The sequence below is a fragment of the Neomonachus schauinslandi genome, chromosome 3 (assembly GCF_002201575.2).
Source record: "Neomonachus schauinslandi chromosome 3, ASM220157v2, whole genome shotgun sequence".
In the NCBI taxonomy this organism is placed as follows: domain Eukaryota; kingdom Metazoa; phylum Chordata; class Mammalia; order Carnivora; family Phocidae; genus Neomonachus; species Neomonachus schauinslandi.
In genome coordinates, this window is record NC_058405.1 from 190,179,619 (window position 1) to 190,297,879 (window position 118,261).

The 118,261-nt window shown below is 49.3% G+C and overlaps 2 protein-coding genes across 4 annotated transcripts; both read left to right on the top strand.

Moving 5' to 3' along the window:
* Positions 1 to 6,393: 6,393 nt before the first annotated feature.
* TRAF3IP1 (TRAF3 interacting protein 1) lies at positions 6,394 to 68,655 on the top strand. 2 transcript variants are annotated; one of them, XM_044913462.1, is made up of 17 exons: positions 6,394 to 6,570; positions 9,703 to 9,771; positions 10,168 to 10,329; positions 12,154 to 12,297; positions 12,400 to 12,822; positions 15,806 to 15,877; positions 16,825 to 16,900; positions 20,735 to 20,830; positions 25,593 to 25,694; positions 28,200 to 28,220; positions 29,184 to 29,268; positions 29,727 to 29,810; positions 32,402 to 32,525; positions 32,726 to 32,762; positions 35,421 to 35,497; positions 66,082 to 66,305; positions 68,149 to 68,655. In XM_044913462.1, exons 1-17 carry the CDS (start codon positions 6,448 to 6,450, stop codon positions 68,312 to 68,314), a joined length of 2,085 nt encoding a protein of 694 aa, XP_044769397.1. In that variant the 5' UTR covers positions 6,394 to 6,447; the 3' UTR covers positions 68,315 to 68,655. The 2 variants fall into 2 exon arrangements, with proteins under 2 accessions (XP_044769397.1, XP_021534653.1); XM_021678978.1 differs by lacking the exons at positions 20,735 to 20,830; positions 25,593 to 25,694.
* A 17,598-nt stretch (positions 68,656 to 86,253) lies between these two features.
* ASB1 (ankyrin repeat and SOCS box containing 1) lies at positions 86,254 to 102,458 on the top strand. 2 transcript variants are annotated; one of them, XM_021678979.1, is made up of 5 exons: positions 86,254 to 86,380; positions 89,765 to 89,906; positions 91,955 to 92,257; positions 100,241 to 100,626; positions 101,864 to 102,458. In XM_021678979.1, exons 1-5 carry the CDS (start codon positions 86,332 to 86,334, stop codon positions 101,989 to 101,991), a joined length of 1,008 nt encoding a protein of 335 aa, XP_021534654.1. In that variant the 5' UTR covers positions 86,254 to 86,331; the 3' UTR covers positions 101,992 to 102,458. The 2 variants fall into 2 exon arrangements, with proteins under 2 accessions (XP_021534654.1, XP_044769399.1); XM_044913464.1 differs by lacking the exon at positions 91,955 to 92,257 and having other exon boundaries at positions 101,864 to 102,441.
* Positions 102,459 to 118,261: the final 15,803 nt, after the last annotated feature.

Genomic DNA, 118,261 nt, shown 5'->3' on the forward strand with positions numbered 1-118,261 from the left:
GTGGCTTAGATGGTTAAGCATCTGCCTTCGGCTGAGGTCATGATCTCCAGGTCCTGGGATGGAGCCCCACGTCGGGCTCCCTGCTCAGTGGGGAGCCTGCTTCTCCCTCTCCCCCCACCCCCTACGCATGGTCTCTCTCTCTCAAATGAATAAATAAAATCCTTTAAAAAAATACATAAAAGTTCTTATTTATTGAGAAATAAATCTAAATTACAAGGAGGTATAAAGAAGCAGAAGAAATGTCCCATTATCCCAATTCCCTGATAGTCTCTGAAACCTTGAAATTGCTGGATATATTTACACACACACACACACACAGATTCACACTCACACACGTAGACATTTAACATTGCTGAGATCTCATTTTTTACATAACATTAGAGTTTGATTTTTTCATTTGAAATTATGGTATAAACAAACCATATTATTAAGAGCCCTTTGGAAAGAGCAGTTTTAGTAAGAGCATAGTCTGTTCAACATCCAGTAAATGGTTATTGAATGCCTGCATGTGTCTAACAATGTTGAAGGCATAAGGGACTCGTGGGTGAGCAAATCAACCAGGCCCCTCTACTCGTAGAACTCCCTTTCTGGGGGTAATCGGGGTGGGGAAAGAGAAAACAAAAGGGCAGATAGGAATAAAAAAATGACTTTCACAGAGTGGTAAGTACTTTAAAGGAAATAAGGTAAGATGACAGGCTGGGGAATTCAGATGTAGTCTATTTTTGATATTTCTGAGAGGTCACATGTGAGCTGAGACCCAAATAATAGCAAGTTTCCAGTCATATGAAGATCTGGGCGATAAGTGTTACTCTTATTCAGTTAAAGGGACCAGCAAGTGCAAAGGTCCTGAGGCAGAAATGATCTTAGCAAGCTTAGGAAGAAGGTTGTGTCTTCTTTTAGTCCAGGCTCAGTTAGAGAGGAGGGAACAAGGTCTTGCATGCCCGGCCCCTCAGGCTTCACACCATGGTGCCAGTCACCTTCCAGCTTAGCCAGGGCAGCACACAGCAAGGCACTTGACTGGCCCCCCAAACTGGTGCCTTCCTTTCTGAGCCTGTCAGGGAGTTCAGTCTTGGATCCAGGCCTGGTGAGGCTGTGTCCAGGCTCTGGGCCACTTCTCCTTTCGCCCATCCTTCCCACAGGCTGACCCACATCCTGGGCTCTTCCCCCCCACCCCCTCGCCCGGGGCCTTTGTCTCTGGGAATGTTTGCCTCTCAGGGGAGGAGAGGCAGGGTCTGGAAGCCCCTTGCTTTGTGGAGCTCTCTCTCATGGGGTGAGTCATGGCCTCTGTCATCTCCTTCATTCATGTGGAAATTGCTTATTTCAAGTGCATCTCCTGCCAGCTTTTTATGTCTCAAACGTTCTCTCTACTGTGATTTTCTATAGTTACGTAATCACTTGTCTGTTTTCACGAATGACTCTTTTTATGTTCTCTTTTCCTCTAATCCTTACATGACCCTGAGGTGCTCTGGGTAATTCAGCTACCCGCCCCCACACCGCCAGCCACCTGAACTGGAGACTCCCTACTGGCCTCTGGGCCCCTCCTGCTCCCCATTCTCCTGAGGTGGTTCCACGTCTCTTTCTTGGAGTCTGGAATCCTTAGCTGGGTCTTGTCCGCCCTGCTTCCCCAGGGCCTTGCACCTCTGCCCCAGTTGGTCTCTGTGTGGAGGGCGTGCCTAGGGGCAGTAGGAGGCCTCAGGAGGATGCACTATGTGATGGGGAGCATGTTCCTTTCCAGAGGCTGCCACACGCACTCCGTGGCCTGCTTCCCTCAGACAGGCCCTCAGTGGGGTCTGGTGACTCTGCTTCCTTGTCCCAGATCCTCTCAGAGACCCTCTCTCATGGCCCTTGGTCCCAAAGACAGGAGCAAGGCCTGTGCCTGCAGGCCTGCATAGGGCCTCCTTGGCCTACAGGGCTCCCCTACTTTCCACAAACTGTGGGAGAAACCAGAATCAGGCTTCCCCCTCGTGGGGCACTGGCTGGGATCCTCAGTGGACCTTCAGGGGCCAGAGAGCTCTCTGCGGCCACACCCCCTGTCCTCACTGCTCTGGGTGACTGACCAGTCATAGACAAGCAATACATTGCTGGTCACGGCTGTCCCATGGCCCCAGGCCCAGAGGAGGATTCTGTCTAGTGTGAACTTTGGAAGAACGGGGCTAGGTAGTGTCTGCTGGGAAGGCAGGGCACCTGAGGTCAGAGACCAGGATCAGTGACCTCCCTGAGTTCAACCCCCTCCACCCTTACTCAGGTCCACCCAGCCAGTGTTCAGAGTTCAGAGGTGGGTGCTCCTCATAGGGGCCTCTGGGCTCCCAGCTCAGCCATGGTGGGCAGATCAGGGAAGACGTCTGGGTCAGGACACTTTAGCTCTCAGACACCACAGCATCCTCTGTATGTGGCGCGGCCCCCGAAGGGCTCTACCTGCCCATCCTGTGAGAATGACATCCCACCCCCTCTCTCCCTAGCACCCAGAGGACAGCAAGCTGGTGCAGCTTTGCCTAAAGGCTTAGTCACTTTGGAGCTGTGGGCCAGCCTTCATGAACTAAGGGCCCAGCCCTGAAGAAGGACACAGTCTCACTATGGCCTACCCCCCTATTTAGAAGACTCCCAGGGAAGCCGGAGGGGGGCCAGGCAGTGGCAGGGAAGGGAGGCTACTATTGTTCTCCATGTGAATATGAAGTATTAGTTTCAGTGTGGACAAGCATGTTCAGAAATGACGGAACAGTTGGGAAACTATTTCATTCTTCTTCATGGAATTTGATGAACTGTTTGAAAACATTCGTTCTCGGGAAGCAGGACGTGTGTGTGTGTGTGATAAAGATAAATATGTGGACAATTAGGAGAACAATGGAGATCTGGGAGCCCCAGAAGGAGCCTGAGTCACAGTGTCCCCCATCACCCTGGACTGTTCCAAGGGATTGAACAGTCCTGCCCCTGCCTTGGGATGAGTCTGGAATGGAGCACCCAGTGCCGAAAGAGAGGGGGTAGTTGGGGAGATACATATGTAGGTGGTGGAGTTTCTAGAAAGTCAGGAAGATTTGACAAGCAGGGGTCAGAGGATGGAGGTGCTGTGGCCAAGGGGGTAGACCTGGAAGCTGGGGACTAGGGCTAGTACCTCAGGGCCACCCAGGAGGGAACACGTCTGAGGGTGAAATCTGCTGGGTGCTTTTTCCCCATGGACCACGGAATAGCTCTATCCAGTGAATGTTGCCAAATTCCTTCCCTTCTGGGTCATCATTCTCTTAGGTGGCTCCTAACTTCTCAGTAAAGTCTCGGACAGGCAGCCTGCTTGCGTGGTGAAGTGTGGGCAGAAGCCAGGTCGGCGCTGCTGGAGGGAGATGAGCTCTGGTGGCTCGCCTGGCCTCTGTCCGGGTGACCACAGCTCATGTGGTCCTGGATGCAGCTAGCTGCAGGGACAGTGATGTTCCCTGGAGCAGTGGACAGCAGAGGACAGTATGGATGGTGCTTACTAGAAGGTACATAGTTTTCCATGAAGTCCCCAGCACCTAGACAGTGCTGAGCACTGTTAACCTTAAAAATAAAACTGTCAGTTATTTTATCAGCAAAAATGGGTTTATTCTGGAATAGCAGAGAGTTCAGGGACAAGCACACTACAGCAAAACCATAGGCAAGTCCCCAGAACAAAGGAGAGAAATTCTCTTTTATAGAGGAAAGAGAGAGTTGGGAGGGCGGTTACAAACAAAAAGTCCATGGAAGGAAACTGGGAGCTGGAAGTGGCTTCTCATGGGCTGAGCTGTGACTGTCTCTCATTGGCTGGTCTGTTGCCAACTTTTCTTCCTGTGCCTGGATGGTAAGATAGTATCCATGTGCAAGGTCCTTCTGTTCCTGTTGGATCTGCAATTGATAACCCGTGCTGGGAATGAGAGCTCCTCCTGCTGGCCTCCTGATTCTATATGGTAAACCATGTTTCCTTTTATTAATTTTCACAGCACACAGCAGTGATTCATTGAACGTCCGGATACGTCTTTATGACTATCTTCACCGAATACATATGAATATCCAATGAGTACATGAAAAGAGTTCAAAATCACAAATCACTAGAGAAATGCAAATTAAAACCATAATAAGATATTATACCACGACTAGAATGACTGAAGTTAAAAAGACTGAAAAAAAAAAAAAAAAAAGACTGACCCATCACATCTTGGCAGGAATATGAAGCAACTAGAAATCACATACATTGCTGGTGGGAATGAAAGATGATGCCACCAGTTTGAAAACGTGGTAGCATCTTGTAAAGTTAAACATATTCTTAACATACAACCCAGAAAAACCACTCCTGGATATTTATCCAAGAGAAAGTGAGTAAGGGACAGGTGGGGCTAGGTAGGGAGAGATAGGGAGGGGGGTACAAGACCAGGCTCACAGAAATCCCAGATGTGGAAAAGTGCTGAGGCGTAAGAAACCAGAGATGAGAGAACATAACCAGACCACTTCCTTTGTCTCAAATGTCAGAGACGAGATATTGTTATGACAGTTACAGACTGACCATTAAAAGCTACGAAACTTCAAAGGAGAGGTAAACATGGTGCTATCAGTGGTAGAAACGTCAAGAAGATTTCAGTTCCCTGGTCAGTTTTCAATAAAAGACCAACCATAAAATCCCTCAGTGGCAACCCACTCGGGACCCCTCTCACTCTAGAGAGTTTTCTTTTCTGTTCTTACCTTCACTTAATAAGCTTTCACTTCACTTCACCTTTTTGTGTCCGAGAGATTAATTCTTCGGCTCTGTGAGACAAGAACCTTGCAACTGCAACAAAAGGAAAACTATGTTGGCATAGATCTGTATGTGAATGCTCTCAGCAGCATTATTCATAGGTAATCAAAACTCAAAAGAAATCCAAGTATCGATAAACTGGTGAATGGATAAACAAATTGTATTATGAAACACTACTCAGCTACAGAAAGGAATGACATATTAATGTATGTAGCACCATGGATGAATTTCAAAATCTTTATAAGAGAAAGAATTAAACACAAAAGACTATGTAGTGTATGATTCCATTTATATGAAACTCTGGAAAAGGTAAAATAATAATGACAGAAAGCGGATCAGTGGTTGCCTGGGGCTAGGGTGAAGGAGGAGATAGATTGCAAATGAGTAGGAGGAAATATTTTAGGGAGCATGAACTGCTCTATATCTTGGTTGTGGTGGCAGTAACATAAATGCATCAACCAGTATCCTTAAAATAGGTGAGGCTTATCGCATATAAATAATAATCAAATATAAATTTTAAGTTTAAAACCCCCCACAGCTAGATAGATACATCATGGGCAAATTTATAAAAACCAATGATAAGAAAATCTTGATACATACAGATACAGATACAACCAGATACATAGAACAAAGGACTAGAGCAGACTTCCCTTCGGAAACTATGTAATCCAGAAGCCGGTGGAGTAAAATCTGTAAAGTGCCCTAAGAACAAAAAAAGTTAACCCAGGCTTGCATACTCTGTGAAACAATCTTTCAAATGTGAAGTTGAAATAAACACTTTCAGACAAAGGAAAGGTGACAGCACTCATCACCAACTGACCTTTGCTAAAAGAAAGGAAGTTCTTCAGACAGAGGAACATGATGCCACATGGAAATTCGAGTCTATGCAAAGAATGAAGAGCACTGAAAAAGGTAAAAATAAATGTAAATAAAAGTTATAAAGATACAATTACCAGAGCGAAATGGATGAAGGGGGTCAAAAGGTGCAAATTTCCAGTTATCAAGTAAGTCATGGGGAGATGAGGGACAGCATGGTGACTATAGTTAACAATATTGTGTTACATATTTGAAAGTTGCTAAGAGTACACCTTGAAAGTTCTCATTACAATAAAAACTCCTTGTAACTATGGTGGTGGATGTTAACTAGACTTATTGTGGTCATCATTTTGCAATATATACAAATATCAAATAATTATGTCGTACACTTGAAGCTGATGTTCCATATATCAATTATTTGTCAATAAAAAAAGACTTAAAAATGCAGGGGCAATCAGCATCTTTTTATAAAAAAAGAACCCAAAACAGGTCACAGAGCTTCCAAATTGCTGGAAGGATTTCTGCAGTGAGCCGGCGCACGGTGGGTGGAAGACAGGTGGACGGAAGCACGGACACCTGGTAGAAGAATAAGGGCGTGGCTTGGTCCCGGTTGCCAGGCGCCGGCAGGACGTTTGGTCCTGACGTCTCGCAGCCAGCGCCGCGGGCAGGGGCGACGCCGGGCGCCGCGGCGCGTCCGTTGCTAAGGCCGCGCCGCCCTGGCGACGGGCGCCGGCCGCCCTGCGCACGCGCCGTGGCCGACTCCGGTGCACTGTGGGATGGGAGCCCGAGCGGCGCGTCGAGGCGGGAGCGGGCGGCGGCGGCGGCGGGGCCGGCGGCGGCCGGGGATCGCGGCTTAGGCTCTGCCGGCCGGCGGGGGCGCGGGCGCGGGCGGCGCCGCCATGAACGCCGCGGTGGTGAAGCGGACGCAGGAGGCCCTGGGGAAGGTGATCCGGAGGCCGCCGCTGACGGAGAAGCTGCTGAGCAAGCCCCCGTTCCGCTACCTGCACGACATCATCACGGAGGTGGGCGCCGGGCCCGAGGCCGGGTGCGGGCCGAGGGCAGCGACCCGGGTGGGGGTCGGGACCCAGGTGCGGGCCGGGGGCCGCGGTGCGGCCAAGGGTCGGGGCCCCGGGTGGGGGTCGGGGCCCTGGTGCGGGCCGGGAGTCAGGGCCCAGGTGGAGGTCAGGGCCCAGGTGCGGGGTGCAGGCCGGGCCGGGATCGGGGCTGGCGTTCGAACCGGACCTCGCATAGCCTAGCGCAGGCCCTGACAGAGGAGCGCCCACCGGGCCCAATTTCGCGGTGCCGCTGCGTGGAGTTCCTCGCCCTCAGCCCTGCTCTTTCCTTCTCACCCCTGCTCCTTCCTTCTCACCCCTCCTGCTGGGCCGCCTCTTCCGGCCCCTCAGGGAACATTCTTCTTTCCATACCGCTCTCGGATCTGTTAGCACACCTCTTCCACGCTGCCCGGCGGAGTCGTTTCTCTGAGTTTTTTCCCCCCCTTCAGTGCCTAGCTCGTGAAAGGTGATCAGAAATCGCTGGAGAATTACTGTGGTTTTTTGCGCCCCCCCCCCCCCCGCCCACTTTTTGTCCACACTACTCTGCATGGTGATCACGTTTGGGTGCTTAATAAACACCTGTGGATAAATTTATCGAAGGTGGTTGTGGTGGGACCCCCAGGGGAAAGCTATGAAAGAGCAGGTTGGTATTGGCTGATGAAGGGCACAACCTCACCTCCGTTGAGACTGGTTGTAACTTTTCCCCAGTGGGTGGTGAATTACCGAATGACGGAGGCAGTTACTTGTTTGTTGCCATATCCTGGGTGAGCTGAGCTGGGTAAGGTGCACAGAAGGTGCACAGCACACATTCATTGTTGAAGGAGGCTGTCTAGGCTCCTGGTAACTCATCTCCATGGTGCACCTAAGAAGGGTATTGAACTGAGGAACATGGGTGTGGTCTTTGGGACTTAGGAATCAGGTTGAACTTGCAGACTTCCCAGGGCTTTGCATGTCGGTCCTCAAACTTCATTTCTTAACTCTTTCCAACAGGTTGGGTGTATTATTCTCCACAAGCTTTGCTTTATCATTTGCTGTCTCAACTTAGTTTATAATGTGTGCCTCTGTGTTGAAAACCCTAACTGTGCTTAGAACTCTCTGGAATCCCACACACATCCCAGCGCTGTCTTGTCCAGCCTCCACCTCCTTCTGTAGCTGGGGCAACACTTCCACCTGTCTTGGACAGTGTTTGGGGAAGGGACACGGCTGTGAGGAGAGCCTGGTGGGAGCTGGGCTGTGCGCTGCCTTACCCATGAAGTAGGCAGGTAGCGCCCCCGAACCCAGAAGGGAAGAAGTGAGTTAGCCAGCAGGTGAGCCTGCCTGACTACAGCAGTTGTTACCATACCCTCACACTTGTATCTTCTGTGTTAGTCCTGTCTCCCCATTGAAATGGAGAGCCCGGGAGGAGGTAGCGGGGATAGGCCTCCTCCTTTGGGTCTTGGTGTGGCATTGGGCTCCTGGAAGGTCAGAGTGCCTCAGGATGGGGAAGGAGGAGGGACATTCAAGCAGGAATTGACTTGGTGGACCAGTAGCCAGGCTGTGTGGAAGCAGTTGCAGGTTCCCAATCAGGAACCAGTGTTTTCTTCCTAATCTAATTCTGAAATTAATTTTTCTGCCTGTGTAAAGGTAAATATATTAATTGTCACCTACTTGTTAGAATGATTGGCATATTGGAAAGCATTTTCAGGTAAGAGGTGAAGAGCCTCCTGAAAATTCTTAACTCTCTGAGTATTGTTTTCACAAGTCACCATATTAGTAATTTAGCTACAGCTAAACTAACTCTCTTTTTCATAAATCAAAGCATTGATCTTATAAGGTTAATGTTTCTTGTCCCTTAAAAGTATTGTTCACAATTTTAACTGCCAGCAAAGTAGGAAAACCCCAGAAGAGACAAAATGAAAAGGCTCTAGGAATATTCAGTGCGGGATACTCTTAATAGTCCATCTGTCTTCTCAGGAGAAATAATAGCACAACTCTTAGGTAGTTGATGAGGAATGAGAGCCAGTTTAATTAGTAGTGAGGTGTGCTTGGTCTCAGAGAAATAGCCTGATGTTAGCATGGGACTGTCTTTTTTCCAACAAACATGTCTTGCACCAGTACATATGCTTTATATCCATCCAGGACATACACGTGTAGGTGTATTCATGCTTCCTATATACAATGCAGCTGACATTTTCTTTTTTGAAAAAAAAAAAAAAAAAGCTTATTGCTACCCATTATGTTGATTTTACAGCAACTTCTTGCATTTTGAAAAACTCTGGTCTGAGAGAACGAGGAGCCTGGCTGTGTGTGGGTGCGGGGAGGAACAGGGAAAATCACCACCCCTAAAGCTGATTCAGGGTAATGGGGAGCTACAGGTTGACTGAGGGGAAGGACAGGCAGGGAGAGAACAAAATGACAGTTGCACAGAGCACCCCCCTGTTGTAGCAAGTGAGTGAGGAGAAAGACCTTTCCATCCAGGTTCAGAAACCCAGGCTGAGAAATTTCTGTTCTTTCCAGAATCCATTCTCTCCACTGGGCTTGAGTGACCCTTGTAAGATGCTGTCCCCCTGCCTCTGAACCTTTCAGGGCCTCCTCGTAGTCCTTAGGCCAAAGTCCGTATTCCTGAGCATCTTTGAAGGCCATCTGGGTCAGGCCCTGCCTGCTCTGGCCCCGCCGGACTCTGGCCTCAGGCTCCTCCTGCCCTGAACTTTTTTTGCTCCCTTGAATGGGACCCTCTGGGCCCAGGACCTTTTGCAGGGATGGTTTAGCCTGGGACATGGGTCCTAAACACCCCCGCCCCCCCACTCAGCCTGTGGTCTCGGTGTAGATACCATGTCTTCTGGGAAACTTCCTCTGACACCCTCGCCCCTCCTGTGTTTGGATTAGGGACTTAGCACCCCGCAAGTCTTTGAGATGTTTACCCGTCTGCACCTCCAGGCTGGCTTCTGCCTGGGAAAAGGCCTTCCCGTATAGTAGACACTCAGAAGCTTGTTGAGTAAGTGAAGGAATTAAATCCTGGGTATGGATGGACTCCGACAGCTCCTGACAGTGTGGGGTTCAGGGAGTGAGGGTGATGAAGAGGCTGCCCTGTGAGGTGCTGACCACGGCCTTGATCTTTTGAAGGTGATTAGGATGACCGGTTTCATGAAGGGTCTCTACACAGACGCCGAGCTGAAGTCCGATAACGTTAAGGTAGGCTCGGGGGTGGCTGCCCCTCACCCTAACAAGTGGGTTTTCTGTAAGCTGTGAACTGGATGTGTGTCATTTATATGCTGATGTGTGTTGAAATACAAGGTTGATTAATTTGTGAATTGTGGTATACCCTTTCTCATTTCATTTTCTTATTTTTGCCAACTGCATATCATGCTAATTTTATCCACTGAGAAATGGAACTAGTGTTTTAAAGGTTTCTGCTAGCCTACTACCAACTAAAATTAAAAGCCGTAATGTTTTTTTTTTGTTACAAAGAGTTAGTATTTCCAAATCTGACATGATATAAATAGTAACTGTGCCTGTTGAGCATACCGAAGATGGTGGAAACTTTTTTGGAAGTACTTTTTATTTGTATTTTAAATGGAAATCTTTCAGGATAAAGATGCAAAAATTAGCTTCCTTCAGAAGGCCATAGACGTGGTGGTGATGGTTTCAGGAGAGCCACTGTCCGCAAAACCAGCGCGGATTGTGGCCGGGCACGAGCCTGAAAGAACAAACGAGCTGCTCCAGAGAATTGGAAAATGCTGTCTCAGCAAGGTAATGCGGAGGTGCCAGAGTTTAGACCCAGCAGTCCTGAAAGACAAGACGGGATGGTAGGCGACCGCAGGGTAGTGGGCAGTGTCTCAGGAAGGAGTGTTTGGTGGTGTCTGCCAAGCGCTGTGCTTTGGAGCCTCAGAGTTCCAGAAGGGGTGATTAAAACTATACAGTAAAACAAAGGTACGCCAAGTATGAATGAGGGAACTTCACAGACACTGGCTCTTGGGGCAGGGGCAGGGGCAGGGGGCGGCATGCCCGGCAGCCAAGCCCTGCCTGCCTTCTCCTTGTGGGCCTCCTTCCAGGGTAGGGTCTGGGGGCTGGAGGACCTGCTGTGCTGCTTCTTTGGGGCTTATGGGACGCTCCTGTTCTCTGCCTGCCTTTCCAGCCTCCAGGGTCTGCTTCTCTCCTTCCATTCCTTCCTTCCACTCTCCTCCCTTCCCCTTGCACTCTGTTCTTCTGGTCCTCTTTCCCTCCTGGCTATTGACAGCAGAGCTGTGCCACCTTCAAAGTAATCCTGAGTCTCTTGTGTAGGGACTGATTCGCTACTTCCTGAGATCCTCACTGTGGGTTGGAAACTTGGCATCTCTGCTTAGATCCAGCCCAGGCTGTCCTCACTAGGGACTCCAGAGGGCATCTAGGTTTGGCGGTGCCGGCAGGGCGTCTCCAGGGCCTTTCTTCTTTGTGGGAGCCGCATCGCCCCCGAGGGCAGAGGGCATAGCTAATAGAGCCCTTCGTGTACCTGTTGGGTTGTGGGCTGGGGCTAACTTTCCATGTTACCAAAATGGGAAAGAGGGTGGGTTTCAGCTCACATGGCAGGGGTGGGGGTGGGAGGTGGTGGCTCCAAGGAGGCCTGGAGAGAGTCTTGCCCTGGTCTGCATCCAGATCTCAGGCTCGGAGGCACGCAGCTGATTTTGCCAGTGCCCTGGCTTCTGTACCCAGTGCCCACCCCTGCATCCTTTCTGTTACTTCTCTTTCAAAGCACATTTGACTCCTGTCTTCCCTGCTGAATCCTTTGCCAGCTTCCTGTTGCCTCTGGGCCCAGCCAGCTACGTGGCATGGCTCACAAGCGTCCTCAAGAGCTGTGGCTACGCCCTCCCCTCCAGTTCCTTCTCAGCTCCCGCACCCGTGCCTGCACCCTGAGGCCCCTTGCACTGGTCAGGACCCCTCATTTCTTCGTCTGGCAGCAGTGGGGGATCGGTTGCTGGTCTGGGAGCCCTGGCCTTTGCTCTCTCCCAGGCTGGCTTAGGCACACCCATGTTTAACTGCTGCATCTGGCCTCTCCCCCGATACACAGCGTGTCCTCAACCTGGCGTCTAGTGCCTGGCGAGTGATGGTCACTCAGTGCGTCCTTGTGGAATGAGTGTGTGAGCGAGTGGGATTCCTGCCTGGAGGTGTTCAAAGCTTCTGCGCAGAGTCAGAGATGCTGCAGAAGGGTTTTGGCGTGTGATGGAGCTTGAGTTAGATCATTCTGTGGGGCCCTGTCAGTGCCAGCCTCTGACCTTGTGAGAGGTGTAAGGCGTTTGTGGGGTCGCGCACAGCGCTAGGCTGTCCTTGAACGACACACACGTCCACACTCGACAGCTCAGGGGATTGAAGTGCGATTTGCTTAGCTAGGGTCTGCTCTGCTGTTCACGTGTAAAGTGTTGGAGGTGATGCTGTACTTGGTGATGGCAGCATTTCCTTCTAATATTTTATCCTTTGACTTTCATGTCCACGTGTTTAACGTGTTTAGTGAACCGTCTATGAATGCAGATGCTCGCATTTGTCACTTGTGTTGATCTCATTTTCACTGTGTGTTTAATTTCCTCCCACTTGGACTGCAAGCTCTCCAGCGACGAGGCGGTGAAGAGAGTGTTGGCTGGAGAGAAGGGGGACCTGAAGGGAAGGACCTCACTGACGTCAAAAGCTCAGGAATTGGACAATAAGAATGCACGAGAAGAAGAGCCCAGAGTTCATAAAGATAAAGAGGTGACTTGCAAATTGCACATATTCAAAAATGAAATAATGAGTCTTTTTATAGTTCAGGTGAAGACATTTGTAAGTGATATTGTTGTTTGACCTTCTTTCCAGGATAAAAGGAACTCTGAAATAAACGAGAGAAGTACAAGCAGAGATCAAAAACAGAAAGAAGAAGTGAGGGAAGAAAGCAAAGCAAGAGAGAAGGACAAGGAGAAGGAGAAGACGAAGGAGACCGACCGTGACAGACATAAAGATCCTGAGCGAGACAAGCACCGAGAGGGGGAGAGAGAACGAGTCAGAAACCGGGCCAAGCAGGACAGAGACCGAGGCAACAGGGACCGTGACAAAGACCTGGACCGCGCAAGAGAGAAAAGGAACGAGGGAGGAAAGGAGAAAGAGAGGTGGAAAGACCGGGAGAGGGAGCGCGAGCAGGACAAGGCCCGGGACAGGGACAGGCGGAGGGTGAAGGACGGGGAGCACTCCAGAGACCCCGACAGGGAGAAGACCAGAGAGCACGACAAACCTGACAAAAAGGTAAAGTCCTGCTTGAAAACCTCTGTCTTTAAGAAGAGTTTGTGGTGTTCTCGAACGTGTTTCCCGTCTTTGTCGCCGTGTGATTGGGACTCTGCTTCTCTCCAGCACTGCGGTAAAGTGAAGCCACTCGGGCATTCCCAGTAGAAACCCAAACCGACACCAGTTTTTGCTGGGGTTCCGAGGTGCACTGTTCTCGCCTCGGGCTGAGTGTGTGCATTTGGGTGTTTTTTGAAGACAGGGGGCCCACTCCGTAGCTGCGTGAGCGGTCCTTCCGAGCCGCCTCGGTCGTGTGCGTGCTCCTGGGCACGGCTGAATTTACCAAGGCTCAGGGCTCCTCTCTAAGTCTTGTGGGCGTTAGCAGATACGTACAAGGCCTCTGTTACTGTAATTTTTGTTTAATTAAATTTTCAGGTAAATTTATGATTGGCCGGAAAATTTGTTTGGTTTCAGTGTTTTCTAAATGTGCAAGTTACTTTTGGGGTCACTACAGCTAGTTCAGGTCCCCGTCAGGGCTGGCGCTGCTCATGCCTGTTCTCGTGGGGACAGCACATTAGGAAGTGTCTCCGGAAGGCTGTGGGAATCTCTTGGTCTCCAGCTGCTAGGAGGGAGGGAGCGGAGGTCTGGGGAGGTTCAAGATGTGCCCACGAGACGCAGCGGCGTGGGGAGGGGCGAGGCCTGCGCTGGCGCTCGTGGCTCGTGCACCTGGCTCTGTGGCATATTGTGTCTCAGGCTGTGGCAGTACCAGGGGTGAGGGGCCGCGGGACTGACCCTTAGAGAGCCTCGTGGTCTCCCATGAACGCCCTAGAGTAATGGGCCCCGTGAGACAGGTCACAAAAACCCGGCTTCCCTTAGGAGTTTTAGGAGTAACAAAGGCGTTCCCCATCTCTTGCCTCGTTGTAGAGGTCCGAGGAAAGGTGTTTCTCACCAGCCTGAATTCTCTGAGGCACTAGCGTGCTCCCGTGTGTTTTCCTGGCGTGAGGCAGCTGCCGAGGGGCATGGCCTCAGCCCTCCAGGTTTTCCGACGAAGTTTCCCATGCTTCACGTTCACGAAAATTGCTGGTGCCGTGAGGAGTGTTTTTAATAGAAAGCTAATTCCAAAGAGAAGTTTTTATGGGGGGTCTGTGGGATTCTGGAGCCCAGCGGCAGTGACGGCTTGGCTTCGAGCGTGTGGGGCCAGGGCGCAGGGTCCGGGCCTCTGCTCCGGGCTGGTCCGCGTCCCCCCGAAGTCGGCCTTGCGTAGAACTTCCGTGGTGGTTTTGCTGGGGCAGCATCTGGGGGGCAGCGCTTGCCCGTGGCAAGGACACCCCGTGTGGGCCACCTCCCAAGGAGGCTCTGGGGAGGCAGAGACACCCTTCTAACCCGCCTCTGCTGGTCTTCACCCTGCGTCAGATCCCTTGATTCTCCTCCATTCGATTCCCGTCTGGAAGAGACACTGCTGGGACCTTCTCAAGCCCCTCAGGCGGTGTATGAAGAGAAGGTGAAGTAGTAGGTGTGTGCAGAGTGTCAGGTGTGGCGGTAAAGGACCAGGTATCCAGGCGGTGTGCGCGGCGCCCCTCACCCTCAAGGGGACAGCCTGGTGCCTCCAGCAGGAAGTTAGGGAAACGCATCAGGGTTGAACTCGACAGTCATCCCTTGCTTTTCAGTCTTCATGGGGCACGGGGTCTGAGGTCTAGTCTCTTCTAGTCCTTACATTAGGACGTGTCGGTCAGAGACTTGACTGTAGCTATGAGCTGGGGTTCCCAGGTTCTTGTACTTCCTTTCGGGAGTATTTCCCTTTTTTTTTTTAACACCTCAAAATTTATTTATGTATTTTAATTTGTCTATTAATAAATAATGTATTATTTGTTTCAGGGGTACAGGTCTGTGATTCATCAGTCTTACACAATTCACAGCACTCACCATAGCGCATACCCTCCCCAGTGTCCATCACCCAGCCACCCCATCCCCCGACCCCCCTCCCCTCCAGCAACCCTCAGTTTGTTTCCTGAGATTAAGAGTCTCTTGTGGTTTGTCTCCCTCTCTGGTTTCGTCTTGTTTCATTTTTCCCTCCCTTCCCCTATGATCCTCTGTCTTGTTTCTCAAATTCCTCATATCAGTGAGGTCATATGATACATGTCTTTCTCTGTTTGACTTATTTCACTCAACATAATACCCTCCAGTTCCATCCACGTCGTTGCAAATGGCAAGATCTCATTCCTTTTGATGGCTGCATAATATTCCATTGTATATCTATACCACATCTTCTTTATCCATTCATCTGTCCATGGACATCTTGGCTCTTTCCACAGTTTGGCTATTGTGGACATTGCTGCTATAAACATCGGGGTGCACGTACCCCTTCGGATCCCTACTTTTGTATCTTTGGGGTAAATACCCAGTAGTGCAATTGCTGGATCATATGGTAGCTCTATATTCAACTTTTTGAGGAACCTCCATACAGTTTTCCAGAGTGGCTGCACCAGCTTGCATTCCCACCAACAGTGTAGGAGGGTTCCCCTTTCCTGCACCCTCGGGAGTATTTCCTGAGGGAGAGTCTGAAGCTTTTGCTTGACGAGAACCCTCCATTGGAAAGTGCCCCGCCCCCGCCGGCCCCAGAATGAGCAGGGGCCATGTTTCCATGGTGGCTGGTAGTTTCTCCTGTTCACTCCTTCCCACATTTCCAGATTCCCCATGTTTTCCTGGGCGTTTCCAAGAGGTTTGGCCTCGGGTGGGCATCCCACTGTCCCACTCTTCCATAGCTTCCTGGGAGGCACCGCCCCACCCCCCTGTGCCCCCGGTCTGCCCCACCCGGAATGATCCGGACGGCCCTTTGGGATGAGGGCTGCATGCCAGCCGCAGATACTCAGGCCTGGAGTGGGATGGATGCTCTTAAGGGAAGGGTGATCTTGCTGCTGCTCAGCTAGAAACATCTGGCACCTAGTTGTGTTTTTGGATGTAACAGATTTGAATAATTCTAGAATGTGACGATTTTTTTTCTTAACAGTCCTCAAGCTCAGGGGAGGTGTCTAAAAAGCTGCCAGATGGATCTTTGAAAGATTCCAAAGCTGAAACAGAGGTAAACTTTAAAAAATAATTTCAAGGGACATAAACCGTGGCTGTGTTGACGTGGCGACTGCCATGCTGTGGTCTCTTCTAGTCTGTGGAGACCGGGGGCTGGGGACGTGGCGCAGGCTCACGCGTGAGTCCCGGCTTCTGTGCTGGGCTCCTGGCTTTCCTCATACAGTTGTTTGACAGGTGTGACGTATGGGGTACAAAGGGATGGGGGAGTCATTTGGGAGAGGGTCTGGTGGAGCTTCAGGTGAGTCTGGGAGAGGATCCAGTCACCAGGCAGACTGGGACAGCTGAGGTGCTGGAGGGATCCCTCTGAGCTCTGCTTGGCCTGTGTGGGGCCCCGTGGTGCGTGTCCTGTGGCTGGGGCGCAGCCGAGGCTGGGCCACATCATCTCCTCGTCTCCAGGCCATGGAGGTTAGACTCAGCCCAACTTTCCTAAAGCACTTTGCATTTTAGAGAACGCGTCCAGGCAGCTGCAGGGAAGACGGACCAGGTGCGGTGTGGAGGCTGAGAGGCCAGCTAGGAGGGCATTATGGCAGGCTGAGCAAAACCTTCTGGCTGGTGTGTGCTCTGTTTAAACGTGTGTATGTTTGCACTCAGAATTGTCACAGATGCATGCGAGTAATTAGCATATAGCAAAGGAGATGGAGTTCTCATAAACACATCTGATAAGACGGTGCTTCTCAGTGTGGTTGGCGGATTGCTGGGCTTTGGAGAGCTTTGCAGAAAGATGGATTTCCAAATTTAGAGTGAAGGAGGTCTGAGTGTCCTCTGTTCACCCTCAGGTCTGGGGTGCTGAGCTGTGCTCAGCTGGTATCCATTCCTCTTTAGGGGATGGTGGTGTTCTGTTTCCTCTTTGTTCTTCCTTGAGCAGAGCTTGACTAGTAAATCTACTCAAGGCATTGCTGTGTCATGCACCAACTAATTCTTTTCCATTCTCTTTTCTTTAAGACTGAGATTTCCACTAGAGCATCCAGGTCGGTGACAACAAAAGCATCAAAACGGCGATCCGAAAATTCCATGGAAGGTACTGCAAATTTATCATACAAGGAGCTGAAAATATGGATATTAATCACAGTATCTGGTAGAAAAAACATCCTGTGGCTAGACGGCAGATCTGCCGTTGGGGGGGATAAACAAAGACTATGTGAAAAGGATGAAGATATGTCTCTCTCTCTCTCTCTCACACACGCACACGCACGCACACGCATGCACACTCACGCACACGTCTGCGCGTACATGTGTGAGCCCAAGACACCAGTGGCTGGTAGTAGCACCTCTTTGCTGGAGATCTGTTGCAATCTAAAAGATGCGATCGAATTTTAACTTTCCAGAAATGGTTATCAGTCACCCATGTTTCACTGACTCTTGTCATTTGAAGTGGTAGGCTTCAAAGTAATCCCGACTCGGTGGCCAGCAAGAGCATCCTGCTCGTGGGTGACGTTCATGCATTTAAAAAACAGCAGGACCGATCCCTGGGAGCCGTGCTACTGAGAGCTGAGGTTGAAGCGAACAGGCCTGGCCGGGGGTTTGCCCAAGGGTGGCACCGGTTGAGCCCGACCAACAAGCCGGATGGGGGGTCCGTCCAGGGCGGGCAGGTGCTGCTGGGGGCCGGTATTGTTGCAGGTTTTCAGGTGAAGTGTGAGGTTACTTTGAGTAGTGGTAGTGTCTGAAACATCGTCCTTTTCCTAAATGGTAAGAGTTAGAGCCGCACGGCAGGAGTGCCGCAGTTGGAGTTTCTCATGTGGACGTTACGCTGAGACAGAAAGCCCCACTTCAGAACAGTACGTGAGGCTTTCGTGAGCTTGCCCCTCTGCGGGCGTCTCTGCGGACAGGGATGTTGGCGGGGTCGGCTGCGGGGTGAGCCGACCGTGCCCCCAGCCCTACACCTTTTCCACGGTGTCCAAGGCTTGCTGCTGAGTCTGGGAGGGGAAAAACGAACAGTGCTGTCTCTTTTGAATTGCTAGTGCAATTGTGCATTTTTATGTGTGTGAGTAATTTGTATTGGCTCCTCGGGCTTGTCTGTTCTCTGTGGGATTCCTCACTGCTGTGATGGCTGTTTCAGTGTTGTTCTTAATTGGCACAAGCTCACTGTATGTTAAGGACATCCGCCAGTTTGTCTCCCCCCCCCCGCCCCCCCCCCCCCAGTTCATTTCTGTTCATTATGTTAGTTCCTGATTTGCCTGAGTGTTTAATTTTTATGCACTGGAAATGGCCAGTCTTTTTTTTTTTTTTTTGTAGTTTGTCCAGAGATTTGAGAGATGAAGATTTGTGTTTTGTCATGCGTTTTTATATTTAATCTTTTTAGTTATTTCTTATTTTAATTCATGGTGTAAGGTGATGCTCTCCATTTCAGAGTAACTCACGAGGTGTTCCAGAATCATTAATTTTAAGCCCTTTTATGTGCTTACTCTTCCAGATTATTTTAAAACCATTGAGTCAAAGAATCTCCCCATCCACAAACAGAACTAATAAATTTATCAGGATTGAGTTGGACTCTAAGTTAAACTTATGCTTTCATTATTTGGGGAAGGTTGGATACTTCTGATTCCAAGTTAGTATGGGAGTCTCCCTATGCATGTGCTGGGCTGTGTCTGTTAGTCACGGGTCACGACAGTTTGTTTTTAGTTTGTTTAGAGATGGCATCTTCTTAGTGATGCCAGTGATGATTGCTGGAGTGTAGAAGTGTCATGGACTGTGGTCACTGCACCGCAAACCTCACCTTGTGTTCAATCTTAGCCCGCAGTTCTTCTGTTGAATTGTGATTTTTTTGTAAGCTGACAGTTGTTACTGTCTTCTTTTCTAGTAACTTGGGGCGTGTGCATCTGAGTTTGCTGGCGATTGCGCCATAGGGCTCCTTTTCTGTGGCCTCTTAGAGAGAGAATTACAGAGGTTTGCCGGCTTTCTGAGACTAGCTTTCCCCAGCTGTCGATAAGCTCGTGGACTCTTTCCTTCCCTGCCGGTGAGCTGGGCGTGGACCTCACCGCACATCCTCCCCCAGCACGGCTGGTGCTCCACCCTGACCTTCTGCCTTACTTAAATGGGCCGCATGTGGGCGAACGTCCAGCATTCAGAAGGTGTAGGAGGCACAGGACCTCCATGTTCTGCCCGAGGGGAGAAGCCTTGCATTTACTAGAGTGTGGGGTATCATGTTTGTTAAACATATTTAGAATCTTAAAGCTATTGTAGAATCTCTATAGAATCCAAAAAAGTTTCTTCATAAGAATATGATACTTTTGGCTTATTATTAGGTAGCACATTATAGCAGAATAATGTACTATGAGTGGGTATACTATGCAGAATTACAAATTAAGCTTAATACAAACTTTAATTATGCAATTTCATATCAGGAAGAAGGGACTCTAGAACGAGTGAAAATAGTCTTTCCCCTGAAAAAGAACGTAACTCTTCCTACAGTAAAGCTAAGAAGGAGCATGCCGTGAAACAGCTCGGTAAGGCAACGCAAGTGGAGCCCCCAGTGGAGGCTGCGAATGTCGGGGAGTCGGAACCTTTGCTTCCCTTTGACCACCGAGCTGGTGGAGCCCTGTGGGTGGAGCCCTGCTGGACACGGGGCCTGGGCCCAGAGCGGAGCAGGGGCAGAAGGGCACGTAAGCCCTGCCCGCTGAGCTCTGGGGCCACCCCAGCCACCTGCCCATTTCCTCCAAGTCAGTCACGGGCTGGGATTGTCCCCTTGAGTCTTCCTTTATTTGTTCTGCAGATATTTATGGCGTACCCGCCCTTCTGGGGCACATAATGTGGAGGGACAAGTCAGATGATCAGGAGACCACAGGGTGTACACTTTCATGTTAGCGATGAGTCTTCTGATGGAAAACGTAGCCGAGAGGGGTGGGGATGTACGGGCGGGTGCACAGGCAGAGAGGCTCTGAGGAGGGGACGTCTGGACAGGGAGTTGACTCGGGTGAAGGAGGACATGCAGGTGTCCAGGAATGGGCAGAGGCCCTGAGCTGGGGACAGGCTTGCCTGTTTGAGTGGCAGGAGGCCCAGCAGTGAGGCTGGGCAGGGTGGGGGTGGGGGGACACGACACGAAGAGAGAGAAGAGGCTGCATGAATAGGCAGGCCCGAGGTGTTGGGCCACGGAGGCCGAGAGTTTTGTAGTGAGTGTGAGCAGAAGTCCTTGGAGGACAGTAAGCAGGACAGAGGCGTGATTTGACAGGTGTTAGAATCATCCCCTGTTCAGAGTGGAGAGAGGCAAGTACAGAGGCTGGACAGCAGTTCGTGTCCAGGTGAGACTGACGGCCAGGACCCGAGTGTCACTGGTTGAGGACGTGTTTGATGGAAGGGATGACAGAGTGGCTGGGTGACTGGGTGGTCCTTGTTAGGAGAGGGCACAGCGAAAAGATCCGTGGAAGGGTCTGGGCAGCCACGTGGTGCTGTTGCTGGAGTGCGAAGGCTTTGGGAAAAGCCAGTTGCTGGGATGGGGGACAACGCCACGCATTCTGTTTCCCACAGGTGGGATTTGAGGTGCCTGCAGTGCAGCCTAGTAGTGTGTCAGGACAAGAGCGGAGCCATTTGGGGAGGGAGTTGGGGCGACTGAAGGTGAAATCAAAGAAGTTGGGGTTTTTTACATGGTGGTCTTTCCTGCCGTCACATGAAGATCCATGTGAAATTAGTGTAGGGGAGTGTGGAGATAAAGATGGTGAACCCCAGAGCCGGCCAGGACCCACGGGGTCCTGCTCGGAGAGCCCTGGGAGGGAGGAGTGGCGGTGGGGGGGGCCTCCTGTGACCCCGGAGGGGACGAGGTAGTGTGAGCCTGGTGTAAACCCCTGTTTGTCCCGACCAGAGCACCCGCATATAAAAACTTCTACAATGTTTTAATCTGTCGTTAACCATTTTACGTCAGGAAGAAAGGAAGATACTATTTCAGCTAAAATGTTAGATCCCCTAGTGTCTGGATTAAATCATGAAGCAGATCAGGAAACTGCCACTTCAGAAATCGGTAAGAAAAAGGTATTCTTTAGTTTACGTTCCTCACCACCTTGATATGAAATATTTACCCCTCAGCATAGTTACATATTTTATTCTTCTAACCAAGAGAAAGTGAAGATCAGAAATCACTTATATGCCACTTGCCTTAACTTCCTGAATTATATGATAAAGAATATTAACTCAGTTTTAGTTAACTTTTACATGCTTTTGTATATGTAACTTACTTTTGCATCTAGATCAAGATGCTTTCTTTATCTTGCTGTTGGAATTTTACAAAATGATGTGGGTGGTCAGAAATGGTCGTTCAGCTCTCCCATCCTGCTTTGCTGTGTTGTGTTGAGAAAATGCCCCATAATAAAGATTTTAAGGTGCTTGCCAGGGCGCGCTGGGGAGGTTGTTCCCCGGGGCTTTGCCCTCTTCTGTTGCAGTGTGCGCACGCATCCTCGCCTGCTGGGGTGGAGCAATGAGACCTGTGAATTGGGAATTTCAATGGGGTAATCCTGGGTGAAGATCAGTATTTGCTGTCTGTGATGTTAAACTAAATTCTTCAGAAATATTAAAAATCTTGAGTGACATTTAGGGGAAAATATAGTGTAAATCTTCGCTCCAGGAAAAGACAAAAATTTGTCTAGTCTGGCTGAACTTGTATCGCTTTGATTTTTGAAAATTCTGCGCCTGTAGCTAGAATAATGGTAAGTGCATCTTTGAATGCGAGTGAGCGCTTTCCCTTTAAGAAGTTGAGCTCGAGAGCAGGTGTGTTTGCAGGCAGCTGCTGCATCCTTGGCTCAGCAGGGGCGCAGCGTAAAAGGGGTCCTCTTCGAAGGCGGTCCTCTTAGAAGGCGGTCTTGACTGATCTTACTCCAAGCAGGTCAGCCTTCCGTGGTTTATCTAGTTCCTCAGCGGTGTGGGGTGACCGACTGGGAGGTGCTGAAGGGGAGCGGGATGGGTTCTCACTGAGGAACCCTCACCGCGGGCTCGCAGGGTGCGGTTCACCCGCATCCTGTGAGAGTGTACGTGTTCCCTCCCTGCAGGACCCTCTCCCGGCTGTGGGCCGGTCCAGCCTGGTCCGAGCAGGGAAGCACCGGGCAGTTCCTGTGCGGCAGGAGAGGGCCTGGGTGGTGCTGCCCCTGTGGGCAGATCTGCCCTATCCCAGACCAGCGGGAAGATCCGTTCCTCCCGTTGCCCGCCTCTTGGCCTTGAGCTAGCTTCATGGGTACGTTCTCTGAGCCACAGTGACCTCGTGGTAGGTGGGTCTAGAAACACCTGCCTTGAGACTCAGGGAGATGTCTCCATACAGTGGCTGGTGTGTCCCAGGTGTGCCTACGGATCTGCTTTGTAGATCCCACTTTAGTGACCGCGAGCCCTACGTCAGGTGAGGCGTGTCATGCTGAGATGGTATCATGGATTTAAAATAAAGTGCACTGGTTATTCAGACATGTATCCTCACTTTGTAGACACTAGGTACACCTCAGTGTCCAGGGAGCGGGAGCCCTGCAACACCCGTGGTTCTCAGTGGAGAGCTTGGCGGACATTCGAGCGGAGCCTGGCGCCACCTAGTGGCCAGAGGGGGGTCCTGCACCCCGGCCCCGGCTGGTCCTGGGACCCTGGCGCCTCCTCCCCTCCCCCGCCCCTGTCTTCCCTGTGCTGCCAGCCATTTGACTTCTGGGATTCAGGGTTTGTCAGCGGTTGTCACAGCTGCTGATTTTCTCGTCGAGTGTGATTTCCAGATGCAGGGCCTAGGTCGGTCAGGGAGCCTTTCCTCACGCATGCCCTTCACCTTGAGCTTGTAAGCCCCGCCCCCGCTGGGCCTGCAGGCCTGGGCCAGCCTGCGCCTGATGGCGGCTTTGTCTTTCAGGGATGCTGGAGAGCTCGACAAGGAAATTACCCACTGCTTTCTCAGACACGAACCATTTCTTCCCTGCCCCCTCGGAATGCCCGCTGTGTGATGAGCCTCGTTCTCTTCAGTCGTTTGATGGTCCGGGTTCTCCTGGAACCCTGTGCCTCCATGTGTCTTCACCTTGCTTGGGTCCCGTCACTCATGTCTGTTTTATCGTGTGAAGTTTTTTATTATGAAAAATGCAGAGAAGTAGGAAGAGTGATGAGCACCCTTCGACCTCTCACACAGATTCAGTGGTTCTAATGCCTCGTCATATGTGCTTCATCTAGAGCCATGTATTTTTATGAATGATTTCAAAGTGTATCAAAACACCCTAACACTTTAAATACTTCAGCCTACAGCTCAAAAAACAAAAAAGACCTGCTCAGACACAGCCACAACATTATTGTTGTCTCTAGCAGGGTGACGGTTCCCCAATAGTACTGAAATCTTAGTGACTCAAAAGTGTTATTTTTCAAAAAAAAACCAGGATTCCATTAAGATGAACACACTGTGTATTTTTTATTCTATTTGTCTTTTTAAATGACTCGAATCTCAACAGCCCCCCCACCCTCTGTGCGCCCCCACCTTGCCCTTTTAGTCTCGCACACTGGCTTTGGAAGAGATGAGGTTGCTTGTCTTGTAGAATGTTCCACCCTCTGGACACGTCCATTTCCTTGTGATGTCGCTTCATATGACATTGCTCTCCCCCCCCGCTTCTCCCCATGTTTCTGTTTGATCTAAAGGCCTCATTAGATTTGGGTTGGAACATCTGGCTTCGCTCTGACCCCTACATAGGCAACACTGTGCCTTTATCTTGTGTCCTATCTGGATACACTAGTGTTTTTGCGTCCCATAACAGGGTGCTGAGACTGATCGCTGGGCCAGGTGGAGCCCCTCACTTTAAGGCCTGGTTATTTGTTTGCATTTACACTTGGATGTAGTTAGCAGCTCTGTGCTGCTAAAATTTGCGCAGCTCATGGGCACAGTGGGAAGCTGCTTGGGGCTGTGTTGTGGGCTGTACCTGGTGAGTCTCAGGGATGGTAACTGACAGATGGGCGCTTGGCCAGGCACAGCGCTCCCTGCTTTATAAAGCATAGGATCTCTTTACGAGAGCACCGTAAGCTGGGGCAAACTGGCTCGGAAGAGGCGAGGAGCCTGCTCAAGGTGCAGCCTTGGGGCACTGGAACTTAGGAAATCAGGACGCCAAGGCCCACATCCTTACCTGCCAGGTTCATTCATTACTGATAATTCAGACAACAGATTTTTTTGCCAGTTCATAATAATTTTTATATTTTATGGGTGTATTATTTATTTTCTTTAAAGCTGCTATTTGGCAGACTGGTTAGTCTGTCCTCTATGATTAAGAATTGATTGTATATTATTAAAATTATTATTATAGTGTGTATTATTATTAGTATTATTGGTTGTAGCTTGTTTTTCTGTTGTGTTTGTGTATCAGAGTTTTAGTAAAGTTTAAAAATATTAGGAAAGATGTTAAAACAACCATCATAGGCCTCTCAAAAAAAAAAAAAAAGAATGTCACTAGACATTTGAAGAGAGGAAATGGGGCAGAGTGTCATCAGTCCCCTCCAGGTCTGTACAGAAGTTGTTGCATTTGGAAGTTACTTATTGCGCTGGTAGGTTTTGAACAGTGTAGGAAATTTTTGACATTTTCAAATAAAACGTAACAATCTGAAATTCTTGCATGTTTCTTTAAAAATAGATAATCTACAATTGCCAAGCTTATTTTATTTTTACATTTGTTTTAGTATTTCATATTGATTCTTTGGCTACCTTAGATATCATAAATAATTACTTGAATCGGGCTGTTTAAATTATCATTTTTATAGATTGAAAAAAATTTCCTGGGGCGCCTGGGTGGCTCAGTCGTTAGCGTCTGCCTTTGGCTCAGGTCATGATCCCAGGGTCCTGGGATCGAGCCCTGCATCAGGCTCCCTGCTCCGCGGGAGGCCTGCTTCTCCCTCTCCCTCTCCCCCTGCTTATGTTCCCTCTCTCGCTGTGTCTCTCTCTGTCAAATAAATAAATAAAATCTTAAAAAAAAAAAAAATTTCCTTAGAAAATTATGTCATCTACTGTATGAAGTTCTATTACATAAATTCAGTTCTTTGATGGCTAATGATAGGTTGATTCTGATATAAACTGTTTATTTGAATACTTTTAAGAAATTATAAGATTGTATTTCAGGAAAGGGAACATTTTTCTAACTTTATTTTTGTCTCCTGGTTTCATTTTAGAGTGGGGGTCCTTTAGTGATGGGTTAGTTTTCTACCCTGAGTCCTACCACATTAAAAATCTTTTCCTTCAGCACCTCCCTGCCCCCCCCTTTATTTTTAATATAAAACATGTTTTATTTCTTGGGTATTGGATATTTTTTCTATTTTTATAGGAATTGGCCCATTAGTCAGTAGTTTCATGAGGGTTCGGGAGCTTTCAATATGTCTAGGATTGTGGACTATGCCAGAGATAGTTTTTTTTCCTCTTGCTTTGCTGCAATTGTCACCTATCTGCAGCTTCTCAGCTGGGCCTGGCTGCAGTGGGGAGGTGGGTGGAGACAGGTAGTGTCAGGAAGGTTCTGGAAATGGGGGTGCAGGGACCAGTTTGCTTTGGCTGTGGGGACCCCATCCTCCTCCTGGGCTGAGTGAGCATGGGGCCTTCTCATATTCCGGGCACCCCTTCCCTCTCCTGATCCCACAGCCGCAGCTGGGAGGAACATTCTTGGTGTGAGTTCTCAAAAGCTGCCTTTGGCCAGTGTTCTGTAAGCTCGCAGTGTGGGAGAGCGTGGCTGAGTGTGTGTGCTCCCTGTTAATGAAGCCATAGAGGACCAGCCTGCCGTGCACATCGTAATGACTCATTTTAAACTGTTTTCTGTCAGGAACAAAAGAAGCTAATACTAACTCAGCTAGTGTTTCAGATGATAATTCAGCTAGTCTGTGGCGTGAGAACGTCGAGGCAGAACCAGCAGTGAAGCAGAAAGGTAAGAAGGACATCCTCTCTTCACTCCTTTCCTGGTGAGGGAGCCTGAGCCGCTCCACACAGACATGGGGGCACCTCTCTCCCCAGAGGGCGGCGGCCAGAGCTGCGGGGTCCCTTCGGCTCTCTGACGCACACGGGGTCCAGTCCCTGGTTCTTCACGCCAGCAGGACCGGATGTGGTGAAGGACCCCTTTTGCCCTTTTGCATCAGCTAGGGTAGGGCACGCCACACACTTGTGTGGCGGCACTGGCGTCTCCCGGGTCCCCAGCGCTCTTTCGGAGGTACCGTGCGGAGCCCAGGTGGCGTCGGAAGGCCCGGAAACCAGCTTCAGAGTCAGTGCTGGGGAGTCCCACGGGCCGAGCCGCACACCACTCAGACTTCACCCAGATGTTCAAAGAGGACTTTGAAGCAGCTTGAAACACCGTCCTGACCCGCTGTTTCTGTCTGTCATGTTTTCGGGGTGTCTGAAGTTGTGCGTCGGTGAGATTCTGCTTTTGGCCTAATATTCTCAGCACTTAGGCTGTGGTGAAGCAATCATTCGGCGTTTGTCGGGGCCTGGAGCTCCTCGCAGGCTTGGCGGGGCGCCGGCGCCCCAGAGCCCCGCTCGTGGGGAGGGCTGGTGCCTGTCAGTGTGCGTTCACCGAAATGCGTGCCGACGGCCTGCCGTGTGCAGTGGTGCCCCGCTGAGCAGAGCCAGCCTGGAGGACGCCCTGTGCCGCGGTCTGGGCCGCCAGGGACTCAGCCCCCGGGTGGGGTTGGACAGAGCCTTCGGGCGGGGGGCCGAGCAAGGGGGCCAGCCCCGCGGGAGGCCCATGCTGCTGTGGGCGTGAGCGGCTCAGTCACGTGTGGGTCACGTCAGTTTGGGAGGCTTAGTGAGCGGTCCAGGAGAGAGCGGCCTGGGCTGGAGTGGGCGGTCGGGGGACGGGCAGGTTCCAGGGTGCTTCAGGCAAGGTCTGCACCGGAGATGGCGTGTGAGTGGCCAGGGGTCTGGTCGCCAGGGCGAGGGAAAGAGGCTGAGCTGGTGACGGGTCCAGAGAAGACCTGAGTGTCTGTGAGGCAGGAGCCCCCGCCGAGGGGTGGGAGACGCCATCTGTGAAGGGGGGGCCTGCTGAGTGCACTGTCCATCTGGGTGTCGGCCTTGAGATCCAGCAGCTGCACATGAACCCGCAGTCTGTCCCCAACACTGATGCTGTGAGACTGGAGGAGAGCCCAGGGGTCTGGAATCCAGGGCCCCAGGCTGCACAGCGGCTGCCACACGCTGGGCTCTGCCAAGTGCACTCCAGGTGGCATGGCGTCAAGGAGAGGCTCTGCTGCCCAGGGTCGGGCCCAAGCCCCCACTGCTGTCACCCCATCCTTCTAGTGGCGCCGTCTGGAAACATCCTAACCCGCAGTTCGTCGGGCTCTGTGGGAGCGGGGCCTGTCCTCTGCTCTGTGCAGTGCGACCCGTGGGGGGTTCCTGTCTTCCGTACACATAGGTCCTGTAGGGCCCCCTGCTTCCCCTTGCCCAGAAGGGCCAGGGTTCTGAAGTCTGCCCCAGCAGACAGACTGAGGTGTCTGAGGAGCGCCGTGTGTCCTCAGGGTAACCCGGCCCAGTCCTCGTGCGTGTGAAGGGTCCCTGTGTGGAGGTGGGGCTGTGGTTTATGGGGGGCTGCACGGCAGCTCCCGGGGGTCCTTGGCTCCGACTTGGACCGTGCTGTTTTGTCACTTCTGCAGATGTGGTCCTGTGTCTCAGGTGTGTTGGGCAGAGAGTATCTTCTGTGACCTCGAGTCTCCCCTCCCTACGGTGCTCCCGCTCATTTCCTGGGGGCCAGATAGGTCCCATTTGTCCCTAAAACGCAGCACTGGAAGGAGGAGGTAGGCCCATGGGGAGCTGGAGAAATGTCCTCGTTCAGGAGCTGATGGAAGAGCCGTTGCTGACGAGCTAGGGAAGGAGGGCCCTGGTTGCTGTCACCCCGTCACGAGAAGGGCGTCACACCTTCTCGTCCCTCACGCTCCCTGGCTTATCCGCTGTTGCCTCATCTCGAATCTCTCTCATTTATGTCTGTGACCTGCTTTCTTCATACTCCTGTTGCCTCTTTTCATTAATAGCATTTTAGAATTCAAAGTGCGCTTTGTTCTTTGTCTTTCGATCTTTGAAAATAAAGTGATGGCAGTGGGACCCTAGGAAAGGCTCTGTGTTCCCTGACAGGTGTCCCGTTACTTAGTGTTTGTCCCTAGTCCTGCTACTTAATACACTGAGCTTTACCAACACAGGAGTCGGTCTTCCGATGTCCTTCTTTTTCTTTTTTTTTTTTTTTTAAAGATTTTATTTATTTGACAGAGAGAGAGAGATAGCGAGAGTAGGAACACAAGCAGGGGGAGTGGGAGAGGGAGAAGCAGGCTTCCCGCAGGAGCAGGGAGCCCGATGCGGGGCTTGATCCCAGGACCCTGGGATCATGACCTGAGCCGAAGGCAGACGCTTAACGACTGAGCCACCCAGGCACCCTTTTCTTTTCTTTTTTTTGCAGGCGGCTCCCCGAGTGATGCAGGTGAGGAACGGCCTGAACTGTGTGTATTTGGTATAAATTGTGTGCGTGTGCGTGTAGACACTAACATGTACTGTCAGATTTGTTTTACACTGTGAGTTAGTGAAGGTAATTGAAGGAAACGTAACTCTACCACTGTAAGATTTAATTTATATATCTTATGTTCCGGAAGAATGTATTACGGTTCTTTCCAGAATAAAAAGTATATTTCTAAATTCAAAGTCTGATTTTTCTAAATTACAAAGTCTGATTTCTAAAACACAAAGCCCTTTTACTTAAAATGCAGGAATAAATTTAATTGCCTTAATAGTTAGGGGTTGTTACTTACTGATTAAATCTTTTTATTAAAATGAAGAAAGCTTTATTCAGATTATAAAAACAATTGGATGTATACCCAAAGTAGAAAGTTTTTTAAATGCAGAAAAATATCAAGAAGGAAATGAAAAACACTGTTTCTAACCTAAATGAATGTCCTTCTAGAACGCCCATTGTGTGTGTGTGTATGTGTGTGTGTTATTAGATACGTTACTGTCCTCAGTTATGTGTTAGGACGGTGACACTGTTTTATGCAAAGGGTCTGGCGAGTGACTGCCATAGTCTGCTGGCGTGACCCCCCACCGTCACTAACACAAGTGGTGGTTGGTGAACATCTTGACACACAGGATCACACGCGTCCATCCCTCTCGGGTTGTATTTCCTTTATGTTAAATTGCTTGACTGGATCAGCCTACCTTTTGAATTCTATTTCTTAAGAAATTGAACCAGCTTGTATTTCCAGGGTTTGAGTGCACCCATCTCCCCAGATCTTACCGAATCTAGATAAGAAATGTGTTTTATCTTCATGAAAATGATAGATGAATAAAGCTCATTTATATTTGCGATTATTTAATTGCTGTCTTTTCAGATACTTATTACCTATTTGTGTTTCTTCCTTTGTGAATTGCTCACTGGATTGTCATGGTTCAGAAGGAGAAGTGGGACCTTCTGGCCCAGAGAAGCCCGAGGTGTCTGAGAGTTCTGAGCTGCCTAGTGAGCTCCCGGCCAACATCAGGTCCGTGGGCTCTTGTCCAATGCCCAGGCCGCTGCCTGCTTCTCTCTGCACCTTCTGCAGTTTGTTTAGTGCTTGAGCTCAATTATGAGGAAATACTTGTACAAAGAAAGCAGAAACCATTTATTTAATTTTCCTATACTGGGTATAAGTTACTACACGTAGGACATTTTAGAGGTTTAGGGAAATTCATAATTATGGTAAATTATGTTTTGATTACTGAGAGTTACATGATTCCTTTTTGAGCCTTAAAATTAATGAAAACATAAGATTAAGAGACGGATACTTTTAAACCTGTCAGATTAATGGAATGGTCTTAACATTCTGCAGACTGTGTCCCGACTAGCATGTTGATGGTGGGAAATTAGCAGTAACATTGACCTGGGTTTTCTGTTGTGCACTTTTAATAAATGTGCAAGTGTGTCATATTCCCTTTTTGGTTTTCCCATGTTTGGGTTTAGAAGAATACCTCGGCCTGGGAGTGCGAGACCAGCACCTCCCCGGGTGAAGCACCAAGACAGTGTGGAGGCACTGACGCCAGACAGGTGAGGCCTCCTTTGGGAGCTGTGCTGGGGGTGGGGGGCAGGGGCAGGGGCAGGGCCGCCGCCAGCTGAGAAGGAGAGGAAAGCCGGGTCAGGCCCTGACTTCAGGCCACACGCCGACCACACACTTCAGTTAGCTGAAGAGAAAACGTGCTTCACAGCACATGGGGAAATTATTCTTCGAGAGAAGGTGGGGGTGGATTTTCTGAGCATAAAAGCGATGAGGGAAAATTAGGAAAAAAAGATTTCAAGGTTTAATTGTACAAAAATGTAAAACAAAAGGTCAGAAAGTCCTAAACGATATAAAAGCACGCCACAGACAGGGTTCTCTAAGTGTTACAAATATCCCTGTGGATGTAGTGTGATCTTTAGAGGAAAATACAGATAATCAAAACCAAAAAATAGGAAAATAAAGCGGGCTGGACCAGAGTGGTTTGTGATAGAGCAGAGACAGGAATTGGAGACAGGTGTGGCCTTGTTGTCAGGGACGTGAAGGAAGGACACCGTAGGTGGCGGGAGGGATGGTGTCGGGAATGTGACTCGCTCCTGTTTTTGCGATGAGAAGGCTGGTGACGGGACCGATCCAGTGGAGACGGGGGATTGGTGCTGTAGGGGCCGCAGGGTGGGAGGGTTGTTGGAACAGTGTCCCCGAGTGGTGAGGGGACGCAGACGGACTGGCTTTGGAGAAGATGGTGGAGACTTGGCGTGTGGGTGAGTTCTGGAAGCTGAGTGCCCCCTGGAGCCCCACTTGTCTTGTGAGCCCAGAGCGAGTGTGGCCGGGGAGGCCTGGAGCTGCGCTCCCAGAGGGCGGGCATCTGCCTGGGCTGGAGCAGAGGGTCCTCATCTGGGGTCGTGTCCCCCCCGCCCCCAGCCTCCTGTGGGGCTGTGTCTGGAGACCCTGTGTAGCGTCAGGACCGGGAGGGTCTAGAGGGAAGGTTCTTGGCATCTAGCTAGGGAGTGGGGCAGGGATGCTGCCAGACATCCCCAGTGGACAGGCAGCCCCACCGAGAGGACCGTAGGCCCCGAGGTCTGTGGTGTGGCGTGCGGAAGCAGGATGCTGGGCCGCCTCCGGGTGCACGTGGGGTGAAGTGACGGGAGTCAGTGTTGCTGTGGACTTTGTTCTCCAGCTGTGGGCAGCTGCTGTGTGCAGACACTGGGCAGGCACAGAGATGGAAATGTGGGCGGTGGTGGTCCAAGAGTGGGGTGCTCGGATTTGAGATTGGGGCTTGCTGCTGGTGGCAGCACCCAAGGGTGACCCTGGGTGTGTGGCTGTGATGAAAGCAGGATGGTGGCAGGAAGGCTTGGGGATCCTAGAGCCAGGCTTTGGGAAGGACCACTTCTCAGATCAGGGACAGTGTTGTCAGCCGGGAGTGCAGGGGGATGCCTGGTGGCTGGCAGGGGGTGGCAGTAACAATGGGGTTGAGGGCCAGAGAGGCTGGTGGTATGGCTTCAGAGTTGGCAGACGTTAGAGGGAATAATCTGGAAGACACAGTAAGCACAAGGAGAACGCTGGCCCTCCCTCTGGGCCTGGCCACGGGAGGGTGCTGCTTGAGGCAGGGGAGAATGGAGAGGGCTTGCTGATGAGGGATGGTGGTGGGAGGGGCTCGAGGGGCGCAGGGCTTGGGAGAGGTACAGGGTGCGGTGAGGCTGGCCCTGGTGGAGGCAGGACGTTGCTCGTGAGGGTTGAAGGGCCCGGCAGAGGAGCTGAGGGTGTTTGGGACAAATGTGCACTGTTTTGAGAGCTCATACGCAAGTGCACAGTTTTCCTCCTGACCTTGTGTATTGTCCTGAAGCAAGGGAGAGGGTGTGCGTGTGTGTGTGTGCACGTGTGACCTGTGTGCTAGAGCGATCGTAGGGCAGGGGAGTTAAGGGCACTTGGTAAAGCGTGGTTATGCTAAGCTGGTAGGAAAGAAGTGAAGGCAGATGGGGCTGATGGGGAGCTGGTGGGTGTTTGGGTCTGGAGCCTTGTGACCCAGGCACAGTGTGGTGGGCATGAGGGCCTGATAAGCAGAGGGCAGCTGACAGTGGCCTGCAGTGGGGTGACAGTAGGTGGGGCAGTTCCAGCAGGTGGCCACAGGAGGTCCTCTTGGATGGAGGTAGTCACCTGGGAGGACAGGGCCAGGGCTGGTGGCCAGGCAGTTGGGTGTTGGACTGGCGCAGAGCGATGGTAGGACTTGGTGGAGAGGAGGTGCTGGGCAGGGATTGGCAGCCAGGAGGAGGCCGCTGTGTTGGAGCAGGGGTCTGGGGCCACATTGCCACCCCTGCCCTGATGTTAGCGATGTGGAAGAATAGGGCCCTCCAGGTGAGGGGCTGCAGGTGGAGGGCTGGTGTCCAGAGAGTGCAGCCAGGGGAGGAGTGAGGCTCCAAGGGCCCTTGTGAGGTCCGGGCGTGGGGTGGGGGCTGGGTGTGGTGGAGAGAGGCCACCGGGGGCAGGGGCCAGGCCTGGGTCTTCACTCAGCTTCCGCCTGTATTTTGTGACGTTCTAGAGGTAGGTGGTGGTTAAACTCCTCCCATGGAGCCTGGGATGCAGGGGATTGATGCAGACATGCGACCAGCAGCCCTTCTCTTGTAATCTAATTTCTTTTTCTTCTTAGGACAGGGAGTGGTAAACTCGTTGCCAGTGTGATTGTAGATGCGCAGAACTCTGACAATGAGGAAGACGGTCAGTTTGTGGTGGAGGCTGCCCCCCAGCTTCCTGAGATGTCAGAACTGGAAATGGTGAGCTAACAGGAGCTTCGGTTTCTGTCATTGTCCTTGGACGGCCCTGGAACTCCTACTCCAGCATTTAGGTGCACGTAGACAAAACGTCTGATTGTTCAGTCAGATTTCTGCCTTCTTTAATTTTGTCATTGCTTTGAGGAGATCCATGGAAGCAGCATATCGAGAGTCAGCTTTTTCCTCCTTGCTTTCCTGCCCAGGTCCCTGTAGTAGACGTGGAGGCCGAGGAGAAGCACGGTGAGTACTGGACGTGGCAGGCGCGACTGTGGGTGGGGCGCCCCGTGTTGCTCAGGGGTCTGATGAGCATCGGCAGGACACCGGGGCACGGATGGGCTCCTCCTCGCTTGGTGGGTTTAGTCTGGGAGACCATGGGCACTGGGCGCTGGGACCCTGGGGCTTGCTGTCAGCAGCTTCCGACGTGGTGTGCAGTTAGATTAGAGGTTTGACCTCTGGGGTCGTTCCCAAATCGACAACATTTGTAATAGTACTTGTCCTCTTCCCAAGTATCTTCTTTGATTTCAAACATCTCCAGAAGCAGAGAGAGTAGTCCAATGAACCCCTTCGTCACCCGGTGTCAATGGTGATTGGCTCACGTTTTCTCTAAGCCTCTGCCTGCCGCCGAGCCCTGTTCCCCTAGACTGTTCTCAAGTCCTAGAGAAGATCATTTCTTCGCTTAACGTGTCCGGTGTAGCTCTAGAAGATAAGGGCTCTCTTTCAAAAAAACATAACCATTATTCTGTTGTTGTATATTAAAAAACAAAACAAAAACAAAACAATTTCTTGATATCATCAGTTTTTCCAGTTACTTTGTATATTTTTTTCTAGTTTGATTCAGAATCCAAATAAGGTCCCTGCTTTGGAGTCAATTGATCTAACTCTTAGGTCTCTCTTAACCTGTACGGCCATCCCTCCCCTTTCCCTTGTAATGTATTTGCACAAGAAGCTGGTTGGTTGTCCTTTAGAGTTTCCCATAGTGGAGTGTTGCTCGTTACATGCGTGTGGTATGGTTTTTTGCATATTCTTCTATTCTTGTAACTTGGTTCCAGAGACTTGATCAGATGCAGATTTGGGGCAGGAATACTAGTAGGTGGTGTTGGTTATTCCTGACGTCTGCTTGTGACGTTAGCCTGGACCATTAAGGGTTGCAAGACGGCGACATTCTCATCCCGCCCTCCCTTCCTCGAGGTTTGGCTGGATGACACCGTGGTGCAGGGCTTCCCCCGCCCCCAGCCTCTGCCTGTGCCGTGGCGTAGCCCCTTGGAGGAGGGATTTCCTCAGAGTGAGTCTGTGTCCCGGTACCATCAACGCTGACTGAAGAGGGCGTGTGGGGTGGTGGTTGCCGGTATCTGTACGATATCCGTATGAGATCATGGGTTTTCCTCTAACGTGTTTGATGGGCCTCGTTTCACGCCACATCAGTTCTTGTCAGCGACGTTCAGATTGTCTAGTATGTAATCAGTGGGAGCCTGTTGGAGCAGTTCTCTGGGGCCTTTCAACACATCCTGGGAGACTTTGCAGCTTCCTTGTTTTCTGAGAGGACCAGATGTTTCAGGCTCATTTTGCGTATTTCCTGCTCCAAGGCTGGAACCCTCCATTTCTCCAAGGAGCCTGGCTGCATGTTGCTTCTGGGTTGGTCGTTGTTTCTAGGGGTTTTCTTACCTTTTTTTTTACATGAGAACACATATCCAAGCTCATACTGGTATTTCCAGTGCAGCTTTACTGTTCTAGAGTCTTTCCTAAATTTTTGAGTTTATACATGCATGTCTGTCTCATGCCAAAAGTCCTGGCTCCCAGTGTCAGCCGTCTGTTTGCTTCACCCTGTGGCTGGCATGCACGCACAGCACCTCTAGAACACCACCGGCTATTAGTGACAACAGATTACTGGGAACACTGTAGGGTTTTTCTCGGGGTCTCTCTGTTCTCAGGTATGTTCCCATCAGGGATGGACAACCAATTACTCTGTTGTAAAGTTACAGAACAATTTTTGTTAGGCTATGCTTGCCAGTTTGATGTTGTTAAGTTTATTAGTTTCATTTTGGTTTCAGTTTTTAGGCATTGAAAAATCTAATTTAATTTTGTTTTATTTATTTGACACATTTCTGAGGTCAAATGTACCAAACAAGATATATTCTGAGATTAGGGGCCTCCACCCTGTCCTCTCCCTCCCCCCCTCCCCCTGGAGGTAACAGTAAGAAATATGGCTTATACTTTGATTTAAAAACTTACAAGTTAATATGTGTGCGTGGTGTGCGTGGTGTGCGTGTGTGTGTGTGTGTGTGTGTTCTTACCAGTACCTCCGTGTCTCCCTCGTGCTTTTGCGACTTGGCAGCGTGTACTGACGCCCGTCCCTTAGCGGTGCGGACGAGTCTTCACTGCTGCTCACAGCGCGCCCTCCTCCGTCCAGGTGCTGCGAGGCTGTGCGCGGCCAGTTTCATGTGGATGCGCATTTGGATGAGACAGTAGTCTAAAGAAAATGTTTTGTGTGACATTTACCCCACAGGCAATTCTTTTTTTCTTTTTTTTTTTAAAGGAAGTTGAAGACTCTTACCCTAGTATAAAAGGAGTATTTGTGCTTAGAAACAGCTCAGAATTGTCACACCTGTTTGTGACGGATGCTTATCTTTTAGAATGTTAATCTACATTTCCTCATAATTGTTTTCTATTTCCAAAGTTTTTTTTTTTTTTTTTTACCTTTGAGGAGCTGATTTCTTTGAAACACTCTAAGATTTTATAGTTAATTTCCACCACCAGCTATATCAGTCTCTTGTAGACCCTTTTATCAAATAAAGATTGTTTAAAGCTGTGTTCAGTATAGAAAGAGGAAGAATACCCCTCTACCCATTTAGAATAGAATAGCTCCTTAGAGAATAACATAAAACCACTGATTCTCAACAGGAGGACTTGTGAAAAAAATTCTGGAGACCAAGAAAGATTATGAGAAGTTGCAGCGGGCGCCCAGATCTGGAGAGAAGGTAAGGAGTGATTTATGCACATGAGCTGATCAGCAGAGTCTGCTGACGCACTTCAAAGTTCCCTCCCACCTCCTCGTTTGGGAGGATAGAAAACTCGGGGCTCCTCCACTGTGTCCTGGGTGGGGGCTCAGGAATCAAGGCCAGAGGCCTGTTCTGCTCCGACCCCGTGGCTGTCGCCGTCCTGCCTTGTCCAGTCCCTTCCCCCTGCTTGCGGAGTTGGGAGGCTGGGCGCCTGGCCCTGGCTGATTGCAAAATTAGAGACTGGGGAGTTTTCAAGTCTGGCTTTTAGATCCGGGTGCTTTTGGAACCTGGCCTCCCAGCCGTCTTCCTTGCAGCTGTGTGATGTGGTTTTGTTGGGACGCACAGCTTCCTGCCAGCCACCGCCCCTGGGCATGTGACCCTGGGGTGAATACCTGCAGGCCATGTAGCATGCCTCAGATGTCATGGCTAGGTTTGCTATAGCCACTTCCAAAAATGAGAATATATCCTCACTTACTGATTTTGTAACAGAAGACATTTCTTGGATAGTTTTATCGGCAGCTGACAGACACATATACAGATAATTCTGCCTAAAATGTCCTAGTTTTTCATGAAGACGTGGCCTGAAACAGCCAGTGAGGGGACTGGACAGTTGCGAGCGACATCAGAGGGGCGCGGGAACAGTCCCAGGAGAAGAGTGCTGTGCAGGCCTTCGCCTGACGGCGCCCCCGCTGCCTCGTCCGGAAGGAGGACCGCCTTTATGCAGGCTGTTGTCTCGCTGTGGCATTTTAACCTAGTCCTTTTCGTAGGGTTGTCCTGTGTCCCTGATATTTTGGGACCCACTCGGAAACCTTGAGTGTATCCCTCCAGGCTGTTGATGTGGGCAACCTTCGAGGCTTCAGTTGGTGTAAATTTTATAGCCCTGCTTTCCATGCAGAGCACACGAGGGCTATGCTTCGGGCTGTGTACTGAAGAGTACATTTCAGAGTGGGTACTCTGACTTTAGAAGATAAAAGGAAACTGTCCTTGTTTGGTGAACGTGTGCTGCCTTAAAAAAGCACAGTGTTTCAGAGTTGGGGCGCTGTCTGTTACAGATGCTCAGGAACATCGGAGTTGAATTTCACTGACTGGTCTTCTAAAAACATCTTAGAGTTTTTAAAATAAAAGAAATGAAAATGTAAGGAAAAGGTGATGTCCTTTCTGCCTCGGCCCCAACCCCGCCGGCCCTCGGGCAGTCAGTCACCTGCTTTAAACGCAGCTGCCTCTGTTCTGCGGGTTTTCTTCTTGTCCTGTTGCGGATACGTTAGGCGAGGTGCTTTCTTCGGGCAGCATCCTGTTCTGAGACCCTCCCTGTGGGGAGACCTGGGCATCTGGGTCATTCATCTGAACTGATGACTGGTTTTCCAGTATCTGTTCATTAATTCCTGTGCTGGTGGGCATAGGTTCAGTGGCCTTCCCCTGTCACAAACTCTCACGGGCTCCTTCACGTGTCAGCCGGCGCATGGGGGCCAGACAGGACATATTTTAGGCTAAGGAGCCATACGATCTGTCGCAGCTTCTCAGCTCTGCTGATAGAACCTGAGAGCAGTCACAGCGTAGACAGCAGTAAACACCTGTGTGTGGCTCTGTTCCGATGAGGCTTGATTCACAGCAACAGGACCCAGCCTGGGGCTGGAGTTTTCGATCCTGCTTTAGAGTCCGCGCCCAGACTCAGAATTGTGCCAGAGCGTGCGTGGAGCTTCGATTTCACCAGCTACGGCCAAATTACTCCCCCAGTGGCTGGGCCGTGGAATGAGAGTCTGTTTCCACGTGTCTGGGCCATCCACGGTCAGCACGGTGGACGTGTGCATCGCCCCCCACAGTGGCCTGTGCCCTGTGGGACCCCTTCCGGCCACGGCTCCCCATGCCCCCCCTCCCGCCAGGGCCCAGCGGCTGCTGCTCTGCTTTTGGTCCCTCTGGTCTGTGTTTCCCAGGAATGTATGTGCTCCTGTTTGCTCAGGCTGCTCTCAGTCGTCATGATTATTTTGATGATATGTTATTTTTGTAACAGTATTCCTTTTTATTCCTGGGTCGTGCACTGTATGGATGTACCACAGGGTGTGTGTCCATTTGTCAGGTAAGGAGCGTTTGGGCTGTCTCTAGTTTGGGTCCTTTGCAAGTAAAGCTATGGAGAACATTCACGTGTGAGTCCTGTGCGGACAGAGATTTTCATTCCTTTGGGTCAATACCGAGGAGCGAGACTGCTGGCTCACACAGTCAGCGTATGTTGGTCTTTCTAAGAAACTGCCCAGTGTTTTCCAAAGTGGTTGCATCGTTTACATTCCCACCACAGCATCTGCGAGTCCCAGTTCCTCCACGTCCTCATCAACACTTGGAATGCTCAGTCTTTCTAATTTTGGTGTTTTAATTTGCATTTCCTTAATGGCTGATGATTATTCTGTCCTGACTGCTGGTTTCTCCTCTTGCTCTTTTCTTAGTGTTGACAACTTGCTATAGCTTTTCTGTTCCTTTGAACTAGTCATTTCTGTTTGTTTTACCAAGTCAATTTCTTGAGTGGGTATATTCCGTTTTTCTATTTCTTTTTGAGTTTCTTTTGGTAATCTCTAAGAATCAGTTAAGATTGGGTTGACCTGTGAGTGAAGGAGAGATCTAAGGCATTAGAGGCTTAACTGAGGTGGTAAGTGCTTTGGCTCCTGAGTCAGAGTCTGGAGGTGGCTGTGGCCCAGATGCCTTCTGCCTCGTCACCCCACAGCTGTGACCCTTGTGCCTCAGGGCCCCTCAGGGCACCTCATGGCCCAAGGAGGCTATCCAGGTGCAGCCAGCAGGAAGGGAGGGGAGGGGTAGAGAAGAGGAGGAGAGGAGCACACCCCTTTCCTTGGAGACGACTTCTTGGAAGTTGTGCATCCCACTGCCACTTCCGTGGTACTGGCCAGATCTTTGCCACGAAGGGACCATGAAGTGAAATAGTTACTCCAGGCCTCGGTTCGCTTAGCTAACGATCAGGGCTTCCACACAGACTAGAATTTGCCAAGTTTTCTCCCTGCCTGGCACGCTCCGAAAACGATAATATTTGCAAGGCACATGGGTGAGTGGAGGAGGCTGGCTGCCTGGCCGGGGGCCAAGGGTTTCTGGAAGTGGCACATCCCCCACGTGTGGGCTGCACACGGGGCAGGAAGCTTTGCTGTGGGAGGGAGAGCCTGGCCGAGCCCTCCCCAGCCTTTCTCCAGGGAACTGTGTCCTTCACATTTTACAAAGCCGTGGCATCAAGATGTTTCAGCGGTGCTTTTACGATTTAAAAAATATATCTATAGTTAACAGTTTCCCTTTTCTTCCAGAAATTTTGTCTTTTTTTTTTCCTTTGATGAGACTTTAAAGAAAGTACTGAAACAGGCATCATCTAGCAAAGACTCAACTCCTGGTTTTGTAGATACTCACTTTTGTTTTCATTTCATTGATTTCTTTATTTTTCTTTTAATTTCTTTGGTTATTTACGTTTTTATTCTCTTGTGTAAAATACTTAGCTCGTTCATTTTTAGTCTTTGTCATTTTAAACGAATATGTTTAAGGCTATACATTTTTTTTTAATTTTAAAATTTATTTTAGAGTGCACGCATGGGGTGCATGTGAGCGGGGAGATGGGCAGCGGGGAGAGAGAGAATCTCTAGCCGACTCTGTGTTGAGCACAGAGCCCGACATGGGCATAATCTCAGGACCCTGAGATCATGACCTGAGCTGAAATCAAGAGTTGGATGCTCAACCGACTGAGCCACCCTGGTGCCCCAAGGCTATACATTTCTCTTTAAGCGTGCTTTATTTAAATTTATTAAATACTAATATTAAAAGTTCCTTGAATTTTAATTTGAAATGCTTTATTTCTTTTTATCATGTGGGCTATTTAGGAGCCTGTTCTTTAGTTTTGAAACATAAGGGTTTTTAGAAAGTCTTTTTATGGACAATTTATAATGAAATTTCATGTTCAAGGAATATGGTCTGTATGGTATCGATTATTTGGAATTAAGCCTTTCTTTGTGGCCTAGTCTGAGGTCAGTTTTTACAGGTGTTTCAGAGTCCTTGCACAGTGTGTCTGCTCTCTGTGCTTTGGATCCAGACTTCAATGCCTCTGGTGGATTTTGCAAAGTGGTGGTGGTAAGACTATGTGCTCAAAATGCACAGGCCATGTCTGCCTGTTGTCATAATTGCTGTCTTCTCTCTGTCTCACTTAAAAATTCAGATGGTAGATGTTTTCTCTGCTTTTCATGTAAATTGTGTGCCTCCAGTCTCGGGCTTCCCCTTGTTTCGGGGGGAGCATTGCTTTTTCAGCGCTAAGGAGGTAGGAGCTTGCGGTTGAGCCGTCCCTCAGGCCAGCCTTTGGCCTTGCGTTGGGGGGAAAGCTATTTCTTACCGTACTGACGCACGTGAATAATACATTATAGAATAAATATGTGCCTCAGACTGAGCATTTTCTTCATTATCCTGGCCGACTTGCTGTCTTTTCAAGAGGAAATATGAACTTTGTTAGTAGTAAGATACTAGCTCATGCCAGCATTTTTTTCCTTCAGATTTATGAAGCAGGTTTTGAAAAACACCCAGAAAAGCAGTTTTATTAGTGCTCCTTCTGCCTTAAAAGCACTTGCTTTTTGAACTTTATAAACGAAGATGCTTTAGATGTTAGCCAGCCGTTTCAGAGATGGTGCCCTCACTTCTCATTCCTGATCTGCTGTCCCCGTTTGCATTCTCCTCTGTCAGGCTTCTCCATGTTGGGTCACTTCTAATCGAGTGTCAATTTTAGATGCTTTTTCTTTTCATTGAAATTCTTTATTTTGAAATAGAGTATTTCTCTTAGTGGGTTTCTTTTTTTAGTTTATTTTTAAAGTTTTTGTGATTTTACTCTCTCCCTTCTTGGTCACGTAAACCGCATCCTCTGGAGGTCGTACATCTCTTCAGGTGAGACCTTGGCGTGCGTTTACTTTGACGTGAATGTGTGTATTCTACTGCCCTTCTTAGTGAAGGCTGTAACCCGGGCCTAATGTAGCAGCCATGTGGCTGTAGAGATTAGGGACAGTCATCTGAAAGAATTAGGTATTTGGGAATGTGCGTCTTGAAAGGACTCTTGATGGATAAAATGACCTTATCCTGAACATGTTCGCTTTCAGTTACAGTAAGTCGTATGTAGTGAACAACTGTCAGCTCAATTCTTATGTGAAAGTCAGGGATTTCGATTTTATTCCCTTACTTTGGTGATCTGAATAGATCTTTAAGTTATTCCTTATTTTGGTCACTAGGTGGTGAAATTTCATCACAAATACCTGAACCCTGTTAGAAAAAGGCTCCTCAGAATCACTCTTTAACTGAAAGTCTGCACCTGATAAAAGTATTTTTAGTTTGGATGTTTGTGGTCCTAGTATTATTGGATGGATGTTCTTTTGCTAGAAGTACTGTTTCCATTTAAATTGCTGTGAAAGAAAGAAAAGGGACATATGCTACGACATTCTTCACTGGTGAGACTTCAGTAGCAAAACCAGGCTGCTGCTGACACTGACTTTACTCATAAAGAGTGAGTTAGTTATTTTAGGAAATAAGGTGATTCTTTTATTTTAAAGGAGACACAATTCCCAAGTAGTGCAAAGTCTTCCACTATGCTGGCGGAGGATTTTAGGTTTTGGATATAAAATTGTTGCCAGCATATAATCAACAATACCACTTAAGAATATGCACAGAAATCAGTTGCATTTCTATACACCAACAACAAGACAGAAGAAGGAGAAATTAAGGAGTCAATCCCATTTACAATTGCACCCCAAAGCCATAAGATACAAAGGAATAAATCTAACCAAAGAGGCAAAGGATCTGTACTCAGAAAACTATAAAATACTCATGAAAGAAATTGAGGAAGACAAAGAAATGGAAAAACGTTCCATGCTCATGGATTGGAAGAACAAATATTGTGAAGATGTCAATGCTACTTAGAGCAGTCTACACATTTAATGCAATCCCCATCAAAATACCATCCACTTTTTTCAAAGAAATGGAACAAATAATCCTAAAATTTGTATGGAACCAGAAAAGACCCCGCATAGCCAGAGGAATGTTGAAAAAGAAAACCAAACCTGGCGGCATCACAATTCCGGACTTCCAGCTCTATTACAAAGCTGTCATCATCAAGACAGTATGGTACTGGCACAAAAACAGACACATAGGTCAATGGAACAGAATAGAGAGCCCAGAAATGGACCCTCAACTCTATGGTCAACTCATCTTCGACAAAGCAGGAAAGGATGTCCAGTGGAAAAAAGTCTCTTCAACAAATGGTGTTGGGAAAATTGGACAGCCACATGCAGAAGAATGAAACTGGACCATTTCCTTACACCACACACAAAAATAGACTCCAAATGGTTGAAAGACCTCAATGTGAGACAGGAGTCCATCAAAATCCTAGAGGAGAACACAGGCAGCAACCTCTTAGACCTCAGCTGCAGCAACTTCTTCCTAGAAACATTGCCAAAGGCAAGGGAAGTAAGGGCAAAAATAAACTACTGGGACTTCATCAGGATAAAAAGCTTTTGCACAGCAAAGGAAACAGTCAACAAAACCAAAAGACAGAATGGGAGAAGATATTTGCAAATGACATATCAGATAAAGGGCTAGTATCCAAAATCTATAAAGAACTTAACCAAACTCAACACACAGAGAACAAAGAATCCAATCAAGAAATGGGCAGAAGACATGAACAGACATTTCTCCAAAGAAGACAAACAAATGGCCAACAGACACATGAAAAATACTCAACATCACTCGGCATCAGGGAAATCCAAATCAAAACCTCAATGAGATACCACCTCACACCAGTCAGAATAGCTAAAATTAACAAGTCAGGAAATGACAGATGTTGGCGGGGATGCGGAGAAAGGGGAACCCTCCTACACTGTTGGTGGGAATGCAAGCTGGTGCAGCCACTCTGGAAAACAGTATGGAGGTTCCTCAAAAAGTTGAAAATAGAGCTACCGTATGACCCAGCAATTGCACTACTGGGTATTTACCCCAAAGATACAAATGTAGGGATCCGAAGGGGCACCTGCTCCCCAATGTTTATAGCAGCAATGTCCACAAGAACCCAGATGTCCATCGACAGATGAATGGATAAAGAAGATGTGGTGTGTATGTATGTGTGTGTGTGTGTGTGTGTGTATGTGTATATATATGTATATGTATACACACAACAATGGAATATTATGCAGCCATCAGAAAATGAAATCTTGCCATTTGCAACGACGTGGATGGAAATAGAGGGTATTATGCTAAGCGAAAAAAGTCAAACAGAGAAAGACATGTATCATATGACCTCACTGATATGAGGAATTTGAGAAACAAGACAGAGGATCATAGGAGAAGGGCGGGAAAAATGAAACAAGACGAAACCAGAGAGGGAGACAAACCATAAGAGACTCTTAATCTCAGGAAGCAAACTGAGGGTTGCTGGAGGGGAGGGGGGCGGGAGGGATGGGGTGGCTGGGTGATGGACAATGGGGAGGGTATGTATTGTGGGAAGCGTTGTGTATTGTGTAAGACTGATGAATCACAGACCTGTACCCTGAAAAAATGCATATTAAAAAAAATTTTAAAAAGAATATTTACAGATATATGCCACAGATACAGACTGTGAAAATGGTTTGGAAACCATCAAAACATCACATGAATATGAACTTTGTGGAGATAATTATGAGTAAATAGGCCTTCTTTGTATATACGATGGTCATGATATGGATAAAATATCAGAATACTTTCTCTGAAGGAAAACATATACATGACTTAAGAAAATTGGATCACAAAAATGTGATTAGCTCTGGTCTGACAAACATTTCCAAACTGAATGGTCATCACCTTCTGGTTAATATGTTTACTCAGTGAGTGATAATATGATGAATAAAGATTTTATTTTTAGCATCGGGCTCCACACTGAGCGTGGAGCTGCTCTGAGCCTACCCCCCCTGCTTGTGCACGTTCTCTCTCAAAAAAAAAAAAGATTTTATTTTTACCCAAAATGTCAGCTTAACTTTCATATCATTTTATATTTATCACTTTTCTAGATTTAGTTGGTTTGGCCTGGCAATCATTTTGGCCTTCTTTCCATCAGTATCCTCTTTGCTTTGCACGGACACCAGCCTGGGTCCGTAGCTGTAAATGCAGGTTCAGCGGTGTGGGTGTGAGCACAGTCCGGGCGGCGCATTGATGAGGTAGGAGGGTCGATGCTCTGGTGGCCTCAGGATCAGCAGATAAGGATTAGAATTCAGATCCAAGTCAGTCGGGGCGGAAACAAACACAGGTTGTGCGGAGAGCAGTAAGGGAACAGAGGGGACTCTGCCAGGAGTTCTGGAAGCTACAGCTGCCCGGCGAGTGCGGTCCCCGCCCCCCGGCAGGGAAAGACTGAGGATGCCCCCGCCCTGCCGAACCTTTCTCACTGGTTTGTAGAAGCATGAAGACTTACGAAAGTAGCTGGTGAGACTTGAGGAGGGCATGTAAGGAAAAGCACCCTGGAAAGGAGAGGCGTCCCCGTGGTCTGGCTTCCTTCTCCGCTGGGAGTGGCGCCGCTGGGCTGGGCCTCCGGGGTCCCTGCTCGCCCAGGTGGTTCGCAGGTGGCGGCGGTGAGGGGAGCCACAGCGGCTTTCCTCTCTCGGCCACGTTCCTGCGCGTGACCTCGCGCTCCAGGCCTGCGTCCCACCGCTTCCCCGGCTTCCGGGCACCCAGGCTCCTTGAGGACGCATGTGCCTGTTGGCACACAGGCCCTGTCCCACGTGGAGCAGGCACACAGGGATTCTCTTGGCGTTAGGTGGAGCAGTTGCTTCCAGAATTATTTTAGTCCTGAAATTCCACGTTTCTTTGGCTTCTCTTGAAACTTTTTTTCTTATTTCTTAGTTATTTTTGTCCTTTCTAAAACATACGCGTTTGTGCTCATTGTTTGAAGTGAGAAATGCATTTTATTATTTTCCTAGTTCCTGTCTCTGTGTCGTTCCTGTCTGTTGACTTCTGACTTAAGAGCAGCACCAGTGAAGGGTGCTGCTGCTGAGTCAGGCTTCCTTGGCTGTAGTTGAACCTGGGGAAACAGGCTCAGAAGGGGCTGACGTGGGCAAACCAGGGACGCAGCTTTGTCCTTTTTCTCCAGGAGATGGGTTTCATGGGGCTTTTTACAGTAAAGAAAAACTGAAACACTTGAATTTAAAATATTTTGATTTCCTACTTGTAGCAGTGATGCATGTATGATTTTTCATATTGGTTTCCTGACGGAATTCTCCAAACCTTTCTTTCTGGCTGAAGACCCCTCCCCACCAGCTGGGACCCTTTTACTAATTAACAGAGCCCGAGGCCAGGACTGACAGCCACTTAGCGAGGAGCTTGCATTATGTCAGGGTTTTGCTAGAGGTAAGCTTTAAATTTCACAGAATATTCTTAAATCCCTTACAGGAAAAAAAAGACATTAAAATAAAATAGAAGTGTGCTTATTTTAGACATTACGTTATTTAGACATTGTAAATAAAACTGTGTGTGGACACGTGGTCTGAATTATGCCGTTACGTGTATACTCCATGTTACAAACACGATGCATTCTGAAAGTTTGGTTAGATTTTGAAACTCAGGAGTAATTTACAAATATTTGTATTTTTGGTACCGATTAAGTTTCCAGGTAGCTTATGAAAGCTTTGTTGTACTACAGAGAGTTCGTTTGCAGTGAAAAATGATAGAAAGTCATGCTGTAAAACTAACAGTAAAGTTTATAATTTTACACAACGTTAAAAGCAATTTTTGAAGACAAGCAGGTCAGACGTGTAATGTTGTGAAGGGCACTTTTGAGAACTCTCACATACTTCGGAGATGACTGATGACGACGTTCAAGGTGCAGAGGGAGCGCGTCCCGCCGGCCGCCTCGCGGGATCTGTGCTGCTGTGCCCCCGTGGGCCGCAGTGCGGTTCGGCCCGTCAGCCCCGTGGGCGGGGCGGCTCAGGCTCGGGGAAGGATGGCCTGTCACAGGGCGTGTGTTCCCACCTGTCCTGCGACTGGGGCTGCGTGCTCGGATCTCTCGAGGGAAGAGGATTTCTGCCAGGCTTCTCCAGTGTCTCGCGCCTCGTTTTCTCTTTGTAATTACTAGCATTTTCTGGGGAGGTACTGGGAAGTGGAAGTTTCCTGCTCTCCACTCGCTGTCCACTTCGTCACTTATTTCAGTCGTCCTGGGCTCAGTTTCCAGTTTTATTCAGGGGGTTACCCTCTCTGCCTGGTGCTCAGACTGCCCCATATTTGTTGGTGCTCAGACTGCGCCAGATTTGTCCGCTGGAGCTCCTTCAAATTGGCGTCTGTGTCCTTAGTTTGTTGTTCGAGTTCTTCCTTTCTTTCTGGCTCACCAAGATGTTCCAGGCTCATCTTGACTTTCCCCGTCCCAGCCCCGGAACCAGCCATTTCTCCTGGTTCCTTTTAGTGGAGAATGGTGTTTCGGAAGCAAGATCTGCTGCTGGGCGTGCTCAGTCGTCTGCAGTGGTCGGCTCTCAGGCGCTCTTGGTGGTCAGAGCTACAGGAAAATGTGCGTGCGTGTGTGTGTGTGTGTGTGCACGCACGTGTGTGTGTGCATGCTCGCACGCACCACAGGGATCATGCCAGTTTTCTCCCTTTCTGTATGTATAATTTCCTTCTCCAGTCATGAGGAGCAAGGCTGTCCTTGTCCTTGTACATTGACTTAGTGAACGAATCCCCTGTCGCTGCTGTTCCCCTGGCCCGTGTGCATGCCCTCTTCACCCACCTCAGGCTCTGACAACCCCCGCCCCGTGCGTGGACTCCCGATCCCTCCTGGGCTAGCCATTTCCCCGCATGGGACTCCTTCCGCCCTGTGAAGGCTGCTCCTCCCCTCCCCCACATGGATGTCCTCACTCTGGGCCCTGTGGCTCCCTGTCCCCACCCTGCTGCAGGTGCTTCCTTGCTTGGCCCACGTAAAGGCTTTAGGACTGAATGGTTCAGGAGGAAAAGACCAGCCACTGACTTTCCCCTGGAATGGAATCTTGTAAGGTGGAGACCCAGGTCTCCCGTGGCTAGCACGGCACTAGACATAAGTTATCTTCAGCGTGTTGACTAGATGAATTTCAGCTCATGGAACAGAAGTTAGAAGAGACAGAGGGAGATGGAAAGGAACAAATGATCAAATATGAGGCAGCACTTGGCAGAACGAAATAAACAGAACTGCAGTTGGAAGGTTAGTGGATGTTCTCACGATGCTTCTGGAGAAGAGGACGTGGGGGTCGCGGTGCCATAGCCTCAGTGAGCCCCTTGCTGACCAGCAGGTGCTGCTGGTAGCCCCTCACACTGTGACTCGTGACCGCAGACCGGGGAGCAGGCACAGCCCTCTGGCCGCGTGGCTTTCTGCCCCAATGTGGAGACTGTAGTTCGGACAGTAAGACAGATTTCAAAGTAAAGTGTGATAAGAATGATGAGCTTTCTGGGCGCATGGGTGGCTCATTTGGTTGGGCGACTGCCTTCGGCTCGGGTCATGATCCCGGAGTCCTGGGATCAAGTCCCACGTCGGGCTCCCGGCTCAGCGGAGAGCCTGCTTCTTCGAACTCTCCCCTCTCATGCTGTTTCTCTCTCTCTCAAATAAATAAATAAATAAAATCTTTTAAAAAAAAATGATAAGCTTTCTGACCTAGATTAATGGGATGTTAAGCAAAGTCTGTTTTTTTTAGAGGCACTTTGGTACTTTCACGGAGAGCAAGAGCTTAACCCGCTATGGGTCTGCGCTTAAAGTTAAGGGCTTCATGTTCCAGGAAAGAACATATTGTAAGAAACAGTGGGTTCTTTTCAAAAGAGCCAAAGTTGGATTTGCTTTTAGATTTGCTCTGCAGCCCTAAATGCCCGAAGAAGAGGGGACAGTAGCCACAGCCTTTGTGAGAAGCAGGTTGACTCAGGACTCCTGTTATTTAGTCAGGTTGGCATTACGTATGTAGAAATAAAGAAAGGTGTATCTGGGTGGTGCAAGGGCTCAAAAACATACTGCTCTTGGATTCTTAGGGGAAAAGATGGCCTACGACGTAGTCTACTTAGATAACTGGGAAAAGTAAGCTTGAAAAGAAGCCTCAGGCCCACAGCTCTGGAGATGAGTGCAGACACCGCTTGTCCCCTGGGCGTGTGAGCATGTGGAAAGCGGCCAGGCCGGACTGAACACAGGATGAGGATAAAATATGCAGCAGATTTGGAAGACTCAGAAAAACAAAACAAAACAACATATGAAGTGTCTCAGTAATTTTTATGTTGAGTGCATATTGAAACAGTATTTTAGATATATTGAGTTAGATCAAATGTATCGAAATTAATTTCACTTCTTAGTTTTTAACGAAGCTAGTAGAGACTATAGGAAATAAAACCAGTTAAGCAAATAGAATTGAGCATAACCATCACTATGGAACTGAGCGCAGAAGCCCTAAACCAGTTTCTGAAAAATCGGTTTTATGGAAAAAATAACACAATAAGGCTCGGTGGTGCGGCAGAGGGTCAAGGGAGGTAAAATCATGTTAAAATCATTGCCCAAAACTTTTCCCCTTCGCTTTCTTTAAAGTGTCTTTTGACGGCTGAGTTCTTAATTTTAATGTAACTAAAATTTCTCAGTCTTAACTCTTAAGATTAGTGTTTTTTTGTGTCTTAGTTAAGAAATCTGTCTTCTAAGGCCAGAAAGATATTTATTCTTTTTAAATGTTTGAAAATGTTTAAAGCTTTGTTTGGACATTTCTGTCCTTAATCCACCTGGAGTTGATTTTCCGCTGTCCTGTGAGATCGAGGTGCAGTTTTTCTCTGTTATGAATAACCAGTTTTTCCTCCTTTCCATGTTGCTCTGCTGTGTGTGAAAGTGACGTGTGCCCGCAGCGCTTTCTGGATTCTGTGTGCCAGAGGTTAGCAGACTTTTTTTTTTTTTTTTAAAGATTTTATTTATTTATTTGAGACAGAGAGAATGAGAGACAGAGAGCATGAGAGGGAGGAGGGTCAGAGGGAGAAGCAGACTCCCTGCCGAGCAGGGAGCCCAATGCGGGACTCGATCCCGGGACTCCAGGATCATGACCTGAGCCGAAGGCAGTCGCTTAACCAACTGAGCCACCCAGGCACCCTAGCAGACTTTTTCTAGAAAGGGTCAGAAAGACGTATTTTCAGCTGTGAGAGCCATGCATGCTCAGTCACCGGTATTCAGCTTCGAAGAAGCTAGACAACAACCAGATGAACGAGTGTGGCTGGACTCAAGTAAGTTTTTGGGTTTTTTTTTGTGGATACAAAAATGCAGATTTTATAGAACTTCCATGTATCATAAAATATTACCCTTTAAATATTGTTTTCAACTATTTATTTAGTAAAAGCCATTCTGAGCTCATGGGCTGTACAAACGCCTAGGTGGTGGGCCATTCTGTGGTCTGTGGTCTGTCTCACTGGCCCTGCCCGGTTCTGCACTGCTCTGATTAGCTTTATAAACAGGCCTCGTATCGGGTGATTGGGCTATTTTTGGTCCTTTCTGCTTCCGTAGAAATACCGTAGGCAGCTGACTGAGCACCATGGGAAGCCGTCTCGGGAACTAAGTAGGAGTGTTGATGAGCAGGGATCTCTCCATGTGTTCGGTCTTCAGTGCCTCTCAGGAAACGTTTGTGGTTTGTTTCTGTAGTGACTGCGCCCGTTGTTTGTTGGATTTGTGTGTGGGCACTCTAGAGGTTATTCTGGTATTGGAAGTCCCCTGTTTTAAATTTCTTTTCTAGTGGTTGGTGGGTAGGAATGCTGCGGACTTATAACCACTTCTTTGATAAACGGTTGTTTTAAAATATGTGTTGATTCTTCTGTGTTTTCTGTGCCATAGTAGCCTCTGGATACTAACACCCCAGAGAATATAGTGAGATAAAAGTACTGTTGTCACCCCTGTTTGGGGGATCAGGACGCGAAGGGACTCGTCTGGGGCCTCGGGACTGGTGAGCACCAGGGCTGGGATGTGAACGTAGGCGCCTGGCCGAGGCTGTGCTCTTCCCCCTGAGCTGCGTCCTCATTCCTGTTGCCCCAAGTCCCCATGGCCGTGTTCCTCCTGTCCAGGCCTTGTGCTTCCCGTGCTGTTGTCTAATCGCTCCCACGGGGCCTCCAGGATCCCTCTCCCAGAGGCGTAGTAACAGTGATAGTAGGCCACCTTCTTCCTTTCTGATTTTTAATGACAGTTCTTCTAGACTTTACCCTTTTTTTAAAAAAAATTTTATTTTTTGACAGAGAGACACAGCGAGAGAGGGAACACAAGCAGGGGGAGTGGGAGAGGGAGAAGCAGGCTTCCTGCCGAGCAGGGAGCCAGATGCGGGGCTCGATCCCAGGACCCCGGGACCATGACCTGAGCCAAAGGCAGACGCTTAACGACTGAGCCACCCAGGCGCCCCTAGACTTTACCCTTTTCTGATGATACTTATTGTAGCACTTAATAAACAGATTAAGAAAGTTTGATTTTTTTTTTCCCACTATGGGGCTTTATCATGAATGGGTGTTGAATTTTATGAAATGCTTTTTCTCCATTGGGATGATTCCATTATACTTCTTTAATTCACTAAATGACATTTGTAGCTTTTAAGTGGTCGTTTCTGAGATGAAACCAACATTGTTATACTATATTATCTTTTCCATCCACTAGTAGATTCTGTTTGCTAATTAGAATTTTTCCATTTATATTCATGGATGAAATGGACCCGTGATTTTCTTTTCCTCGTACGATCCTTGTCTTGTGTTAGTCCCAAGGTTAAGAGGGAGCTGGGGAGGGTTCTTTCTCTCTTTTCCAGAAGAGATGGTGGACGAGGGAATGGTATGTCTCTTGATAGTTTGTGGGGCTGAGCATGATGTTTCCTCAATGGAAAACCTTTAGGGCACTGCTGTTACTTTTATATTATGGGAGCATTCAGGCTTTCTCTTTCTTCTTGAGTCAGTTTTGGTGGTCAATATCTTTTAAATTTTCAAGTTTCCTGGCAAAAGTTCTTTTTTTTTTTTTTTTAAAGATTTTATTTATTTATTTGAGAGAGAGAGAATGAGAGAGAGCAAGCACATGAGAGGGGGGAGGGTCAGAGGGAGAAGCAGACTCCCTGCCGAGCAGGGAGCCCGATGCGGGACTCGATCCAGGGACTCCAGGATCATGACCTGAGCCGAAGGCAGTCGCTTAACCAACTGAGCCACCCAGGCGCCCCCTGGCAAAAGTTCTTGATAGAATTTTTTTTGTTGATAGAATTCTTTAAACGTGCTTTATTTGTAGTTTAGTTTTGTTCTGTTTTTATTAATAGTACTGCTAATTTGTCCTTTTTCTTCTTTTTTTGAAGCAGTGTTTTCAGAAGTTTGTTAGCCTTTTTAAACCATCAGCTTTTGGCTTCATTGGTCTTCTCTTTTGTATCTTTGTTCTTTTCACTGATTTCTCCTGTTTTCTTCATTTCCTTCCTCTACTCTTTTTGTGTTTATTGTTGTCCTTTTAATTTCTTAAGTTGGACCCTCACATTACTGGTGTTTATTTAGCATTTTTTTAACCTTAATATAAACTTGTTTTGTGATTATAAGTTACCGTGTTTTTTAAGTCAGGATTTATTCATCACCTGCCACACACTGGGCACTGTTCCAGGACTCTGATCAGAAATGGATGTGCAAAGTTATCAAACATTATCTTCTTGGCAGCTGTTGAGATTACTGTATATTAATAGAACTCCTAATGCTGAGCAATTCTTAACGTTCCTAAAGTAACCTTTGCTTGCTCATGGTCTATTATTTATCCAATGCAAAACCATATTCAATTTACTAATATTTTACTTATTTATTTATAAGATTTATTTATTTTTTAGCAATATATACACCCATTGTGGGGCTCGAACTTGCAACCCCGAGACCAAGAATTATATGCTCTTCTGACTGAGCCAGCCAGGCGCCCCAACTTACTAATCTTTGAAAATAGAAGTCCATAGTCATCTGATACTGTCCTGGAGTTTTCATGCACATCTGTGCTGTTGTTGTTAGGTGTTAGAATCAAGATTATGTTAGTTTTATATACTTAATTCTTATAAAAATACTTCCTGTGCCCTAGAACAGTTGAAGTTAGAGGAGTGATCTGGTTCATGGAAGTTGTGGAGCCTTGGGGCTGCATGCCCTTCCCTCCCTCTTGGAAGAAGTTGGTCCTCTCTGGGGGCTTGTCTTCCCAGGACTGCTGGTCAGAAGCAAGAGCTTACTTGCTATTCGATGGTGGCTTGAGATCCCGGTAGCTCGGAGCCCACATGGTTCCATGGTCAACTGTTGCTGATTCGTCCCAGGTTCCTTCCCTCTTGCCTGCAGGGCACATGGGTCTGAGGCCTGGAGCCCTGGGAGGGTCCTTCTCCAGCATGCTCTCCTGTGATTCCTTGTGCTGTCCCCATCCCATCCTCACCCCGGAAGTCCTGGGATGATTGAGTCCAGCTGCCCCATGGACATTGAGTCCAGCAGGATCCCAGACTCGTGCAGTTTGTTTCTTCCCCAATTACTCTTTGGTTGTCTGTGGGAAGTAGGGAGAGCAGGTGTTTGTACAGAATTATGGGCCTGTTTTCCTATAGGCCAGGTCTCTTCCTGCCCTTGTTTATGCTGATAGTCCAAAGTTATCTGGAGGCGGGCTGCCGGTCTCTTAGGCCTGGTGGACCGTAGTAGGACCCATCAGAGAAAACTCCCATTTTGCTTAGTCAGAGATTCTTCTGTCACCACAAGTCCCTGCTCACATACCACCTCTTCAGAGACCCCTCCCCACCTCCAGCCAGCTTCGTTAGTCCTCCACCCCATCGCCCACCAGGCTCCGACCCTACTTCATTTTCTTCCTGGCCTCAACCACTCACTGAAATTGTCTGTGTGTTTTTGGATTGACTTTTCGACAGCTGGAGGAGCAAGGCATGGTGAGCACAAGCTTAGCGAAAGCTCCTCCCCATATCTACATCAACAGGTCAGAGCACCGTCTGCAACATATCATTGCCATCTTGGCCTCACTACTTGCAAAGGGTATTTGGGATCTGACTGTCCTCATTTGAATTTTCCTCTGCTCTTCCAGTCTTTGGACTCACGCCTTCTATTCATCTTTAATTCTGTGGAATGTATTTTCTGTGGAAGACCTCTGATATCCTGACTTCTATTACAGGTTTGAGCATCTTTTCTTCAGTTCACATGCCAACCAGAAAGTGGGTTTCATGTTGCCCAGAAACTGCCTTGTAGGATTAATGGTAAATTTGGGTGTGATTATTTTGTCTGGTATTTTTATTTTATTTATTTATATATTTTTAAAGAATTTTAATTTATTTATTTGACAGCACAAGCAGGTGGAATAGCAGGCTCCCTGCTGAGCAAGAAGCCAGATGTGGGGGGGCGCCTGGGTGGCTCAGTCGGTTCAGCGACTGCCTTCGGCTCGGGTCATGATCCCAGGGTCCTGGGATTGAGCTCCACATCAGGCTCCCTGCTCTGCGGGAGGCCTGCTTCTCCCTCTCCCACTCCCCTGCTTGTGTTCCCTCTTTCGCTGTGTCTCTGTCAAATAAATAAATAAAATCTTTAAAAAAAAAATTAAGGGGCACCTGGGTGGCTCAGTCGTTAAGTGTCTGCCTTCTGCTCGGGTCATGGTCCCAGGGTCCTGGGATTGAGCCTCGCATCAGGTTCCCTGCTCAGTGGGAGGCCTGCTTCTCCCTCTCCCACTCCCCCTGCTTGTGTTCCCTCTCTTGCTGTGTTTGTCTCTGTCAAATAAATAAAATCTTTTAAAAAAAAAAAAAAGCCTGACATGGGGCTTGATCCCAGGACCCCGGAATCATGACCTGAGCCAAAGGCAGTCGCTTAACCAACTGAGCCGCCCAGGGGCCTTTAAAGTATATTTTAAAACTTAGATTCTTTTGTTGTCACTGCCTATAGCATGGAAAATGTTATAAAATGTAAAGCAGGTGAACTTTAGAATCTTACGTCCTTTGAAAGGTGCTTGAAGGTGCATCTGCTTAGAGCTGCTGGTGCGTTAGAACCATCCAGAGAGTTTTTATTAAATACTGGTGCCTGGCTCCTTCTCAGACCCAGTAGATCCATCTTTGGGCAGGGTCCTGGCCTTGGTAGCTTAAAAAGTTCCCTAGGTGATTCTGATGCACAGCCAGGAATCAGAAGTTGCCACAGAACTTCTGGTCTGGATGGTTGCTGACCCTGGAGGAGCAGGGTGGGGAGCTGCCTACCCTGTCCTTCGGTTTCTGTGCACAAGGGCTGGTCCTATTAACCCCTTGGAAGACCTGGAGTCTTAATGCATGGGGAGGAAAGAGCCTGTGCCCACCTCGGTCCCTGGGTGGTAGGAGCGTCCCCTTGGACCTGGCTCATTTGAGCTGGAAGCTGCAGAGTTGAGGCAGATCTTGAGGCGTCTTCCCGACCAGTAGGAAATGTGCACTGCTGCCTTGCCCAGTGGCCCGGATGTGGGCCAGTTACGCTTCTTCCTCTTGCTCCCAGGAATGGACAGGGGGCCTGGACAGATCCCTCGCTGACCCATCTGCCCCGGTTGCTGTGTCAGCAGCAGGGATGAGGCCAGTCGCTCCCTGAGCGCACCCCCTGACCTCATGGCGCTTCGCTCCCCAGGTAGCAGCACAGTGGGAGGGATGCCTGCAAGTGCCTGGTGATCTTTGAGCCCCTGAAACCTGCGTGACAAGTACACAGTTGTAAAGAGACCAGGGGAACGCCCGATGGGATGGAAGTGCAATAAAGGCGTCAGTGACTTGGGCTTGGGCTGCACATGGATGTGTGGTTGATGCTTCAGTGGGAATTGCTGCAGTGGGCCCGTGATTTCAACTCTGGCCCGTGCTTGATTCCGTTTTCCCAGTCTGTTGGTCTTCCGAGGGCACCCCGGAGTCAGCTGTCCTGTTCGCAAAATGCCACTGGTTTTCTTGCCACCACGTCAGCACTCAGGAGGGTGCGCGGTATCTCGGGGTTCTGTTTGCCTGGAGCTTCGAGGTCAGGACAGCGGGAGTCCAGACGCGCTCTTCCTCCCCCAGGCGGTATTTGCGTGATGTGTGCAGGTGCGCTGATGCTGGGCGCTGACCGTTTCCAGTGCTCATGTTCTCTTGACAAGTTGACCCTCATCAGCAAATAATGACAGGACCTTTCTTGTCTCTTATCACAGTTTTTGGCTAAAAGTCTATTTTGCCTGGTATAATGTGTGTAGCCACCGCTGCTCTCTTTTGGTTTCCGTGTGCATTGAATATCTTTTTCCATCCCTTTGAGCCAGTTTGTGTGTCTGTAAAGCGAAAATGAGTCTTGTCAGAAGCATACGACTGGGTCTCGCTTTTTTATCCTTTCAGCAGCTCTGCCTTTTGACTGGAGGTCCGAATCCACTTGTATTTAGAGTAATTACTGATAGGTAAGGACTTGCTCATTCTATCGTACTGTTTTCTCCTCTTGCCCTGCCCTTTGTGATAATGATTTTCCCCAGCCGTCTGCTCTGATTCCCTTCTCTCTGTCTTTTGGGAATCGACTGTGGGTTTTTGCTTTGTTGTTACCATGAGGCTCACATAAAACGTCTTATAGGTAAAGGTCTGGTTCACACTGGTAACAAGTTAACTTCAGAAGCTCTGCCCTTTTACTCCCTTAAATGTTTTTGATGTCAGAGTTTACCTCTTTATGTTGTGTGCATTAACAAACTATTGTGGCGGTTATCTTAAGTCCTCTGTCCTTTCACCTTTGTACAGAGTTGAGTGGCTTACGGCCCTCCCTCCTCCCGGGGGGTGGGGGGACGCCAACTCAGATGGTGCTCCCCTCTGCCACTGTGTTCCCTGACCGCACCTGCACCCCTGCCCCATCCGCGCCTTTCACTGCAGCATGCGGACTCCCCTCGGGGTTTTCTGGGAGGCAGGTCGCTGCTGGCCGACTCCTCCTCAGCGCCGTTCGCCCGGGAGCGGCTTTACCTCGCCTTCTTTCTGAAGGCCAGCTTTGCTGGGTCGTGTTCTCCTGGGCACTTGGTTTCCCTCAGCCTTCGAGTGCATCGTCCCGCCCCCTCCTGGCCAGAAATCCGCTGCGGTCTTACGGGGTTCCTTGGGACGTGCAAGCTCTTCTCCTGCTGCCTTGAAGATTCTCTCTTTGCCTGTGATTATCTTTTTTTTTTTTTAATATTTTATTTATTTACTTGAGAGAGAGCAAGTGTAAGAGAAAGAGAGAGAGGGATAGAAAGCACTGAGGGAGAGGGAGAAGCAGACTCCCCACTAAAGCAGGGAGCCCGATGCGGGGCTCGATCCCAGACCTCTGAGATCATGACCTGAGCTGAAGGCAGACGCTTAACCGCCTGAGCCACCCAGTCGTCCCTATTTGCCTGTGATTTTCCAGTTCTGTTCTAACGTGTCTGAACGGGGTCTCCCGAAGTTGAGTTTGTTTGGTGAACTTTGTGAACATCATGAACTTGGATACCCAGACTCTCCCCAGACTTGGGACGTGTTCAGCTGTTATTTCTTTAAATAAGCTTTCTGCCTCTTCTCCCCCTCTCCTCCGTCCAGCTCCAGTAAGTCACCGATTGCTTCATTTGATGGTATCCCTCAGATCACCTGGGTTTTCTTTACCCCCTTCACTCTTGTTTTTTTGTTTGGTTTTCCTTGGGCTGGATAACTTGGAGGTCTGTTCTGGAACTCACACATTCTTTCTTCCCGATCCATTGTGCTGTCGGTGCTCTCCGTTGTGTTGTTCATTTTGTTCATAGTATCTTCAGCTCCAGAATTTGTTTGGTTCTTCTTTATGATTTCTGTCTCTCTGTTAAACTACTTATTTTTTTTCATGTATGATTTCCCCAATTTATTGGGTTGTCTTTCTGTGTTTTCTTGTAGCTCATTGAGCTTCCTTAAAACACCTGTTCTGAGTTCCTCACCAGGTAAACGTGTAGATCTCCATGTTTGGGGGGTCAGTTACTGGAAGGTTACCGAGATATTTTGGTGGTGCCAATGTTTCCCTGATTGTCATGTTCCTTGGAGTCTTGCGTTGCTGTGTTCGCCTTGAAGTACCAGTGACCTCGTCCATCTTTACTCCCTGACTTCGGGAGACACGTAACCTTCTGTCAGCCCTGCTGGGATTCTGAAGCTTTTCAGACCTTCTGTGGACATACCTGCCCTGAGTTTCTTGCTCCCTCTTGGGGCAGAATGCTTAAGCTTGTGTGCCTTCTCTCAATCCTGCAGCACCCCAAGGTGGGTGCTGACAGCCCTCCTTTTGCTTTTCCAAGGGCTGAGCTGAAGCTCTTGTTTGTGGTCTCTCCCTGGCCTGCAGATTCAGGCTGGCTTTGTTCATGTGCTCACTGGCTAGCTGTCAAAGCTTGCTCTTGCCGCCATCACACAGGGAGCCAGCCCCAGGTGGGAGTGCGTGTGGGTGAGGCGTGCTGAGCGCTGGGGGTACTGTGGGCCGGCAGGGGTAGGGATCCATGGGCAAGATGTCCCTAGCAGCTGGTGGGTGGACTTCTTGATGGGGTCTTCAGTGCAGTAGGACCTGAGTCCCTTTGATGTCCTCCAAGAGTCCTGTCTGCCTCTCTCCCAGCTGCTCCCTGCCCCTGAGTCCTACGGCTCAAGACACCGTAGTCTGAAGAGGGCGGCGAGAAAGATGTAGGTCTCTTCGGCAGCATCCTGCACAGCTGGGGAGGCCAGGGGCTCCCCCACATGCTATCACTTAGCCCCGTAGGAGAAATCACGAGCTGAGGTCTCTCTTGGCCCTGCACTGTGCCCCCTTGGAGAGGTGATGGGGATACAGTCAGACTGTTCTCTTGCCCTCGTCAGTGCGTCCAAGCTCGTCGCTCCAGTGGTGTGCTGGAACTTCCCTGGACGCCTGGGCCTGTGAACAGGCTCTCTCAGCCGTGGTGGTTGTCTCAGACGGTTCTCCGGGACCTCCTGGAGTCTGGCCCGCCCTGTCTGCGGGTTCTAGCCTGCCAGCTGCCCCACGGAGGGACCTCCGCCTCCTCACGCTCTGAGCGGAGCCAGGAGGTTGTCCCCACACAGCGAGTGAGGGTTGGGGTGGGCTGGCCCCTGTCCTTCTCAGACCCTCAGATGCGGCCTGGAAATAGCAGCCCCCGATGGTTTGCTCTGTTTTGTGGTTGTTTCCTAGCTGGGTTCCTGTTTTCCTCTTCTGGCCGGAATCTACTTAGTATATTTTAAAAGAATTATAGAACTTTAAAAATCTGTAGCTAGAATGGGTTTTAGAGATTTAAAGAAAGAGAAGAACCCAAAGTTCATGGTTAGGAACTAAAGCACATATTTTATTATATAATTAATAGTAAACTGGAATATATCCTAGGAGCGAAGATCTACCTCTGTTAGATAAGTATGGTTCTGTTTCCGTGAATAGTCTCTGCTTCCTGCTCATCTTGCCGCCGCATCCAGGCAGGAGGCAGCCTTCTCAGCTAAAAACAAACCGAGCTCAGTGGTTGCGGCCCCCTCTAAACAGGGCTTACTTCTCTTCTCGTTAACCAAGAAACTGTTCTTGAACCAAATAAAGTCACTGGTAGGTGTGTTTTCTCTTAAGGATAAATGGCGAATGTAGAATTCAATTTCCCTTATGACTAGAAACGTGCAGTGACGAGGATGGGGGGAGCGCGTGTCTGCACGGGGCCGTCTACATCCTGGCAGCACGGGGGGCTGCGCAGGGGTGAGGCTGTCAAACAGTCCTGTCCGGGGTGGCAGGGGGCTGCAGCCAGCGCAGAGACAAGTGAGGTGCGAAGTTCTCCTCCTCCTGAGGAGGGGACAGGATCACCGTCATTCCAAGAGGACAGCAGTCCCCCAGGGGAACTGATCCCCAGAGGGCCAACTGTTCGAAACAAATGTGTGTGAAGCCCAGTGTCAACACAGATAGACAAAGTCAGTATTTTTCCTACGTGTCAGCAATAGCCCATTGAAAATAATGCGCATAACGTTCCCCTTCAGAACTGGAAACAAAAACATAACTTACAGAGCCATGCATTTAACAAGAAATTTATAGCAACTATTTTGAGAAGCCACAGAATTTTACCAAGAAATATAAAAGGCCTGGAAAAAGTCGAGAGAGTGTTTCTGGATGGGAAGCTCAATATGATAGAGATGTTATTTCCCTCAGCTTAGTTTATAAATTTAATGGAATTCCAGTAAATATTCAGTGGATGTTTTGGAGCTTGGCAAGGAATATTCTAAAGTTCCTCTGAGAGAATAAATATATGAGAATAGCCTCACATAAAAATGTTTGAAAGGACCGTTTTAGGCCAGTACAATCGTATTCCTGACTTACTTCCGTGACTTTAAGTCGAGGAAAGGTCGTTGTGGCTGGGAATTTGAGTTCTGCGTTTCCCTGTTGCCTGCCGGCTTTGTTAGTGTCCATCCGACTCACTCTCTGTGTGATCAAAGGTGGTCTTTAAACTATTTCCGATTCTCGGGGCAGTCCGAAAGGCCGATGTGAAGAGATGTCTTTTCTGCGCTGCACTGCCCTTTGGCTACCGCTTCAGTCACCTGCCGCCTCCCTCGAACTCCCAGCCCCCCGTCCGGAGACACTCCTGTCTGTGCAAGGAGCTAACATGCAGTGATCTTTCACCCTGTACCACGTGCTCGGAGGTGCCTGGCATGCGTTTTTCCTCCCGTGGAAGCCTGCCAGGCAGTTCTTAGCTGTGTGGACGGTCATCACAGCAGCTACGGCTTCTGCAGGACTCCTTATGACGAAGCAGTTGTAAACATCACCCTTCTGCACGGTAATTAATTAGATAAGTACCATCCCTGTGTCCTAGGTTCGGAAACGGAGGCACGGAGTTACTTTGTCTGATGTAGCCCGTCAGTGGCAGAGGTGGGACGTCTCCCCAGGTCCGGGTGTCTGGGTGGCCCTGCCCGGGCACATGGCCCTCGTACTGCGTCCCTTCGTAGACGTGCGCTCCAGCTGCATCCTGCTCGCACCTCCGCCCTGGTCTGTAGGCGCTGCAGGGAGCCCGTCTCTCACCGGGAAGGTTTCGTGTCACAGTTAACTACCTGCAGCTGTCAGATTGTGGCGATGCCGGAGGAGTGGTGTTCTTGTATTTTATGCATAGAAATAAAACATTGGTTCGTGAAAACTATTTGATGTCGCTTGGTACAACCATTTTGGAAAACCGTTTGACGCTGGGTCACAGAGTTGGAGACTTAGACAGCCTTTGGCCCACGGTGCCACTTCTCATTGCGTATCCCGGAGAATCCTGCGCCCGCGTGTACTGGGACAGAGAGGTTATTCACGGTTGTGCCGCCTGTTTCTAGCTATTGTTACCTACGACTTAGCTGTTCAGAGTACTCACGTTTCGTAAACAGTTGTTGTAATAGCCCCAGACCAAAAATAACCCGTACGTCCAGCAGTAGAGTGGGTAAATAACTCATGGTGTATTCCCGTAACGAAGTACCTCCCATTCAGCAGTGCAGATGAGTGGTGTACGTGCGCTTGAGCAGAAGGGGCAGACGCACATGGACGTGCGCCATGTGGTTCTGTCCATGCCGAACGAGTGGGTCAGGCACGCAGGCTCGGCACTTGCGCACACGGAGGGCAGCGTGGCGGTGGCCTTGGGCTTTCGGGACCCTGGCTGAGTTTGCTTTCTTGACCCAGGCGAAGGCTGCCTGAGTCACTTTATCATTTTGTTACACCACACATTTATGTTTTCTGTGCCTTTCTGTGTGTGCGCAAAAAGGTTAATGTACTTGATGACACACGGTTTTATTTTACTGTGCGTTTAAGGGATCTGGTTTGACCCACTTGAGAGATGCATGTTTGGTTTACAGAATTGGGTGATCGAATATTTCTGGATGAGCAAGACACTCAGAATAGTTACTCTGTCAGTCTCTGTGTTTCTCCTGTAACTTGGATGCTGGCATTCCTCGGTTTATGAAGAAAATGAACTTTTGGCAGGCTGTATGTAAATCAGTTCCTGAGGTCATGGGAGAGAATGTTATTTAAAGCAAATACTTTGATTTTGTATGCCCTCCCCCCACCCTGCATTAATCAGGCCTTTGTTTATTGGGTTTGCTCAATGTAGGGTAGAGTGCTGCTCAGCAGTGTTGGTGACCCCTCGGATCCAGCGACCGGGGGGAGGGCAGCATGCAGATGCCACGGCCCTCCGCTTGTATGCTGAAGTCTGCTTCGGAGGAACTTCCGGCGGGGACAGAGGGTCAGGCTTCTAAGGCATTATCTTAAAAATAGTACTTTCTTATGAAGCACTGCGATTGAACTTTAAGGAAACAAACTTTTTAGTTCAGAGTTTTTATTTAAATGACTTAGAATAAATCACTGTCAACTTAAAAATCACCATAAACACAAATGCTCACATTTCTGGGGACAAGTATGTGTGTGGTAAATGCAAATCATATTAAGTCCCAGAAGTAAGTAACTGTTGACCTGAAAAGTCTTGGAAAATCACTTTTTCTAAAGCACATGTGTGAAGCGGCCAGCCTAACGCTGGAACACTTTGTCGGAGGCCTTCTTGCAGAAAGCAGCTGAGTAAGTAGCCTGCAGCCTGCTCGAGACGCAAGGCCCCGCAGGTAGGAGGCAGGAGGCCCCGGGCCGGTGGCGGTGTGTCCCTGTGAGCCGCACTCTGCCGCCACCCCTGTGTGTCCCCCATGGGGAGGGGGGGCCGTGGCCAGGGCACCGCAGCTGGTTGTGCCCGGAGCCGAATCCCAGGTCTTCCAGGAAGGAGTTTTGAGATCGAATTTCACGGGAGTGGGTCATCTATGTTTATGAAGTGGAGATGGGGTTGAGGAAGGGGTGTTTTTGGTGGCAGAACCTTTCTGTCTGTCGGAAGCTGGACATAACAGCTTCTAGTTGGTGCTGACACTGCACAAAGGCATTTTTCGGAATGCACCGGAGTCGTCCGAACACGCCTGGCCTGGAGTGTCTTGTCGCGGACGAGTCCGCTGGTGGTAAAGGAGCGGTGTCGCCGCCCCGCAGGAGGAGCGCGCCTGCTCCCTCCTGCCCGGCCCGCGGTTTGGCTCTGCGTGTCCGAGAAATTTATGGTAATGGCTAACGTTTATTGAGGGTTTACTATGTGCGAGGCACCGAGCTGCTTATTTCATATTATCCCATTTAATCTCACCTGCAGGATAAATATTATGATTTCCATTTTATTGTGATGAAACCGAGGTACAGAGAGGTCAGGTCAGGCTCCCAGGGCCATAAAGTTAGGAGGTGGCGAAGCCGGATTGGCACCAGCTTCGCGCCTGCCGAGCACATGTTCCAGACCCCTCGCCCCGTTTCCCCAGTGTCCTCCTGCATTCTAGGTTGTTGTAGGTCCTACAGTTTCATTATTTTTTGCTCTTCTGTTTCCAGAAATTAAGCGTATTTCATATGACTCATTCCTGGGTGGTGAATATAGTAGTAGATTCTCATATTTTACTATACGTATTAGAAGTCTATAAAACAAGGGTTTGTAATGGTTATGTTTGCCTGAAAATTTGCTGATACAGCTCTGTGAGCCTATTGCCAGAGAGGTGTGCTTTTAAAGCAAACAATCACTGACTTAGCCACTCCACCCTGCCATGTTCATTTAAGTGAAAGGGTTTTTTTTGTTTGTTTTTGTTTTAAAACACCAGAATTTTCGTGCTTTGTGGCAGTGTGCTTTAAGCAGTAATGAAAGTCTCTCCTGACTGTCATAACCCCAGCCCAAATGCATTTTGCTTTGAATTCTTAATCCCTTAAAAATAAAGTTATAAATGTAAGGTTAGTGTTCCCGATTCTGCTTGGTGCTGTGATACAGAACGATGAGGGAGTTTGACAAGGTGACCTAGGATAGAAGGGAGCTGGGCCACATAGCTCCTCTGTGTCTTGGTCTACCTTGTAACTCACCAGTTCTCTTGGACTTTTGCATGTTTCTGCCTCCCATCCTAAGTTCCGGATCCTGAACAGTTCTGTATCAGACTCAACACAATGCCAAATGCATAGGAACTACTTAATAAACATTGTGAATGGGTTTTAGTAGAATTGCATTTATTTATTTTTTAAAGGTTTATTTATTAGAGAGCACAAGTGTGGGGGTGGGAGGGGCAGAGGGAGAGAGAGAACCTCAAGCAGACTCCCTCTGAGCACGGAGCCGGATGCAGGACTCGATCCCACAACTCCGAGATCATGACCCGAGCTGAAATCCACAGTCGGGTGCTCAATCGAATGAGCCAACCAGGTGGCCCCTGAATGGGTTTTAGAATTTTAAATTGTTCAGCTAAGTTAACAAGAGATTCACTGATCTGTGTAAAGACAACACTTTTTTTTCTTGAGAAGTAGTTTTTTATTGTCTGGAATTCATTTTAGTCATTTAGCATTTTATTTTAAAGGCATTTGTATGGCCACTAACTCTTCTTCAGCTAAACTTATTTTGAGATAACTTTAGATTCACATGTGGCTGCGAGAAATGATGGAGATTTCCCTTGTCCTCCATTTTCCCCACCGGTAACATCTCGTAAAAGCCCCAGTACAGCATCAGCCCAGAATACTGACCTTGATGCAGTCGAGAAACACAACAGTGCCGTCCCTACAAGGGTCCTTCTTCTTGCCCTTTACAGCTACGCCTCCTCCCTCCCTCCCACCTCACCCCTCCTTAACCCGTGGCAACCACTAACTGTTCTCTGTTTTTATAATATTGTCATTTCAAGAATGTTCTGCAAATGGCATCATAGAGCATGTCTTTAGAGATTGGCTGATTTCATTCAGCATAACTGTCTGGAGATGCATCCAGGTGGTCGCGTGACTCAGCACTTCATTCCTTTTTATTGCCGAGCAGCTTCCAGGGTGTAAGTGTAGCACACAGTTCATTTAACTATTTACCTGCTGAAGGGCATCTGGGTTGTTTCCAATTTGGGGCTGCTCTGAATACAGCTTCTGTAAACATCCATGCACAGACTCCGTGTGAATGTGCCTTTTCATTCCCCTGGGATAAGTGTCCAGGAGTAGAGTTGCTAGGTCAGATGCTAGTTGCATGTTAGTTTTTGAAGAAATTGCCAAACTATTTTCCACAGGCGCTGTACTGTCTTACACGCCTACGAGCCGTGTAAAAGTAATCAAGTTTCTCTGCATGCTCACCAGCATGTGGCGTTGGCACTATTTTTTTTTTTTTTTTAAGCCATCCTGGTAGTGATCTCATTGTGGCTTTAATTTGAATTGCCCTGATAAAATGATTTTGAACATCTTTTCATGTGTTCATTGGCCATTGTGTATCCTCTTTGATGGATTGTTTGTGTCTTTTGCTCATGTCTAATGGGAGTGTTTGCTTTTTGCTGTTGAGTTTTGAGAGTTTATATATTTTAGATACTAGTCCTTTGTCAGATACATGGTTTGAAAATATGTACTCTCACTCTCTAATTTATCTTTCAACCTCTCAACAGGGTCTTTTCCACAACAAAAGCTTTTAGTCGTGATAGAGTCTACTTTATAAGTTTTTTCTTTAACGAATCATGCTTTTTGGTAACAGTGTGAGAACTCTTTGCTTGGCCTTAAATTCCAAAGATTTTCTCCCAGGTTTTTTCCTAAAAGTTTTATAGTTTTACATTTTATATTTAGGTCAATGATCCATTTTGAATTAATTTTTGTGTAAGATAGGAGACTTAGGTCAAGATCCCTTTTTTCTCCTGTGGATATCCAATTGTTCCAGTGCCACACGTTGAAAGATTCTATTTCCTTCATTGAATTGTTTTTACACCTTTGGCAAAAATCAGTTGGGCAGGGGCACCTGGGTGGCTTAGTTGGTTAAGCAGCTGACTTCGGCTCAGGTCATGATCTTGGGGTCCTGAAATCGAGCCCCATGTCGGGCTCCCTACTCAGGGGGGGTTGTCTGATTGTCCCTCTCCTTCTCCCTCTGCCCCACACTCTGCTCATGCTGTCTCTCAAATAAATAAAAATCTTTTAAAAAAATCAGTTGGGTATATTTGTGAGGGTCTTTTTCTGGATTTTTCATTCTGTTCCATTGGTCTGTGTATGTCTGTCCTGCCACTACCACACAGTCTTGATTACTGTAACTATATAGTAAGTCCTGAAATTGGATAGACTGATTCCTCCCTCTTTATTCTTTTCTAAAAAAATGTTTTAGCTATTCTAGTTCCTTTGCCTTCCGTATAAATTTTAGGATAATCTTGTCTATATTTCCAAAAAATTTGGTTGGGATTTTGATAGGAATTTTGTTAAACTTGTACATCAATTTGGGAGAATTGGCATCTTTACAATATTTGAATCTTGCAGTTGGGGAACATGGTATGTCTCTCCATTTATTTAGGTCTACTTTGATTTCTTTCATCCACATTATGTAATTTTCAGTACACAAGTTCTATACGTATTTTGTTATATTTACACCTAGGTATTTCTCTCTTTTGTTTACATATACAATTGTAAATGACACTGTTTTTAATTTCAGTGTCCATGTGTTGACAGTATGTAGAAATATAATTGATTTTTATATGTTTATCTTGTATCCTGCAACCTTGATGAACTCTTATTAGTTTATGAATTTTACCTTTCATTTCTACTCCTGTTTATTTAACAGTTTCTGTATGCCAGGCATCACATTAAGGCTTTCCATATGCTTGCCAAAGCCCAGTAGCTAGTGGAGCTAGAATCTTGACAGGTAGATTATTTCCTCACTTCATTTGTTCGTTTGATAAATGTCTAAGGAGAACCTATGTGGGCCACGGTGGATCCAGACACAGGGTTCCTACCCTCCTGGAGCCTACAGTCTGAACCTGACGTTAGAAGTAACACAGATGGTTGTGAACTTAATAAAACAAGTTAATTATAATTTAATTAACAGCATTCGACTCATACTGTAAGTGGCTAAAGCAGTGACACCTTAACCAGCCTCATGGAGTGGGAGCCTCCAGGGAGGGCCTCCTAAACGATGTCCATTTACTAGGAAAGGTTTTCCAGGAAGCCAAACGACTCATTGCTTCTTATCAACTTACATCAATTTTTGAAATTCAGAGAGGTCTGTGATAAAAGCTCATGTGAAGAGAATTCCTGGCCAAAAGTGAATGAAGTTCTCAGTTGCCTCTTTCTCCTTATCGCACCCCTCCGGCCCCCTTGCCAGTGGTTCCCGCCGAGGGCACCAGGCCTCCTCGCCCTCCAGACCAGCCAGCTCCGTCCAGCTCTTCCTATTCAGCGGGCCCTCTGCCCGGCTTGGTGTTGTCCACCATGTCCTCCTTTGCGAACCTCCCGTCCCTTCACTCTCACATCACTCTGGAGGGTTTCTTTCCCCCTTTTGCAGGTGAGATGGGTTGCAGAGTCCTTTGAGATGGAAAGGAGGTCCATTCAAGGAGTGAGATGCAGGGTCAGGGCCCCTTTCAGCCAGTCTGTCTGGGAAAATCATCAGTGTCCCTCAGCTTTGGTAACAGTAACTACAATAAGTTTCTGGTCAGTTGGGAAATAGATCTTACTGTATAGAAATGTGCCTCTCCGACAGCCTTCCAGGTAAAGACCCCTCTACCTCTGAGAAGGGAAGGGATGGACCGTCACTGGGCACCGTGTACGTTCCCGCACAGTGCTTGGCACCTCGGGGCTGCTGCTGGCCCGAGCCAGTTCTGTCCCCACTCCCATGTCTTTACCCCCTCAGGAAGTCCCGGTCCTGCCTTAGGGCTGAGGATGCTTCCTTCTCTTCCCGTTTTCCCCACTGACTGTAGGAGAAATCGCTTGTCTTTGAGTCAGCGTGGAAGAAGGAGAAGGACATCGTTTCCAAGGAGATCGAGAAGTTACGTGTGTCCATCCAGACCCTGTGCAAGAGCGCGCTCCCCCTGGGGAAGATCATGGACTACATCCAGGAGGACGTGGACGCCATGCAGAACGAGCTGCAGCTGTGGCACAGCGAGAACAAGCAGCACAGGGAGGCCCTGCAGCAGGAGCAGAGGTGGGCGGGGCCGGGGCGGGGGCTCTGCAGAAGGAGCAGAGGGGCCGGGGCGGGGGCTCTGCAGCAGGAGCAGAGGTGGGCGGGGGCGGGGCGGGGGGGGGGGGGGGGGGGGGGTGGGGGGGCGGGGCCGGGGGGTGCTCTGCAGAAGGAGGAGAGGTGGGCGTGGGCGTGGACGGGGGCGCAGGGAGCCCAGCGGGGACACCTCCCCAAAGGAAATGTTTTCCTTCCTCAGTCGTCCGCACAGGGCACGTCTTTGCATCAGTTAGGAAAGATTTGGAGTTAATGTTCACGCAAGTAGATACAGGCAGTAAACAATACGGGGAACTTTGTTTTATGTGTCTTATCAAAATCCCCAAAGTTTGGTAACTGTACTTGAAAGTATTTTAATTTTTTACTCTGAAAAGAAATAAATGCTGATGAGCCCATTTTGAAATTGCTACTGTAAAGGAAATATAATAACCACTAAAAAGAGATTTACTTCAGGGAAATGATTGATGTTCTTTGTTTATAATCAGGGAATCTGGAATGCATGAAACTATCAGTTGTTAAGGGTTTGTCAGAAAACGACGTGAGCGGACAGGGTGCTCGGTCTGTAAGCCCAATGGGAAAACACTGTGTGATAATGAAGCTGCTATCTTATTAGCCTGCTTACTCCCAAAACGTCCCTTAAAAGTGTAAGTGTCCAGCAGAAGAGGAGTTAGGAAATCGCCATGAACTTTCTGGGGCCAAGCCCAGCACGGTGATTTGTTGGCACTTCCTACAGTTGATTTAAGGTACTGAAAAGTAGCACCCAGATGGTTCTTCCTTACAGAACCTGAGTTTGCTTTGTGGCAGGATGGTTGGAAACTGTCACTCTTCTTCGTTTTTTTTGTTTGTTTTGTTTTTTATATAGAGTCTTTTTAAAAATATTTATTAGAGCGCCCATGAGTAGGGGGAGCGGCAGGCAGAGGCAGAGGGAGAAGCAGGCTCCCCGCCGAGCAGGGAGCCCAATGTGGGGCTCGATCCCAGGACCCTGGGATCATGACCTGAGCCGAAGGCAGACGCTTAATGACTGAGCCACCCAGGCGCCCCATCACTCTTCTTTGTATTTATTTTGTATTTATATGCTTAAAAAAACTAAAGAAAAGGCCAGTTTGACCTCTGCTTTCCCAAATACGTTCTAGATTTTTCCTGGCAGGTAACCCAGCACTGAAAGGCCTCACACCTCGAACTCGTGAGTTGGAGGAGCCTGGGTGGAGCGCCCTGGCAGCTGGAGGAGCCTCCCTGAGGAAGGTGGGGGGCATGTCGGGCTGCTGGGCCCGTGGCCCTTGTTGGTGGCCACGCTGCTCGCCTCCCTGCCGTCCGAGGGCTCTGCGACATATGATGTGGGGCTTTAGGAATAGTGGGCTCCTTTGTGTGATTGCATGTTTGGCTTCACTTTTGGCTGTGGGGCGGTAAATAACGTTTTTCCCAGGTGTGAGGTCCTTGTCCCTTTATATCATTATCCGAGTATGTTTATATTTTTACCCTTTTTCTTTGGATGCTGTGAATAACTTGCTTTTGTCTTCTTTATTTGTTTCAATCAAGAAGCAAATCTAGGGGCGCCTGGGTGGCTCAGTCATTAAGCGTCTGCCTTCGGCTCAGGTCCTGATCCCAGGGTCCTGGGATCGAGCCCCGCATCGGGCTCCCTGCTCGGCGGGAAGCCTGCTTCTCCCTCTCCCGCTCCCTCTGCTTGTGTTCCCTCTCTCGCTGTCTCTCTCCGACTGTCAAATAAATAAATAAAATCTTTTTAAAAAAAAGCAGCAGCAGCAGCAAATGTAAGCTGAGGCTGGTGCTCACAAGGCCCCGTGTTGTGTCCCGCCAGCATCACGGATTGTGCGGTGGAGCCCTTGAAGGCCGAGCTGGCCGAGCTGGAGCAGCTGATCAAGGACCAGCAGGACAAGATCTGTGCTGTCAAGGCCAACATCCTGAAGAACGAAGAGAAGATTCAGAAAATGGTGTACAGTATCAACCTGAGTTCGAGAAGGTGAAAGCTCACACGTTTCCAAAGCTGGAAGTCCTCCTCAGTCTGAAAATAAAAAGGAAGATAGAACGTCACTATTCTCTAAGTTCAGTTTCCTAAGAAAATGAAGTTCTCCGTGTCCTCTGTCCGAAGTGCAGAGCTTTGAAAGTGCAGGCACGTCTGTGTGTAGAGGGGCCGGGTTCTCTCCCCTTCCTCCAGCGGGAGCATTGCCTGCCGTGCAGCGTGTTCTCTGCGTCTTGAGGCGGCCTGTCCTGCTCAGGTCTGTGCCAGAATTCGCTAGCAGGCACGTGCAGGTGGCACGCAAGGGATGCGACACCCTCGGTTTCAGGTTTTAGGTCTGGTGACGGGACCCTGAGGGGAGCAGAGTGAAGGATGGCTCCCTTCTGATGGGCACTTACAAACAGAATGGGGCCTGAATATGAGTCTGCTCTATTTTGAGTTCATTTCCCCTCCGAAAGGGTTCATTTCAGTCTGTATCTTGATAAGGTTCACCTGAGGTTTTTTTTTTTTAAAGCTCTTTGCAACTGTGTATATCTCTGTCATTTTCTCATTGGTCCCTACGGCCTCTTGCTTGTGTTTGCAGCCTTAAAGTTCATAAATTGAAGGAGATTTCAGTATGTCCTTCAGGGACATTCGGCCCCAGGGTTTTCCCCATGTGGGTAGCAGTGAGCTGCTCCAGGCCCGCGCTCGCCTTCCCCCAGTGGCCTGGGTGTCTTTCCTAATCCTTCCCATTAGATGTGCATTCCCGAGAGGCGGGCGGCTTGGGGCAAACAGCTGAAGGAAGACTTTGGGGGACGCACCAATTTGCAACATTTTTTTGATGTTACTGTTTTTTTGGAAATTGTTTTTTACAGCAAGGTTTTTTTTAGAACATGGTTTAAGTTTTTCACTCACATATGATACTGTAAATACTTAATGAAAGTCTTAAGTTTGTATATAAAGGAACCCAGTGTTTGGAGACATACAGATCATAAGGTCTGGGTCCTGATACTGTTATTTCTAGATATTTATGGTGTGAACCACGCCGTGCCATTTAAATGTTAGAATTGCCTGAGAAAGTTCTGCTTCTTTAAGGCTTAGCACAAATGTACAGGTTAGGTTTCCTTACTGTAATTTCCAAAAGAAATCCTTTTCTAAGGTGGTTATATGATTCTTCCAAGCTGAGTAAGTTCAGGATCAGATTATGAAGCTCTGCCATTTTGACACATTGGCCACTTTGTCATTTCTACCACTCAGCATAAAATTTTTGATAGATTGCACTAAACGCATTATTGGAGGTGGGAGGGGTGTCCATTAACTAGCCCTCCATGTACTCGTCTCTTTTCTTCTGAGTTAAATGACTTAGCCACAACCCAATGGACTGTTTTTGCTTCAAGATGTGTTTGCTTTTTATGAATTTGTACATACGAATAGGATTTTTGTGTTGCAAAAAAAAAAATTGCATACATTTTATGTGAGTAAAATTTTGTACGAAGTAGTTTATTAAATTGTATCATAAAATTTATTTTTATTTTATACATAAATCATTAAAAACAATCACATATTTTTTCTATAAGTGTATGGGTTGTGCGGTTCAGTTCACAGCTGGAGAAAACATAAGCATTTGGATTTTTGTATTTTCAAACGTGTATATTTTGTTTTCCTTGTGAAGAAAGTTCAGGGAAATTTATCTTTTCATTCATATCGTGACATTTATCCATCTTCTGTATAAAGTGAAGTTTTATAAGATAGATAAGCATTTGTCAGAAACTTCAAGATCATTCATGAAGTTTTAGGCAGTCTCTCTGATTATTATGGTATCTTTATCAGAGACACGATGAGTCCTGATGTTATGTATTACTTTGAGAAAATACACAAGGGGGTTATTAAACCTTTACCTCTACTTTGGCTTGGACATTTCCAGGAAGTACTGAAGTCTCCCTGCAGGAATTTTAATTTAAAAGTTGAGCTGACATTAATTTATATTCAAAGAAAATGTGTAAACCTTAGGGAAAAAAAAAATTCAGGACTAAAATGTGAGCTTTCTGCTTTGATATTCATGCTTATTTTTCTTTTCAGTAAGCAACTTAAACAATGTTCATGACCAATCTGTGATGAGAAATGATACCACTTTGTGACGCGGAGTGCGGTTAGGATGTTGGGTGGTCCAGAGTCCCATCCTGCGCCCCGACAGGCACCCCCGAAGCATGCTTGCGCTTCTTGGCTGAGCTGCACCGAGCTGACTGCATCTGTCTGCTGTTGGTGTGTGGGGTCAGGGCGCGTGACTGGGAGCAAGGGCAGCAGGGCCTGGACCAGCCTGTGAGCAAACACATGGATGTCCGTGGTCACAGGGATGACCGGTTGCTGGAGCTTCCACGAGAATCGGCTTCAAAGGAGGCCATGTACAACAAGACCATGCCCACTGCGAGGGAGGATATTCCACACAGACCCTGCGCCCAGCTCCAGAATCTTCCACACACACCCAGGATGCCTCCCGAGGAGCTAACCACAGCCTCGTGGGCAGGCTTCCGTGCGGTCCACCGTAGCAGAGGGTGGGAGTGAGATGGGCGGTTGTGTGAGCTGCTGAGGCGGGGCAGGGGGCAGCGCCCCTGTCAGGACCGGAGGGGAAATGCGTCCTGCCCTTGGGCTCTGAGTTGAACTGTCCCATGATGCACTTTATTAATAAACGTTTTCTATTTTCCCAAAAGGTGTTCTGATAGGTATAGTTTTACCAGCCTTGCAGTAGGGCAGAAGTGAGGCCCATACACGAGTCCCTGTTTTGCTTGTTTCGGGTGTTTTCATAAAGGAAGATTGGGAAGGACTTTTTTTTTTCCCCCGGCTAGTAAAAAGAAATTTAAATGGTTCTTAAACTGTAACTTTTTTAAGTCCATATTTAGAGCTGAGTTCCAGATTGATGATCGGCTTCTTAAACCAAGCAAGTGGGTCTTCCTGGTAAGAAAACGGGGTTCAAACAGTGAAGTCCATAAACCACAAGGAGGCCGTGCACCATTAGGCAGGGGGGTCGGGGCTTTGTAAGCGGCCATGGTCCCGACACCCGCTGCTCCTCCAGTGCCCGAGCCACCAGCGCCGCCCGCCAGCCCATCGGGAGGCCGCGGGACAGGAGGGACTGCCGCCGGACCTTCGCAGCGCTTGTGCTGGTCCCCGTGGTGGTCTCACGTCTCCTGTGCACGTCTCAGGACAAGCTTTGTGATGCTGCCGTCACCACGACCTCGCACTTAAATCCCAGAGCACTCAAGGTTCCCCATCAAAACCTGCGTGAAAGCCAGTATTTTACTGGACGACACCAGCTGGTGTGTGCGGGGCTTGCGTCCTGGTCGACGCTAGTGTGCACATGTGCGGTGCTTGCTGTCCCCGCCCAGGCTCCAGGGGCGCCGGCCCTCCACCAGAGGGTGGTCACCGTCCTGATCTGCTCAGACTTTCCTCGAGGTGAAATTTTAGCAGCATCCCTCTGCCACCCCCAGCCGTGTCCTGGTTTGGACAGCAGACGACGTGGCCCTCTTCCTGTCGGAAACCTGCCGTCGGGGTCAGCCAGGGCGCTCGGGTGTCCGGTGCCCACCAAGCGCCAGCGTGGGCAGCAGCTGGGCCCGCCGGTGACGTTAGTAAGCTGGGTCGGGGGATGTGCTGTCGAGACCGTGGACATCTGACGAGGCTTCTGCTTCCTTGGGGACAGACGTGGGGATACGTTTGCATTCAACACTGGTGGAAGGACCTTGGCGTAAAGGCCCCTGTCGCTGAACTGATGTTGCCCGAAGGGGGTTCCTGGCGGGCCTCTTCTCTCGGACGTCTTTACCGATGATTTGGAGGAAGCTGGGGGAAGTGGGTCTGTGTAATTCACAACTGCGTGAACGAGTGCGCAGGCCCCGGACACTGAAGAATCGACTCAGGACATGGGAACGTGAAACCGGGCCAGCCCTGACTGGGTGAAAGAACAGGAAGAACCGTGAGGGCAGTTCCAGGTGGGTGACCAGGCGGCGCCGCACTTGGGATGTCATGGGGGGGTGCGGAAACCCCCCGGGGTTCCCTGATGAAGCCAGCGCTTCGACCTTGGGAGGTCGCCTGCTGGTCCGGGTGCCCCCAGAGCCCAGCAGGACACCCTGGTGACAGTGTTGTATGTAAAAAATCTTTTTTTTTTTTTTTTTTTTTTAAAGAAACTTACCCTTTCTGGGGCGCCTGAGTGGCTCAGTCAATTAAGCGTCTGCCTTTAGCTCAGGTCATGATCTCTGGTTCATGGGGGGCTCCTTGCTCAGTGGGGAGTCTGCTTCTCCCACTCCCTCTGCTGCTTCCCCTGCTTGTGCTCACTCTCTCTGTCAAATAAATAAGTAAAATCTTTAAAAATATATATATAAATTAATGAAACAGCATTAACTTCTGACTAGATACGTAAATCTGGGAATTTAGTGTCTGATAAATATGGTATTTCAAAGCAGAAGCATTTCATATTGTTGTCCAAATAAATGGTATTGGAGCATATGGTCATCCACATGGCAAAAATAAAATATTCTTGCCTCATACCACATACAAAAATAAGTTTCCAAAACATTAAAGAACTTAAAATATATGAGAATACTAGAATGATCGAAGAACACTTTGTATTTATCATATTTGTAGATATATTTTTATTATTTATTGATATATTATCATACTAATACATTTATGTTATTTATTATAGTTTTATTTTGTGAGCGGTAACAATATATAGGAACAAAGCACCTAGGAGAGAGCATAGTAAGTGCTAAATATGTTTTGGGGTGAAGAAGAACTTCCCAAAAAAGACAATTTCCAGAAGCCATAGATGAAAAAAAAAAACCCTTGGCTCATAAAAATTAAACGTTTCTAGCCAAGCAAATGTAAAAAATACAGATGGCCCATTGGGAGAAATATTTGCAACATCTCTAGCAGAGGTAATATTCATAGTAGACAGAGACTTATAATAATAAGAAAAATACTTATGGCCCAGTTGGATGCTGGAAGAAAGATACAGTCAGTTCACAGAAGATGCCAGTGATCGAGAAGCGCATGAGACCCATGTTTAACCTTACGGGGGAGAAATAACGTGGCCCAGAGTCTGGAATCCAGATAGGAGAGAGTTACCTGGGTCGGAATCCCAGCAGGTCAGGCGCCCTGCCCTCCACCTGTCGAGGGCTCGTGTACTAGCTTGTGACTTTGGGCAAGTGGCCGAAACTTCTTGCCTCCCTTTCCCACATGGCACTTACTTTATGGTTTATCGTCAGAGGACAGATGCTTTACTGATTGTAAAGTACAAAGATCAGTAATCGGCACCCAGTACGCTCTACACGAATATTGGCTGTTACTCATGATCTATGTTAATACCACGCTGACACAATTTTCAACTGGCAAAAGTTAAAAAGATTATATTAATACATGGGGTGATGGAGGATGTGGTGGTATAAATTGTTCAGTACTTTTAAAGGGTGTCTTGAAATTACTTCTCAAAATTAAAGATGGGAATATTTTCCTGTCCCAGGAGAAAGCTGAAGCAGAGACATGACCGTTGTCTTCAACTAGAAGGGCTGGTGGGGAGAGGAGGAACCTGTGCTCTGGGGCTGTAGGACTGACCCATGGGTGAGATGTATGGAGTGGTAGACTTTGGGTCTGAATAAGGAAGGAGTCACCCCTCCTACAGAATGGTTCCAAGATGATGTGGATCGTCCAGGTAGAGAGTGAGCTCCCCATCACAGGAGGTGTGCAAGCAGAGCCAGTTGACCACTTCTTAGGGATGCTGTTGGGGATTCCACTGGGTGCCCCATGGCTACTGCCAGACCTCGCCTACCCCCAATAAGGGATAAACCAGCCTACCATCCCAGGTCTCCATCCCAGCCCCTTACTGCCCTAGCTGCTGCCCCAGCATGCTCACCCTCCCAGGTACGTGGGCTTGAGCTTCACGAACCCCCCGTAAGCCGAGCCCGGCTGTGGTCGGCGGTGGCCGCCGCCCCCCCCCCCCGCCCCGAGGCCCCTCTCACTTCTCACAATTTCCCTGGAGAGGCCTGTCTGGCCCCTGACGTGCCCCCCTCCAGCCAGGGAGCCTACTGTCCCCCTTCTCCCCTGAACAGACACTGCCTCTTGGGACCTTCGTCACAGCCCTGGGAAGCCGGGGGAACGTTGCAGGACCGGATGTACCTCTCCTGGAGCAGATCCCGATTGGGACAAGTTCATTCGCCAGTTTTCCTGCCTCACTCGCAAGCAGCCTGTTTGAGATCCTTCCGGGATTTTCCAAAATTGTCATTTAAACTCCGGGGCAACGCTGTCCTTTGCGATCGCGTGCCTGGCACTGCCTGGGGGCCTGTAGGTTTATAGCGCTTTGAACCTCAGGGCTAGAAATTCCCTGTCCCGGGTGCCTCTCTGCTGTTTTTTGGGGGCTGCAGGGGAAAAGAACCTTCCCGGTGGGAAACTGTTTACAAAGATCCTTCGCTCCCACTTTGTCCTGTGAGCCTCTCCAGGGCTGGGAGTCAGGCCTTCTACCCACTTCACGGTTGAGAAACCGAGGCTGTGGGAGCAAGTGAGCGGCCTCTGCCAGCTCCAAGTCCCAGGCACCTTTGAGGTAAATGGGCCGGCGCCGAGCCGCAGAGCGTGGGGCTGGCCTCGGGGCCCTGGGGAGCGGTCTGCAGGGGGCTGCTGGCTGTTGGCCTGGTTGGTTCTGTCGTCTGAGCGAGCACAGAGCTAAGAAAGGGCGAGGCAGTGACTTAAATCCCTGTTTGTTTGGTTTGATGCCACAGCAAGGGGCCCGCCAACCCGAGCTGGGCATCTCTGACAGGTGACAGCGGGCTGCGGGGCACCCCCACCCTGCTCCAAACCCCGCACCCGGGCTAGACCTTGGGACTCAGCACAGCCACCGAGGGCACAGCTGCCACATCTGGGCCAGTCCGTGGCGCCCCCAGTACTGTGGGGACCCATGAACGTGTTTTAACTTCTTTTATAGTCAGAAAAAACAATGAACTTTTAGGTCAGAGTAGATGTTTTAATAAATGCTATTAATATATTCATCTTTACGTAGACACGGTTGTATAATTTTTAATGATTTTTGTGCAGGAAGGGCCCACAAAGGCACAAGAGCGTGGGGCCGTAGTGTGGGCTCCCGTGTGGCTGGACCCACCTCACAGCTGCCCTCACTCTGCTCCCGGCCCAGGGACGCGTCCAGGGAGCCGAGAGAGCCGCCTTCTCGGGTGGGTTTCCCTATCCAGGGATTATGGCTCTGAAGGAAGGTGTCTCTGGGGCGGTTTCAATACAAACACTGGGATGTGTTTAAAAATAGAACGCTCAATGAAAATCTCCTAAGCCACGGATTTTAAGCGCGCTGCTCCTTCGGATAGTTGTGAAATCAGAGCCTTGGCCGTGGACTTGGCTGTGGCAGCCTGAGGCGCTGTGTGCGCCCCTCCCCGGTGCCCCCAGCTGCCGTGGCCCCTGTGGCCTCCGTGCCCCCCGGGGCTTGCGCACCAAGCCCGACTCCTCTCCTGCAAAACCATTTGTGTGTCCCCATCTTTACACCTGCCCGAACAACTGTGTGTGGCTAAAACTGGATCCCTCGGCAGTGGAATGAGGAAGGTCACAGCTTGTAAAGAGCACGGTGGTCTCTGGGGTGAGGTGGACCGTGTGTGTTGGGGTTCCCCTCACTAGCCCGTCAGCCGTGGGGCGCCTCCTGTGCTCGCCGGGCCGCCCCTCCGACGCCCAGACACCGACACCCCGAGGGCCTGAGCTCCGGTCACCCTGGTCGCCTGCGCAGGGCGGGCTGGAGCTGTTCTACCCGCGAGTGTTACCCTTCGGGAAGTTTGCGGGACCTTATAGTAAAAACAAGGGCAGTCAATCCTGGAAATTCATCACTTAACGACCTCTCACATTTTACGCTTTCGGCCCCAGCGGGAGTCTGGACACCGTGGAGACTGGCACACGGAACAGAGACACAGACGACGGTGCGCGTTGGCTTGGAATGCGCTCTGCAGCCATCGCAACGTGAACAGCACAAACCCAGGGAGGGGATTTTCAGGACTTCCAGGACTCAAGACTACCGTCCAGTCCAGCAAGGAGCTTGCTCATGTCGCGGCTGGGCAAGCGACGCGCGTCCGCAGGTCTTTCTGGCTTCGCTCTCATCTTGCTTATTAAATACCTGAAAATATCAGCCCACATTCACATCAGAACAACACTTGTGAATCGCAGCCAGAGGCTGGCTGTGGGTACAGGAGTTCAGCAAAAATCAGCAAGAGCCTTCTCTGAGGATGATTGTATGGGATTGATGGTAAAGAGTACTGTGTATGATTTCTGAGTTGTGTGCTGCACATCTTTATATCGATCATATTTTTAAAATACATAGGTATTACATCACTGTTAATCTTTATAATTCACCTCCCCTGGACCAGGAGAGGAGACGGTCTCCAGTTTTGGTCCTCTCCGTTCTGACGGGGATTTGGGGGGCAGGAGGGTCTCCTCCTCCCAGTTCTGGGCCCCTCCCACTTCAGGGCAGCCCCCGGAAATCTCCCCTTGTGAGTGGGGGTTTTCCTCCCTTCCCAGACCATCTCCTTCCATACTGGTTCTTCAAGTGGCATTTCCCCGGCAGCCCAGCAAAACCGCCTTTTGAGGTCACAGCTCCCTCAGGCCCTGTTTTCTGGAACAGGTGCATCCGGGGGCTTTGGATGTGGCCTCCTTCCCCTTGACTGAGCGGGCTCCAGGTCCAGACCTAGGGGTCTGGCGCATCGCATGGGGGCTCCAGAGTCGGAAGGAGCCGGAGGACTGCGGGACATGGGAGGAGGTGGGGGGGCATTGCGCACCGAGCAGAACGTGCTTCGTCAATCCAGGGAAGATCCAGGCTGCCCCCACCCAGGGTCCCGCCACCGATAACTTTGTTGACCCTGTGTGGCGGGCGTCGGGCCACCAGGAGCACTGAGCGGATCAAAAGGTGGATGGGTGGTGGTTTCCAGTCCTTCGCCCCACTCCCCACAGTGACTGCGGCTTCTGTCTCAAAGACCTTTGTGGTTCCAGCTTTCTGCTTTGCTTAATACTTGTTCGGTTAGAAAGCAGCACCCAGAAGGAAATAAACATGGCTCATCATCCCACCTCCCGAAGCTAACCACCACCCACGGGCCGCCAGCTGCTGTGTATCTGTCACCTCATCGTTAAAAAACGTGTTTTGCAATCTCATCTATTTTTTATGCGTATACAACACATCCACAAAAGCACACATTTACACTATTGGGATTATATAGTTTCTATTGCTATGTAACATTGTCGTCTTATTGTAAACAATGGTTGCATTGCTCCCTTGTTACCAAGTGTTCTCCTCGCCACAGTTTGAATGGCCGCATACTATTTCATTGAGTGGAGACTTTATCCTGGTTCCCTTGCAAATATTTTCTCAGCCCGTCGTGATTTATTCTTTGGCCCATTGACAAATACACCCCCGCCCCCCGCCCCCCTCCCAGTCACTCTGTTCTTGGCTTCTGCTTTGGCCGCATCGCGGTGAGGGGAGGAGTCCCACCTGCTCCCCACCCTCTGAGCCCTGTGCACACCGCTTTGATAGCTTCACACACAGTCCAGTTCATAAAAGCTCCAAATAGTTTTTTTCCCCGCAATTTTTCACTTTAAAGGGTTTAACAAACATTTGACATGTCATCGTCTTTTAGGTAAAATACACATAAAATGCACATTTTCATCATTTTTAAGTGTCTAGTGCAGTGGTATTAACCGCGCACGCTGTGCAACCATCACCACCGTCCGTCCCTAGAGCTTTCTCATGTCCCCATGAAACACGGACTCTCCCCAGCCCGCCCGCAGCCCCTGGCGCCCGCCCTTCTGCTCTCCGTCTCCAGGAATGTGGCTGCGCTAAGTCCCACGTGTAAGTGCAGACAGACAGTCCTCGTCCTTCTGTGGCTGGCTTGTTTCGGGGGGCAGGGCCTTCCAGCTTCATCCTTGTCGCCCCATGGGTCAGGATCTCACTTCTTTTCAAGGCTGACAAATATTTCTTTGTGCGGATGGACCACATTTTGTATCTGTCACCTCATCGTTTGGCCGCATACTATTTCATTGTATGACGACAATGTTATATGGCAATAGAAACTATATAATCCCAATAGTGTAAATGTGTGCACTAGACACTCTTCACACCTAGGCTGCTCTCGCCTTTCGGCTGTTGTAAATAATGCTGCTGTGAACATGGGTGTGCAAAGATCTGCTTGTGCCCTCGCCTTCCATTCTTCTGGAGACGCACGTGGCATTGGAGTTGCTGGATTGTACGGGGGACTCTCTGTTTCCCATAGCGGCTGCACCATCTTGTGGTCTCCCCAGCAGTGCACAGGGTCTCCCCACCTCCTCGGCCACACTGCTTAGTGCTGTGTTCTGCATGCCTCAGAAAGGAATCTTGGGCACAGTGTTGGATGTAATTTGCCCGTTCCGTCAAGCCTGTTGGTTGTCTTATGCAAAGTCATCCTCTTGTAGATGCTTTTCCTACTTGACTCTTCACTTCCTGAGAGGGGTATTTTAAAGTCTCCCACCCACTGTGATAATTAATTGATTTCTCCTTGATATGTGCTTTCATCCTTTGCCTTTAAATCTCTCTGAATTTTCATGTTTTAATTGTGTCTCTCGTAAACATTCCGTCGGGCAGTCTGTTTTCACCTGGAGAATTTATTCCATTTGGACATACTATACTATCTTATAATGTGGGCTCTATTTTTCCCACTTTTTGTATTTTCTCAGCTTCACTTTTTTTTTTTTGCCTTGTTTTGAAAAAAGGAAAGTTTTTATCCTGTTTTTCTTACCCCATTTTCCTAGATTTGTCTAGTTTGAAAGCATAACTTTCAAACTGTGGTTGTTATTATTATTATTTTTTAAAGTATTTTTTTTTAAGATTTTATTTTATTTATTTGACAGAGAGAGAGAGACAGCTAGAGAGGGAACACAAGCAGGGGGAGTGGGAGAGGGAGAGGGAGAAGCAGGCTCCTGGCCGAGCAGAGAGCCTGATGCGGGGCTCAATCCCAGGACCCCGGGACCTGAGCCGAAGGCAGACGCTTAACGACTGAGCCACCCAGGCGCCCCTGGTTGTTATTTTTTTTTAAGATTTTATTTATTTGAGAGAGAGAGAGAGAGAGAGCACAAGCTGGGGGAGGTGCAGAGGGAGAAGCAGGCTCCCCACTGAGCAGGGAGTCCAACGCGGGACTCGATCCCAGGACCCTGGGATCATGACTTCAGCTGAAGGCATATGCTTAACCAGTTGAGCCATCTAGGTGCCCAAACCATGGTTGTTATTTTAATGGTTACTTTAGCTACTTTGAACTCCTTACAGTTTACAAGGTCTATGATTAATCCGTGTCTTTAGCTTTCTTCCAACAATACTAGCACAACCCCAACTGATATGCTGTAGTGTCTGGTCTTTTAATTTTACCTTGTTTTTTTAGCTCACGATTTGTTTTATTGTTGCTTAGGCAGCCACGTTTTGTCCAAATTAATTCACATATTTACCAATATCTGCTCATCATTCTGTCATGCATTTCAGACCTTCCATCTGGGATCCGATTCCTTCCTTGTAAAATTGATCCCTTAGAATTGTTTCTAAGGAATGCATGAAGCAGCCGGCAGAGTGGGGTGAACATAAGCCTGCAAGCTCCCGAGGGTTGCTGGAGCCCGTGGAAGCCATCCTGCCCTCGGCCAGCGTGCCTACCTTCAGTGGCAGGGGTCGTGTGCCCAGCTCACCCTGGGGCCCCAGGCCATGACATTCCCATCCCCGGGGCTGTGGGCAGCCTTCACCATCCCCCTGCCTCTGTAAAACATCATGCTAAAGCTGACCTTAAACTCAACAGACTTCCTACAGGAAACACACACAGAAGATCACACGGCTGCTAAAGTTGCTTTTATGGACATTTCCCCGCGAACTAGTTCTCTCTGGAAAAATAAATTCACAGGATGTAATTAAAACCACTGTATGTGTATGTTGGCCTGGGCACTTCTTAAGTGCTTCACCAAATGGGCCACCAAATAAAGAAATGAAGGCCGGCTTTGTTCACGTCCAGGAACAATGATCTTTATTAATTGTAACCCAGGGCATTCTTCTGTTACTTTACAGATTCAGAAGCAGCCAGCATGCACCCTTGGTCATGACCCCAGTGTGGCCACTGCTGTGGAGAAATGTCCGGGGGTGGCACTGGGTCACCTGGATCAAGACAACTGAAGGTTGAGGGGCTTGTGTTTTCTGGCCGTGACCTTTGAGAAAATAAAATAAATTCATCTTGTCTTCAAGCGGCGGAAAAATTAATTTCTGAGAAAATTTACCAAAGCAACGTGCTTGTGAGCAACATGGCGGAGAGGAGCTATGTTGGCTTCTCTGGCCCTCTTCCTGTTCCCCCTTGTCCAGTTCTTTCGGGGGGAACTGGCAAGCTCTCGGGAGGCCCCTGTGGTGGGTACAGGGCCACAGCAGGTCACTCACAGCTCTCCCTGGCGTGGATATGGCGTGCGGGCCGAGAGGTGGTTTCTTCCGCAGCTGCTGAGCTGGGCCCTCGAAGGTCTGTGATGATGCCACACAGAGCAAAGTGTCCCAGTGGAGGCTGCATACGGAAGAAAGCAAGTCTAACAGTGGATGAGACCGAGGGCCAGACTTGGAATTCCGGGATCCAGCTGTGCCCGAACACCATCCCATCCTGGCCATCCCAGTTCTGTAGATGTCTTAGGGGGTGTGATGGTTCAGTTTTATGTCAGCCTGGCCAGGTCATGGTGCCCAGTTATTTGGTCAAACACCAGTCTAGATGTTGCAGGGAAGGTATTTCGCACATGAGATTAGCATCTACAATCAGTTGACTTTAAATTAAGATTACCCTTAATAATCTGGGTGGGCCTCATCTAATCAGTTGAAGGCCTCAACGGCAAAGAGAGGTTTCTCTGAGAAAAAGCCGTTCTGCCTCAAGACAGCAGCATACAAACTCGCCTGCCAGCCTGGAAAGAGATCAAGCAAGTGCTCCCAGGGGAGAGGAGAGGGCAGTGGCAGGGGACAGGGAAGGGTGGAGACTCGTGGAATGTGATTTCAGGCATCAGCAGGAACCAAACCATGGGGGGCCGTGAGTGTGAATCCTGCCTGAGGTGAGGGATGTAACTCCCAGGTACTTCTTTCTCTCTTGCCTCCTTGTGTAGTGGTTCTAGAGCTTGCGGGCACCAGCAGCGTCTGCTACCACAGGCTGATAGATGCTTTTTATCTCTACTGGTTTGAGACTCTGCTTAGCAATGGCGAGTCCTGACCAATCACCCACCTACTGGGTGAGTGACAGAAACCTCCTTCTCTGGACCATGGCAGAGGCTCTTAATTATCCAAGTGGCCAGTCTCTGCCGGTCGATACAGGCTTGGAGCAGGGGCCCCTGGGCCAGAGGAGCCTGACGCTGGCCGACTGGCTGGCCGGGGCTCTGTCTCCAGAGTGTAAACTGAGAGCCCCATGCTGGAGGTGGATGCCTGAGCTGATGATGGTCACGCGGGGTCAGGCTGGAGTTTCTGACTCCATGAGACCAATGGCCAGTCACAGAGGCGATGGCTGACGCTCAGAGAGGGCCAAGGAAGTCCATCTGCCAGATGAGGGAGACTGGTGAGCTGTGAGAGGGAGAGCAGGACGGACAGGGTGCCAAAGAGAGAGTGAGACATCGGGACAGAGCCAGACCAAGGTTCAGGGAAACAGAAGCAGAGATGGACGGACAGAGTGGCAGGGAGGGGTCAGCAGAAAGGCAGAGAGAGATTGAATTATCCAAAGCCACAGCAACGTATGTCCTTCGCCCACTGAGATCCTGGGAACGACATCGACGGTCCTGACGGACAGGTGGGCAAGCTACGTGTGCCCCTTGAGTCTGCAGAACTGGGTGAATTCTCTGACCACCAGAACGCAGTGGCTCCCACCTGGCTCTCTCCCTCTCTCGGACACTCCCCTGGGAAGCCGGCTGCCACGTTGTGAGGAACCCAAGCCCACAGCGAGGCCACGCATGGAGTCCTGACTGACAGCACTGACAGCCTGTGGGCCAGCCTTCGAACTCAGATGTCCTGAGGCACAGACAAGCCTTTCCTGCTGGGCCCCATCCTAATTCCCTGGGAGAGGACACGTGATCACTGTCCTTGGAAGCCACTAAGTTCTTGTTCACCTGGTAACTGATGAGGAGAAAGAGGGAGAGAGGGAGACACAAAGAGAAAGAGACTGTGCCTCAGAGGTAGGCAGAGGTAGAGACAGAGACATGCACATAGCTGAGCAGGGTCAAAGAGACACCGTGAGAGCCAGAGAAGCTTCTGGGTCCAGTGCAGCCTGTTTTTCTAGGCCACCTGCTGTCCCCGAACCAAACTGAAGACTACTTTTTTAAAAATCTTTAAAAAAAAATACTAATTTTTAAGAGAGAGCGAGCTCACGAGCAGGAGGGAGAGGGAGAAGCAGACGCCCCGCTGAGCAGGGAGCCTGATGCAGGACTCGATCCCAGGACCCTGGGATCATGACCTGAGCCGAAGGCAGACGCTTAACCGACCGAGCCACCCAGGCGCCCCTGAAGACTCCTTTTGACTGAGACCAGCTTCCGTGGGTCTGGCCCCCTCACAGGAACGAATACAACCTTCAAGTGCCCGACGCTGCTGGGAGGAGGGTGTTTCCTGTCCTCTGGGCCTCAGCTGGGCTGGTGGGGGTAGCAGGGGGGGGGTCACCCTGGGTCTCCTTGGAGTCCCGCATCTTTTTCCTCCTTCCTGCACACAGCAGACGGTGTGCCCCTTCCCCAACCTGATCCCATCAGTGCGCCCCGACGGCTTCCCCGTAACACGGGGACAGGCTCCGTGAGTAAGCAGGCCCACCGGGCCTCCCCTCCGTGGCCCGCAGAGAGGCCTTTGTCCAACCATCCAACTGTGTGTCCCCTGTGCCTCGATGCTTCCTGTCTCTTTGTGGTGAACTTCACACCCTTCTCTGACTCCGGCCGAAACCCCCCAGCCCCCAGCCCCGCTCTGTCCCTCACAGCCCTGGCTCAGCCGGTGGTCTGTGATTCTGGCTCCATGACCGGGTATATGCGTTTCCTGCGGCTGCCCCCATAAGTTACCATGCACTTGGTGGCTTAAACACGGAAATGTTTTCTCGCACGGTTTAGAGGGCAGAGGTCTAAAATCAATCAAGGTGTCTGCCCCACCGTGTTGCCCCTGGAGGTTGTAGGGGCACGTCCTTCCAGTCTCTTCCTGCTCCCGATGGCCCTTGACTTCCTTAGCTGGGGCCACATCCTCCAGTCTCTGCCTCCTTCTCACGTGGCTTCTCCCTGTGTGTCTCAGTCTCAAATCTTCCTCTGCCTTTCTCTTACCAACACACCTGTCATTGGATTTAGGGCCTCGCCTGAGTCCAGGGTGCCTGAGATCATTACGCTAATTACATCTGCAAACCCCCTTTTCCCAACAAGATCACACTCACAGGTTTCAGGGGTTAGGAGGTGGACTTATCCTCCTGGGGAGCCACCATGCACCTGGCTGCCTTGGACCATGGGTTCCGTGGACAGGGTCCAGGTTGGCTCACGCCTGCGCTCGGGACCAGGCACAGTGCCTGGACGAGGAACCTTGTCAGTTCTGGTTGATGAATGGCTTTATCCATTTGTTCAATAACAAGTCCTGTGAGAGAATAAAAATATCCATTGGACCAGAGGCAGCTTTTGAGGAACGCACGCATCTATCTGCAAGCAGAGAGAGCGCAGCTCCGCCCAGGGCTCTAAGTCCAGGTGGGAAGAGAGAAACGTGGCGGGTGTGTGCGCGGAGGCAGGCAGAGAGCGCAGGCGCCGAGCTGCTCCGGTGGGGGCGGGGATCTGGGGAGCCAAGGCACATGTCCCCCTGGGCGGCTGACGTGGGGATGGGAGGGCCTGACGTGTGCAGACACCCAGTTCTGGATGTGTCTTGGGAGTGCAGGAGGGAGGACGTTGGAGCGTGTGTAGGAAGGGCCCCACGTGTCCAGCTAAGGAACACGTGGGATTTCCGAGGATCGCTTAGGAATGGTCAGCCCGGGTGACAGAGGCTGAATTTCAGCGAGTGGCTCTGCGGGAAAAATTAACCTGGTGGGGAGGGAGGGAGGGGGCTCGTGGGAGGCAGGCTGGTGGGGAGCAACCTGAGGGCTGGGGTAGGGTCCCAACTCACTCTGGTTTTAAAACTGGGAGTCCTGTGTTAGGGAACCCGCTCGGTCTGGGGCAAAGCGGGAAGGCTGGTCTCCTAGGAGAGGGTGAGTCCTGAGGCCCAGGCCACGCCCCAGACCAACTGCATCAGGACCTCTGCGGTGGGGGTGGGGTGGGGCCAGGCTTCCTTTTTTTTTTTTTTTCTTTTCAATTGTGGTATGATATACATAATAAACTTTACTACTTTAACTTTATTATTATTTTTAATTTTAACCTTTTAAAAGTGTACAATTCAGTAGTGTTAAGTACATTCACACCATTGTACGTTGGTCAATCTCCAGAACTTTATCATCTTCCCAGACTGAAACTCTGTGTCCTTTAAACAAGTCCCCATTCTCCCCTTCCCCCAGCCTCGGGCACGCATGCTATTTTCTGTCTCTATGAATTTGACTCCTTCAGGTGCCTCATAAGTTGAATCATATAGTATTTGTCCTTTTGTGACTGGCTTATTTCACTTAGCATGATGTCCTCAAGGTTCATCCATGTTGTAGCAGGTGTCAGAATATCCTTCCTTTTTTTTTTTTTTTTTAAAGATTTTATTTATTTGAGAGAGAGCGAGAGCATGAGCGCACAAGCAGGCGGAGGGGCAGAGGGAGAGGGAAAAGCAGACTCCCCACTGAGCCGGGACCCCCCCATCTAGGGGCTCCATCCCAGGACCCTGAGATCACAACCCCAGTTGAAGTCAGACGCTTAAGGGACTGAGACACCCAGATGCCCCTTCCTTTTTAAGGCTGAGTATCATTCCCCTGGATGACCAGACCACACTCTGTTTATCTATTGCACCGCTGAGGGGCACTTCGGTTGTTTCCGTGCTTGGGTGTTTTGGAAGCTCCCAGGGGTTCCCCGCCTGAAGCTGTGATGGAGGACCTGCGAGCTGGGCACGCCCCTGGCTCCCTGCCCTGTGGCACCAAGGGCGTCACCCCCAAGCCTCTGCCAGGGGTGCTCTCTGCTGTTATCAAGTCCAAACAGCATTGCAGGAAGCCCTCTTCCCCCCACCAAACACCCTCGCAGGGCCGGCCAGGTCTGTAGCCAAGGGAATCCGAGCTCAAGAATGCAAACTCAATACACACAGTTTGGACATTTAAGAAGCCAGAGTGCAGGAAAATGTATGCCTTTGTTCCCTAATTTATTCAATAAATGCTTTGTGTGAGGCACTGGGCTATAATTTAATAGACGAGATCCCCGCCCTCATGGAAGGAATTCGGGGGCGCACTCATCTCTTAGCACGGAGATACATGCCCACGGGCAGCGGTGCCCAGCCCGCCGAAACTGCTGCGGGGCCAGGGCTGGACGTCCGGCACCTTCGCATCCACGCTCTCCCGGGGCTGCTCCAGGATGAGCGTGGGGACCACCAGAGCTGCCCACTGTGCCCGGCGCAGTCCCCCTTCACCCGGGACTCCCCGGACGCTCCGCCGGCCGGGCTAGAGTCGGGTTCCAATCGGCCTCCCGAGCCGCACGCGGCCCCGCCCACACCCGCAAGGCACAAGGCCACGCCTCCTTCGCGGGGGCGGGCGCGGGCCCGGCCAACCAGAGCTCCCGGCTAAGAGTTAGGCTCCGCCCCCCAGGTGAGCTTGTTTTCCCAGACTCCTCCACTCCCGTGGAGAAACCGTCGCACTGCCGGCGCGCGCCCCCGACACGGCGCGCCTCCGGACAGCTCGCGCCCGGCTCGTTGGGCCTCACGCCCGGACCGGAGGCCGGAGGTGGACGCGCTGGCACCACGCGCGGGGCCCCGTAAGCCCTTGAGGGAGCTGCGCGCCCGCCGGAAGTCGCGCCCCCGACGCGGCCCACCTGCCCGCGTGCCGGAAGTGGACGCTGCCGCCCTGCTTCCGGTCGGCGGGGCGCGCACGGGCCGGGGCTGCGGACCGGGGCAAGTCCGGGGCGCCCATGGCGGAGGGTGGCGGCCCCCACGGCCGGGCCGGGCCGGGGCCCGCAGGTAACGTGCGCGCAGCCGTCGGGCCGCGGGGCGGCAGGGCGGCGGGGCAGCGGAGGGCATGGTCCAGCGCCCTGGCCGAGGGACCCCGGCGGCTGCTCCCGGGCCGGGGCCGTGCTTCCTCGTCCCCGGCGGGCCAGGCCCATGGAGCCGCGCCCTGCCGCCAGGGTCGGGTCAGCGCGACGCGCCGTACGGGGCGGCCCCGGCTGCTGCGTGTGCCCGCTCCTCGGCCTCGCGTGGACATGGTCGCGCTGGCTTTCCTCTCCTGTGGAACTTGCTTTCTAACTGCCGGTCCATGAGCCGGTGGGGATTTGCTAGGGCCCTTACTGTGAGAACAGGACATGGGTCATCTTCCGGCTCTGAGCGCACGGGTCGGGAGAGCCCCCAGAGGCCAGTCCCTCGGGACGGCAGGTGTCTTTTCTCCGCCCTGCCACCTACGGCTTGCCTGGGGTGCTACCGCACATGCACGGGCAAGGGACAGCGATAACGGCATCCCCGGCGAGCTGTCCGTGACACAGCATGTCCGGGGGCCTGTGGCCCACCCGCAGAGGAGGCAGCTAGAAAGCCTCACGCTCACCACCCAAAATAGCCATCAGATGTAGGGTTTCCACCCTGAGACCTCCCTACTAAGCGGATGTGAAGTTGCAGGGCAAGTGAGTTGTTGGCTGTGTTCAGAAGAGGTTCCCTCTTACCCTGTGGTGGGATTTCCCGTGTTCGTTGCTGAATTTGCCCTGTGTACCTAATGTGGAGAAGCTGATCAGAGAAACGCAGACCTTAAGTTGTGTTTGCGTCTGAAGCTGGTTGTAGAGGAGGCTGCGTTGAGCTGGGCCAGGGAGTGGGTTGAAAAGAGGCCGGCAAAGGGAGGCCCAGAGAAGAACTTAGTAAAAATCTGTGGCTCCCACTTACCCGTCGGCCTTTGCTCTACACTTTCTGAATCTTACTGGCTCCTGCTTTGGGAGCTTTTTCACTCTGTGGGGTGAAACTGCAGGGTTACCGCTGTGGAGGAGGACAGCTGAAGGAAGATGGGGTGGCGGCCCTAAGGGTTCCTTGAGGCCTGCCTGTTGATCGGCTGCAGGTGTGGTTGTGGGATCAGCTTGAGTGACCCGTGTGTGTGTGTGAACGCGGGCTGCCCTGCCCACCTGCCAGTGAACTGCTGAGTCTTGAAGGGCAAGGAAGCTTACTCATCACCCCCCTTGTACGTTGGTCAAGTCTTGTCTGCAGTAGGTATTCAAGAGATTGGATTTGAATGTAAAAGCAACTTTATCATTGGAAAGCGTCCACCTGTGGAGGGATGTACTTTCCATCTGTGCCTGGTCCCATGCTGGGAGTCCGCATTCATGCTCGTTCCTTATGCCCCTGTCTGTAAGGATGTCTGCAGAACTCTTGATTATCTGGAGATTATTTCTGGGCTCCAGTGTGAGGGGAAAAACTCGATAATTTGCAAATAGGTATCAGATTTTACAAATGTGTTGACTACTTATTTTTCATAACTCTGAAGGCTGGGAAGTCCAAGACCAAGGCCCAGCACATTCTTTGTCTGACAGGGCCCTGCTTCTTGGTTCCCAGGTGGCAGTATTCTTGCTTTGTCCTCACATGTGGAGGGTGTGTGGGAGCTCTCTGGGGTCTCTTTCATAAGGACATAATCCCATTCGTGAAGGCTCTTCTCTCATGATCTGTGCAATCACCTACCAAAGTCACTACCTCTTAATACCATCACCTTGGAGGGTTAAGATTCCGACATATTTTGTGGGGGAGACACAAACATTCAGTCTGTAGCAACTACTCTTTCTATTCCTCACTGATTTTGATACCCATTTATACTAAGGTCTTTTCTGGGCAATTGATTGTTTGATTTATTTTTTTATTCTGATAAGAGATAATAAGTTCTGGGGCGCCTGGGTGGCTCAGTTGGTTAAGTGACTGCCTTTGGCTCAGGTCCTGATCCTGGGGTCCTGGGATCGAGCCCCACAGCTGGCTTCTTGCTCAGCGGGGAGCCTGCTTCTCCCTCTTCCTCTGCCTGCTATTCCACCTGCTTGTGCGCCCTCTCTCTGTCAAATAAATAAAATCTTAAAAAAAAAAAATCTGTTAACTGGTAAGGTCGTTTATTTCTCATACGTACTAAAAAACAGGTGATTTTTCTTTTTCTTTTTTTTTTTTAAGATTTTATTTATTTATTTGACAGAGAGAGACACAGCGGGAGAGGGAACGCAAGCAGGGGGAATGGGAGAGGGAGAAGCAGGCTTCCCGTGGAGCAGGGAGCCCGATGTGGGGCTCGATCCCACGATCCCGGGATCATGACCTGAGCCGAAGGCAGACGCTTAACGACTGAGCCACCCAGGCGTCCCAAAACAGGTGATTTTTCACTTATATTTCCAGATAAACTTTTTTTTAAGTAAGTTCCACGCCCAGCATGGAGCCCAGTGGGGTGCTTGAGTCAACAGGACTCAACTTAACTCAAGGTTAAGATAAGCTCAAGACCTGAGCTGAGAGATCAAGAGTCAGACGCTTAACTGAGCCACGCAGGTGCCCCTCCAGATAGACTTTTGTAATATTTTTGTCACATCTCATATAAAAACTCTGAAGAGATTTATTAAACCACTTAATTTGTTATCACTTAAAATCTTTTTAGCATTGACTCATCCTGTCCAAGCACATGGTACGGTTTACTCTAGTCATCTTTATTGTTTTCCAGTTTTATAGTCTTCATTATGTGAAGCTGGCTTTTCTATTTATATGCATATATTTTAATGTTTTCCTTCTTAACTGAGGTGTAACTTACATTCAGTAAAGTGCAGCCATCTTAGGTTGCCATCTTATGAGTTAAGCATGGAGACTCCTGTGAGGTCATGGCCCAGGTCGGCTTGCTACAGTCATCCCTGTTGCAAATATCAGCATTTGTTTGGCTGTTGAATTTTGCCAAATCCAGGTGCCTTTTTGTAATATAGGAGATGATTATATGGTTTTCCCCAATATTAAGACACTGCTACATTCTTGGGATAAATAGAGTAATATTATGGTGGATTTTTTTTTTTTTAATATTTTATGGTGGATTTTTGATACGTATTTTAAGTTGCACCTTGCTAATATTTTATTTAGGATCTTCCATATTCTTCAGTAGGGTTGACGCATTGCCTCCTGTCCCACCAATGTTTTAAAAATTATTACCCTTGTCAGATTTGGTGTCAGGATTGTGCTTGTTTCACTAAGGGAAACTTTTCTGTATTTTTTAAGCCCTGGGCGTTTCTGGAGCATGGGAATGATTTATTCTTGCGTGTTTGAGGTACCCAGGTAGACTGAAGACAAAGGGTTTGTTGCAGACGGCGCCCCCTATTGGTTGGTGTTGGCAAGGTTTCCCCTAGCTGACAGGAGCCCCTCTCTTCAGTGCAGGTCCTAATCTGAAGGAGTGGCTGAGGGAGCAGTTTTGTGACCATCCGCTGGAGCACTGTGAGGACACGAGGCTCCATGATGCAGCCTACGTGGGGGACCTCCAGACCCTCAGGAACCTGCTGCAAGAGGAGAGCTACCGGAGGTGAGCGTCACTGTCCTGGGGCTGGCCCAGTGCTGCCCGAAGCTGAGGTGCGTGATCCGTGAGGGCACTATGTCTCCCTGGTGAGCAGGTGAAGACCCTGAGGCTTTACAGTGTTAGAGGACAGGGGAGAAAAGGAGACCGAGGGAGCATGGCCAGCCTTGTAGGAGATAACCAGGTAGTGAGGGTAGGGGGACCTGAATTCAAGTCCAGATCGGTCATTGACCTTTATATTTTCTGGAAACTTCTGGCCCTCTCTGGTGTCAGCTTTCTTGATGTTAGTCCTGATGGCAGCACTGTTACTGTCTTCAGGAGTGGTCCTGCCCCCTTCCAAGTCTCTTGTGGCTCTTTACCCTAAGCTGTATATGTGAGTTCACCTAACTTTGTTATTTTCATGTGGTTACCCCCCTGTGGGTGCAGATTTCCTGATGTACCCTCCTCTGGCATCTCTGATCCCCAGCTGTCTGCCTCCCGGGCCTGGGGCTCAGCCTCAGACTGGCCGTCTCATCACCCGGGGATATGCTGTGTGTTCACCTTCTTATTCCCTTTGTCTGTAGTGCCCAGCCTGCTGCCCGCCAGATCCTGCCCATTCCTCCACACCGGCTCAGGCTCTTCCTTCGAAGCAGTGGGTGTTGATACTACTTTTTTCCCACCAGGAACCCCTGGGAGAGCACAGAGTCTTCCTTCCCTCTGGGTGTTCTCTGATTGCTTTGTGGGTCGAAGGTTGGAGTCCCAGCTAGATTAGCAACTGACCTGCAACCAGAAACTCCTTCCTGCTTTGTGTTTCTTTCCCCTTCAGGGTTAAGGTGGCAGTGAATTGATAGAAGAAATGTCTTCTGGTCAATATTGAAATGAATGCCGCTTTTTATGAATAGCTCCCAAGGGAAGGATTTCTAACAATTTAAGAATAGGGTTCTTTTTTTTTACTTCTGATGTCTTAGCATTATTTCATCAGAATAGATACCAGTATTTAAAAAAAAAAAAAAAAAAAGCTCTAAATACCCAGAAAGGATTGTCATAGAAAGATGGCAAATGGTTCTGCATGAATATTTAATGCAAATGACTCAGGCCCAAAGGAAACCTTAAATTTGCAGATGCCACAGTAGAATAAAAACAATATGCAACAGTAGAATAAAAACAATAGAATAAAGTAGAGTTCAACTAGGTATTTTCATATTGCTTTTCCAAGTACTTTTTTTTTCTTTCTTCTTCTATCTGGATTGAATAAATCTGTTTCTCAATGATCTGTTTCTGTTGCTCTGTACTTTGATCATGAGTCCTTGGAGTGTTCCTTGGTCTTCTTGGCTAGTGGGAGCCAGAGCTCAGCTGAAGGAGGAAGCCCTGGCCAACTGTGTATCTCTGTGTCACTCTTCAGTGGGCTGGATGGCCACGCTTTGTTCACAGCTGCACTGGGAGCCTGAAGTGAACTGTGTCTTGGTTGATGATGTGGTGGGTCAGTGGGCTGCATGGCCACGGCATTCCTTGACAGGGAGTCACAGTCTGATCGTCAGTTTCTGATGAGAGCTGAGCGTAGCCCGTTGCCCTCTGCTGCTGGCCGGGAGTGGAGCGCTGCGTGGCCTTGGCCACTTCTGCAGGCTGTCATTTGTGCCGTGTCACAGGGAGAAGGACCACAGGGGTCACCCGGTCCCAGTGGGGATGCCAAGGCCCAACCTCAGGCCTCCACAGCGAGTGGCTGGTGAGAAGGGGCCTCAGGACCCTGGCGGGCTGCCAGCACGTGCGCTGCTCTCCATCCTGCGCTGCCTCCCTGGGCACACCCTTCCACCCTTTGGGAGATCTGAGATCTTAGCTCTGCGCCTCAGTGTCCTCCGCTGTGGAATGGGCTCTCCAGATCTTCTCTGCCTCACGCCCAGACCCAGCATCTCATAGAACAGAGCACACGCGGAGGCATTCTTGAGGCCTGGGAGTCCCCGTTTGAAGAGGTTGCCCTCCCGTTCTCTGTTGCCAGCATGGACCAGTATGGGAGGAAGCAGGGCAGCTTGTGGGCTTCCCAGCTGCCCCCCACAGCCTGGCTCCCCTGTGTTCTCTCTTAGCCGCATCAACGAGAAGTCTGTCTGGTGCTGCGGCTGGCTCCCCTGCACACCGCTGAGAATCGCGGCCACCGCGGGCCACGGGAACTGTGTGGACTTCCTTATCCGGAAAGGGGCTGAGGTGGATCTCGTGGACGTAAAAGGACAGACCGCTCTGTACGTGGCTGTGGTGAACGGACACCTGGAGAGCGCCCAGATCCTGCTGGAAGCTGGCGCCGACCCCAACGGAAGCCGGCACCACCGCAGCACCCCCGTCTACCACGCGTCGCGTGTGGGCAGGGCCGACATTCTGAAGGCCCTCATCAGGTCAGTGCTGCCGAGGCCTGGCCGCCCTCGCCCCGTGGCCGCGGCTTCCTATGGCCACGTCCTCTTTCCCTGTTGTCTGTATTTACTCCTCTGTCTGTGAAGTTAGGTGTGTTGGAAGAATTGTCTGTTAGTCTTTTTTTTTTTTTTTTTTTTTAAAGATTTTATTTATTTATTCATGAGAGACAGAGAGAGAGAGAGGCAGAGGCAGAGGGAGAAGCAGGCTCCCCGCGAAGCAGGGAGCCCGATGCGGGACTCGATCCCGGGATGCGAGGATCATGACCTGAGCCGAAGGCAGTCGCTTAACCAACTGAGCCACCCAGGCGTCCCTGTTAGTCTTTTTGAAGAGCTGTTTCTTAGCTCTGCCAGTTCTCTTATTTTTCTGCTTACTAATTTTTCCCCCCCATTTTCCTTAATTTTTCTCTTTTTTCAGTTGAATGATTGATTATTCATTTTTGTTCTCAAAGTGTCAGCTTTCAAGGTTATTATTACCTTTGCCTTTAGCTTTGGTCTTATCTGCTAAGCTTTTACCCCGTATTTAAATTAAGTATTATTGAAGTTGATTTCCTCCTTGTTCTTATGGAGGAGAAAGGTTTAATATACATTTTTTATGAACTACTTTTATTGTATTGTGCTCAGGTAGTGTGGAGCGTATAATTTGCATTTTGGGGCTTCTTTTGAGTTTTTAATTTTTTTTTATGTCACACGATGTTGTTGTGGGTTATGCTCATTATTAAACCAGAGGGGCAATCTAGGCGCGCCTGGGTGGCTCAGTCAGTTAAGCATCTGCCTACGGCTCAGGTCATGATCCCAGGGTCCTGGGATCGAGCCCAGCATCCGGCTCCCAGCTCAGCAGGGAGTCTGCTTCTCCCTCCGCCCCTCACCCCGCTCGTGTTCTTTCTGTCTCTCTCAAATAAATAAATAAATAAATAAATCTTTAAAGGGCGCCTGGGTGGCTCAGTTGGTTAAGCGACTGCCTTCGGCTCAGGTCATGATCCTGGAGTCCCTGGATCGAGTCCCGCATCGGGCTCCCTGCTTGGCGGGGAGTCTGCTTCTCCCTCTGACCCTCCCCCCTCTCATGTGCTCTCTCTCATTCTCTCTCTCTCAAATAAATAAATAAATCTTTAAAAAAAAAAAAAAAAAACCAGAGGGAAGCTGTAGGTCTCATTGAAGGCTCGTTTACACAGCATTCTGTCACATTTAGTTTTTAATCTTTTTGGGCTTAAGTAGTTCTTTGGGTGCTCACCTTTCTTATTTGACTGTACAGGATTCTTTATTTTTTAAACACAGTTAACACTTGTCATAGCTGATGTTAGGTCTATGTCTCTCTTTTGGTTTCTTAGCTGTTCCTTATTGTGTATGTTTGTTCCATGATCTAGATTTTCTTTGCTTTTCCTTTCTATTATTTTAGATGGTTTATGGTCTTATTTTAATCGTACGAATGGTTACATTTTAAAAAAATTTGAACCAGATTACATTTTCATTTTCTGTGTCTCCAGTGACTTCTTTCTACCAGAGGTGCTTTTTTTCCGTGCCTTGCTCTGGAGGTGTTTCCTGTGGTTGGACAGAGTATAGTTTAGGTAGCTAGTTTTCAGTGTGGGAAGGATTGGGTAAGGCTCCTATTGTTACGGGCTGCAGTGTGGATGGTTCTCAGGAGGAGGAGACCTGGCGTTCCCTTGCCCAGCGCAAGGTGTGGTTTTTGAATTAGGTACTGAGAATATATTTATTACATTAAAAGTTTTTTTTTTTAATTTTTTATTTTTTTTATGACTATGGAATTGGCTTTTAGAAAGACGGACGAGGGTATTATGGTATTTCCCTTCTCTTTAAAAATCTTTAGCCTGATCATCTAAGCCACCTCAGTCCTATATCTTTGCATCTTAGAGAATGTAAGTCATTAATTTGGAAATATTTTTGAATAGGATCAATCAATGAAATTTCATCTTGGTTCCAGAAATCCCTTTAGGCATTTCAGTCAGTTCATGAGGCACAACTGCTTTGAATTAACGGCAGGCTTGACTTTCAGAAGTACATATACAGATGCCCTGTTTGAGAAGGTGTCAGTGTTATTAAGAGATCTCATTCCCTCACTGGCGTGCAGGACATTACTATTACAATGAGGTACCAAGAACACATACTAAAAAGTTTTCTATTTTCTGAATTACCAGGTAAGTGACTTATTGGCCTTTGGAAAAGGGAGTGATATGGTTGAGTTATTGAACAAATAATACGATCTAAATATAATGTCAGGTCCTGTCTTCCTAGGTCATTGTTCCTTATACGCAGGGCTCTCTGCTGTCACGCTGTAATTTGCTGTTTCTCTGCAAGTAAATTCCATTTTGTTACTTGTAAATTCCCTTGATAGGTGTTGCTGATTTTTATTTTTTATTTTTTATTTTTTTATTTTTATTTTTTTTTAAAGATTTTATTTATTTATTTGAGAGAGAGAGAACACATGAGAGGGGATAGGGTCAGAGGACGAAGCAGACTCCCTGCCGAGCAGGGAGCCCAATGCGGGACTCGATCCCGGGACTCCAGGATCATGACCTGAGCCGAAGGCAGTCGCTTAACCAACTGAGCCACCCAGGCGCCCCTGATTTTTTTTTTTTTAAAAAAAGGTAAGGAGTGGTGTTTCTGTATGTGCAAAATTTATATTGATTCACTGAGTTGTCCCAGTGGTTCCTTGGCAGAGATATTAAAAGCAGGAGGGGAATTTTGGAAAATATTCAGGATTAAAATTAACTGGATCCTATCCAGCATATTTTTATGATTGGATGAAGGGCTGTCTTTCCCATAGCTCAGTTAATACCAGATTGTCATATTGCCCAAAATTACAAACATTTTGAAAGACCTATCCCTAACAAAAGGAGGAAAAAAAAAAATCACTGCTTAAAATCTAGTTCTCTTTTTCTTTATTGGTTGAGTGTGTGAAATGAAATGGCAGTTTCTGCTTGGTTTGGTGTGTGTTGTAGAATGTTTCTCCTGTCACTGCTGGAGTGTCTGGGAGGCTGGGCGATGTTTGCATTTGACGATGCTGCGTGGCTTCAGTGGGGAAAGGACTGTCCTGGGAGCACATCGGTCGGTGTGCCCCTCCCTTCTCCTCCTTAGGCCTGTGCTTCCTGCAAGCAGAAGTATGGGTTTCAGGGAGAAGTTCCTTCGGACACTCAGAATGTGCTGAAGAGACAGGCGATGGACTATGACTGCTGGCCAGCCGTTTATGTCATGGCCTGGAAAATGGTGCTGTTTCCTGTGCCCTAGGCCCCTGCCTGTCCGCCTGTCTTCTCTGCTTCTACACGCCGTCATTTCCTAATTCCAAGAACCCCGTGCCGACAAAACGTGTGTGGCATTGTAGGTCTGTCTGGGGTGATGGAAGCTCGGGGAGGCGGGTGCTGGTGGTCGAGTGTTGACTCCGAGCAGAGTCGGTAATGTGCGCCAGGCAGGGGATCTCAAGGGAACGAGACTGCGCTCTTCTCCACATCTGTCCAGTTGCACAGGATTGCACTTGGGCCCGCTACTGCTGATGTTCACTTTGATCTTTTGATTAAGGTGGTGTCTGTCAGGTTTCTCCAATGTAAAGCTATTCTTTTTCCTCTCTAATTATTTAATTCGTATTTTGTGGAGAGGTACCGTGCAACACGTATATATCATATTTCTCATCAGATTTTTAATTTATTCATTTATTTGTGTTAGACTTATAGTTTCGTGTATTATCCAAGGAGTTATACTCCCTTATTATTACTTATTTTGATGCTCAGATTGTCTCAGATTTGGCTGCAGGGAGCCCTGTCATACTGGAGGCAAGCTCTGGCCTTACGACATGTCCCCCGCATCCTTTGAACAGTTCCTTACTTTCTCTTATAACAATATAGTCTAGGCTCATCTAGCACTGTGTCTGTCTTAGCCCTGGAATTAGTCATTTCTCCGAAGAGTCCTGGTTTCTCTCAGTGGAGAATGGTGGTTAGAAGCCAAGATTTTTGCTCATGGGCTATTGTTGTTTTCAGGCCCTCCGATGGGACAGAGCTAAGGTTACATATACACATTTTTATCTATATTTCTGTATCTACATACATTGACAGTGGAGTTCACCCTGATACTTCTAATCCAGTCTGGTACCACAGGGGTCATCCTACTTTTTCTTCCTTTCCGAATTTATTATTTGCTTTTCCAGCAGAGACCTGGTTCCCCTTCTCAGCATATTTACTTATTTTGCCAATTCCCCACCTGTAACCAGACTAGTGTTGCTGTCCCCTCTCACATGACTCCTCACCCGATGTGGGCTGTAATACCCCACGCCAGACAGCATTTTTAGCAAGCACCCTCTTAACTTTGCCAACACTCTGATACCCTGAGCCAGGCCGCCCTCCGTGCTTGCATCCGTGGCCTCTGCTTAGATTAAAGGGACCTAGATTAGTAGTTTGCATTTGGGAGAACTCCAAATTCCTGATAGTAAGTCTGTATTTGGACTTCCCTGGGGGCTGGGACAAGGGCACGTCCCTTGTGGGGACCCTGAAGCCTCTGCCTTTTTAGAGTCATTTAGAGGTTGGCTCTGCTGAACAATGTGGCTTCCAGTTCAGGCTGCTCCTGCACCCATGCTGTGAGAGATGCATTTCCTCATGTCTGGGCTGTCACTGGGCCTCTCGGACACCCGTAGGGATTATCTCGGGGACTGCAGTGAGCGTGCCCCTCTGCGTGAAGCTCCCTGCTGGCAAGCTCTGCTTCCTGTCTCAGGTCCTTCTAGGGGAATCTGGTGCTCTGGTGTTTAGTGCACCCAGAAAGAGGAGCCACTCTGCAGGCAGGACATCATGGCACCATCTGGATACACGGTTGGGCTAAAGTGGGTTTTTTTTTTTGCTTTTAGTTTATGGGGATTGCCTTTAATTTGTTTTATGACATTTATGTGGTTCCAAAGTCAAATCTATAAAACAAAGTATATTAAAAGAAGTCTAGCTTCTGTGTTGGTCTTCTTCAACTCCCCTATAGATGACCATTTTAAAACTTTTATGTTTTATATCTCCATTGTTAAAACATAAGCATAATGTGTATATGTCTAGGTATGTGTCATATACATGTATGTATCGTAACCACTTTCCCTCTGATAAACAGTAGCATAGTACACACTTTCACTGTCCTGCCTTTCTCACTTGTTAAATGTGTTCTGAGGTCATTCCAGAGCAGTATTTAGCGATACTCCTCATGCCTTTTCATAGCGGTTCATTGCTGCTTTATATGGATGGACCATGGTTTGTTCAACCAGTCTCCTGTTGAGGGACCTCTGGGTTGTTTCTTGCCTTCAGCTGTTATGGATAATGTTTTAATGAATTGTCGTGTGCATGCATCTTTTCAGAATTTTGCAAATGTAACTTGGGAAGAGATTCCAAGAGTGTGATTGGTGGGTCAGAGGGTAAATGCATATGTAATTTTGCCACTTCTTGCCAAATTTCCTGCTAGTGGGATTGTTCCATTTTGCATTGCCCCCAGAACTAAATGAGACTTCTTGTTTCTTTAAAGCTTGGTCAATAAAATTTTGATTTTCTCCATTGTGATAGGTGAGAAGTAGTATCTCAGGGTAGTTTTTTTTTTTAATTAAAAAAATATAATGTTACACTAGTTTCAGGTGTAAAGGTAGTTTTAATTTGCATTTGTGTTATGAGTGAGGCTGAGCATCCTTTCAAATGGCTGAGAGATGCTTGCCACTGTCAGCGTCTCTAGCTCATTTTCCTGTAGAACAGTTGATCTTTTCCTTTTTTTAAAAAAAGATTTTATTTATTTATTTGAGAGAGAGAGGGAGCATGAACGAGCAGGGGGGAGGGGCAGAGGAGAGTCGCAAGCAGATCCCGTGCACAGCATGGACCCCAACACGGGGCTAGATCCCAGGATCATGACCCTGAGATCACAACCCCAGCTGAAACCAAGAATCGGATGCTTAACTGACTGTGCCACCCAGATGCCCCGATCTTTTCCTTTTATTAGCTCTTTCTGTATTAAGGATATTAATCCTTTGTAACATTCCCCCAACTTTTCCACTTACTGTTTTACTTTGCTTATGCTGCTTTTTGCCATGCAAACATTTTTCTTTGTTTAATTTTTTTAGAATTTTTTAAAAAGATTATTTATTTACTCATTTGTCAGAGAGAGAGTGCGCACTCGCACAAGCAGGGGGAGCGGCAGGCAGAGGGAGACGCAGGCTCCCCCTTGAGCAGGGAGCCCGATGCGCGGGTCAGTCCCAGGACTGTGGGATCATGACCTGAGCTGAAGGCAGACGCTTAACCGACTGAGCCACCCAGGCGTCCCTCTTTGTTTAATTTTCATGTTAAAAAGCTTTTCTGTTATATCTTTTCTTGTTTGATATTCCAAATAGATGTTATAATCAACTTCTGTAACTCCAGAGATGTTAGTTTTGTTTATTTGTATTTATAATCAAGTTCTTTTTTTTGAAGATTTTATTTATTTATTCATAAGAGACAGAGAGAGAGAAAGAGAGAGGCAGAGGAAGAAGCAGGCTCCCCGCTGAGCGGGGAGCCTGATGCGGGACTCGATCCCAGGACCCAGGGATCATGAACTGAGCCGAAGGCAGACGCTTAACCATCTGAGCCACCCAGGCGCCCTATAATCAAGTTACTCTAAGAATGGGATTTTCATTTTTATAACAGACTTCAGGAAACTGATCTATTAATAGTGTTGAGCCCTCCTCTCCAAGGTGGGGGTGGGGCTTTCCATTTCCAAAGTCTGCTTGTATGACTTCAGGAGTATTTTGTAAACTTCCCTCATGCAAATTTTGGACATGTACTGTTAAGTTTATGCTTAGATATCTCATTTTAAAATTTATTTTGCTTTCATAAATGAGGTCTTTTCCATTTTGTCTTTGAACTTATTTTCGTATGTATGAAGGCTGTTGATTTTATAATTTTATTAAAGTAATAAATTCTCTCATTGCTTATTGTATTTTCATTAATTATTCAGGGCTTTCCAGACATAGTCATATCCTCTGAAAATAGGGAAAGTTTTTTCTCTTCCTTTATGATCTTAATCAGCTAATTGCTTTTTCTTGTCTGATTGCACTAAAATACCCTTATTTAAAATGCCTGAATTAGGGGCACCTGGGTGGCTCAGTTGGTTGATTGTCCGACTCTTGATTCCGGCTCAGGTCATGATCTCAGGGTGTTGAGATCAAGTTGCTCACCCTCTCTCTCTCTCAAATAAATAAATACATCTTTAAAATGTCTGAGTAACAGTGGGCTGGAGAATGGGTGTAGGCAGCTTGCTCTGGCTTCCATAGGAGAGCTGCCCCTCTCCCCATTAGGTGAGACGCCAACATCTGGGTTTTATCTTGTGAAGGAAATGTCTATCACTTCTTATTTTATTGAGTATTTATAAACCTGCATTAGTGTTGAGTTTTGTCTCATGCCTTCTTTTTTTCATCTATAGAGGTAATCATGATTTTCCCCTTAGTTCTGTGAATATGATGGACTGTGTTCTTAGGATTTCTAATATTGGAACCAGCCTTGCATTCTTGGAATAACCCGCATGAGGTCATGGTATATTGCTTTCTTAATATACTTTGGATTTGCTTTGCTAACATTTTATTGAAGGTGGTTAAGTTGATACTCATAAGTGAAATCAGTTGGTAGTTTTTTTTTTAATGCTGTGGCTTTTGTCAGGTTTTGGGATTGTTTTGCTAATTTCATAAGATGAATTTGGAATTTTTCCTTTTTTTCCCCCTTTTTTTGAAGTACTTTGAATAGCCATAAGATTGTCAGCTCTTCAAAGGGTTTGAAGAGTTCCCCGATGAATTTGTTGTGTGGGTGATTTCCAAGTTCTTAAGTACGATCTTACCTTCCTGGAAGTCATGAGACTGCTGTGATCTGTGGCGTCTCCTCAGCGGCTCCCCGGTGCTCATGGAGGTCAGGCCTGTCTCCGGTGCTGTGGGGATCTGTTGACTTCGGTCAGTCTACCGCAAGGTCTCACTGTCCCTGTGTCTCCCTGTAGGTATGGGGCTGACGTCGATGTCAACCACCACCTGACTCCTGACATCCGGCCCCCTTTCTCCCGGCGCCTCACCTCCTTGGTGGTCTGCCCCTTGTATATCAGCGCAGCCTACCACAACCTCCAGTGCTTCAGGCTGCTTCTCCAGGCGGGGGCGAACCCCGACTTCAACTGCAATGGTCCTGTCAACACGCAGGGCTTCTACAGGGGCTCCCCCGGGTGTGTCATGGATGCCGTCCTGCGTCATGGCTGTGAAGCGGCCTTCGTGAGCCTGCTCGTAGAGTTCGGAGCCAACCTGAACCTGGTGAAGTGGGAATCCTTGGGCCCAGAGTCAAGAGGCAGAAGGAAGGTGGACCCTGAGGCGTTGCAGGTCTTTAAAGAGGCCAGAAGTAAGTGGCCTGAGTTCCCTTCTGACTTGCAGTCTGTGTGGGTTACTTGAAGGAATTGAGCTGTAGTGATTAAAACAAACTCTTCCAACAAAGCACTTAGTCAGAATCTGCAGTTAGGGCTAGGAAGTTTCTAGAATACTCCCAGATTGGTCTTTTCAAATTCCTAGACACCAAGAGTTGGTATAAAGAAATACATAAAAGTACATGTTCAAAGTTCCTGGAATTATAGTCGACTGCTTTACCTCTTTGCTCTGCTTTGTGACCCCAAAGTCCTTCACTTACGCGTGGTTTTTAAATGTTTGACAATAAATTGCAAGCCCTTCCTCCTCTAGGGGTCCTCATGCCCTTTCTTCAGTTCCACTCAAATACCGTTACTTTTATTGTGTGATACGTCTGGTTTTTGTTAGAATCGACTCCATAGCTTGCTTATTTATGAAGAAAGATTTTGCTAATGAATTAATAAATCAATAGCCTGATTGTTTGCTGTTGATCTGGAGCTTGGTCTTCGTGTCCGAGGCTCACTCTGGGGCTCAGAAGTGGACCTTGTGCACCTCCTCCTGGCTGCTGTGGGCCCTCTATGACCTGCCCACGCCTGGCCTCCTCCTCGCCTGGGTCTCGAGGACATCTGAGTTGAAAACCTTTTCCCTAACCCTTGCCTCTCACAGAACTTGAGTTCATTGTGTTTCTGTTGTTGGAGTTTCCTAAGCCAGTCATTAAAAACGTGCTCCTGGTGAGCCTTCCCCCACAGAGCTGGTCAGTGGTCAGTTGGAGTTGTTCTGAGAGAGGCTGCCTGCCTCGTGCCTGCTTCACAAGGCAGAGACGTGGTTAGGCTTTTGACCCACCACAAAACTGTGAGCCTGCACTCCTCACAGACTGCTCGGCCTATCTGTCCGGGGTCCCCCGGGAGCTCCTGGGATTGACCAAGAGCAGAGGCTGACGGAGGGTTAGGGTCCGTCATTCACACCTGTCCGGGCCTTCAGTGGTCAGCTCTTGTTTCTGTCTAGGAAATTAAACCCGGTCAAGGAGGTGCCATCCTGGTGGGCAGGTGCCCCAGGTGAAGATTGCACTCCTTGTGCAGGCGGGAGGAGCGGATGACAGACCTTCCTCCCCGGGGGCCACTCTCTCTACTGTAAAATTGGGAAGTTGGCAGTGAGCACTCAGGGCAGTTCTGTCAGTCTCAGCCAGCCTCTGGCTAACCTCCCTCCCTCTGTCTCCCTTTCTTCCCTCGGCGTTCCAGGTGTCCCCAGGACCTTGCTGAGTCTGTGCCGTGTGGCCGTGAGAAGAGCTCTTGGCAAATACCGACTCCATCTGATTCCCTCGCTGCCTCTGCCAGACCCCATAAAAAAGTTTCTGCTTTATGAGTAGAATGCAAGTGCAGCAGTTGATTGCAGTGAGGAGGAAGGTGATCTGCAGTGAAAGTCGACACCGATTCTTGCCCCGGTGAGCCACATCCTGTCTGTGCTGCTGACGGAATCCCATTTGGCTGTTGGTAAAGCAGAAACGGCCTTGTTCTCATGGATTGTAATTCCATCTCAGGTGCTCGGGGCATTGGACAGTCCTGGGGTCATTGTCAGCTGAAAAGTTCATACAAAACTTCATTTTGTTCTTCCTCAGTATCTCTGTTTTGGATTCTCTCGGTAGCAAATTCACGAAGTGGGCCTTGCGGTGTGTGTAAGTACGGGCTGAGGTTGGAGGTCTGCTAATAGCTGCAGTGGGGAAGACTCCTAGCACTTTCCAGAACTGTGCTTCTGTTTATATTTTTACTTCTCGATTTCATTGTAAAGCCTTCTAATACCTAAATGAAAAGAGAGTTTTGGTTAAAAAAAAAAAAAAAAAAAAAGTAGAGTACAGAAATGCAGTTCATGAATTTGCTGGTTTGTTTTCCCTGCTCCTGGGGGTGACGTGGCATTTGTCTGCACTCACCCCTTCCTTGCCACTTCCGTGTACTCTTCTTGTGGTAGTGTCTTCTGTTAATTGTCTTCCTTCCAGGATGGTTTCTTGGCTGCATGGATCGGCTGTGTTAGCTCAGTCAGGACCTGCGTTTGTTCAGAGTCTAGAGGGAGGACCTTCTGCAGTGCTGCACCTGTTCTCACACCTAACTGCGCTCGCGTCACGCCAGCAGGTCCCACGAACTCTCTGCCCTTTCCCTTTGAGGAGCTTCCAGACATGGATTGATTTTAGGAGGGCCGCACTGAAGAACTAGCCAGTAAAATGACTGCCTACATTTGGACCAAGGACCGCTCCAACAGCATTCACTGCCAGTTCTAACCGAAGGGAACACCTGTGGCGCTGCCTTCTAGTCCTTGCACACTCCAGGGTGGGGGGATTCACTTGTCCTCTGGATGGTTCCAGGCTTTCTGTTGCTTGGGTCCAGTGGACAAAACATCTGGCATTTGGTTGATTGCTCTTTGCCTATTTTGGACCCCATGTCTTGGTAGTTGCTCCTAGAAGCCGAGGACGGGGGCAGCAGCGAGGTCAGAAGTCTTCACCTGGCCTGCTGGGGGTGCTGGTAGGTGAGATGAGCTGAGTTCTCATCCGAGTCTGTGGCCGTGGGCAGGGCTCACTCCCACCCGGGCTCCGCAGCTCAGTACGTGGCTGTGTCCGCAGAGGTGGGCCATCGGCTGCCTCTTCAGAGCTCTCCAGGTGATGCTGTTTCCTCGGAAACCACATCTGGTAGTTTGAAGCCTCCGATGACCGTTGTGTGGAATCGTGGTGATTCTCACCTTCAGAAGTGTTTAGGAGTGGGCAGATTCCAAATCTGTGTTTGGAGGTTTTCTGTCATAAGAGCTGTCTAATTTGTAATAATTGAATTAATGATCCAGGTTTACTTATTTACTAACAGCATTGTAGGTTTTAGCCGAGGAGACAGGCAGTGTCTGTCATTGTCTTATGCGGCTTGAGGATAGAATTCTCAGCCCCACCTCGTGTATCCTGGACGGCTCGGCCAGAACGCCAGGCTGTCACCTGTAGGTGTGTGTGTGAGGTCCCAGGGGGAAGGGGCTTGGATGGTTCAGAGGGAAGACACAATCACAGGAGGCTCCACGTGGCTACAGTGACCCTGTCACAAGCTGTGGCCATAGTGTAAGTGTGGGATGGCTGGCGGAGCCCAAAATTGGGCTTGTGTGCTGCTGCTGAAGGCCTGGGCCCCTGGCCAGCTGGGCTTATGCAGAGCTGGGGGCCGCTCAGAGAGGCTGTGAGCTGTGGGGTGTGGGTAGCTGATGAGGGTCCTTAGAGCCTGAGCCAAGTGCTGCAAGGGCTTCAGCCGGGAAGGGCTTCGGGGTGTTCTTTGTGGCATTCAGGGTGGGACCAAGACCACAGTTAGGCTGTGGCAGGAGCTGTGGGGAGGTAGGGCTCCCCGGATATAGGGAAGTTGGACTGGGCCACTGGCAGGGGCTTCATGTCACTGGAGGTGGGAAAGCAGCGGCTGGTCACCTTCTCAGTAGGGCTGAAAGAGGAGTTCTGGAGTGGGTGGTGGTTCACCTTATTTTTCAGCTTTTCCGACTCTGGGTCCTCCTGCCTCGGCCCTTTTGGCTCAGGGTCTCTCCAGGTGGGCCCTGTTACAGACACGTGGCACGCTCTGAGTCTGCCCCACTGGGTGCTTTCGGCAGAGGCGTGTTAGGACAGGGCCTCCCCAGCCCTGCCCAAGGTAGGAGGGTAGCTCTGTTCCTGGACCTTCTGGAAAGCCGTGCTGGGAACGCTGCTGGTGCAGAAGTCTCGCACATTTGGCACGACCTTTGGGCTGCACGAGCCAAGGCCCAGTGCAGGGCGGTGTCGGGGTCTGCTGCCCAGCGAGGCGCGTGCCGGGCTTCATTCTGGGGGGTTGAACAGTTTTCCCAGGGTCTCTCTAAAAGGAATGGGCGGAGTTGATTCTCGTAGTTGGGTCTCCCCCAGACCTGGCCAGGGAGGTAGTGTGAATCAGGAGAGGATGAGCCCGGGAGCAGAAATGTGCACGGGACCGGGGCCTCTGCTCTTCCTTTGCAGAGCACAGGTTTGATTGTTCAGCCAGACTCTGCTGATGCTTTCGGAATCCTGAGAACTGTGAGGTTCAGCCTCTGGTTTGAAACTTCATAGCTGCCAAACATGAATCTGAAAACAGTGTGGATAGTTGTTTAAGGTCATTCCTACTTGTTTGAGTGACACTTAACTTTACCACAGCTCCCTTTCCTTCTGTTGGCCAGGATAGGATACTGAAGAGGAAAGAGTAACTCGGTCACAACACTTTATGAAATCATGTTTCTGAGGCATGGGGCCCCCAAGACCTCTGTAAAAGGAAACGTGGTGGTACTCGAGGAGGCTGCTGCCCAGCGGGCCCCGGAGCTCTCCCTAGGGACGGGCACAGCAGACCAACAGGAGTGAGCTGGAGTGTCCCCCCCAGCCTGGTCCCAGGAGTGTCCTGACTGTTCCCACTCGTGGGGCACCTCCTGGCCATTGAAGAGCGTCCTGCTGTGGGCCTTGGCTGCTGTGGACAGATGGGCAGGGATTGGGGTCGGGGGCAGTGTTGATAACCTCTAAGAATTCCGCTCTGGCGTCCTGCCTGCCAGAGCTGAGTCTGTTTCCGAGAGCCATCGTGTCACGCCTGGCTGTGCCTTTTCATATTACTTACGTTATTTATATATTTATTTATGTCCTGCCTTGTTCCAGAAAAGGGTTTAGGGCAGCGATGCTTGGTTTTTGATGTTCCGTTTGACATTTGGTAAGTTTCTGTCAGCATGTTCCTGTTAGGTGAGTTTAAAAAGAGGACAATTAGCAGTTTCCTATTGTTGACTTTTTTTCTGTTCTCAGGCTTAAGTGCCATCCTTTTTTCCTCTTTCCCCTCTTCTCTGAATTGATTTTTTAAATCAAAGGTTCCTGTGGAAGTAGAAGGGGAGGAACGTGCAGCAAGCAGAGGTCTGAGTGAAGGAAACAGCCTGAGAGAGAAGTGCTTTGCCCGCGCTTCTCCGTGCGCAGGCCCCAGGATCAGGGAGGCCGCGCTCATGCTGTCAGTCCTCCATCCATGCCCGCCCACAGGACGTGTGGGGAACACTGCACTGAGCAGTCCCTGTGGCTGTGAACTGCCAGGTGACCTTGTCCCTCCTCTTGGTGGATATGCATTGGAGGTGGTGACGGTGCTGGAAGAGCCTGTGACCTTGGGGACCCCACGGGGCAGTCAGAGGGCTCTGTGCAGGTCCGTAGGACAAGGACACGTATTAAATACTTATGAAATCAAGTTTATTCAACCTGAAGATTTATATTTTATTCTGAGATAATGTCCTTCCTCATTTGGATGATAAAATGGACTTTTATGTAATGAAGGTGATAATAGAAGGCAATATTTTTATTATTTATTTATTTATTTATTTTTAAATATTTTTATTTTTTAAAATGCTCTTGGTTGGAAGATAAAATGTTGGCTGCTCTTTGTCAGGCCCCAGAATTTAACTTTGCCAGTCTCTGAAGTTGCGGAGTCCAGGAACCCCAGTCTAGCTACGGTGTATGTTTACGTAATGATGAGAAATTCCTCTTGGATTCTTAAAGCAGCCTGTATGTTGTTGCATTTCTGCAGCTCATAGTCTAAGAGCAAGCTCCGAGGTCACCGTGTGTGGTGTCAGCAAGTACGTGCTTACAGTCTGGCATGACAGAGCCTCCCTGTGGTGACAGGCCTCTAGCCATGCCTGAATCCCTGAGAAACACTCCCCAGAAGCGTTGTGTGGCTTCTCAGTGAGGGCTGCCCTTACCTCAGGCCTTGGGGGCCCGTGGCTCCCCTGAGTGCCGGTGGCTCTGTGGCATGTTGGTGATGGCGCTTGTAGTGGGTCTTCTGGAACTGAGACTTCAGCTTCCACTTCTGTCCCTTTGGCTGCCCGCCAGGCACTCACTGAGCAGTCCTGAATGGTCTGGATTCCGTACCTACTCAGAAGTGCCTCGTTTGGCCATGTGACCTCTTCTCCCTGGCTTACTTATCACTCCCTCCAACCCCCCAGAACCTGACCTCTCGGTGTGGAATAAAATAACCGATGTGAACTCATGAATGGTTAGTGGGACTGTGTCCCAGGAGAATTCCACGGGAGGGACGTGCAGATTTTGGGGTGTAGTGATGTACAGAATATATACTCTACATTCTGGGCAGACAGTCAGGTGGAGAAGTGAGGCGGGGAGAAGGGGTGACTTCTGTGGCCTTAACATGAAATTGTGCAGTGTCTGGAGTGCGTGGGCATCCTTTTTTTTTTTTTTAAGTTGGTTTGGTTTCAGATCTCTCCCGAGTAATGTGTGAATGTGCATCAGTGCAGTTTGAGTGTGGTGTTTGTGAACGTGTGAAGTCCGCTCGCTGCCGTCGTTTAGCCGGCCGTGTCCCTGCTCTGCCGTGCAGTGTTTGCACAGCTCCCGGGGCCTGTGTGCTCGGCCCAACAGTGTGACCTGCAGTGGGCCTGTGGGCCTGGAGACATGCTGACGGCAACGGTCACCGTAGACCCTGTTTGCCCCTACTGCTTTGGGAATGAAGGCGTGTTTGCCCTCAGCAGCTGGGGCCGCGACTGTTCTCGCACTTGTGCCTGGTTCAGCGTTTCCAAAAGTATGATGGACGTCTTTGATATGCTGTTGTAACTTTAATAAATGCTTTATTACCCTTTAATTCAACCCCCCTCCCCAATGCCTTAATTTTTTGGACTGTTTATCTCAATGGGTAGAAAATTGGTCTTGTGAAATCTTTGAATACACATTTCAGCCAAGTGACTGGCTCTCTGGAAAATTTCTAATGATATGGAGAGAGGAACTTTTTTGAATTGCTCCAGGGGATCTTAGTGTTCTAGAGGGGCACTCAAAATGTGGCATAGATTTAAATTTCTGGCCGAGCCTGTTTTACTTAGTGGGGTTTCCAGTTTGAAGAGAATGTGCCTCTAAAGTGTCTGAAACCCATGGCTTTCAAGCAAGGTGAATCGTCCCTGCAGTGCTCTGCAGGGGGGAGGTGGTGGAGAACTGTGGGCAGAACCATTGTTTCTGGGTCTCTGTTTTTGACAGTGGGAAGGTGAGGTATGAAGCCTTGGGATGAACCCAGGACTGAAGGAACTAAATAAAGACATTTATTCCTGTCTCAGCGACACTAGCATGTTCTCTGTGTCTGCTTTAAAGAAAATCTTCTTCATTCCTCACACCCTGACCACCCCCCGACCCCTGGCTGCACGCACACACACCTCTCCTGCTCTGCTGGAAAGGTGGCCTCACTTTCTTTCTGTCTCAAAACCTGCGTAATTTGTGTGGTCGAGATTGGGTGGCTTTCCACCCAATTGGGTGGCGTATCCAGTATTCATCTGTGATAACAGAGGCCACAGTTTTAGCTGGACACTTAAATTCCCAGAAGAGTCTTCATTTCCCAGCCTTCTGTGCAGTAGGTGTGGCCATTTGCCATAACTCCTTTCTGAAATCCCATTAAAACGACAGTGGAATTTTACTTTTTAAAAAATGTACAAATCCACTAAGATGACTGAATAGCAACAAAATTTAGGAGCGAACCTCTCAAGCAAACAGATGAATGGTAACTGATCTAGAAACATCTGAGAAAACCACCTTGTAAAAAGAAGTATCTGAGAATCTGGTTTCACTGCAAAGCTCCCAGAGGCTCTGACATGGGCAGCTCAGGTGCCTTCGAAGTGGCTGTGGGTGAGAGTGGGAGGACTGGCGGAGAGCCAGGTTAAGACGTAGTCCTGACTCTGCTGCACAGCTGGGCAGCCTGTGTCTGCCCCAACCCAGTAGAAGACCTGCCACACTCAGCCTTCCGTGTGCCGACTCTTCAGCTGGGACTCAAGCTCATATCCTGCAGGCAGGAATAGAGCAGAAGAGGCTTCTTGGGGAATCTCACCAGCCTAAGGTGTAGGACCAGAGAAAACGGAGTCCCTTATGTCAGGGATGAAATGGAGATCATTTCATCTCCATTGGTGTGCAAAGGAAACAATCTTACAGGAATTGAAGGCCCTTCTCAAAAGTCAGCAGGGGATGCCGGCCAGTCCCCAAATACTGGGTCTGTTACGCCCAACTCTGGACTTCTTGTTCCCTGACTCAACTACCCTCCCATCCAAATAAGAAAGAACACCAGTAGGCAACCAGACAGCTGAAAAACCAAAATAACTTGTATTTGTCCCATTAAAGCCCCATAGTCTGAGCAACTCAGAACTCATTGCTTTTGTAGCCCTGAGTTGCCTGGTTTGCAGGCTGAAAACCTTGCAATAGACTCATCTTTCTGTTTTGTTTAATTCAGTATACAGTTTGGTTTTTGACAAAGGAAAGACCTAACATACCAATACTGAATGTGGCCAAACAAATGGTCACATGTCTTACAGTAGATTCCAACAAATCAAGAGAATTCTGAGAACAAAGGGCAGAGTTTCCAGATTACAAGAGCCAATGTAGTGCTGACACAACGGAAGACGACTTGACAGCACACATCACTGAAATTTCCATACTAGAGAAAAGCTCCTACAGGACATGTACAAAGTATCAGGTATCAGAATAGCTCTGGAGTCCTCAGATGCCACACTGGGCCATAGAGGAGGGTGGTATAATACTGGCCTTCACTTTCATAATTCTGACGGCAATATTTTCAGCTAGGTTAAAAGCCAAGCTAAAGACTTGAAGTGTCTTTAAAACATTTATGTCCCACATACCCTTAGGAAGCCATAGGAGGATGTACCCCTCCAAAATGAGGGAGTACACCAAGAAGGGAAAACATGGTACGCAGGAAATGGGGGACCCGACAGCAGGAGGCGAGGTGGACGCTTGCATAGGGAAAGCCTCCGGGAAGGCGGCTATGCACCAGACATAGAAGGTACCAAGTCTGGAGGGGAAGTGGGGAAGCCCCAAAGAGGTCTTCGTCCTCAGCCAGCCTCCTGCCTCTGAACATAGTTGGATAGGAATTGGGATTCAGTTATTGACAAGTTCCCAGGAAACCAAGGGACGTAACTGGAAGGAGAAGAAAACGATGGGCAGGAAACAAAAAGTTACCACAGTAATACTAGCTGACGCAGCGGTGGTTAGTATGGACACGGCCCTGGTGGCATCAACACTGAGTGTGAACCATACAGCCGTGAGACTTCTCAGGACGGAGGTGGGGAAGTGTGGGAGTGAAAGCTGTCTAATCCTCATTTTCCGTGGGGAGAGGTCAAGAGGTAAAGCCAAAATGGAAGAAAGGCTGCGGTACGAGGTCAGACAGGAACAGCAAAATGAACCCAAAGAGAGTAGGGGGGGGGGGGGGTAAGAAGGAGCAGAAATTCATTAAAAAACAAAAGCCAGAGGGCAGCAACAAAGCCCAAAGTCACTGCTTCCTAAATTAAAATACGTACACCTCCAGAGACTAGTCAAAGAGGTATACAGCTCGCAATGAAAAAGGGCAATTTACAGACCACGTTGATTCCCAGTGGTAAGGGTACCATCAACAAGCTTGTGATAGGAAATGTGAAAATCAAATTTCTAGAAAAACAACTTCCTAGCTCTAGGGAGGGGCTCCGACAGTAGCCACACCCACTGCTCTGCAGGAGGGGGCCTTGGAGGACCACCTGGTAAATCTCGGCGCGTCTCCTTTAAGAAGAAGCGAAGCCCCGCCTCGTGTGGAAATGTCATTTCCCGGCGCCCATTTTGATGGTGTCACGCGGTGCCGGGCCAATGAGAGCCCAGGAGGGGGTGTTCCCCTGCGCGCGGACTGGGTGGGGGCGGGACTTCTGGGGCCGAACTCTCGGCGGTGGTGCGGTCTCTCGCGGTGCTGGCGGAGGACTCCCGGCCGGCGTCCCGGAGGTGTGGCCACGTGCTTTTCCCCGGAGCCCGCGTGCTGATGCGGCGGGGGTGGCGCCTTCGGGCGGGGTGTTTTGTAAGAGCATCCCGGGTCAGGACCCCCGGGCAGGTCCGTGCGCCGCGTGGCTCGGCCGGAGTCCCCGGCTGAGTCCCCGGCGCCGCGGCGGGCAGAACCCGCCTGTGCCGAGGCGTGCGGGAGAGGTTGCTGCCGGAGCGGTGGAGCAGCAGCTGGGAGAAGCCCTGCAGAAGAGCCGCGGAGGCCACACGTCGGAGAGGCCCTCCGTGCGCCCTCCTCCAGCACCCGGCCGCTCGGTGGGGGGAAGCCCCGCAGGCGCGCGGCCCGCCCCCGGGGACGCCTTTCCCTCGGGAAGGCACGGCAAACGAGGGTGCTGCCCGCAGCCACGCCGGACGCCGGGCTGAGGGCAGTGAGTGTGGGAAGTTCTGTAGCCACGGCTCTGGCCTCATTCAGCAACGCGGTTCACACTGGAGAACGGCCTTGAGAGCGCAGCCAGAGCGGGAAGGATGCATTCAGGGCAGGGTCCATACTCGCGGGGCACGAGAAGGTTCACGGGGAAGGGGCTCATAGAGGCCACATCTCCGAGCTCATTCAGCAGCAGAATGTTCACACCTGGGAGAATTCCTTTTAAATGAAGCACTGCTCTGATTTAGCATGGAAAATTCAGAGCCTAGAAAGATGTTAGGAGTACAGCAAATGTGGGAAAACCTGCTCAAACTTCAGATTTGTGCTGCCTAAGAGCCTTTTTAAGTATGACTAGTGTGAGGAAGCATTAAGGTGCAGATCCAACCTCATTCACCCCTAGCAAATTCACACTCGGTGAAGGCTATGAAGGCAGAGATGCTCGAAGTGCCTTACACCAGAGTCTTCCTAGTTCAGCACGGCAAATTCACCATAGAGGAAGGCCTTCTGAGCACAGCCAGTGTGAGAAAACCTTCAGCCAAGGGCCTTACCTCATTCAGCATCACACTGGAGAAAGGCCTTAAGTGTGCAGGGCATGTGTTCTCTCGTTCACTGTAACAGGACGGTGCATGGAGAGAAGTTCTGAGAAGAGTGTCTGAGGATGCCATCAGTCAGAAGTTGAACACTCACCTTGGGGATACTGATGAGTGCCAGGTGTGTGGGAGGCTCTTAGGGGCTATGCTGCACTTTCTAACCTGCCTGGGACCCTTGCCAAAGTTACCTCTGTCAGTGCCTGTGGTGGAGGCCATCTCACGAACTCTGCCAGCTGGGAGGGACTCACCAGCAGCCTGAGCCCACTGGTGGACCTCATTCTCTTCTTACTAGTTATGGCATGGGTGTGACTCAGCTTTGGCTAGGAGAACTCAGCTGGGGTCTTTTTGTGGCTTCCAGGGATGGTTTACCTTTTTTCAGAGATAATTGTTGGCCTCATGACTCCTGTTGGATTTGTCCAGCTTCCAAGTCAAACTTCCAAAGGAACTGCCTCCCTCCCATTCTGCCGGGTATGGAAATAAAAGCCTTATTGTTCAAACCACCTTTTATCTGGCGGGTTTCTGTTTGCTATGTGGGGTGGGTTGAGAGCAGAATTGGGGTCTGCAGCATTGAGGGGATGGGTGGTAGGAGGAGAGTTGATGACAGGGAAGAACTCTCAGTCCACTTTTGGCTTGATTTGTTCTGCCCAAGACCTTCAGGAAGTAATTGAAGGACTTCGAGACTGGCTCCCCTCCTCCTGCCCCCTGCCAGTGCATCTCCAAGCCGTATGAGTTGGGTCTGCTGTATCCAGGGGATGTCCCACATTCCCCAGCACTGCTGGGGGGAAGCTTTCTTCCCAGGACCTACCTAGGAGCCATGTCTCCTGAAGTCCAGAACCTAGTAGGCAGGTACCATTGATTATAAGCCCTACAGGGGCTATGTAGGAGCCATAATTAGTGCAGAAACTAGTAGTAGTAAGTGGGGGAGACTGGCAAAATTAGAGGGAATGTGCCCCTTGTAAGTGGGCATTCACAAATGTTCTAGTAACTGTAGCTTTGCAAGATGATTCTCAGCATCTTTAGACCTGTATCTTTCCTATAGGTAGCCCACGTTTGAGTTTCTGTCATCATTACCACCATGAAAAGACCAGCTCAGCAGCTCCTGGGGCTCCAAGGCCCTTGCTTTGGTCAGAATCACCATCAACCAAAGGTGATAGCTTGATTAATTCTTATGCCAGTGCAGGCCAGAAATTACTAGCATTCCATTTCCCACTGGTAATGAGCGCAACACTGCTTAAGACTAGTAGGAGTACAAAGCACTTCCCACATCTCATCTGTGCAAGTCTATCCCTTGTGATTACTCCTGGTGCCAGGGTCGTATCAGTCAGGGTCAAGTCCAGCAAGAGTAACCATACCACAATCGGAACAAAGCAGGTTTGGTACAAAGAATATTAACTATTTCCAGGGATTTAATTACAGGGAGCAAATCTGGAAGGGAGGAATCCCTCCCTCAGGGTGTGGGGATTGAGACCTTGTTGGAGATAGTGTGGTTTCAGCTCAACAGATGGCAGAGGAATTCGTTGGGTTGATCTGGACTGGAGATGGTCCATGTTTGTTGGGGTAAGACTGGTGGGCAAGAACTAGAAGCTAGCAGAAGGCAGACCCCCCCTCCCACTGTGGGATGTCTACATGATTCACCTGGAAGCTGCGCATGGGGAAGGGAGGTGCCATCAGACTTGCTGAGAAGCCCTTTGGGGGCTGGTGAGCTTGCTGGTAAGCTGCTGACAAGCCCTCCACGGGGGTGTCCTTGAACTCTCCAGAAGCTGGCTAGGGTACCTGCAGAACCTACAGGAAGCTGCTTGCGGGGCTGCCACTGAACTCTCCACCAGGAAGCCGCCTCGGGTGCCCTGGCACTCACTGGGAGGCGAGCTTCCCTGGGTGTGCAGCATCCAACCAAGGGCCTTGGGAACCGGGAGGAAGGAAAGCCGAGCAGAACCAGGAAGAGAAACTTCCTCCTCCAGTGTCCCTCCAGCTCCCCCTACCGACAGGGCCTGGCACCGCATCAGCGGGCACGGGTGTGGAAGGTGGAAGTCCTGCTCAGAGGCAATACATTTCCAATGGGCACAACTAAACTCATCTTAGGAGGTTAGCGTAACCTTGACGGCAAAACCCCACAAATAACGTCAGGAGAAAAAATACTGGCCTATCTCAGGCATAGATGCGAAACCCTAAAGAAAACCCAGAAAACTTGGTTGAGCGATATGTAAAATATGGTGCATTAAGACCACCTTGGGTTTATGTCAGCAGCAGCTGCCTCCACCCCGGAGTCCGCGCTCCTCTTTCATAGTGTGGAGGTGTTACTGGGAAGCACGGGGTCGGACCAACGCCTGCTCTTCCCCAGGGGCACGCCGTCCCCAGCCTGAGGCTCCTCCACGTCTGTGCCCCCCTGTGCTTGCTCCCTGGATGTGGGTGATGACAGGCTCCCTGGGGACAGCGGAGTCCAAGGCGGGAGAGCTGGAGTGTGAAAAAGCACTTCTTGCCGGTCAGAAACCTCCATTTTGGGCTGTTACACAGGCGGTAAACTTGCAATTTTTTGAGCTGGTACACACTTTGGGGTGTGTGTGTGTGTTTTGGCCTTCCTTAATAATGTTTATGTTATATAGTAAATTATATGTTTCACTATATTTACAGATTAAGGGATAAAAATTATATGATCATATTAGTGGATGCAGAAAACACGTTTAATAAGAAAAAACCCTGACAACTGGGAATGGAAGGTGGTATCTTTGCTCTGAGGCAGGTTACTTGTTAAAAAAACCCATGGCAAACATTGTAACAATGTGAAAAATTTAAAGCTTTGCTTTTGAGTTGGGGGCACTTAGGCAATTTACAGAAATAAACAGATGCCGTAAGAATCAGAATGGTGAAAATAAAACTTGTTGTCTGACAATATAAATATAGAAAATCCTGAAGTATATACAGATATATTATTAGAATTAAAAAGTTTATAAAGTTGTTGAGTGCATAATCAACTATAAAATCGGTCTGGGACGCCTGGATGGCTCCGTCAGTTAAGTGTCAGACTCTTGATTTTGGCTCAGGTTGTGATCTCAGGGTTGGGGAGATCGAGCCCCATGTCGGGCTCCGTGCTCAGTATGGAGCCTACTTAAGATTCTCTCTCTCCCTCCTCCTCTGCCCTCCCCCTCACTAAAAAATCAGTCTAATCCTATGCATCAAAACCAGGAAATTAGAAATTTAAGATTTACAAAGGTCCAGTTTACAGTGGCGTAAAAGGCAAGTAGCCAGGATTGTGTGCAGCAGAAAGTGTGCAAGGTATCTTTGAGGGACACCACGATCCAGAGAGTATATAACAATGTCAAATTTCTCCACATCGAGACTTAATGCAATTCCAATTAAAATGTTTCCTGGTTTTGGGGCGCCTGAGTGGCTCAGTCGTTAAGCGCCTGCCTTCGGCTCAGGTCATGGTCCCGGGGTCCTGGGATCGAGCCCCACATCGGGCTCCCTGCTCGGCGGGGAGCCTGCTTCTCCCTCTCACACTCCCCCTGCTTGTGTTCCCTCTCTCGCTGTATCTCTCTCTGTCAAATAAATAAAATCTTTAAAAAAAATGTTTCCTGGTTCCTTTTTTGGATTTGAAAGGCAATTCTAATAATTATGCAGTAATGTAAAGGGCTGAAGCTAGCCAACTGGTACTGGAGGAAAAGACCCTGGGAGTCTTGCTCCCCCTGACTTGAGGACTTACCCTAAAGCTGTAGTACAGATGGGCAGTGCTGTTATGTACAGGGACAGACGAACAGACCTGTAAGACCGGTAGGCCAGCAGCATAAGGAGCCGAGAAACAGATCGATGGGTCTGTTTGTGCTTGATGCATGATGGTACCATGGGCTTCAGTGAAAGGGTCAGTGGGTGGCCTTGGTCGTGAGGACGGACGGTGGATCTGCCCCGGCTGGTTTCAGAGAAGGCCTTGGGTGGCCAGCGGAGTCCCGCTCAGCCTGAGGTTGAGCACGGATGCAGAGGCTCAGGGAGGTGAGGAGGTGTGGCCGGCCACAGTCACTCCACCCACATGGTGGGGGCGCCCCCAGAGCCAGATCCTCACCACAGGCCTCTGCTAGAACTTCACCTTTCAGGCTCAAGCCAAGGCTGTTCTTTGGGGAAACAGGTTAGAGTGGGGGCTGGTATTTCCCAGGGAAACCAGTGTCCTTTGATTTGAAGGAGCTTCCTGTTTCATTTGCTCTATGTCCTGGGCCTGGCTTATAATAGGTACTTCATAAAGCTGTTGAGTGAATGAATGAATGAAAGAAAGAAAGAAAGAAAAGAAAGAAAAAGAAGAAAGAAAGGGAAGAAAGAAAGAAGAAAGAAAGAAAGGAAGGGAAGAAAGAAAGAAAGTGTGTTTTGACAAAAATGAGTTCGTTTTTTGGACTGAAATAGCCTCCAGTGAATGCCTTGCTGCTGTGTTGTTGCCACGAGGGTGACAGTGGGCCGGCAGCTCCCCCCAGGCTCCTTCTCCCCCAGGTCTGTGTCCGGGGTGTCTGGCTTCGTGTCCAGGAGCCCCGGGAAGGGCTTTGGAAGATGTGCACTGATGGTTTTGGAATCCCACCAGGGCTCTCCATACTGGTACAGATGGAACGTGAGCCGAGCCATGGTGAGCTGCGGGCTCGGGGGTGGCCCTGGAGCGCGGTGGGCCCAGTGCCTGGGTCTGCGTGAGTTTCATGGCTTGTAACACCTTACCAGAATTTCAGTTGCGTGAGATCCAACTCCATGAACGTGCACTGGGCGACTTGGGGCCAGACCTCGAGAAGCTTCATGGATGAGCGTTGCCATGCCCAGCTCAGTCCCCCCTCCCCAATTCACGGTTGTGGCGATGGAAGGAAGACCCAGCCTTATGCCTGGCACATGGCAGGGGCTCCGAGAACATGTGGAGGGCCAGAATCTGCCCAACAGGACTTGGGGCTGGGTGGATGTGGGCTACCCCCTTCTCCCCCCTGTCTTCCCGGTGTCCACCTCTGGGTGCTCCCGCACCAGTGGGACAGCCTCCTAGCTCCTGTCCGGCCTCCTGTCTGCTCTGCTGGGCGCCACCCTCTGCCCATAGCTGGGAGGAGCTTTGCTGCACGCCATTCCACCTCCCTCCTGCCCTCGTAGACCCCCTCACCTCCTGTTCCTCAGGGGCCCCACCAGCCTCCCTCCACTTCTGGGGGGCCTCTGTTTCCCCCTCCCCTTCATGCCATGCTCCTTCCCACAAGCTGTGCTGGGAATCCTCCCACCCTGAAAGGGTTGTGGTCCTCACACCGTGGGGGGTTGGAATAGGTGCTCAGTGAATGCTTGTAGATCAAGCTGGGGGGGTCCGCCTTAGAGACGCCCCGCTAGTGTTTGCCTGACAGTACCTTAAAGACTTTCATTTCTTCTCTGAGGTCCCTAAGACCAGATAGTCCTTACCCTGACGAATTCGAACTTTAAAGACTCCAGAACTTCCTGATATATGGAAATGGGACATTTCTGAACAAGGACGTTATTTATTGTCCTAAGACTGGTGGTACTGAGATGACAGGTCCCTTGCTTCTTGCTGGGAGAGGACGAGGTTCTAGCTTCTACTCAGGAGAGCACCCATTGTGTAGACTCCGATGATTGAAGTCCTATAGGGTTGCCAGACTGAATACAGGAAGCCCAGATAAAATAGAATTTCTGGTAATTTTTAGTATCACTACGTCCCATATAATATTTGCATTTCGCCAGACAGCCTGTATTTTTATTTGCTAAACTGGGCAATTCTATTTGGAATAAACTTGGGAATAAAATTAAAGATTTTATGAATATGTAATTCTGTCAGTGGGAAATCTGACCTATAAATAAGGATGGTGAATATTTTGAAGAGCAAACAAAGTAATCAGACATTGTTTTTTATTTGTGAAATCTGAATGAAACTCTTCCAAATTAGCTTTGAAAAACATCTAGAAAGTATCAGTGACTTCCCAGGTGCCCACCAACCGTGCATCTGATGATGCTATTATAAAGGTCTGAAAAACATGAATGTTAGGCAGAATATTTTTGTAAAGCCCAATTTATTGTATTTACCCATATTTTTACATTTTCTGTTGTTCTGTTTTCCTTCCTGATGTTCCAAGATCCTGCGTTTCCTCATTTCTTTTCTATTTCAACAGCTTCCTTTAGCCATTCTTTATGCCAGGTTTGCCGGTGACAGACTCTCTGAGTCTTCCTTCATGTGAGGATGTCTGAGTCCCCCCCTTAAATTTTGAAGATATTTTCACAGATGGTTCTTTTCTTTCAGCACTTGCCAGATATCATGCCACTTCCTTCTGATCTCCATGGTTTTTGATGACAAACCATGTCATTCAAATTGTTTTTCTTATATAGGTAAGATGTATCTGGGGGCGTCTGGCTGGCTCAGTTGGTAGGGCATGTGACTCTTGATCCCGGGGTCATGAGTTTGAGCCCCATGTTGGGTGTGGAGATTACTTAAATAAATAAAAATACTTAAAAAAAAAAAAGATGTTTCTCTCTTGCTGCTTTCAAGGTGTTTTCTTTGTCCTTAGCTTTTAGGGGTCTTATGATGTGTCTTGGTGCGGATTTTGTTGGATTTATCCTTTTTGGTATTTGCTTAGCTTCTTGAATCTGTAGGGGTGTGTGTGTGTGTGTGTGTGTGTGTGTGTGTGTGTGTGTGTATGTCTCCCTCCCTCTTCCCAGGACTTGGATGACATGAGTGTTGCATCTTTCATTATCATCCCACAAGTCCCTGAGACTGTTAATTTTTGTTGCTAGTCTGTTTTTTCTCTGATGTTCAGATTGGAGATTTCTACTCTCCTCTCTTCCAGTTCACCAGTTCTCCCCTCTGCCTTTCCTGTTCTGCTGTGGAGCCATCCAGTGAGTTTTTTTTTTTTTTTTTTTTTTTTTTTTTTTTTTTTTT

Coding starts and splice junctions, on each gene's coding strand:
- TRAF3IP1 (XM_044913462.1), top strand. CDS start 6,448: ATGAACGCCGCGGTGGTGAAGCGGACGCAGGAGGCCCTGGGGAAGGTG. Junction 9,772..10,167: donor TGAAGTCCGATAACGTTAAG/GTAGGCTCGGGG, acceptor GAAATCTTTCAG/GATAAAGATGCAAAAATTAG. Junction 15,878..16,824: donor ATTCCAAAGCTGAAACAGAG/GTAAACTTTAAA, acceptor CTTTTCTTTAAG/ACTGAGATTTCCACTAGAGC.
- ASB1 (XM_021678979.1), top strand. CDS start 86,332: ATGGCGGAGGGTGGCGGCCCCCACGGCCGGGCCGGGCCGGGGCCCGCA. Junction 86,381..89,764: donor GGCCGGGCCGGGGCCCGCAG/GTAACGTGCGCG, acceptor TCTTCAGTGCAG/GTCCTAATCTGAAGGAGTGG. Junction 100,627..101,863: donor GGTCTTTAAAGAGGCCAGAA/GTAAGTGGCCTG, acceptor TCGGCGTTCCAG/GTGTCCCCAGGACCTTGCTG.